The sequence below is a fragment of the Hyperolius riggenbachi genome, chromosome 12 (assembly GCF_040937935.1).
Source record: "Hyperolius riggenbachi isolate aHypRig1 chromosome 12, aHypRig1.pri, whole genome shotgun sequence".
Classification (NCBI taxonomy): domain Eukaryota; kingdom Metazoa; phylum Chordata; class Amphibia; order Anura; family Hyperoliidae; genus Hyperolius; species Hyperolius riggenbachi.
The window spans coordinates 234,873,661-235,005,056 of NC_090657.1; the positions used below are offsets into that span (position 1 = coordinate 234,873,661).

Below are 131,396 nucleotides of genomic sequence, written 5' to 3' on the forward strand. Positions count from 1 at the left end.
GTGAGTGGCTGCGCGGGCACAGGATGTCTGCGGGGGACCATTAGCAGCCCCTGGTAACTTCAACTCATTTTCCCCCGACCCCCAAGTAAAATTTAAAATAAACACACGGGGCTTGATTCAGTAATGATAGCGCAGAGTAACAACGTGAGTAAACTACTGTTACGCAGCGCCAGTAACTTACGCCCACTCTCCCGGCAAATAACGAGTGCTCCACTGGTCCTGCCCTGAGCCCCTGCGGGTCCAGTCACTTTAAAGGTCACTATCCTTGCACTTTAATTGGCCCAATAGGCTATGGGGATGATGGGAAATTTAAAGGGAACCTAAACCGAGAAGGATATGTTTTTTTCCTTTTAAAATAATACCAGTTGCCCGACTCTCCTGCTTATCCTGTGCATCTAATGTTTTTAGCCACAGCCAGGGGCGTAGCAATAGAGGTCGCAGCGGTCGCATGCGCGACTGGGCCCGGCTCCTGAAGAGGCGGGGGAGGGGCCCGGGGGGGCCCATGTCTTTTTATAGTGCGGCCAGGACTGAGTGCGGCCCGTGCACGCTATTGGGAAGGGGGGAGCCGCAGCTGCGGGGAGAGCAGCCCGACCTCTCCCTCCCTTCCTCTCCCCGGGCCCCCCCCTTCAGATGCAGAGTGACGCGCACGGAAGCGCTGTAGGCTGAAACTCACCTCTGTCCCTGCGTTCCAAGCGCCGCTGATCTCCTCTCGCTGTATAGATGTTGTTACACACTGCTTCCGGCTAAACAGGAAGCAGTGTGTAACAACATCTATACAGAGCGGGAGGAGAGGAGACCAGCGGCGCAGGGACGGAGGTGAGTTCTGCCTACAGCGCTTCCGTGCGCCGCGCACTCTGCATTTGAAGGGGGGGGGGCCCGGGGAGAGGAAGGGAGGGAGAGGTCGGGCTGCTCTCTCCGCAGCTGCGGCTCCCCCCTTCATTATGGGGGGGGGACCTACCTACCTAATCCTGGGGGGCAGCTACCTAATCTAACCTATCCTGGGGGGCAGCTACCTAATCTAACCTATCCTGGGGGGGCAGCTACCTACCTAACCTATCCTGGGGGGGCAGCTACCTACCTAACCTATCCTGGGGGGCAGCTACCCACCTAACCTATCTGGGGGGGCAGCTACCTAATCTAACCTATCCTGGGGGGCAGCTACCTAATCTAACATGGGGGGCAGCTACCTAATCTAACATGGGGGGCAGCTACCTAATCTAACCTATCCTGGGGGCAGCTACCTAATCTAACCTATCCTGGGGGAAAGCTACCTAATCTATCCTGGGGGGCAGCTACCTAACCTATACTGGGGGGCAGCTACCTCATCTAACCTATACTGGGGGGCACCTACCTATCTAACCTGGGGGCACTTACTTGTCTAACCTGTATTCGGGGCACCTAGCTAGCCTATACAGGTGGCAACTATACTGGCTACCTATATTGGAGGCACCTACCTAACTAACCTATACTGGGGGCACCTACCTATCTAACCTATGCTGGGGACAACTATTCTGGCTACCTATATTAGAGGCACCCACCTAGCTAACCTGTACTGGGGGCACCTATCTATCTAACCTATACCGGCGGCGCCTGCCTATCTAACCTATACTGGGGGCAACTATACTGGCTACTTATGCTGGAGGCACCTACCTGGCTAACCTATACCGGGGGCAACTATACTGGCTTACCTATGCCTGGCTACCTATACTGGGGGGACCTATAGCTGGCTATAGGGATTTGGATATGTGTGTGCGTCGGGTGTTGCCGGGGGAGGGGGGCTGTTGTTGCCGTGGGGGGGGGGGGGGGGCACATCCAGATTCCGCATCGGGGCCCAGAGGTTTGTAGCTACGCCACTGGCCACAGCCCCTCAACAAGCATGCAGATCAGGTGCTCTGACTGAAGTCAGACTGGATTAGCTGCATGCTTGTTTCAGGTCTGTGATTCAGCCACTACTGCAGCCAAAGAGATCAGCAGGACTGCCAGGCAACTGGTATTATTTAAAAGGAAACATCCATACCTCTCTCAGTTAAGGTTCCCTTTAAGTGAATTTGGGGGGAAAAAATAGTAAAATGCCCAATTCTGTATTTTACAGATTTAAATTATTTTACTGAACCGCCGTAGTGAATTGAGGTCATGGCGCAGTATATAGCGTTACACTTTGCGTGTCATAGATGTATATATTTGTCTCCCCAGCGGTGAAGGAGCTGCGATCCCCACTCTGCTCCACGGACCCGGACACTGTGGAGAGTAATATGGTGCTACTGGCGCTCCCTGGTAAACTGGCAGGAGAGGAGCTCTGCGAACAGCTGGGGGCCGTCACCTCAGAGGAGAAACAAGATGGCGGAGGGGTAGCGGTGAAAGCTCTGCCCATCTCATCGCAGCACGTGCGCCTCGTGTGGCACCGCGACATCTCTGCTGCCGATACCCAGAGCGCCTTCCACAAGCTCGCCTCCGTGCTGCAGAAGTACAGCAAATAAACCACACGAGGTGACAAGGCCTCATGGAAGAGGGGCATTGTGGGATATCCCAGTGTGACATTCCTCTGTCCTGCCTAATCTGAGCCATATCCTTCTACTCTGTATAACTGGGTGCCCACCGGCTTATGGATCCTGACCTGAGAGGGATACTAAACTACAGAATACAAAATTAAAGGGGAACGTCGCAAGCTGGCATGAGATTATGCAACCAATAAGAAGGCAACTTTAAAAAAAATGTTTTATCAGCTGCAAAAGGTCTTGCCATTCCTTTACAGGAAAATAACGTAATTTAATACAATTGCCTATTTTTTACAATATTCATTTACAGATTATTTAGTCAGTGTTTTGACCATTGTAACATCTTTACTGCTGGCAGGTACAGCTCTGCGGAATGTTTGTTTCTGAGAATTCTGAAGGTAGTGAAAATAATACCACCTGATCTCCCACAATGCTCTGGGGGACAATTTTCCCAATGACTGTACCATTTTTTTGCCTCATGATAGTATTTCAAAATTAAGCTGGCGGTCCTGAGTGATCCTGAATAATCGCATTAACCATAGTTTTCTTCCATCGATACGATTGTAACCATTACAGATATGATTGCAAGTTGGATTTTTAATGTTGTGGATTGATTTGATACAATCTTTTCTTATCGGAAATACTATCATTCCCTGAAAATCGCACTGTTAAAGAGGAGCTGTCAGCCATACTATTTACACATGTAAAAGTAGATAAATACTTCCTCTACTTACATAACACATGTATTGCACTGTCCACGTTTTGATTTTAGTGATTTTTCTACAGTAAAAAAAAAAGAGAAAATCCTTCATTGCATTCCCCATTTTAAGTGTGGTTATTTTGAAGCCAATCCTGATGCCATTTCCTCCCTTACTCCCCTCTGCCTGATTGTGTATGCATTGCCTGCCCTTCACTATAGAAAGTGCATTGCCTCAGCATGAGAAATATTGGCCAATCAGAGAGGAACAGAGGTGTGGGAGGGGAAAACAGGAGGGAAAGAGGCTTCAGCCAATCAGGCTGCATTAGTATGAGGGGAAAGTAGAGAAGCAAAAAAGGACAACCCAGCATGCCCTGCAACTTTCTTTGTGTGTACCAAATTTCAGGTAGTCTCAGTCTGGTAAACTGGGGAATGATCATTTATCAACAAGAAAAGTAATGGTGATTTTAACGTTTGGATTGCCTGGTTAGCATCCCTATTACTGGTTTACTAGATAAAAATAAAGAATTGATTTTTTATTTTATGCCCGACATTTACACTTTAATGAGCACCTTAAAGGGATCCGAGCATGATTTAAAAAAATAAATAAAATTTGGAGGTCTGCACACTGTGGGGGATAAAGCAGGTATTTACTTACCTAGGGGGGCTGCTCTGTAGCACCCTGTGCCTATATAGAAGCCTCCATCTTCTCTCTGGGATTTTCCTATGATTGCGGTTCGGTGGGTCATTCAAACGTTTTGCAAGGGGAGGCAGCTATTTCTAGTTAGGCTCTTGTTAATAATTTTGACAGATGTTAATTGTATGCAAATTATGTTAATTGTATGCAAATATGTGGCCTGGAAAGGGACCAATCAAATGCCAACCTATTCTACAGGAGTCCTATCATGTGATAATGCCAACTGATGATTGCTTTTTCCATTGGCTAATGGGAAGTTATCTGCAACTAAGCTTTCTCTGCTTACCTAAGCTTGCAGCTTCTGCTCAGACAATAATCATCCTGCCACCCACAAATGATGGGCGGTGGGTGTGTTTAGCTAGATCAGTGACATGGAGCAGCAACCTTGAATGAGCAGAGAAATCTAGACAAATCTATTGGCCGCTACAGGCGTCTCTAAAGCACAGCTGCAGGCACAGGTGTCCCCTTATCTCTGCTGTGCTGCAATCAGGGGAATAGGTTGTCTTGCCGATAATGTGGCAACAACAGGGGCGTCGCTAGGCCTATTTTGGGGGGCACGTGCCCCTAATCTGTCCTGGGGTGCCACGGATCTCCGCCCCGGCCGCCCCCTCTGTCAGCGGCTCCCTCCAGCCGCCGCCGCGTCACTCAGACCTCAGGGTCAGGCGGCGAGCCGGCGACCAATCGTGCGGGCGCTAGGACCCAGCGCCCGCACTGATTGACATCACTTCCGCATATTGAGCGGGTGCGTCCGGCGCCCGCTAGTACTGGTCGGGTCGCCGCTGATCCTGAGGTCTGAATACACTGCCAGGTGAGAGGGGAGCGGCGGCGGCTAGAGGGGGGGGGCCTCCCTGTCACTCACTCACTACCTAAAGGGCCTCCCTGTCACTCACTCACTTCCTAAAGGGGCTCCCTGTCACTCACTCACTCCCTAAAGGGGCTCCCTGTCACTCACTCCCTAAAGGGGCTCCCTGTCACTCACTCACTCCCTAAAGGGGCTCCCTGTCACTCACTCACTCCCTAAAGGGGCCTCCCTGTCACTCACTCACTCCCTAAAGGGGCTCCCTGCCACTCACTCACTGCCTAAAGGGGCTCCCTGTCACTCACTCACTTCCTAAAGGGGCCTCCCTGCCACTCACTCACTTCCTAAAGGGGCCTCCCTGCCACTCACTCACTGCCTAAAGGGGCTCCCTGTCACTCACTACCTAAAGGGGCTCCCTGTTACTCACTCACTTCCTAAAGGGGCCTCCCTGTCACTCACTGCCTAAAGGGGCTCCCTGTCACTCACTCACTGCCTAGAGGGGCTCCCTGTCACTCACTCACTGCCTAAAGGGGCTCCCTGGCACTCACTCACTTCCTAAAGGGGCTCCCTGGCACTCACTCACTACCTAAAGGGCCTCCCTGTCACTCACTCACTACCTAAAGGGACTCCCTGTCACTCACTCACTGCCTAAAGGGGTTCCCTGACACTCACTCACTTCCTAAAGGGGCTCCCTGTCACTCACTCACTACCTAAAGGGGCTCCCTGTCACTCACTCACTACCTAAAGGGGCTCCCTGTCACTCACTCCCTAAAGGGGCCTCCCTGTCACTCACTCACTTCCTAAAGGGGCTCCCTGTCACTCACTCACTACCTAAAGGGACTCCCTGTCACTCACTCACTACCTAAAGGGGCTCCCTGTCACTCACTCACTACCTAAAGGGGCTCCCTGTCACTCACTCACTACCTAAAGGGGCTCCCTGTCACTCACTCACTCCCTAAAGGGGCCTCCCTGTCACTCACTCACTAGCTAAAGGGGTTCCCTGTCACTCACTACCTAAAGGGACTCCCTGGCACTCACTCACTACCTAAAGGGACTCCCTGGCACTCACTCACTGCCTAAAGGGGCTCCCTGTCACTCACTCACTACCTAAAGGGGCTCCCTGGCACTCACTCACTGCCTAAAGGGGCTCCCTGGCACTCACTCACTGCCTAAAGGGGCTCCCTGACACTCACTCACTACCTAAAGGGACTCCCTGTCACTCACTCACTGCCTAAAGGGGCTTCCTGACACTCACTCACTACCTAAAGGGGCTCCCTGTCACTCACTCACTACCTGAAGGGACTCCCTGTCACTCACTCACTGCCTAAAGGGGCTCCCTGTCACTCACTCACTTTCTAAAGGGGCCTCCCTGTCACTCACTAACTTTCTAAAGGTGCTCCCTGTCACTCACTCACTTTCTAAAGGGGCTCCCTGTCACTCACTCACTGCCTAAAGGGGCTCCCTGTCACTCACTCACTGCCTAAAGGGGCTCCCTGTCACTCACTCACTTCCTAAAGGGGCCTCCCTGTCACTCACTCACTTCCTAAGGGGGCCTCCCTGTCACTCACTCACTTCCTAAAGGGGCCTCCCTGTCACTCACTCACTTCCTAAAGGGGCTCCCTGTCACTCACTCCCTACCTAAAGGGGCTCCCTGTCACTCACTCACTGCCTAAAGGGGTTCCCTGTCACTCACTACCTAAAAGGGCTCCCTGTCACTCACTCACTACCTAAAGGGGCTCCCTGTCACTCACTCACTACCTAAAGGGGCTCCCTGTCACTCACTCACTACCTAAAGGGGCTCCCTGTCACTCACTCACTACCTAAAGGGGCTCCCTGTCACTCACTCACTACCTAAAGGGGCTCCCTGTCACTCACTCACTACCTAAAGGGGCTCCCTGTCACTCACTCACTCCCTAAAGGGGCCTCCCTGTCACTCACTCACTAGCTAAAGGGGTTCCCTGTCACTCACTACCTAAAGGGGCCTCCCTGTCACTCACTCACTGCCTAAAGGGCCTCCCTGTCACTCACTACCTAAAGGGGCCTCCCTGTCACTCACTCACTACCTAAAGGGGCTCCCTGGCACTCACTCACTGCCTGAAGGGGCTCCCTGGCACTCACTCACTGCCTAAAGGGGCTCCCTGGCACTCACTCACTACCTAAAGGGGCTCCCTGGCACTTACTCACTACCTAAAGGGACTCCCTGTCACTCACTTAGGGGATCCCTGTCACTCACTACCTAACTGGAGGCGCCTGTCACTCACAAGCTAACCTGGAGGTCCCTGTCACTCACTACCTAACTTTGGGGGCTACCATATTAAGGGGGCATTCTGCCTATTTATGTGAAATGCTGTCTATTTATGTGCCTCATGACTGCTGAATTTGTCTTGTTGGGAGCCTTATGATTTGTTGGGGGCCTCAAGATTGCTGAATTTGTCTTGTTGGGGGCCTCATGATTGCTTAATTTGTCTTGTTGGGGGCCTCATGATTTATTGGGGGCCTCATGATTGCCGAATTTGTCTTGTTGGGGGTCACATGATTGCTAACTGCGAGACTATGGGAAAAGCTGAATCCTTATCATATGAGACAATAACATTAAACCTACTTTTTTAGCTTTTTAAAACCGCAAATAAAACTGGGAGGTTCTAAAAAATTGAATACATTTTTCAGGAGTAGGATGGATGAAATTGTTTATCTTCACAGTTTATTTTCAACTTGGATTTTCCATAATGTTCATATATGAGTTAAAACGTTTGTACAGTATTTAGTTTAAATTGCTGTTGCCACTTTGCGATAGATAAGTGACTTTTGGGTTGCAGTTTGGGCACTCGGCCTCCAAATGGTTCGCCACCACTGTCATAATCTATATGTCCCACCATTACTAGGTTCAGGGCCGTGCAGAGGGTCCTTAAGTGGGGGGTGCTCAAATTTAAAAAAGGGGCCTGGCAACGCCTTCCCACGCATGCCCCCCCCCCCCCCCCCCCTCCTTGTTTCTGGCTAGGGGGTTATTGGTTGTCATGTGGGTGCTGAATGCAGATGCTGGGTGCCATGTGGGTTTTGGGTGTAAGTACTGATTGTCATGTGGGTTCTGGCTATGGGTGGGTATCGAGTGTCATGCGGGTGTTGATTGCAAGTACTTAGTGCCATGTAAGATGTGGGTGCATGTACTGGATGTCATGTGGGTGCTGGGTGCAGGTTGCTGGGTGTGACATGGGTGCGAATACTTGGCGCCATGCCTGTACTGGGTGCTGGCTATGGGTGGGCTTTGGGCATCACATGGGTTTTGAATGCATGTACTTTGGGTATGGGTACGGGTTAAGTGGGTGCTTGGCAGGAGTATCAGGCAGACTTTGTGTCTCCTTCCAACCAACTCTTTTGGTGCCACCACACTCAAATCAGCAGTGATAGGTGCCCACTGTTAGAGTGGGCACAGTGGAGCCACGGACTCACCTTTCATTACTGGGACCTCTGTCCCTCTTGATCAGCACCCAAGCTTTTCAGGCAAAGAAGAAGTGGTTACCAATATGCAGTGGTTGCTAAGCATTAGTAGATGCAAAACTGCAGTAAGTGCCAAGGTGCAGAGGGTGCCCAGATGCAGTAGATGGCAAGATGCAAAGGTTCACTTTGTGCTAAGTTGCAGTGGGTGCTGAGATGCCAAAGTACAGTCTAGTCTGTGTCAAGCTGCTGTGGGTACCAAGGTCCAGTTTGTATTGGATGTTTATTTGCAGTGGGTGCTATGCAGTATTGGGTACTGAATGAGTAGAAGATGGTGATAAACAATAGTGGGTGCCATGTGAGTGCTAATTGGTACAGGGAGCCATGTAAGTGTTGGACATGAGTGAGTAGGGAGTGCCATGCGTGGTCTGGATGTGTGCCATGGGAGAGTACTAAGTCTCATATGGGTTCGGACCAAGGATTGGGTACTGGGTGCTGTTTGAGTGCTCGCCACAGACGGGTACTAGGTTCATATAATGGCTTTGGAGCTTTGTGCCATTTGAGTACTGTGCCATGTGGGTGTTGATTATGGGGGTATGTGGGTTTTAGGTGCAAATACTGAGTGCCAAGTGGGTACTGGGAGTGAGTACATGGTGACATATGGGTGATGGGTGCTGGCTAGTGGGGTATTTGTTGTCATGTGGGTGCTAAAGGCAGATGCTGAGTGCCATGTGGGTTCTGGGTGCTGGCACAGGGTGTCATGTGGATTATGGCTGTATAGGTTTGTATCAACCATCATATAGGTATTGATTGCAGGTACTCAATCCCTTGAGTTCTGGGTGCAAGTACTGGATGTCATATTGTGAGTGGTTCATGTTTGTGCTGGGCACTAAGTGGAGGCTTAGTGCAACTGGAACTGCTGCAGATGAAGCATGTGGGTGTTGGGTGCAGGTACTGGGTATCACATAGGTGCAAATACTTGGTGCCATGCCTGCACTGGGTGCTAGCTATGGGTGGGCATTGTGTGTTATGTGGGTTCTGAGTGCAGGTACTTTGGGTAGTAGTACTAGTTATGTGAGTGCAGATAGTGGGTGCCATGTGAAGGCGGTGTGCAGGTGTGAGTAGTGGATGCCATGTCAGGGCTGGGTGCAAGTACTGTGCCATGTGGGTGTGAGTACTGGGTGCCAGCTATAGGGTGAAGGGGTGCAGGTACTGGGTGTCATGTGACTGATGCAAGTACTAAGTGCCGTATTGGGCAGAGGGTGCTTGGTGCAAGTACTGGGTGCTTGCTATAGTGGGGGTTACTGGTTGAGTGTAATGTGGGTGCTGAATATTGGTGGGATTGTTGTGCATGCAAGTGGTGGGAGGTCACTATGGGTACTGCTATGAATGGCATAGTTGCTGCTAGGGGAGGTAGAGGTCAGTGAGGTTGCTGGGGGAGGTAGAGCTCAGTGTGGGTGCTGGGGGAAGGGTAGGCCACTGTGGGAGTAACTGTAGGTGCTGTGAAAGGTAGAGGTCAATATGGGTTCTGGAGAAATGGGAGGTCACTGTGGGTCCTTTGGGGGCAGGGACGGATCTAGACCAAGTTGCCCCAAGTTGCGCCTGGGGCAAGGTCAGGTTTTGGCGCCTAAACTGCCATTCCCCATTCAAATTTTGCCACCTTTTTAAGAATTCAACAAACTGCGCCTGGGGCAAGAGACCCGCTTGCCCCCCCCTAGATCCGTCCCTGTTTGGGGGAGGTCACTGTGGGTCTTGGGGGAGGTAGAGGTCATTGTGGGTGCTGGAGGAAGGGGAGGTCACTATAGGTGCTGCTATGAATGGCATAGTTGCTGATAAGGGAGGTAGAAGTCAGTATGGGTTCTGGGGGGAAGGGTAGGTCACTGTGGGTGCTGTGGAAGGAAGAGATCTGTATGGGTGCTGGAGGAAGGGGAGGTCAATATGGGTCCTAGGTGGAGGGAGAGTTCAGTATGCCACACTAGGATTCCTGTCTAGACCTCTTCACTTGAAAGTGTCCCCGGTGGGGGCGGAGCTTCCCGCGGGTGGGCAGGGCTTATTGCGGGCGGGGCTTGTTTTGCCAGCGAGAGGGGCCTTTTTTGAAGGTTTTAAAAAGAGGGGGTACCTGGGCACCCAGAGCACCCCCCTCTGCACGTGCCTGACTAGGTTCATGTAAATTTGTCTCCACCCGTTACCACACCTATATTCTGGTCCATGGCCCACCCATTTTTCGGTGCGGCGCGATAAGCACGCCACACAACGTGATCCTCATATTTTTGGCACGCTAGCTGCAGTGTGCTGAATTCTGCTGCCTACAGTATGTACAGTATACGCTGTTCTCTAGTTGCTGCACTGTGTGCTGATTTACCTCCAGTGTGTACAGTGTAAGGTGTTACTCTGTGCCTTTACTGATTGTAAACCAGCTGTATTGTATGCTGATCCCTGCTACTTTCAGTATGTACAGTATTAGCTGTAAAGCCTGGTACACACATACAATTTTGATTAGCCAATTTTAGCTCTGTTCATAAAATTCATTGTCTGTTGGCCCACTTACTGCACGGGGGTGGTAAAATTGGGGGTCAGTGATTGACCAATCAAAATTGTATGTGCGTACACATCTTTGATCTATGCCTATACTGATTGTAAATTATCTAAATAAAGGACAGGGGGCTCCATCCAATATTTTGATGGACAGGCCCGTTATCTGTAGCTTACACCGCTGCTAAGTTCATGTACATTTGGGCCCACCCACGGCCACGCCCACTCACCTCATGGCCACGCCCATTTTTTTCCCTCCCCACCTGGTGCCCACAGGTGCCCCCGATCTCCAGGGACCCTAGAAACGCCCCTGGGCAACAATGGAACAATTTTACAGAGGAGAAAACGTTCATAAAATGTAAACACAGCTAACTGCACACAGGTATTTTACTATAAGTAACTCTCCAATATGTGTGGGTGGTAACCTAATTGCATGACAATATTCCAATCTTCTCACTACCAGCTTTGTAGCTATGGTATTCCTCAAGTACAGAGATGCAACTCACATTGGTCTGATGCTGGTTTATTTTACTGCCATATTTATACAGCTGTGACATATTACAGAGCTGCTCCGAGTACAAACCAGTCATAGCAGCCTCATTTGTCACAGGAGCTTACAATCTATTACAGCGATATAAGGACACACAGTCACAGATCAGCCAGCTTACATCACTTTCCCAAGATCATCTTCAGAAGACCCTGTCAATAAAACAAATATAGTTTAAACATAGAGGTAGTCCCCGACTTACAAATACCCAAATTACCAATGACCCACCGATACGAAAGCATCGAAAATGGGAACAGAAATTACACAGAGGGGGACACTGGAGGCACAGGGGAACAGAGGGGGACACTGGAGGCACAGGGGAACAGAGGGGACACTAGAGGCACAGGGGAACAGAGGTAACACAGAGGGGGACACTGGAGGCACAGGGGAACAGAGGGGGACACTGGAGGCACAGGGGAACAGAGGGGGACACTGGAGGCACAGGGGAACAGAGGGGGACACTGGAGGCACAGGGGAATAGAGGGGGACACTGGAGGCACAGGGGAACAGAGGGGGACACTGGAGGCACAGGGGAACAGAGGGGACACAGCGGGGGACACTGGAGACACAGGAACAGAGGTGACACAGAGGGGGAGACTGGAGACACAGGGGAACAGAGGGGGACACTAGAGGCACATGGGAACAGAGGTGACACAGAGGGGGAGACTGGAGACACAGGGGAACAGAGTGGGACACTAGAGGCACATGGAAACAGAAGGGACACAGAGGGGGACACTGGAGGCACAGGGGAACAGAGGGGACACTGGAGGCACAGGGGAACAGAGGGGACACAGCGGGGGACACTGGAGACACAGGAACAGAGGTAACACAGAGGGGACACTAGAGGCACATGGAAACAGAAGGGACACAGAGGGGGACACTGGAGGCACAGGGGAACAGAGGGGACACTGGAGGCACAGGTGAACAGAGGTGACACTGGAGACATGGGAACAGAGGTGACACAGAGGGGGATACTGGAGGCACAGGGGAACAGAGGGGACACTGGAGGCACAGGGGAACAGAAGGGACACAGAGGGGGACACTGGAGGCATAGGGGAACAGAGGTGACACAGAGGGGGACTCTGGAGGCATAGGGGAACAGAGGTGACACAGAGGGGGACACTAGAGGCACATGGAACAGAGGTGACACCGAGGGAGACACTGGAGGCACATGGGAACAGAGGTGACACAGAGGGAGACACAGAGGAACAGAGGTGACACAGAGGGGGACACTGGAGGCACATGGGAACAGAGGTGACACAGGGGGACACTAGAGGCACATGGGGACAGAGGTGACACCGAGGGAGACACTGGAGGCACATGGGAACAAAGGTGACACAGAGGGAGGCACAGGGGAACAGAGGTGACACAGAGGGGGACACTGGAGGTACATGGGAACAGAGGTGACACAGAGGGAGACACTGGAGGCACATGGGAACAGAGGTGACACAGAGGGGACACTGGAGGCACATGGGAACAGAGGTAACACAGAGGGGGACACTAGAGGCACATGGGAACAGAGGGAGACACTGGAGGCACAGGGGAACAGAGGGGAACACTGGAGGCACATGGGAACAGAGGTGACACAGAGGGGGACACTAGAGGCACAGGGGAACAGAGGTGACAAAGAGGGAGACACTGGAGGCACAGGGGAACACTGGAGGCACATGGGAACAGAGGTGACACAGAGGGAGGCACAGGGGAACAGAAGGGACACAGAGGGGAACACTGGAGGCACATGGGAACAGAGGTGACACAGAGGGGGACACTAGAGGCACATGGGAACAGAAGGGACACAGAGGGGAACACTGGAGGCACATGGGAACAGAGGTGACACAGAGGGGGACACTGGAGGCACATGGGAACAGAGGGGGACACTGGAGGCACATGGGAACAGAGGGGGACACTGGAGGCACATGGGAACAGAGGGGGACACTGGAGGCACATGGGAACAGAGGGGGACACTGGAGGCACATGGGAACAGAGGGGGACACTGGAGGCACATGGGAACAGAGGGGGACACTGGAGGCACATGGGAACAGAGGTAACACAGAGGGGGACACTAGAGGCACAGGGGAACAGAGAGAGACACTGGAGGCACAGGGGAACACTGGAGGCACATGGGAACAGAGGTGACACAGAGGGGGACACTAGAGGCACATGGGAACAGAAGGGACACAGAGGGGAACACTGGAGGCACATGGGAACAGAGGGGGACACTGGAGGCACATGGGAACAGAGGGGGACACTGGAGGCACATGGGAACAGAGGTGACACAGAGGGGGACACTGGAGGCATAGAGGAGGTACAGGGGAAAGAGATGGCACAGTGTTCTGATTTAAGATCGGATTCAGGTTGAGAACCTGAGAATCTGTAGCTAGTTGGAATATCAAGTTCATTCCCATTGGTGCAGGCTTTTGGCATTATTCCTATAATCCTCATTAAAGAGACTCTGTAACATGAAAAAGATCCCCTGGGGGGTACTCACCTCGGGTGGGGGAAGCCTCCGGATCCTAATGAGGCTTCCCACGCCGTCCTCTGTCCCACGGGGGTCTCGCTGCAGCCCTTCGAACAGCCGGCGACAGACCCGACTGTAAATTCAATATTTACCTTTGCTGGCTCCAGCGGGGGCGCTGTGGCTGCATTCAGCTCCGAACTACACGGAAATACCTGATCTCAGTCGGGTCCGCTCTACTGCGCAGGCACCGGAAACTTGCGCCTGCGCAGTAGAGCAGACCCGACGGCGATTGGGTATTTCCGTGTAGTTCGGAGCCGACAGCCGTCAGAGCGCCTGCGCAGGAGCCGGGAAGGTAAATATGGACGTCATCTTTCACGGAGGGCTGCAGTGAGACCCCCGTGGGACAGAGGATGGCGTGGGAAGCCTCATTAGGATCCGGAGGCTTCCCCCACCCTAGGTGAGTACCCCCCAGGGGATCTTTTGACGTTACAGATCCTCTTTAAACTCTATGACTGGCTAAGTCGCACATTATGGTGCATGTGCTGGCCAACCATGCGGCTTCCTGATGGTGTTCCTGTAGCCAGAAGTGTTCGGGGCATGTGCAGTTCATATAGAGTTGCAAATGTGCATGTGCAGAAAGCTCCTGGCCAGGAAATCGCAATCGAGGAGGAGGGCGGATCAGACTGCAAATGGCTCTAGAGAACTTTTATAAGGATGACAGCAGGACAACGGAAGGGACACAGAGGGAGCTGAAAAACCTCATTGTCCACCAATGTAGGGCACCTGTACTGGGTGACCCAGCCACGTCTACATGACGTCAGAACATGCGGCGATGTCATATGGTGCAGGCGCCCCCTGGTGGCCATGGAGAAAGACATGGGACACAGGAGGAGTGGGGCAGTGGACATGTGAGCCAAAACTAAGAGACTAAAGACTGCAACACTCACCAGGATTCGGGGGGTACACAATACATATGGAGGGGTTAGTTGGCAATTGGGAAATTGATTGCTGCCACCGCTGCTCACCTACCTAAGTGCTTTACAGCGAGATCTTTTCAGCATGCAGTTTCGGTCAGAAAGCGTTTAAGACGTACGATTGGGTGGCCATGTTGCAGCATCGATCTCTGCCACATCAAATCTGCAGGATATCGATGCCGCAAAATGTGTAATGTATGGATGCTTTTACCCAAAACTAACATGGCGCTTTCCTGGACTTGCACTATAAATACACCACTGGGGAGATTGGGGGATGGGCTTGTTGATGACTCACCTGAGTAAGTGCATACTCTTCCTCCGACAACCTTTCAATGACGTCAAAGTGATCCGTGTCCCCCACCTGCTGGAGAGAGGCTGGAAGTCCCACGCTCTGCAGGCTCTAGAGGTATAACAGACAGGTCATCAAGACTCACTGGAAAATAAAGGGGAAGCCCTTAGCAAGTTTCTTTGCTCAATCGAAAAACATGATCGAATTTCACTTTTGTTCGTTTTTTTTTTTTGGTTTTTTGTTTTTATTTTCAATTGACCGTGGTGGGAAATTTTGATCAATATTTTAGAAAATTGAATGGCATGGGATACATGGTAAAGCTCTCAGCAAATAGCCTTCCTGAGCTTCCAAGCCCCCTGCTGATAAACAAGCCATACAGATTTAACTTGACACAAATCATAAAAGCAGGTTCTTACTAGCCTGACAGTCTCCAAACCTCACACCTCTGACAGCTCAAAAGAGACACGCTGATACTATCTCTGCTTCTCTCCAGAGTAACCAAGCAGCGCAGGGTGACCCAAACTACTAGAAATGTATAGGGAGATAAAAGGAACCAAAAAGCCCTCCTACTAAAAAAAAGCAAAGCTTGGTGTAATTGCCTTCTTAAAACAGAAGGAAATTTGCAATAATCTCCACACAGCTGTTCTTCAAGGGAAAGCAGTGAATCTAAAATTCATATTGGTTTATATTTCATAGGTTTTCTAGCCTTTAGGAATCTGTTAGCCAACCCATCTTTACAGAGGGTATTAAAGTCAGTCTGACACACACACTGACCGATTTTCACGTACATCGCATGCCCAGCTACTAAGAAAGAAAAGTTCTCCATAACACTTTCCAGTTTAATACTCATGTTTCATGTGTGTGAATTTAACAACTTGCTGAATGCAAATCTGCAGTCCATTTCTTGCTAGGACTTATGTGCATGGAAAAATCTGCCCGATTTTGTCCTTTCTGAAAGGAGGATGGAGTTTTCCCCTCTGGCAAAGAGGGCATCAGCTCTTATATCAGCCCCTCCCATCAGGATGAGGTCTTTAAGAATCTGGTAGGGACCTACTTAATACTGGCGGCACATTTTGGCTACTTATACTGGGTGATGACCAGACTCTGCACCACCTAACTGCATTAATTAAGCCTTGTCATTGGATGGGTTCTCACACAACCGGTGACCCAGCATTTGTGATGCACCAGCCTATGCTCCCAGAGCTGACAATGTATGCATGTGCAAGCAGAGCACGTTATATATACGGTGTTACCTGGAAAAAGTCCCGAGACTGGCGACGAAACTCAGGAGAATCGTGCTCCGCCTCCACAACGGCCATGTGACAGGAGGCAGCGTTCTTCTTCAGTTCCATGATGCACTGCATCGGGCTGTTCCTTGCCGCAACCTCCCTGCAGGAGCAAAGGAACACAACAACCAATCAGTGTCTTCCAATGCTGGCCACACCTACTATGGCCTTCCAGCCTGTAGAGCAGCTAAAATATTATGGGCAAGAGTGAACTCATCTGTTACTAAAGGGAGCATGGAGTTCTGGACAGTCCAACAAGAGAGTATAGATAAATATCGTCTCATTGTCCCTCTGGCCACCCGTAACGCTAACATCCAATCGTTCTTTCTGCATGTATGGCTGTCCTACCATCATACAATAAAGAATGTCTGTATTCTGTAATACATACCCCAGCCCTGGTGAGCACAGCTAAGACTCTCTCCTGCAGACATGGGCACATTCCGGAGTTCTCCTTTAAAGGAGGTTGTAACTAGTGTTGGGCGAACACCTAGATGTTCGGGTTCGCGAACGTTCGCCGAACATGGCCGCGATGTTTGGGTGTTCGCGCCGAACTCCGAACATAATGGAAGTCAATGGGGACCCGAACTTTCGTGCTTTGTAAAGCTTCCTTACATGCTACATACCCCAAATTTACAGGGTATGTGCACCTTGGGAGTGGGTACAAGAGGAAAAAAAATATTTGAAAAAGAGCTTATAGTTTTTGAGAAAATTGATTGTAAAGTTTCAAAGGAAAAACTGTCTTTTAAATGTGGAAAATGTCATGTTTCTTTGCACAGGTAACATGCTTTTTGTCGCCATGCAGTCATAAATGTAATACAGAGAAGAGGTTCCAGGAAAAGGGACCGGTAACGCTAACCCAGCACCAGCAGCAGCACACGTGATGGAACAGGAGGAGGAGACGCAGGAGGAGAAGGCCACGCTTTTTGAGACACAACAACCCAGGCCTTGCATGAGGACAAGAAGCGTGCGGATAGCATGCTTTGTACCGCCATGCAGTCATAAATGTAATAAAGATAAGTGGTTCAATAAACAGGGACCACGCGGCAACGCTAACCCAGCAGCAGCAGACGTGATGGAACAGGAGGAGGCGCAGGAGGAGAAGGCCACGCTTTCAGGCGCAACTCAGGCCTTGCATGAGGACAAAAAAATGCGTGCGCAAAGCAATGCAATGAGTAGTTTTCAGGACACAATGGGCTATTCGGAGGAGCTATTCCCACCCCCACAATCTTCTACCTGTGAAAGGTCAATGGAACAGCCACAAATGTTGTGCCCGGATTCATAACCTTTTTCTGTGGAAAATGCACCTCGCACTAAAATGCAAGGGAAGGCCGAGGATGAACATGACGTCAACAACTCAACATGACGCAAAATGGGGGCGGAACAGAAAGCTGCTTTCAATGTTTTGAAGGCCTTAATTGCCTCCGGTGGCCAGTTAGATGCATCATTCATCACACCCAAATCCCAGAGCAATGTGTGCAGGAATTTGAATCGCAGGAGGTGTACCGAGATCATCTGGACAAGTGACCAAGTGACAAGTGACAAAGTGAAAAGTGACAAAGTGAAAAGTGACTGACAAAATGACAAAGTGACACAGTGACAAAGTGACACAGTGACAAAGTGACCAGTGACAAAGTGACCAGTGACAAAGTGACAAGTGAGAGGTTGTTCTGGGGAGCTCTACTCCACTGCACACAGTCACATATGAGGAGAGGTCTCGTCGGGACTGCTGATCCTCCTCAGCTTGCTCAAAGCCTTGAGGGTTCCTGAAGATCCTCTGCTTGGAGTTCCCCGGGGTTCAGCTTGGTGTCGGGGTCGGCAGCGTCCTCCTCACTCCAACGTGGCAGATCTTCTGTTGAAGGAAAAAAAAAAAACATTTTTTAAAGTCCAGTACCGCTTCTGAAGGACTCACCAAGAGATGCAGGAGCGCTTCAATCTAGCGCACCATCGCTCGCTGGGTGATGTCCCTGCCTACGCGCTGGAATTCTACGCTGCACATGCTAGCACGCTTTTGCGCAGTGCCGAGGCGCATTCCAACAGCTAGCTACCAAGCTTCTGTGGATCTGATTGGGCCACCATGTTGGATCTCTGCCAAGTCCTCCAAAATTTTGAGCAATCCACGTTGCTTGTGACTGAGCAGTGACAACTCTACAGTCAGCATTACAATACAACTGCTGTGTTTACTGAAGAAATCAATGTTGAAGATGGAAACCGCTGGCATGATGCAAGTGGGGGAATCTGAAGATGAAAACGATCAGCGTGATGATACCAACATCAGGCAACCTGCCTCAGGAAACGCTGGTCCCAGCTATGACAAAGAACAGGACGAGGAACAGCTGGAGTTGGAGCAGGAATTTGATGCCCCCACTGCCGAGGGACAGAGCGGTGCACGTTGGACTTCCACAATTTAGCGGCAATGGACAGCAGAAGAGGAAGAAAGTGATGCTGGTGACGAATATGGTGCATCACAACAATCACAACGCTCACAAGAACATGAAGACAGAGGAGTCTGGCAGGATTCTCTGGCACACATGGCTCAATTCATGCTAGACTGCATTGAACGCGGCCCGCGCATTATTCACTATTCATTATTATTCATTATTCTGGACAACACCAATTACTGGGTTTATACCCAGTTTATACAAACACAATGTTAAAAAACTGATTGAAGAAAGTGTCAGACAGGTCAAAAATGGAACAATTCCAGCAGGCCCTTGAGGATGGAGACTTTAGAGAGGAGATTGACATCCTCCTCCTTCTCTAGCCAGTTGTACGCCGACAGACTGACTTCAGCAAACCCAGGAGGACCAGGAGGGCAGCAAAGAACACAAGCTGCTGCTAGTGCCCAAAAGGGAATGGTATTGGCAGTGTCCTTGGAGTGGGAACATTTTCTGACACCCATGCAGCAGCCCACAGAACAGCAATCGGGCAGTTCCACGTCCTCCAACACCAATCGCCTGGAGAAGATGGTCAAGGACTACATGTCAGATGGTGTAGCTGTGTTGAACAATCCATCTGCAGACAGACGGTGAGTGTGACAGCACAGAAGGACTATGGCAACTCGCTCATAGTACCACAGTTTGATAGTGCTGCCCTAAAAATTATATGGATCCGTGGACCCGGGCAGTACTGGGAAGTGGGAACGCAGATTTTAGTACCTAAACACACGATCAGGGGTGCCTCTAGTCATTTTGTCACTCCAGGCGAGAAAACCTGTGGCGCCCCCCCCCCCAAGCCCCTCCCCCCAGGAAAATAATCATAATGCAGCATCGTTTCACCAGAAAATAATCATAATGCGGCAGTGTTTCATCAGAAAATAATAGTAATTATCGTAATTCAGAATTGTAATTCACCAGAAAATAATCGTAATGTGGCAGTGTTTCACCAGAAAATACACTTATTGCAGCAGCAGTTCACCGGAAAATATTCGTAAGGTGGCAGCGTTTCACCAGAAAATACACATATTGCAGCAGCATTTCACCAGAAATTAATCATAGGGCAGCAGCGTTTCACCAGAAAATAATCGTAATGCGGAAGCGTTTCACCAGAAAATACACGTAATCCGAGCAGAGGGAAAGAGTAGAGAGGGAGAGGCAGCATAAGATGTAAGAGGGGGGTAGAGGAACAGAGAGGGGGAGGGATAGACAGCATAAGATGGAAGAGGGTGCAGAGAAACAGAGGGGAGAGGGAGAGACAGCATAAGATGGAAGAGAGTGCAGAGGAACAGAGAGGGGTAGAGACAGCATAAGATGGAAGAGGGTGCAGAGGAACAGAGAGGGGTAGAGACAGCATAAGATGGAAGAGGGTGCAGAGGAACAGAGAGGGGTAGAGACAGCATAAGATGGAAGAGGGGGCAGAGGAACAGAGAGGGGAGAGGGAGAGACAGCACAGCACTAAAGCACAGGTTTACAGCTTTACCAGCCTACAGTCTAACCAGCTTTCAAAGAAAACTCTAGTATCAAAAGAGCAGGGCATATTCTAGCAGTTATAACAGTACTGGGAGTCTGCACACAGGACAGGAAGTGTTCTTAGCAGCCTGCCTGCATACATTCTCTTCTGCCTGTGCATGCAGCTTATCATCTCTGGAGTAGTGATGGGTCGTTCGCGAACGAGCCGGCTCTAAGAGCCGGCTCTTTGCTGCGAACGACAAGAGCCAGCTCTCAGCTTTGAAAGAGCCGATGCCTCAGCCGCCCCACAGAGCTCTGCTTTGCTCTGCAATAAAGGCCGCTGAGGCATGTTGGGAGATGTAGTCCTCCTCTTGTAGCTTGTAGGAGTGTATGGGGCGGAGCAGAGCAGTAGCAGGAGGGATTGCCCCAGTCAGAGAAGCAGTCTGGAATTGTCATGGAGACGGGGGCGGGGGTTTTACTCCGATTTTGAGTGGTGTTTAGTGATATTTAATGAAGAGCCGATTCAGAGCCGTAAGAGCCGGCTCTTTAATGGGAGCCAATTCAGAAGAGCTGATTCTCTGAAAAGAGCCGGAATTCCCATCACTACTCTGGAGCAGAAACTTCCCTTCTCCCGGGCTGTGTTGCTGTTTTGTGCGGGGGCAGGGCTCCAACACAGACATCACATTCTTCTCTCTGTGACTGCATCTGTCCCCTGGCTGTCTCGCTCCAGTGTCTGTGTGCAGCTAGTGACACAGGTGGGGGGTCAGACTGTCGGGGGCATAAGCTGGCTGGCCGCTGGCTCCTGGTTTGACTGGCGTGGGGCGGAGTTAAAGGGTGGGCCACATGAGGTAAACACTTTACCTGTGTGGCTACTGAGAAGAAGGGGCACGGCTTTAAAGAAGGAGCCTGGCAGAGAAGAGCAGTATGGATTGCTCTATTGGCTGGGGAGAAGTGGAGGTGGAGGCACTGCTGAGCACATGGTAGCGTGCCGAGCACCAGGGACTGAGTCGGGAGGTAATATAATATACAAAAAAAAAACATGGTCACGGTAGCAACGGCGGGGGAATGCGCCTCACCACATCATGGCGCCTCACCACCTCATGGCGCCCCAGGCAACCGCCTATACTTGCCTGGTGGGTGAGACGCCCCTGCACACGATACAACATGTTTTCCGGGGTCGGACTCTGAGGCACATACAGATGGTCCCGATCATCATCCTCATCATACAACTCTTCTCCTGAGTCTGACCCACCCACCACCTCTGCCACCCCAACATCCCCAGACACAGACCCCTCATCGTCCTCAACATTAACTTGGGATGCTGGCCTGAGCCCGACCTCCTCCTCCACATCAGGCCCCATCATCTCCTCAATGGCAGCCCTCAATAATCGCTCTGGCGCCGGACCGATGGACACAACGTTCTCCTCCGGGGAGGGCTGCTGCTGACCACTGGCTGCTGGATGTTATAGCTTGCGTGGGGCGTTGGCTGTTGCGGTTGTTGGGAGTGCTGCTCACAGCGGAGGTCTCTGAGGAACTCATGGTGAGCTCATATAGTGGTTGACGTTGAGTGGAGTATTACTGATCCCAGCAATATACACACTGACTGGCAGAGTACGCAATGCTATATAGTGGTTGACGGTGAGTGAAGTACTACAGATCCCAGCAATATACAGTGACTGGCAGTACAATGGTATGGGTGGGTGAGCAGAGTACTACAGATCCCAGCAATGCTATATAGTAATGGGGTGACTGAGTGAGCGGCAGTGTACTACTGTTCCCAGCAGACACAGAGTGGCAGTAAACACAATGCTATATAGTGTGGCTGAGCGAGCGGTGTACTACTGTTCCCAGCAGACACAGAGTGGCAGTAAACACAATGCTATATAGTGTGGCTGAGCAAGGTACACAGAGTGGCAGTAAACACAATGCTATATAGTGTGGCTGAGCGAGTGGTGTACTACTATTCCCAGCAGACACAGAGTGGCAGTAAACAGAATGCTATATAGTGTTGCTGAGCGAGGTACACAGAGTGGCAGTAAACAGAATGCTATATAGTGTGGCTGAGCGAGCGGTGTACTACTATTCCCAGCAGCGACACAATGACTGGGGGGACCCTGGCTAGCGTGGCTGGAGCGCGAACTACCCTGCCTGCCTACCCAAAGCTAAACCCACAGACAAATGGCGGAGATATGACGTGGTTCGGGTATTTATTTACCCGAACCACGTGTCAGTTCAGGCCAATCAGAGCGCGTTCGGGTCCGAACCACGTGACCCGTTCGGCCAATCACAGCGCTAGCCGAACGTTCGGGGAACGTTCGGCCATGCGCTCTTAGTTCAGCCATGTGGCCGAATGGTTTGGCCGAACACCATCAGGTGTTCGGCCGAACTCGAACATCACCCGAACAGGGTGATGTTTTGCAGAACCCGAACAGCGGCGAACACTGTTCGCCCAACACTAGTTGTAACATCCGGAAAAATAAATAAATAAATTGCCAAAATATATGTTTTTTTTTTTTTTTTGCTAAAATAAGACCCTATATTTCCCCCAATTTTTTTTCTTTTCATCTGCTCTTGTTGCCTTTGGCTAACTATGTAGTGTCAGGGGGATTGTGAGAAGTTTTTGTTTTTATAGCTACAGTAACACAGTAACAAGCTTATCTCAGCATGCAAATAACAGAAAGCTTCCTATTTCAGATGAGAAAAGGATACTTTGACCAGAAGTTTTAAGTTAATATGGAGTTTTAACCCATTTTAGGCCCATTTTACGTTGAGCACAGTGCGTCACCTAGCGGTACTCTCCCCCGTTGCAGCTCGTTACAAGGGAGATACTTATGCAATGTGACACGGTGCGGCGAAGTGTTGATTACGCCGCAATGCCGTCAGAAAGTCAACAGTGCTTTAACCTCCTTAGCGGTATGGACGACTATATATGTCCATCACCGCCGGAGGTCGCCGCTCAGGCCCTGCTGGGCCGATTGTTGTGAAATAAAAAGCAGCACACGCAGCCGGCACTTTGCCAGCCGCGTGTGCTGCCTGATCGCCGCCGCTCTGCGGCGATCCGCCGCGAGCAGCGGCGAAAGAGGGTCCCCCCAGCCGCCCGAGCCCTGCGCAGCTGGAACAAAAGTTCCGGCCAGCGCTAAGGGCTGGATCGGAGGCGGCTGACGTCCATGACGTCACTCCGCTCGTCGATATGGCGACGAGGTAAGCAAAACAAGGAAGGCTGCTCATTGCGGCCTTCCTTGTTTATTCTGGTCGCCGGAGGCGATCAGAATGACGCTTCCGGAGCGCCCTCTAGTGGGCTTTCATGCAGCCAACTTTCAGTTGGCTGCATGAAACAGTTTTTTTTTATTTAAAAAAAACCCTCCCGCAGCCGCCCTGGCGATCTTAATAGAACGCCAGGGTGGTTAAGGCATGAACAGTGCCTCCCGCATGGATCATGTAGTAATGCAAGTCAATGGACGATGCAATCAGTGCAGACAGCAGAGTGCGGGAGCACTGGGACAGGAATCCTAGTGACATATTTCCTGCCCAGCACGGAGTACGTCACTGAGCCGGGGGCGGCCTGTGCATGTGACCCTGTTGCTGCACCGTACTGCAGGGTCATATGAGTAAGGATTTGTGCGGTGCAATCCCCTGCCATACGAACACCGCACAGGCACAGTGTAAAACCAGCCTTAAAGAGAACCTAAACTGAGAAGGATATGGATTCTTACTTTTAAAGTAATACCAGTTGCCTGACTCTCCTGCTGATCCTGTGTCTGTAATACTTTCAGCCACAGCCCCTGAACAAGCATGCAGATCAGGTGCTCTGACTGAAGTCAGACAGGATTAGCTGCATGCTTGTTTCAGGTGTGTGATTCAGCCACTACTGCAGCCAAAGAGATCAGCAGGACTGCTAGGCAACTGGTATTGTTTAAAAGGAAACATCCATAATCCTCTCAGTTTAGGTTCCCTTTAAAGAGGAACTGTCAAAGAAACTGTCATTCTGTAAACCACACATACCTATAAAGGTATTAGCCAGCAACACTCGAAAGCTTTTCAGAAGTCTATCAGCACAGCCTGTGTGAAAGGAATTCTTTGTGTATCAGCTTTTTGTAACAAAACCATGTAGATAGGTGCCACTTCTCTGTCATTATTCACAAAGCACTGCCCACGCACACGCACACACACACACTGCTTTCTCACAGATCATATGAAAACAGCTGAGAGAAAAGATTTTTCAGCTACAGAAAAAGGATTACGTTATTCCTGTACTTGGATGCTAACACCCCCCCCCCCCCCCCCTTCCCATTCAGAATGAGCTCTTCCTGGTTGTAAACTCTGTTTACTTTTAGAACTGCATGAGGCAGGGAGAGAGACGCAGGAACTGCAGCTGATGATTATTTACACACATTTGAAGCTATATTTCTGCTTTTTATCATTCTGAAGATATTCCAGTCACAGGATTACATCCAGTGAGGACTGTTTCTGTATGCTGGATGTGCTGGACACAGTTGTCCATAGTTATGCCTACAGTGAAAACTGTTCTCTGTAAATGTCATATTTTCTTCACACAAAAAAATAAATTACTGGAAATATATGTGGTATTTGGAATTTGAGTTAACTTTGATAGTTGTCAGAGTAAGGAAACACACTTACTCGGTCATATTCATGGGATCGTTGACATAAGTAGGGAGGAGAGGGAGCAGATCATACACTCCGCTGACCAGCAGGGCACCTGCAGAGAAGAGTGGCCTCAGACACATTAGCACAGCATAGAAGCAAATCGTAAACAACCTTCAGAGAGAAATAATAGTGTATTCTCAGTTTGTCATATAGTGCAGCCATCAGTCCTTGCCATAGTTCAACCTCTGATTCCCAGTTCTCATGTCTTGCATCTCTTTTCATCCTGTCCTGTGAAAGTTTGCGCTATTTACCCTTCTAGTAACTTTGTACCCTTCATTTTTTTCCTGAAGTTCTTCTTATGTTGTGTTTATTGATTTAGAGCAGAGATGAAATTTGGAGTTTCACACCAGTAATATTGATACACATATACAGTATTTTATGAAGGCTGGGAAAACGCATTCTGTCCTGTCTGGAAAACAGCTGTAACTGCGATCACAAAGGCTCACCTTTAACATTCGGGGTCACCCCGTACTCTGACCAGTCCTTGCTGAGAGCCATGGCTGCCAAATGGGCTCCGGCAGAATGTCCGCACAGGTACACCTCCCTGCAGGGCACATTGGTACAGAATGTTCAGAACTATCGCCATACAGAGCCGAGACCTGCCAGTAGCATGAAGTGGAGCTGGATTCACAAATAGTTTAGTAAACAAAAGTTATGGGCGAGTTCCCCTAAAAGTCTATTCCACCCAATGCCTTTATTTGCATGCATGACGCTATTTTCACAGCACTGATCAGTTTTCACTGTCCAAACTCTGTGATTGTCTGAGGAGTGGACAGCAAAGGCTGAGTGCTCGAAACTTGATATGACTCTCTCTAGTGTAAACAAACTCCTCATGGGGAAGTTCAGAGGAAGAGATAACACTTTGGTGCCTGGAGTACGTTTCAGATGCCACTCAGAAACATCAACTCTGACGATATGGTAATTCTCCGAATTCTCAAAAAGCAAAATGGCCACCCCCATTAAACAGAGAAAGCCATATCATACTGTTGTTGAGGGGACACAGTGCACCAGTAACGTGATGTTATTTAGATATGCAGAGCAAGGCAAGTATGGGTTAAAGTGGAGACAATGGAGACAGAATTGATACGGCACCATGTAAGCGCTCTCACTAGCCAATCACTGAATGACACCCGCCGCAGCAGCCGCATGTTAACTTTAAAGTGAACCGAGCACCTTTTTAGCACTCAGGACATTTCTATAGCACATGAAAAATGCATGCCAACAATCTGTTTCATTATTAAAATAAACTTTCATTTTACCTTGTATTTTACATTCAAAGTAGTCTTATTAGCCTGTTTCAGCAGGCCTGCCCTGCCGTCCCGGCCACAGAGATTTCAGGAAGCTAATTGTTTTATTGAGCTAATTACCCAGAAGTAAACAATACATTTTCATCAACGAAGGGGGTGGGTAATTAGGACTGTTTCTTCAAAGACATTGTGTGTGTCAAATTACCCACCCCCTTTGTTGATGAAAAAGTAGTGTTTACTTCTGGGTAATTAGCTCAATAAAACAATTAGCTTCCTGAAATCTCTTCACTGCTGGGCAGGACTGCTGAAACAGGCCAATAGAACTACTTTGATTGTAAAATACAAGGTAAAATGAAAGTTTATTTTAATAATGAAACAGATTGTTGGCATGCATTTTTCATGTGCTATAAAAATGTCCTGAGTGCTAAAAAAGGTGCTCGGTTCACTTTAAAGTACCTTTGAATCCACATTTAGTTATTATGGTAATACAATCATTCTTCAGCTACAGCAGTGTTTTAGCTTATGTTACTTTTCCAGGTTACCACAAGGTGGCACTAGTTGCTCAAATGTTTTACCTTCTGTTTATTTTCCTCACATTTCTCATCATTGTAACAGTATGTAACAGATTTCTCAGTGGCCAGGGAAAAAAAGGGGCAGGGGACACAGAACTGCCTAACATAGCAGATCTTGAACGCTACAGGACGAGAAGATGATTAAACACAGCCGCTTCCATTCATTTGAACGGAATGCTGGTCGATTTCATTAAAGAGTAACTGTCGGGCAACAAATAAAAAAATAAATTCTTTATTTTTATCTGGTAAACAAGTAATAAGGATGCTAATCAGCCAATGCAAACGTTAAAATCTCTATTACTTTTCTTGTTGATAAATGATCATTCCCCAGTTTACCTGACTCTTATTTGGTACACATAAAATTTAGTACACAAAAAGTAAGTTGCAGGGCATGCTGGGTTGTCATTTTTTGTGCTTCAGTACATTAGTTAAGTCTGAGGGGAAATAAAAAAGCAAAAAAAGACAACCCAGCATGCCCTGCAACTTCCTGTTTGCGGCAACGTACCAAATAAGAGTCAGGTAAACTGTCCCCTGCCCCTTTTTTTACTTCTGGGTAATTAGCTCAATAAAACAATTAGCTTCCTGAAATCTCTGTGGCCGGGACAGCAGGGCAGGCCTGCTGAAACAGGCTAATAAGACTACTTTGAATGTAAAATACAAGGTAAAATGAAAGTTTATTTTAATAATGAAACAGATTGTTGGCATGCATTTTTCATGTGCTATAGAAATGTCCTGAGTGCTAAAAAGGTGCTCGGTTCACTTTAAAGTTAACAAGCGACTGCTGCGGCAGGTGTCATTCAGTGATTGGCTGGTGAGAGCGCTTACATGGTGCCGTATCAATTCTGTCTCCATTGTCTCCACTTTAACCCATACTTACCTTGCTCTGCATATCTAAATAACATCACGTTACTGGTGCACTGTGTCCCCTCAGCAACAGTATGATATGGCTTTCTCTGTTTAATGAGGGTGGCCATTTTGCTTTTTGAGAATTCGGAGAATTACCTTATTTGGTACGTTGCCGCAAACAGGAAGTTGCAGGGCATGCTGGGTTGTCTTTTTTTGCTTTTTTATTTCCCCTCAGACTTAACTAATGTACTGAAGCACAAAAAATGACAACCCAGCATGTCCTGCAACTTCCTTTTTGTGTACTAAATTTTATGTGTACCAAATAAGAGTCAGGTAAACTGGGGAATGATCATTTATAAACAAGAAAAGTAATAGAGATTTTAACTTTTGCATTGGCTGATTAGCATCCTTATTACTTGTTTACCAGATAAAAATAAAGAATTGATTTTTGATTTTATGCCCGACAGTTGCACTTTAAATGGTGCTTTCGTCATTTACCGCTGCACAGAAGCTCTTGTCAACCACCCCTTACAGAAGCCCCGCCTCCTCCTCTCCACCTCTTAACTTCCTGTGGGAGACCGGAAATGACATCCTGATTGTGGATGGATCTTTGTACCAGTACTGCCTAAGCAGAGGGTCCAGTTTAGTCCTCTCATGCAAGTGGGAGCCAAACAGCCAATTGTTATGCAATAACTACAGCTTTTCCTTAAAGGAAACTGAGGTGAGAGGCATATGGAAGCTGCCATATTTATTGCCTTGTAAACAATGCCAGTTGCCTGGGAGCCCTGTTGTAAAACTGGAGTCAGCTGATTTGGAGTACCTGATCTGTTGCATGCTCGTTTAGGGTCTATGGCATGAAGCAAAGGATCAGCATGACTGCCAGGCAACTGGTATTGTTTAAAAGGAAATTAATATGGCAGCCTCCATATCCTGTCACTTCAGGTTCTTTTTAAACCTCTACTTCAAACATATACCATTAACATCTAACTGTAGGCACATTTTACTGATTTGCATTTAATAGAATATTATTTTATAATAAATTATACTTGATAAAGTATAGTAACAAGTGTACCTTCTGCAAAATAATAACATAAAGTGCATTCTGTATCACTCATTGTTGCTCTTTTCCTTCTCACCAACCTACAGCTGCCTGCGCACTCCCAGCCAGTCTGACCGACTTCCCTCTCAGTCACATGGGCATGTGTGGGCACAGCGATTAGTCTGTCAGCTGAGGCCCCGCCTCTCTGATGACGGATGGCCAATTACGGTTGTCACACTTTAGTAGAGAGGTGTGGCTTTAGCGAGTGAGCCAATAGCTGTAGGTCGCTGTTGAGGACAAGAGACTCTATGGATAGGTGCAGCAGGTACACTCTGTGATTGCTACAGTGTCTCTATACTTAGACGTACGTTATTTGAGGGTGGAGTTTGAGAGTGGCGGCAATGCTGCGTCTGACCTGCGATACCATGAGGTCCATGTGACCTAGGAGAAAACCGAGACAAAATAATGGTGACAGACAGCCAGACATATAGATGTGATAAATGGCAAACAGGAAAAAAAGCAGCTCCTATAGCTATTAGAAACCAGGACAAACTGCAGAATAAAAAAGTGGCGCTTGGTTCGCTTTATTGAAGTTACTTCCCACATTTACCCTGCACCACATCCGCATTGGATAGGAGGTGCCTGTTTTCTGAGCCGAACTGGACAATGGAAGGAGAAAAGAAGATGGCAAAAAATTTACCCTCTGCAGATTATTTTTGCCATTTCTTTTTAATTGTATTTGTTTGGGTCAGTTGTCTATTGCAGCATATGTAAGTTAAACAAATGTTCCCAAAAATAGTGTATACATACATCCCGCGTGGTATCCACACCAGGATCACTTCCTCTGTCTGTGAATACGCCTCTCACCATAGCATTGAGCCCTATGTATGAGAACGTGCTGGAGTCATGCCCTTACCTTTGGGGGCAATATCATAATCCATTGCCATCACTGCAATACCACGAGACACCAGCGGGGGAGCCAAGAAGCCAGATTCCTCTTTACTAGGAACAAATAATAAAAAAATACATATTTTAGTAAAAAAAAAAAAATGTTGCCAGTGTACAAACATGAAAGTTTCCTAAAATGCAAATCTTCACTCATGTGGGAAGTGGAAACCATGCTAGCAAATCAAAGACACTAGCTGCTGATGAATTAACCAGCAGTAGGATTTGTTGCTCGGCAGCTAGTGGCTTTCATTTGTACAGCACCAAAGAAGATCATGACACTATGTTAATTAATAATCATATTAATTTGGCAATCAACTGAAGATCAGCCTCTGAGGAGATGGCTCTGCTCATCCCTGCTACTAAGTCAAAGAGTTACTAAACAGTTTGTTTTTAACCCTGAGCTAGGCCGCAATTAGAGACTTGTCCACAAGAGGTCACTGCTGCACCCAGTGCCTTATCCTTTTCTCTAGAGACCGCGGGGGTGGTGCTTGTAAGTGGAACCCTCATGGCAGTTTTTGGTCAACTAACATCTGTAGATAATATATTGATAAACCAAAAGACATGGTTTCAGAAAGCCCTCAATTTGTACAGGAGTATTGTTACACAGCACAGGCACCGAGGGGGACGACATTTAACACTTGGAGGTGTGGCCAGGCAGGTGGCGGAGGCAGCTTTACTAGGCTAATTCCAGATAGATTTCATGCTCAAATCTATCGAGAATCGGTCTGCGGTGTATAAGCAGGCAACAAATCTCTCTTAGATCAGATTCAATCAGAGAGAGACCTTTCTCTTAGTCAGGGCTGTTTCTTGTGCAGTGCGGGAAGAGCGACCGCCCTGGGCGCAGATTGGCAAGTAGAAGAAGGGGGGTGCTGGCAGAAGGACATAACCGCTAGGGAGCTGGTAACACGCGGTGCAGCCAAATGGAAGAATAAAGAAGATTACCAGCAGGATCACCTTCCTTGACTCCTCCTGGGCTGCCTGCGTCAGGCGTCAAGCCATCATCACGTCACCTCCGCGTGATGACACCTGGTGTCCTGTAGCGGTACTGCAGGCTGTCAAAGCGCGGTGTCCATGGAGGAGTCGGCTTTCCAGGCTCTCTTCTCCTGTGTGTTTTCCTGGTCCCTGCTTCCTCCTGGATGAGTGGCTGGTCACTAGTAAGTAGGCAGATCTACTTGTGATCTGTGGCTGTGTGATTGTCCCTAAGGGGTAAGGGTTCGCGAGACCATGGGGTGGGGTGGAGGGGGCGTAATTTTTACACCCTCACCCTGGGTGCAATTTAGCCTAGAAACTGCCCTGCCCTTAGGTGACCTGCCCATACATCGCTAGATCGCCCCTCCCCACTGATCAAGCCATAAGCCCCATACTAGTGTAGTTTGCTTACTCTTCCGTTCCCAGTCCAACCACAAGGTGGTGCTACAAAAATGTAGTTTATAATATTTTGTAAATTCAAAAAGTACATTTCTCCCAGAGTATAATACACCATAAATTATTTTTTTCCTATTTTCCTGTCGCTTACAGTAGGCAGTTAAATTCTGACAGATCTGACAGGTTTCGGACTAGTCCATCTCTTCATGGAGGATTCTCAGTATTTCATTTATTCTTTACAAAAAGACTCTAGGAATGGATCCATACTACGATGCTAGCCAGCCTCCCTAACCATTTGGACACTATATCGGGAGAGCAACTGCTGTTCAGTAAGTGCTTTTGCAAAGAATAACCCATGAGGAGATGGACTAGTCCAAAACACGTCAAATCTGTTTGACTTCTACTGCCTACTGTTACCAATAGCAAGATAGGACAAAAGAGTAAATTGCAGTGCATTTTATTCTGAAATGAATGTACATTTTAGAGGTATGCATACACTTGCATTTTAAATGTTACAATACTTTGCAATAATGATTCTTTAAAGCGGACCTGAACTCAGAACTTCCTCTCTGCTCTAAGAGATGAGCAACAGCATAACACCCTTTACAGAAAAATATTTCTTTCTTACAGCTGATACAAATCCTGCAATAAATCTGCAGTGTGTCTAGTTCCTGCTTTCATGGAAGCAGGCATAGGGTTAATATCCTGTCTTTACCAATTAGCTCTCTGTGGTGGCAGTCAGCTGACTCAGCTGAGGGATCAAATTACAACTTGTGATTAGTCACAGATAAGGGGAATTAGACAGGCTAAACTCTCTAAATACATACAGGGTGCATTTCTCTAGGTTTCCCTTCTGTCTCGTGCGAGAGTTCAAGTGGCTCCGAGATGAACTTTTACTCATTGCATAATTGTGTTCCTTTCCTATTGTTTATAGGGCATTCCTCAAGCCAAATACTTTTTTGTTTTTGTTTTAATACTCTAATTCCCTATAAACTAAACAAGCCCCGCCCACAGGTTTTCAGAGAGCCTTGGCAGTAGCAAGGGCTCATGGGAGGTCAGTCTGCTCAGGAGGAGGGGGAGGTATTACTAGCCAGAGATCTCAGAGGCAGGAGGGAGGAGGGGGGGGATTAGGTTTTTTTCAGTCTGAGTGCTGATGCTGCAGATAAGCCTGCCTCTGTGTAATGTTTACAAACAACATGGCTGCTGTCATTGTATCACAGGAAGAAATAATCATATTCTATTAAAGCTGTATGCAGACAGATTTGCTGTTTAACCCATCTAAACTACATAAGATATATAGACAAGTTACTTGTTATAGTTAGTTTTTCATCTCGGATCCGCTTTAAGGTCCAGTTTAACAATAAAGTAAATTTTCCATGTAATGACATCATTATAATGAAGCAGACAGAGGTGTAATCTGTTACCTGAGAAGCTGCCAGTACCCTCCGTGGATATAAACCAGCAGGGGAAACCCTGTGACAGAGACAGCAAGTCCAATAGCAGAAACACAGCAAAACACACACATAAAACTCACATAAAACACTGCACTCAGTCTATGCAGCTGCGAGATGTACATGAGGGGGGCGTGGCACTGGATCAGGCGCCCTTCCTGATGATGACGTTTATAGCCCAGGTCACAGCTGCATACAATTTGCATTGCATCTGCATGCAAACCTGAATTATTAACATCATGCAGCAGTTTGACTGACTATTGACTTTGGGGGGTGTTGGGACGCTGCAGGATGGGCTGGAGGCAGATACAAGCTGGGGTGGGGAAGCGCTTTGAGTCCAAAAGGAGAGAAGCACTGTATAAATATAGGAGACATTTTTATTATTAAAATGGGGCGGAGCCAACACAGCATTCCGCAGCTCTGGATCTCCAGGAGCAAAGGGAGGAGCTTCAACCCAAAAAAATCTATTTCATTAGTTTTCAATATTCTCTAAGCACTTTGCTTATTTGACAGAAAGGGCGAGTCAATAACAACAGTATGAGGGCATATTCACAGTGGGACGTTGCGGTTTAATGTGACGTTTAAGTCGCAATGCGGCTGCATTTAGAGGTAACGCACTGCAAGCAGTCAGTTACCACAACGCAACGTTTTTCAACGAAACATTAACGCCGCACCAGAGGCGTATCTGGGTAGTACGGCGCCTATGGCAAACACTGAAATTGCGCCCCCCCAACATACACACCCATCACAGTCACATGCCGTCAGATAATTCATCAAGTAGTTACATGCCGTCAGATAATTCATCAAGTAGTCACATGCCATCAGATAATTCATCAAGTAGTCACATGCCATCAGATAAATAATCAAGTGGTCACATGCCATCAGATAAATAATCAAGTAGTCACATGCCATCAGATAATTCATCAAGTAGTCACATGCCATCAGATAATTCATCAAGTAGTCACATGCCGCCAGATAATTCATCAAGTACTTACATGCCGCCAGATAATTCAAGTAGTCACATGCCGTCAGATAATTCATCAAGTAGTCACATGCCATCAGATAATTCATCAAGTAGTCACATGCCATCAGATAATTCATCAAGTAGTCACATGCCGCCAGATAATTCATCAAGTAGTCACATGCTGCCCAATAAAATGGGTGCAGGGACAGGGTGCAGGCTGGTGGCTGGGCTGGGTGCAGGCTGGTGGCTGGGTTGGGTGCAGGCTGGTGGCTGGGTTGGGTGCAGGCTGGTGGCTGGGTTGGGTGCAGGCTGGTGGCTGGGTTGGGTGCAGGCTGGTGGCTGGGTTGGGTGCAGGCTGGTGGCTGGGCTGGGTGCAGGCTGGTGGCTGGGCTGGGTGCAGGCTGGTGGCTGGGCTGGGTGCAGGCTGGTGGCTGGGCTGGGTGCAGGCTGGTGGCTGGGCTGGGTGCAGGCTGGTGGCTGGGCTAGGTGCAGGCTGGGTGGGTGCAGGCTGGTGGCTGGGTGCAGAGGCTGGGTGCAGGCTCGTGGCTGGGTGGGTGCTGGCAGAGGCTGGGTGCAGGCTGGTGGCTGGGTGCAGAGGCTGGGTGCAGGCTGGTGGCTGGGTGCAGGCTGGTGGCTGGGCTGGGTGCAGGCTGGTGGCTGGGTGCCGGCTGGTGGCTGGGCTGGGTGCAGGCTGGTGGCTGGGTGGGCGCTGGCAGTGGCTGGGTGCAGGCTGGTGGGTGCTGGCAGAGGCTGGGTGCAGAGGCTGGTGGCTGGGTGCAGGCTGGTGGCTGGGTGCAGAGGCTGGTGGCTGGGTGCAGGCAGAGGCTGGGTGCAGGCTGGTGGCTGGGTGCAGAGGCTGGGTGCAGGCTGGTGGCTGGGTGCAGGCTGGTGGCTGGGCTGGGTGCAGGCTGGTGGCTGGGTGCCGGCTGGGCTGGGTGCAGGCTGGTGGCTGGGTGGGCGCTGGCAGTGGCTGGGTGCAGGCTGGTGGGTGCTGGCAGAGGCTGGGTGCAGAGGCTGGTGGCTGGGTGCAGAGGCTGGTGGCTGGGCTGGGTGCAGGCTGGTGGCTGGGTGGGCGTGGCAGAGGCTGGGTGCAGGCTGGTGGCTGGGTGCAGAGGCTGGTGGCTGGGCTATGGCTGGTGGCTGGGTGCAGGCTGGTGGCTGGGCTGGGTGCAGGCTGGTGGCTGGGCTGGGTGCAGGCTGGTGGCTGGGTGGGCGCTGGCAGAGGCTGGGTGCAGGCTGGTGGGTGCTGGCAGAGGCTGGGTGCAGAGGCTGGTGGCTGGGTGCAGAGGCTGGTGGCTGGGCTGGGTGCAGGCTGGTGGCTGGGTGGGCGTGGCAGAGGCTGGGTGCAGGCTGGTGGCTGGGTGCAGAGGCTGGTGGCTGGGCTATGGCTGGTGGCTGGGTGCAGGCTGGTGGCTGGGCTGGGTGCAGGCTGGTGGCTGGGCTGGGTGCAGGCTGGTGGCTGGGTGGGCGCTGGCAGAGGCTGGGTGCAGGCTGGTGGCTGGGTGCAGAGGCTGGCGGCTGGTGGCTGGGTGCAGGCTGGTGGCTGGGTGGGCGCTGGCAGAGGCTGGTGGCTGGGTGCAGGCTGGTGGCTGGGTGGGCGCTGGCAGAGGCTGGGTGCAGGCTGGTGGCTGGGTGCAGAGGCTGGTGGCTGGGTGCAGGCTGGTGGCTGGGTGGGCGCTGGCAGAGGCTGGGTGCAGGCTGGTGGCTGGGTGCAGAGGCTGGTGGCTGGGTGCAGGCTGGTGGCTGGGTGGGCGCTGGCAGAGGCTGGGTGCAGAGGCTGGTGGCTGGGTGCAGGCTGGTGGCTGGGTGCAGGGTGGGCGCTGGCAGTGGCTGGGTGGGTGCTGGCAGAGGCTGGGCGCAGGCTGGGTGCAGAGGCTGGTGGCTGGGTGCAGAGGCTGGTGGCTGGGTGCAGGCTGGTGGCTGGGTGGGCGCTGGCAGAGGCTGGGTGCAGAGGCTGGTGGCTGGGTGCAGGCTGGTGGCTGGGTGCAGGGTGGGCGCTGGCAGTGGCTGGGTGCAGGCTGGTGGCTGGGTGGGTGCTGGCAGAGGCTGGGCGCAGGCTGGGTGCAGAGGCTGGTGGCTGGGTGCAGAGGCTGGTGGCTGGGCTGGGTGCAGGCTGGTGGCTGGGTGGGCGCTGGCAGAGGCTGGGTGCTCTTACAGACCTCAGATCGCGGCGACCGGTCCATCAGATAGTGCTAGGTCTCCTGCTGGTGCTGCCCCGTAGCCTGTCCCCGATCCTCTTCTCATGGAGGAGATAGACCTCAGATCACGGCGACCACATCAATGCTATGTCTCCTGGTGGTGCCATCCCCGCCGCCGGCCGCCTGTCCCCGATCATCTTCTCTTCGTGACATACTTCAGCTCACAGCAACAGCAGTCACAGCCTGTGCACGCTACCCGCTCACAATGCGGAAGTGACGTCATAGGTCACTGACGTCACTTCCACATTTGGAATAAGTACAGTGCGGGTAGCGTGCACGGGCTGTGACGCTGCAGTTGCCGCGTGATCTGAAGTTTGTTACTAGGAGAAGATGATCGGGGGCAGGGGCGCCACCGGGAGGGTAGACAGTCCGCAGTGGCAAGGTGGCATTGGGGCAGGCATGGCGCCCATGCAGCATGGGCGCCCATGGCACCAGCCATAGCTGCACCCCTCTAGATCCGCCACTGCGCCGCACTGTGAATGGCCCATAGGATTAGCATTGCAGTGCAGTAAGCTGCGTTATAAGACTTTATAGCGCAGCTCCGCTACGTGGCACTGTGAATGCGACCTAAATAACAATAAAAGCCTGTGTACTTGAGAGGTGTGGCTATTCTTGAATTGTGGTTGCGTTTTGTTGCGGTTTTCCTGACGCAGCATATCGTATTGTATGCCCCAACCTCCACCCACCCCTCTTGGTTGGGGTGCCCCAAGGCCACCCCATGCATCCCGCACTCCCATGCGTGACTGCAGGACTTCACTAGAACCGCCCCAAACCTTTGGAAATCTCTCCCATTGCCCATCAGGTTTGCCCCTTCCCTCAACACCTTCAAACAAGACCTCAAAACTCACCTCTTCAAAAAGGCCTACCTCACCCCGCTGATGCCCTAACTCTCTGCCGAGAACCTCTCACTCAATGCAGCCACGCCTCCTATCATGTCACCACCCCTCCTAGACGTTAAGCCTCTGGCAGGGCCCTCCCTCCTTGTCTATACCAACTGATCATGCATCCTGCCCATAGAATATTGTGAACTTGTATTACTGGGGCCAATACCCCAGTGCATGAACAGGCATGGTGTATACTATTGCTTATTATTGTATTGTCTGGCATCCCTATTATCATTAGCTGTAACCCTATTTATTGTCCAACGTTGTGTAATATGTTGGCACCATATAAATCCAATAAATAATAATTCTGCAGTTGCATCATAAGCAGGAAGCACAATCAGGGCCAGATTTGTACTTTTTACCGCCCAAGGCCACTATCAGCAGCCGCCCCCCTTCAGTATAGGTAGCCAGATAACCCTTCCCCCTCCTCCCTCTAGTATAGGTAGCCTGATGACCCCTCCCCTCTAGTATAGGTAGCCTGATGACCCCTTCCCTCTAGTATAGGTAGCCTGATGACCCCTCCCCTCTAGTATAGGTAGCCTGATGACCCCATTCCCTCTAGTATAGGTAGCCTGATGACCCCCCCCCCCCCCTAGTATAGGTAGCCATACGACCCCTCCTCCTTTCCTCCAGTATAGGTAGCCTGATGACCCCTCCCCCCCTTCCCTCCAGTATAGGTAGCCAGATGACCCCTCCCCCCTTTCCTCTAGTATAAGTAGCCATATGACCCCTCCTCCTTTCCTCCAGTACAGGTAGCCTGATGATCCCTCCTCCTTCCCTCCAATATAGGTAGCCAGACAGAGGCGCTCAGTGTGGTTTTGATGCTGATAAGCTGTATGCTCCTTTTTGATTGGCCTGATGAAGCGGGATTGAGCCCGTGAAACGCGTTGCCTATTTTTACTGTGGAGTATAAATAAATTGTTGTTTGTTTGACTGTTGATGCCACAGTCCTTCCTTTGTTTGCTTTGTCTGCATGGATGGGATAGGCCCACCACTGCCCCATCGGTTTTAAGCTCGTTTAAGTGACTTTTATTCTATTGGCGCCTCTGGAAAGCTTCTACATATATAGGTAGCCAGATGACGCTTCCCCCTTCCTTTAGTATAGGCAGCCCGTTGACCCTTTCCTCCAGCATAGGTAGCCAGATGACATTCTCCCCCTCCTCTAATTAAGATAGCCTGATGACTAATCCCCCCCCCCCTTCTCTCTAGTTTAGGTATCCTGATGACCCCTCCCTTCTAGTATAAAAAGCCAAATCACCCTCCCCCCTTCCGTATAGATAGCCTGATGACCCTCGATCCCTTCAGTATAGGTAACTAGGTGACCTTTAACTTTCCATCTACTATAGCCTGCTGCCAACCTGTCCTTGATCCTGTGGTGCCCTAGGCCATGGCCTATGAGGCCTTTGCTTAAATCCGGCCCTGAACACAATTGGCATTCACACCATGTTTCCTATACACTGGTCTATAGTTCCTACTTGCCAGGGAGGAGTCACCTGTGTGTGTCTCTGCTGGGAGGTACATGTCCATCGTCTCGCTGTCTGTGTCTCCATACTGGATATCCTGTACGGTGCGCACCAATGACTGGGCCCTCCTGGTACCTGCAGAACAGTCCAGATTTTACAGATGGATAATACGCTCGTGATAACATATCATGACAGTTTATTTATTTATTGTATTTTTAAAGCGCCAACATATTACGCAGCGCTGGACATTAGTTTAGGTTACAGACAAGGGGCCTGATTCACAAAGCGGTGCTAACAGTTAGCACGCTGGTGAAAAGCCCTTTATCACGCCTAAACTCAGTTTAGGCATGATAATAAGTTTAGATGTGATAAGTTTAGGCGTGATAACTATAGCACCAACTGGGTTAGCACCGCAGTGCACAGCTGATCAAAAGTTTTGCACTAGCAAAGTCTGGTGCACTTCGCATAGTGTTTAATGGCGCTGCTTTGCGTGTGGGACTTTGCGCGCGATCTAAACGTATCTAAACTTATCACGCCTAAACTGGCTTTTCACCAGTGTGGTGCAATGGTTATCACGCCTAAAGTCTTTTAAGCGTGCTAGCTGGGTTAGCACCGCTTTGTGAATCGAGCCCAATATTTAGGGGTGACATACAGCAATAAGACTATACAGGAATGCAAGAAAGACCAGATCATGCAGCACAGCATGAGTACAAGGTAATGCTTGGCAGTCACTGGAGGGGAGTAGAGATGGGAAGTTCGGATCTTTTCAATGATCCGGATGATTCGAATCGGATCATTGAAAAGATCCGGATCTTTGATCCGAATCTCGGATCATTTTACTACCGAAGCATTCGGGGGTGAAATGAATAGCAGGACAGGTCTTTCCCTGCTGTGGACAGAGAAGGGGAGGGGGGTAGAAGATGTACAGAGGGCAGAGAGTGGATAGAGAAGGGACGAGCAGAGAGCAGAAATGTTTGCACACAATACCCACATGCTGCAATCATTATGCTTTACATATATTTCACCTATATGTTCATCTGTATACTTTGAAAGCAAACGTCGCACAGTGAAAGAAAGCATTCCCAGAATATAAGTGCAGCTGTTTAGTGCCGAGTGCAGGAGGATCATATTGCGCTGCAATCACAGTGCCTGCAAAGTTACTGAGCTGTGCTGAGATGAGCCAAAAGCTTCCAATGTGATCACTGTGCAGCACTACGGAACAGACAGCCTGTAATGAGCAGTAGGTTATAGCCAGTATGTGTGCTCTACACATATCTGGCAGTGGCACCCATGTCCCCTCTCTCTCATCTACCTGTCTCCCTGCAAGGCTGGCTCCCCTCCAACAGAGCGATCCATCTCTGCTCTGCTGCTTCCAGGACCCCGCTGTCTGCTGAGAGGGGGGGCGTGTCGCTCCTGGCCCCGCCCCTTTTCCGATCCAAATCACTCATTTTGATGATTCGGATGATGATTCGACTCACAAAATAGATTTGGATCAAAGATCCGAATCGTTCATGATCCGGACAACACTAGAGGGGAGCATGGAGATTAGGCAAGTTGAGTTCACTCAGATGCATAGCATGGGTGCACAGTAATGGAGGTGAGGTGACATGAAAGGTAGGGAACCAGAGTTCAGCTAGGGGTTTAGAGCAATTGTGAGGGGTGGTAGGCCAGAGTGAAAAGGTGAGTTCTGAGGGCCTTCTTGAAGATGTTGAAGGAGGGGGCAGCCCTAATGGGTGGAAGTAGGAAGTTCCATAGTGTTGGAGAGGCTCTTGAGAAGTCCTGGAGGCGTGCATGGGACTGGGTGATGCAGGGGGTGGCCTGGCGAAGTTCATTGGATGGGTTCCTGCATTATCTATTCGGAGTCCATTATAACACTGGGGGGGGGGGGGGGGGGGGAGGGGGATGAGGTAACCGTTACTGTCAGGGAAAAAGATAAACAGAGGCAGCGGGAGCGCAATATCATTTTGTGACTGAGGAAATTGGAGTAACGTGGTAATAGCAGGTTGCTAGGTTAGCCACCACCAATTGCGCATGTGGGGAGATCAAACCGACCCCTCTCGGTTGGACAGATCTCTCTGGTTGGTCGCACTCTAACATGAGGGCCTTCATCAGAAAGCTGCCGTCAACTTCTAAAGGAGGGTTGGAGGTTGATAATACAGGCAGTAAAGAGGCGCCCAAAAGAAATAAAATATTTATTATAAACAAAATACAAGTAAGTATAGAGACTTACCTGATAAATGACAAATCGTAAGGTTCAATAGATTTATTGCACAACTGACGCATTTCGTAGGGCAAAGCCCACTTCTTCCGCTCAGTAGAGAGGTCAGCCTCCGGTGCTCTCAGTGTTCCCCAATCCTGTCCTCAAGGCCCACCAGCAGTGCATGTTTTGTGGAAATCCACAGAGGTAGTTAATCAGCTCTGCTGAGACACTAATTACCTCACCTGTGCATGTTTGTGGTTTTCTGCAAAACGTACTGTTGGTGGGCCTTGAGGATAGGGTTGGGGACCTAGGCTCTAGGGTCTTTGCTGGATTCTTATAGTACCTACTCATCTGAAGAAGTGGGCTTTGCCCCACATAACACGCCAATAAATTGCAATACATCCTTTAAACCTTACAGTTTGTCATTTATTAGGTAAGCCTCTATACTTGCCTTGTACTTTGTTTTAAATATATAATTATTTATGGGTGCCTCTTTACCTTTACGTTATTTATAATAACCTATAAGTAAGCACACACAGTTCTAACCTACGTAAATTTGCACTGAATGAATCCTATAGCTGACATATGTCTCAGCTAGGTGCAATGTATAGCTAGCAATAGCAAACAAGCTGGAGGACTACAGCTACCTTGCTGTACATCCTAAGAGAAAATCATTTGCTCAGCAGAATCCCATTCCGCGCTTCCAGCTACCATTTTGTGACCATACTGCCCCCAAGTTTTGCCCGCGATTGTACAGCATGAAAGCGACCACAAGGTGAATCGCTCAGCCTTTCTTGCGGGAAGAATCGAGAAAGGCCCAATTCCCCACAAGATCAGACCTTGTATTCTCGTTCCCTCATCCCTAATATTCAGCTCTGGCCATATGTTACCTTCTGTGAGCGCCTGCACGTGCGCCTCTACCGCATCACCCAGGCCCGTGCGGGTCGTCCAGCGGCTGGGGGAGTACTGCAGCTCCAGCTCCTGAAACACAAGTTACACCTTAACAAAAACATTTAAAAAAAATAAATAAATGATCTCTTTATTTTGTATTAAACAGGGAAAAATCTGGACTATGAATACATTAAACACTTAATGACAAGCTGACTTATAAAAACGTCCTGCTAGAGCCTCTTAACGACTCCAGGACGTTTTTATAGGTCAGACAGTGCTGCTGCCGCTGTGCGCGTGCGCGCTCCCACGCGTGCATGTGCATTCCCGTTTACGTGAAAATAGTGAGGAAAAAAAAAAACTACCAAAGAAAAAATACACCTTTATTTCCAAATACTATAATTGTCACCATACTTTCTATTAGGGACATCATTGAAATGTTGTAATAACCAGAACAAATAGGCAGAGAAAATGTGTGGGTTTTATGTACAGTAGCAGTGTTTATATTAAAACTATAGACCAGGCTTTCTCAACCAGGGTTCCTTGAGGACTCTGCAGGGGTTCCTTGGCATTTTACCCCATCATGGGGGAAGTATAATAGAGCACATTATATGGGTGGTTCTGTAACAAGAAGCACTAAATTGGGGGGTCAGGAGACAGTATAATGAGTGACAGTGTAATAGGGGTAGTGAAATAAACAACCTCATCTATTTTTAATGACCACGCCTCCTGCAAAATAAGTGCAGGGGTTCCTCGAGACCAAAAAATTGTTTGCAGGGGTTCCTTGAGATCCAAAAGTTATTTACAGGGTTCCTCCAGGGTAAAAAGGTAGAGAAAGGCTGCTATAGGGGATGAAATTGCAGAAAGTGTATTTTTTAATTTTTTTCTAGTTTTTCTCTTTAAAATGCATAGAAAACAAAGTAATTACTGAAAACAAATATCAACCCCAAAAAGCCCAATTGGTTGTGAAAAAAACAAGATATAGATCATTTCATTGTGATTAGTGGGGATTAAGCTATTGGCAAATGAAAGGGATGAGCACTGAAAGGGGAAAATCGCTCTTGTCCGTTAGGGTAAAAAACGCCTTGGGGTGAAGTGGTTAAAGTATACATGTGGTGACGTGACATAGAGCTTGATTCATTAACTTATGGTAAAACCGCGTATACACAGCGTGGGTTAATATTACCGCGCACACGCAGCTCATAGCATGACTGCGGTACTCCAGTAGCAATACTACAGTAATGCTCGCAACAGAGAGTACATCGCTGGTTGAAGGGCGGCCAGGGGCGTGCAGGAAAAATGGCACTATGCATATGACCCTGCCAGCACACGCTGCTGCACGCCCATATGTTTGTGATTTTGTGCGTTGTGGTGGTGCAATTGTGCATCGCACCACAAATGCACACCTCAAGTGTAAAACCGTCCTCAAGGGAAGAAGAAATGGATCCACACCACAGGAGAGGGAAGACTCTGGATCATGAAAAGGCTCTAAGGCCTCTAAGGTAGGGAACCTATGGCTCGGGGGCCAGATGTGGCTCTTTTGATGGCTGCATCTGGCTCACAGTTAGGGGTGGATTCACTAAGCTACCCTGCTCAAGCAGCACAGCTCAGTGTGGTAGTGCAAGTAACGTTTTCAAAGTAGGCACACTACTGCTGCAACGTGCACTGCTAACTTACTCGCTCCTCCCCCAAAACTAACGGCCACTCCAATTGTCCCACCCTGGACCTTGTCAGGTCCAGTGACTTTGTAGGACGAGATCCCTGCACTTTGATTGGACCAATAGACTGCATGTCACTTGACACGTATATATCTTAAACGGCGCTGCAAAGTCAATGTCAATATAGTCCAATTCCCTTCTAGTGGGATAAATTGTATTAATAGAAAAAAGTTCTCGTGTGTCTGCGCCTCTAATCAGGTAAAGCCAAGCCCTTCTTCACAACTTTCAAATATTAGGTAGCGCTCCACTTCAGGTATTAGATGAAAAATAACTGGATGCCCCTTAAAGAGAAACTCCAACCTAGAATTGAACTTTATCCCAATCAGTAGCTGATACCCCCTTTTACATGAGAAAAATGATGCTTTTCACAAACAGACCATCAGGGGGCGCTGTGTGACTGATTTTGTGATGAAAACCCTCCCACAAGAGGCTCTGAGTACCGCGGTACTCTGGGCAAACTGCCACAATGTAACAATGTTCACAGAAAGGAATTAGCTGTTTACAGCTGTCTAACAGCCAAAACAGCTAGGAGCAGCTACATAACCTGCCCACAGTAACAATGTCACCATGTAATAAATGTCAGAATGTAAATCGGGAGAGGAAAGATTTTACAATGAGCAAACACTGACTAAATCATTTATACATAATTATGGTAAAAATGAAGCACTTTTTTAATTAAATTATTTTTACTGGAGTTCCTCTTTAAGGGACCGCACTCACCCGTCCAAGATGACCACTATGAGACTGGTCAAAGTAGGTTCTGGTATGATCCTTACTCGAACTCTCCTGCTGTCAGGTGTCCGTCACTTCAGATGGATGGTCCTCTTTTCCAGACTTTCTCCCTTGCAGATTGAAGTTCCTCAGTGTATCTCATAAGTGTAAATGAGATCCCATAGCGTAACTCCGTAAAAGTTAACAAATTTATTGTGTTAAAAAAATACTCACAAGGATACAAGTATTGCAGCGTTTAGAGTAATAACGGGCTCTCCCCCGTGCCTCCCGGGTAGGCCTGAAGATTGCGTCGTTCCTCCGCCGCCTAGCTGCCCGCTCTCGCGTCCTAGCGTTCTTCCTGGTTGTCCTCCGGCTCCACCCTACGCTTTTCGTCACTCCGCGTGTGACTCATCAGGTCCTGCAATACTTGTCTGGAAAAGAGGACCATCCATCTGAAGTGACGGACACCTGACAGTAGGAGAGTTCGAGTAAGGATCATACCAGAACCTACTTTGACCAGTCTCATAGTGGTCATCTTGGACGGGTGAGTGCGGTCCCTTAAGGGGCATCCAGTTATTTTTCATCTAATACCTGAAGTGGAGCGCTACCTAATATTTGAAAGATGTTACTTGACAGGCAGCCAATTGGGCCAAAGTGCGGGGATCTCGTCCTACAAAGTGAATCAACCCCCAAGTCAGCTGGCTAATTGTACAAGCTGTTAGTCGGTATGTCACCTGTCTGGCTCTCGGGGGAAATTGCTGATGTTGCTGAAACCCAAGAGAAGCTGAATAAGTGTCTGACACTTCCTCTGCCTGGCGGATCAACTGTATACACATCACCATGGCAACAGGGACATGAGCCCTCTGCTGCGCATGCGCACTGCCCCAGTTTGAAACGTATTGTATGGCTCTCACAGAATTACATTTTAAAATATGTGGCGTTTATGGCTCTCCCAGCCAAAAAGGTTCCTGACCCCTGCCCTAAGGGCTCTTTCACACTAATGCATACATGAACCCGTCGGGAAGTTGCGGTTTGACACTGACCAGCGGTGCTGGTTCTAATTCACCTGACGGTGAAACGCTTGCGCTGGACGATTAAAAGCTCCCAGAAGTGTTACAATGTAACACACTGGAACGATTTGTCTAATGTGAAAAGTAACATGAAAATCCGTGTCGCTGCACAGAGGGCTCACGCCAGCACATTGGCGCAGACCTGATCTGGGATGGCTTTTTCCAAAGAAAGCTGAGCGGGTGGTGCTGGTACACCTGTGCCAGCTGTCCACAAGCTCTTTTTGGTGGTTCAGGCGCTGGAACGAGCCTACGGAGGAGGATGAGAAAAAACTCTGTAGGCTCCAGAGGCTTTCCTCTCCTCAGGTAAGTACCTCCTATGGGCATTTTTTGTGACCCAGTGTTCCCCAGCCCTGTCCTCAAGGCCCACCAACAGTGCATGTTTTGCAGGAAACCACACACATGCACAGGTGAGGTAATTAGTGTCTCAGCAGAGCTGATTAACTACCTGTGTGGATTTCCACAAAACATGCACTGTTGGTGGGCCTTGAGGACAGGGCTGGGGAACATTGAAGTACACTTTAACCTGAAAAGCTTTGAGTGACTGTCCGGTGTCATTTATTTTTGTGCTGTGTAGAACACCTAGTGACTTTTTATCCAATACTGAGGATATCAAAAACTCAGCATTAAAAAAAAAAAAAAAAAAAAAAACCTATGGTTACTGAATAAACCCAGCCGACACTCATCAAAATGAAGAAACAAGAACAACACAATAACATGCATTCAAAACACAAAGTTTCATTTGGTAGCTGTGGATGCGGAATCCAGAACCACATCCATGGGCGCCCGCACATGGGGCAAAATGGGGCAGCCTCCACCCCCAATCATGTAATAGGCAGTGTGGCAGCAGCCAGCGTCAAACCTTCGATCAGCCGGTGACCAGCGGGTGCTGGGACCTCGTGGACACCACACTGCTGATATGTGGAAGTGACATCACTTCCGCATATGCAGCGCGGTATCCACGGGTACCATGTGCTCCCACTCACTGGTCGCTGGCTGATCGGAGGTCTGATGCTGGCTGCTGGCACACCGCCTATTACTTGATAGGCAGCAGGGGCGGCCGGGGGGGGGGGGGGGGGGGGGATGGAGGGGAGCTGACCATCACGGTGAGTGGGGGCACCTGTCACTAAACATGGGGCAACACTGCGCTCGGGCTGATTGCTGGTCAGGAGTCTAGGTTATCTGGCTCCGCTGTGCACATGCGAGATTCCCGGCAGAGGCAGTCATTATCAGCCCCCCTTAGCCAAGTTTCATCGAGCTTCAGTGCTATCTGGAGACAGGAAGTTGACCTGAGCACTGCCATTTTGTTCCAGCCCTGATCAGCTGCTGTCGCACACACTACACGCTTCAGGTGTGACTAATCATAGCATGATTACCTGTTTATCCATCCGTCTCCAGCTCTGTATCTCCATGCTGTCTGTGGCCTGCGGGAGGACTCTGCCCCTTCATTACACCACAGCGGTGCCGCCTCTGCAGATGACCAATCCAGTCCATCAATGACACCTCCTATGTACATATAATAAACATTATCCCAGCAGCGCAAAGCTGAGAAATGGTTAACCAGCGGTTTAGCTTGCAGGGAGTCTATGCTGCTTTCCTGGCATTTATTACTTATTGCAAATAGAGGAAATTGGGTAGTGGGTTTTTTTCTGTTTATAAACCATTGTGTTATATTCTTATGTATGTTTATAAGGCCTTTCTCAGATGGAACGCTGAGCTGTGCGTTTGTCGAGCAGTTCGATCTCCCGTCTGCCGCCTGCCAGTGCAATTCGAGGGCAATTTGAATGCAAAAAAAATTGCAGCAGTAGTAACAGCACGCCTGTCACGCTCACATGCGGTGGCGTTACCCGGCGGCAGAGAACAGCGACATGTCGAGTCTGAGCGCAGCTGCGTCCATACTCAGATCTGACTCCATGCAGGGCCGCCTGTCCAGCCCCAGGATACATAAAAAAAGGTGCCGCAAAAAAATGGCGCAGGGTGATACCAATGACGACTTCTTGGTAGTAAAGCTATTTAACGTTTCAGAAATGTCCTAAAACGTTACATAACCTTAGTAATAGGATGTCATTAGCGACATCTCTCATACATTACCTGGTCCCAGCGATCACATCTCTTCCACTTCCTGGTTAATGTGCAGGAGTCCTGCAGCCAGCCAATCACCATGCAGGGACTGAAGCCGCATGGTGATTGGCTGGCTGCAGAACAGCTGCAAACTAACTAGGAAGTAGAGGAGACGCGATCGCCTGGGACCAGGTAATGTATACTAAAGTCCCCGCCTACTCTCACAGGGAACCCTCCTTCTACCTCTGCCCAAACTTACCACTCCACCCCCTGCCTTACCCTAACCACTGTACCCCCGCTGTGCTGACTAACACTAACCCTCCTGCCTGTACCTGACTCCCTGCCACCATAGCCGGTAATAGTATGTCGTGCCAGTGTCCATTCCACCGCTAGCCACCGGCCGTGGATGCACTGGGCAACCAGCTGTTAGGGGGAGTCACGCTGCAGAGGCGCAGCAGCGTGTAGCGGCCATGTTTCAGCAGGGTCGGCGCCGCAAATTGGAGGAGAAAGACGACGAGCCTGTGATGCAGCTGATGGTGGATGAGCAGGCCACCACCAGCTCTACAACAGAGAGCTCCACCCCCACCACCACTCCTGTTCACAGGAGAAGCAGCAGCCGCCCAGCAGTGCATGGGGACTCGTCGGCCATCATGTCGACCCCAGCGGGCAGCCTGCACAAAAGCATGCTCTTTACTCCAGGCACCGCGAGCGCAATCAGGGCTGTTACCAATGAGTTTGAGGAGGATATTCTGGGTGCAATGGGGTATGTGGAGGAGTCACAGATGGTGACGGTGATTGTTGGGGGAGTCCGTGCCTGATGTGTCAGCAGAAGAGGAGTTTTTGGGGGGGGGGGGGGGGTGTCAGCCACCTGCACAGTCCACCTCTGTGCGGCAGGAGGAGGAGGTTGAGGACTTGGAGGAGTTGGAGGTCCCTGACCTTGAGGATGAGAAGGTACAGCCAAGTGCAGCTGCAGTGGTGCACGGGTGGAGAGAGCAGGGGGAGGCTCAGGAATCAGAGGAGGAGGACCGCACTGGGGGAGATGATTATGTGTCAGCAGAGATGGCAGCCCTCTTCCCCATGGCAGCGCACATGCTGCAGTGCCTGAGCAGTGACCCAAGGGTGAAGCAGATGCGTGGTCAGGATGACGATATCTTGATCACCCTGATGCTGGACCCACAGCTGAAGGGGAAGCTGCATCAGTTCTTGCCTGTAGGAGGAGACCCGGTGCGTCGAATGAGGGACTTGCAGCGGTCCCTGGTTCAGCGCTTGGAGGAAGCCTTCCCCCATACTTAGTTCCACCCCCCCCCCCCCCCCTGCTGTCACAGTCCAGCCAGCACAGCAGCTGGTGCCTGTGTCCAGCAGCAGAAGCACCCATCAAACCTGCTGTCTCTCACAAAGGTGCTGTACGTCACGCCGGTACAGCTGCCGACTGAGGAGGTGCCTGCAGCAGCATGCGGCTATCAAAGCCAGAACCAGTGCCTGACCCAGATGGTGGCAGACTACATGGGATCCTACAGCGGGCTTGACAGCGACACCCCTGTAGATCCCTTGGATTACTGGGTCAAGCACCTGGATATTTGGAGCAAGCTGACGCAGCATACCCTGGAAATCCTTGCTTGCCCCCCTTCCAGCGTGCTGTCCGAGAGGTGCTTCAGTGCGGCCGGTGGCGTGGTCACCGAGAATCGCTCGTCTGTCCACCCAGTCTGTGGACAGACTGACGTTTCTCAAAATAAATCAGGCTTGGGTGGTTGGTGAATTCCTGACCCCTGTTGTTGGCAAGAGGGGGAAATGAAGTGGCTGGAAACCACTATGCCTGCCTTACCACCCTTTACCACCACAACCTCCAGGCTCCGTCTTGAGTAATAAGCCTGGTTCAAAAACATTTTTACAGCCTTGGTACCAACACACTAGGTGCCATGGTCTATCTAAACAATTGCTGTGTAATTTTTTTTGGAGGTGTCTGGGCTGATAACTTTGCCGTCCGAGTTGTGGGGAGGCCCCAACTGCGGCAGTACGACCGCTTCCTGGAACCTCTACTTTGTAATGTTTTAACTGTGCCAGGGTACCAAAACTAGGTGCCATGGGGGAATATTTATGGTGTCTGCCACACGTTACACCACTTCTCCTGTCTCCTGCTGCCTGTGCTGCTCCCACCACCAGTGTGCATCTACATGACTACCTACTTCTCCTCCTGCTGCTCCTGCCTGTGGTACCCACCACCACTAGGGTCCACACAAAACTATATCTTCTGCCGCCACTACCAGTTATTACGCCACTACGATAGCTGCATCTACCTACTCCTCCTGCTGCTGCTGTCTGTGGTACCCACCACCACCTGGGTCCACACAAAACTATATCTTCTGCTGTCACTACCAGCTATTACGCCACTACAATAGCTGCATCTACCTACTCCTCCTGTTGCTGCTGCTGTTGCTGTCTGTGGTACCCACCACCACCAGGGTCCACACAAAACTGTATCTTCTGCTGCCACTGCCACCACAATAGCCTGCCACTGCCACCAGCTATTACGCCACTACAATAGCTTTCATTTTTTTGAGATGTCGGAGCTGAAAACTGATGTCCCAGTTGTGCGGTTGGACTTTGGACACAATGTGGTCTGCATGACAGCTGGTGGTCTATTTAGCTGCAGTAAAGTCTAAATCACAACAGAAACAACCATACAGCTAATCTTGTCAGATCTGACAAGAATGTCAAAAAAAAAAAACCACACCTGATCTGCTGCAAGGCATGCCTGCTCTGGGTCTATGGCTAAAAGCATTATAAGAAGAGACAGCCAGGCAACTGGTTTAGAAAAATAAATAAATATGGCAGCCATAATATACCACTTGCTTCAGGTACCCTTTAACAAACATACCGGAGTTCACACACTTATCCAATCGCTCCAAAAGTTAAGGAAGCTCACTGGAACTCTTCACAACACATTTTTAGCCAATTTAAAAGCGGAGGCCTGGGGCCCCGACGCAGCGGACCGCGGGTCGGGTCCTGCAAGGGGCCCACAGGCCGGAGGCCTGGGGCCCCGACGCAGCGGACCGCGGGTCGGGTCCTGCAAGGGGCCCACAGGCCGGAGGCCTGGGGCCCCGACGCAGCGGACCGCGGGTCGGGTCCTGCAAGGGGCCCACAGGCCGGAGGCCTGGGGCCCCGACGCAGCGGACCGCGGGTCGGGTCCTGCAAGGGGCCCACAGGCCGGAGGCCTGGGGCCCCGACGCAGCGGACCGCGGGTCGGGTCCTGCAAGGGGCCCACAGGCCGGAGGCCTGGGGCCCCGACGCAGCGGACCGCGGGTCGGGTCCTGCAAGGGGCCCACAGGCCGGAGGCCTGGGGCCCCGACGCAGCGGACCGCGGGTCGGGTCCTGCAAGGGGCCCACAGGCCGGAGGCCTGGGGCCCCGACGCAGCGGACCGCGGGTCGGGTCCTGCAAGGGGCCCACAGGCCGGAGGCCTGGGGCCCCGACGCAGCGGACCGCGGGTCGGGTCCTGCAAGGGGCCCACAGGCCGGAGGCCTGGGGCCCCGACGCAGCGGACCGCGGGTCGGGTCCTGCAAGGGGCCCACAGGCCGGAGGCCTGGGGCCCCGACGCAGCGGACCGCGGGTCGGGTCCTGCAAGGGGCCCACAGGCCGGAGGCCTGGGGCCCCGACGCAGCGGACCGCGGGTCGGGTCCTGCAAGGGGCCCACAGGCCGGAGGCCTGGGGCCCCGACGCAGCGGACCGCGGGTCGGGTCCTGCAAGGGGCCCACAGGCCGGAGGCCTGGGGCCCCGACGCAGCGGACCGCGGGTCGGGTCCTGCAAGGGGCCCACAGGCCGGAGGCCTGGGGCCCCGACGCAGCGGACCGCGGGTCGGGTCCTGCAAGGGGCCCACAGGCCGGAGGCCTGGGGCCCCGACGCAGCGGACCGCGGGTCGGGTCCTGCAAGGGGCCCACAGGCCGGAGGCCTGGGGCCCCGACGCAGCGGACCGCGGGTCGGGTCCTGCAAGGGGCCCACAGGCCGGAGGCCTGGGGCCCCGACGCAGCGGACCGCGGGTCGGGTCCTGCAAGGGGCCCACAGGCCGGAGGCCTGGGGCCCCGACGCAGCGGACCGCGGGTCGGGTCCTGCAAGGGGCCCACAGGCCGGAGGCCTGGGGCCCCGACGCAGCGGACCGCGGGTCGGGTCCTGCAAGGGGCCCACAGGCCGGAGGCCTGGGGCCCCGACGCAGCGGACCGCGGGTCGGGTCCTGCAAGGGGCCCACAGGCCGGAGGCCTGGGGCCCCGACGCAGCGGACCGCGGGTCGGGTCCTGCAAGGGGCCCACAGGCCGGAGGCCTGGGGCCCCGACGCAGCGGACCGCGGGTCGGGTCCTGCAAGGGGCCCACAGGCCGGAGGCCTGGGGCCCCGACGCAGCGGACCGCGGGTCGGGTCCTGCAAGGGGCCCACAGGCCGGAGGCCTGGGGCCCCGACGCAGCGGACCGCGGGTCGGGTCCTGCAAGGGGCCCACAGGCCGGAGGCCTGGGGCCCCGACGCAGCGGACCGCGGGTCGGGTCCTGCAAGGGGCCCACAGGCCGGAGGCCTGGGGCCCCGACGCAGCGGACCGCGGGTCGGGTCCTGCAAGGGGCCCACAGGCCGGAGGCCTGGGGCCCCGACGCAGCGGACCGCGGGTCGGGTCCTGCAAGGGGCCCACAGGCCGGAGGCCTGGGGCCCCGACGCAGCGGACCGCGGGTCGGGTCCTGCAAGGGGCCCACAGGCCGGAGGCCTGGGGCCCCGACGCAGCGGACCGCGGGTCGGGTCCTGCAAGGGGCCCACAGGCCGGAGGCCTGGGGCCCCGACGCAGCGGACCGCGGGTCGGGTCCTGCAAGGGGCCCACAGGCCGGAGGCCTGGGGCCCCGACGCAGCGGACCGCGGGTCGGGTCCTGCAAGGGGCCCACAGGCCGGAGGCCTGGGGCCCCGACGCAGCGGACCGCGGGTCGGGTCCTGCAAGGGGCCCACAGGCCGGAGGCCTGGGGCCCCGACGCAGCGGACCGCGGGTCGGGTCCTGCAAGGGGCCCACAGGCCGGACCCGACGCAGCGGACCGCGGGTCGGGTCCTGCAAGGGGCCCACAGGCCGGAGGCCTGGGGCCCCGACGCAGCGGACCGCGGGTCGGGTCCTGCAAGGGGCCCACAGGCCGGAGGCCTGGGGCCCCGACGCAGCGGACCGCGGGTCGGGTCCTGCAAGGGGCCCACAGGCCGGAGGCCTGGGGCCCCGACGCAGCGGACCGCGGGTCGGGTCCTGCAAGGGGCCCACAGGCCGGAGGCCTGGGGCCCCGACGCAGCGGACCGCGGGTCGGGTCCTGCAAGGGGCCCACAGGCCGGAGGCCTGGGGCCCCGACGCAGCGGACCGCGGGTCGGGTCCTGCAAGGGGCCCACAGGCCGGAGGCCTGGGGCCCCGACGCAGCGGACCGCGGGTCGGGTCCTGCAAGGGGCCCACAGGCCGGAGGCCTGGGGCCCCGACGCAGCGGACCGCGGGTCGGGTCCTGCAAGGGGCCCACAGGCCGGAGGCCTGGGGCCCCGACGCAGCGGACCGCGGGTCGGGTCCTGCAAGGGGCCCACAGGCCGGAGGCCTGGGGCCCCGACGCAGCGGACCGCGGGTCGGGTCCTGCAAGGGGCCCACAGGCCGGAGGCCTGGGGCCCCGACGCAGCGGACCGCGGGTCGGGTCCTGCAAGGGGCCCACAGGCCGGAGGCCTGGGGCCCCGACGCAGCGGACCGCGGGTCGGGTCCTGCAAGGGGCCCACAGGCCGGAGGCCTGGGGCCCCGACGCAGCGGACCGCGGGTCGGGTCCTGCAAGGGGCCCACAGGCCGGAGGCCTGGGGCCCCGACGCAGCGGACCGCGGGTCGGGTCCTGCAAGGGGCCCACAGGCCGGAGGCCTGGGGCCCCGACGCAGCGGACCGCGGGTCGGGTCCTGCAAGGGGCCCACAGGCCGGAGGCCTGGGGCCCCGACGCAGCGGACCGCGGGTCGGGTCCTGCAAGGGGCCCACAGGCCGGAGGCCTGGGGCCCCGACGCAGCGGACCGCGGGTCGGGTCCTGCAAGGGGCCCACAGGCCGGAGGCCTGGGGCCCCGACGCAGCGGACCGCGGGTCGGGTCCTGCAAGGGGCCCACAGGCCGGAGGCCTGGGGCCCCGACGCAGCGGACCGCGGGTCGGGTCCTGCAAGGGGCCCACAGGCCGGAGGCCTGGGGCCCCGACGCAGCGGACCGCGGGTCGGGTCCTGCAAGGGGCCCACAGGCCGGAGGCCTGGGGCCCCGACGCAGCGGACCGCGGGTCGGGTCCTGCAAGGGGCCCACAGGCCGGAGGCCTGGGGCCCCGACGCAGCGGACCGCGGGTCGGGTCCTGCAAGGGGCCCACAGGCCGGAGGCCTGGGGCCCCGACGCAGCGGACCGCGGGTCGGGTCCTGCAAGGGGCCCACAGGCCGGAGGCCTGGGGCCCCGACGCAGCGGACCGCGGGTCGGGTCCTGCAAGGGGCCCACAGGCCGGAGGCCTGGGGCCCCGACGCAGCGGACCGCGGGTCGGGTCCTGCAAGGGGCCCACAGGCCGGAGGCCTGGGGCCCCGACGCAGCGGACCGCGGGTCGGGTCCTGCAAGGGGCCCACAGGCCGGAGGCCTGGGGCCCCGACGCAGCGGACCGCGGGTCGGGTCCTGCAAGGGGCCCACAGGCCGGAGGCCTGGGGCCCCGACGCAGCGGACCGCGGGTCGGGTCCTGCAAGGGGCCCACAGGCCGGAGGCCTGGGGCCCCGACGCAGCGGACCGCGGGTCGGGTCCTGCAAGGGGCCCACAGGCCGGAGGCCTGGGGCCCCGACGCAGCGGACCGCGGGTCGGGTCCTGCAAGGGGCCCACAGGCCGGAGGCCTGGGGCCCCGACGCAGCGGACCGCGGGTCGGGTCCTGCAAGGGGCCCACAGGCCGGAGGCCTGGGGCCCCGACGCAGCGGACCGCGGGTCGGGTCCTGCAAGGGGCCCACAGGCCGGAGGCCTGGGGCCCCGACGCAGCGGACCGCGGGTCGGGTCCTGCAAGGGGCCCACAGGCCGGAGGCCTGGGGCCCCGACGCAGCGGACCGCGGGTCGGGTCCTGCAAGGGGCCCACAGGCCGGAGGCCTGGGGCCCCGACGCAGCGGACCGCGGGTCGGGTCCTGCAAGGGGCCCACAGGCCGGAGGCCTGGGGCCCCGACGCAGCGGACCGCGGGTCGGGTCCTGCAAGGGGCCCACAGGCCGGAGGCCTGGGGCCCCGACGCAGCGGACCGCGGGTCGGGTCCTGCAAGGGGCCCACAGGCCGTCCTTGTAAAGTGATTTAGATATAGGTCGCAAAGGTTCTGTTCTGTTCTGTTCTGTTCTGTTCTGTTCTGTTCTGTTCTGTTCTGTTCTGTTCTGTTCTGTTCTGTTCTGTTCTGTTCTGTTCTGTTCTGTTCTGTTCTGTTCTGTTCTGTTCTGTTCTGTTCTGTTCTGTTCTGTTCTGTTCTGTTCTGTTCTGTTCTGTTCTGTTCTGTTCTGTTCTGTTCTGTTCTGTTCTGTTCTGTTCTGTTCTGTTCTGTTCTGTTCTGTTCTGTTCTGTTCTGTTCTGTTCTGTTCTGTTCTGTTCTGTTCTGTTCTGTTCTGTTCTGTTCTGTTCTGTTCTGTTCTGTTCTGTTCTGTTCTGTTCTGTTCTGTTCTGTTCTGTTCTGTTCTGTTCTGTTCTGTTCTGTTCTGTTCTGTTCTGTTCTGTTCTGTTCTGTTCTGTTCTGTTCTGTTCTGTTCTGTTCTGTTCTGTTCTGTTCTGTTCTGTTCTGTTCTGTTCTGTTCTGTTCTGTTCTGTTCTGTTCTGTTCTGTTCTGTTCTGTTCTGTTCTGTTCTGTTCTGTTCTGTTCTGTTCTGTTCTGTTCTGTTCTGTTCTGTTCTGTTCTGTTCTGTTCTGTTCTGTTCTGTTCTGTTCTGTTCTGTTCTGTTCTGTTCTGTTCTGTTCTGTTCTGTTCTGTTCTGTTCTGTTCTGTTCTGTTCTGTTCTGTTCTGTTCTGTTCTGTTCTGTTCTGTTCTGTTCTGTTCTGTTCTGTTCTGTTCTGTTCTGTTCTGTTCTGTTCTGTTCTGTTCTGTTCTGTTCTGTTCTGTTCTGTTCTGTTCTGTTCTGTTCTGTTCTGTTCTGTTCTGTTCTGTTCTGTTCTGTTCTGTTCTGTTCTGTTCTGTTCTGTTCTGTTCTGTTCTGTTCTGTTCTGTTCTGTTCTGTTCTGTTCTGTTCTGTTCTGTTCTGTTCTGTTCTGTTCTGTTCTGTTCTGTTCTGTTCTGTTCTGTTCTGTTCTGTTCTGTTCTGTTCTGTTCTGTTCTGTTCTGTTCTGTTCTGTTCTGTTCTGTTCTGTTCTGTTCTGTTCTGTTCTGTTCTGTTCTGTTCTGTTCTGTTCTGTTCTGTTCTGTTCTGTTCTGTTCTGTTCTGTTCTGTTCTGTTCTGTTCTGTTCTGTTCTGTTCTGTTCTGTTCTGTTCTGTTCTGTTCTGTTCTGTTCTGTTCTGTTCTGTTCTGTTCTGTTCTGTTCTGTTCTGTTCTGTTCTGTTCTGTTCTGTTCTGTTCTGTTCTGTTCTGTTCTGTTCTGTTCTGTTCTGTTCTGTTCTGTTCTGTTCTGTTCTGTTCTGTTCTGTTCTGTTCTGTTCTGTTCTGTTCTGTTCTGTTCTGTTCTGTTCTGTTCTGTTCTGTTCTGTTCTGTTCTGTTCTGTTCTGTTCTGTTCTGTTCTGTTCTGTTCTGTTCTGTTCTGTTCTGTTCTTACACATACACAGTAGTGTGCTAAAGTTTAAGGCAGGTGTAAAAAAAAATAAAAAAAAAAATTGCTGATAAAATAATTTTTATAAATCCAGGTAGCATTTATTTTTCATCATTTAAAATAATGCAGTGAACAAATCTTCAACAATATTTGGGGTGACCACCCTTTGCCTTGAAAACAGCATCAATTATTTTTTTTTTTTTTTTTTTGGTACACTTGCAGTTTTCACCCCCTGGTCACCCTTCCCAGCTCACCAGACACCCTCCACCACCCCAGGTTTGATGCATCTTTACCATTTGTCAAACTGCTGCATTCGTGGCTGTATGCTGTCTACTGAATAAAAGGTCTTAAAGAGACAAGTGCACAGTCATCTCTTTATGTGCTTTATGTCCTTTAGTTGTGCTCTGCACTACTGTACTTGCTGCACGTCTCATGTTATGACCCTTACAGCCTATGGAGGAGTGTGTGGATTAAGTGAAGCATTGTTATTACGTGTACAAGCTCCTGCAGAGAGGCCAACCCTCAAGATAACCAGCCGGGTGCCATTTCTTACTTCAGTGTACCAATTTCGCTGTGTGAAGTTGGCCCCCCTATACTCAGCACAAATAAAACATTTTAGTGTGTTTAGTTAGTGCTACGTTTGTGCCACAAAAATAAGGCAGTGTTCTCCCCAGGCTCTTTTAGCCGGGTGCTGCACCCGGCTAGTTTTGGTGACCACCCGGCTGTTATTGGCTCACCTTCTCCTTTGCTGTATGCAGAGAAGTGCCGGCCCTGCATTCCGTTATCACACCCCACCCGGCTACTTTTTCATGCCACCCGGCTGAAAAAAAATTTCTGGGGAGAACACTGTAAGGATTTGTGCTGCTTTTGTTTTGAAGTTAATAGCAATTATTTTTTCCCAGTCTGACATCACCCAGCCCCACTACAACAGCGCACGGACACCAAAGTGGTATAGTTGGTTAGCGCTGGGTTTGTGCCCGTTTGTGCTGTAAAAATCACCATTCTACCGGTTATCGTTTTCAAGATATTAAAGGTTTTTATAAAGGTCAAAAGTTCACCCAGCCCCCCCTACAACAGCACACAGACACGAAAATGGTATTGGTGGTTAGTGCTGGGTTTGTGCCTGTTTGTGCTGCAAAAATCATTGTTCTATCTGTTATCGTTTTTGAGATAGTAAGGTTTTTATAAAGGTCAAAAGTTCACCCAGTTTCATTCACACAGCATTCATTTACTTCACTATTGAGATGTTTCTGGTATATTTAATGTACAGGTAGTCCCCAGTTAACAAATTAGATAGGGACTGTAGGTTCGTTCTTAACCTGAATCTGTTCTTAGGTCAAAACTCTGTGCAATCTCTGTCCCCTTTGCCTCCTATGTGCCCCCCTTTGCCTCCAGTGTCCCTTTCTGCGCCTCTGTCTCCCTCTGTGTCTGTTTGTCACCTTCAGTGCCTTTGTTCTCCCTCTGTGCCCCTCTATGCCCCCCATCTGTTCCTCTCTATGTCCTCACCTCTGTACCCCCTGTGCCTCTGTACCCACTCTGTGACTCCACTTGTACCCCCTGTCCCTCTGTTTGTACCTCCTGTGCCTCTGTACCCCCTGTGGCACTGTACCCTCTGTCCCTCTGTTTGTACCTCCTGTGCCTCTGTACCCCCTGTGGCACTGTACCCCCTGTTTGTACCGCCTGTGCTTGTACCCCCTCGGTGCCTGTTTGTACCCCCTCGGTGCCTGTTTGTAACCCCTGTTCCCTCCCCCCCCCCCTCGGTGCCTCTGTACACCCTGTGCATGTGCTAATACCCCCTCTGTGCCTCTGTTTGTACCCCATGTGGCTCTTTGCTCCCTGTGTGTCATAGGTAGAAAACCAGCATTAGCCCTACTGCTCAATAATTACTTAACTCAAAATATAACTGCTTGATCCCTGAGTGCAGGCTGTGGCAAAGAGGGTCAACTTCTCTATCGCTGTATCACCCCCTGTGCCTCTGTACCCCCTCTGTGCCTTTGGTTGTACCCCCTTCATTATTTAGTATTTATATAGCGCCATCTTCCGCAGCGCTGTACAGAGTATATAGTGTTATGGGGGGTGGAAAGGGGGGATAATGTACTACAAGGGGAGGACACTGAAGGGAAATGGCAAGCTTTTAAACTTATTCTCAATCAATATTGTCAGGGGCAAACCCAGGATTTTCAAGGGGGGGGGATTCCTGAAAGGTCTCTCAGCCACGCACAATACAGTATAATAATATGGTAGACATCATGCTGGGTACACATAATGCAATTTCCTGTCCGACTGACAGGATCTAAAAATTGTTTCCTAAATGTCCAATCCGCTCCCGATCGACAACGGGATCGATCAGGAGCAGTTTGGATACAGATAATAATGAGGACAGCTGACATTGCTAATGAAGAGGAAAGTGAAGCATTCACACAGCAGGGCACAGGGTTGTGCTCATACCGGACTCTGTTAAGTTTTCCAGAGCTGCTCCATGCTCTGTACACACACTGCTGCTCCATTCAAAGTCAACTGTAGCACAGGAAGAAAGGGGGCAGTGCTGTGAGCGGGAGGATTCCTGCAGATATTCTGGTGTCCCAACTTGTGCCTTTCCCCAGACACTGCACCGGCCCTGGTCTGAGGGGGGATTCTGGGCAGCTGTAATCCCCCCCTGCGTTTGCCTATGATTGTAGTATGTATATCCCATATGGAAACAAAATGTCTAGGAATAAAAAAAGGCCTCTATGGATGAATAGAAAGGTTAGAGATAAAATGAAGGGGAAAAAAGAATGCCTATAAGGTCCTAAAACAGGAGGGGACCGAGGCTGCACTAAGCAATTATAAGGAGTGCAATACAAATTGTAAAAAAGAAATTAGGCTGACAAAGATCGAAGGTGAAAAATCAAATCGCTAAGGATATCAAATCTAACCCAAAAAAGTTTTACAAGTACATCAACTCTAAAAAAAGAAAAGGTTGACTGTATAGGACTCCTAAAGGATGAGGGTGGGAACTCAATGGTGGATGACCAAGGTAAGGCAGAGTTATTAAATGCTTTCTTTGCTTCTGTCTTCACAAAGGAAACAGCACTGTTGCAAATTACAGATGCAGAAGAGTCTCAATTTTCCAACTGTAATATTAAAAATACTTAACGCAGAAAGAAGTGAAGGCAAGACTAAATAAATTAAAAATAGACAAGGCACCTGGCCCGGATGGCATGCATCCTCGGGTCCTAAGGGAATTAAGTTCAGTTATAGATAAATAATCTTTTGTGACTCTCTTGCAACTGGCAGAGTCCCAGTGGATTGGCGTACAGCCCACGTTTTCCCATTATTTTAGAAGGGCAAAAAATCAGATCCAGGAAATTATAGACCTGTAAGCTTAACATCAGTTGTATGCAAACTATTTGAGGGGTTACTAAGAGATACTATACATGACTTCATAGTAGGAAATAATCTTATTTCTCAGCATCAACATGGGTTTACTAAAGACAGGTCCTGTTTGACTAACATGCTCAGCTTTTATGAGGTAGTGAATGCTAATATGGATATTGGGAATGCTGTAGATGTGATATACTTGGACCTTGCAAAGGCCTTCGACACTGTTCCCCACAAAAGTCTGGTGCAAAAGTTGAGGATGCAAGGACTGGGGAAGAGTCTGTGTGCATGGATAGGGAACTGGCTAATGGACAGAAAACAAAGAGTTGTGGTCAATGGATCATACTCAAAGTGGGAGACTGTTAGCAGTGGGGTCCCACAGGGGTCTGTACTGGGTCCAGTGCGCTTCAATTTATTTATTAATGACCTAGTAGATGCAGTAGTGAGCAATGTTGCTATTTTTGCAGAGGATACAAAATTGTGCAGAATCATCAACTCTCAGGAAGATAGTGTCATATTGCAACAGGATCTGGATAGGATGGCTATATGGGCACATACATGGCAGATGAAATTCAATGTTGAAAAATGTAAAGTCATGCATTTTGGGTACCAATGGTCTAGCACCATATAAAATAAATGGGATACAGTTGGGGACATCAAACGAGAAGGACTTAGGAGTACTCATCGACAACAAATTAAATAATCGTACTCAATGCCAAGCCGCTGCAGCTAAAGCTAACAAAATTTTGGGATGCATTAAAAAAGGAAATACAAACTTGAGATGCTAGCATAATATTGCCCCTGTGTAATGGATTGCGGAGATGCCGCCGCGCAGTCTGGAGGCAGGGCGGCTATCTCCGCGTTCAGACCAGCGGTTTCCGCACAGCAGCATGCGTCTGGTTTGTCTGAGCCTTCTAGTGCACACAGATGGAGAGCTACGCGTGCGCTGGGAGGCAGCCCTTTATGCCAGTAGGAGAGGGATCAGCTGATCAGGTTGATGATGAGTGTGAGCACTCAGACCTTAGTCAGATCTCTCAGTGTGTAAGAACCAGGGTGACCTGGGAATTCACACTTAGCCAGATTACTGTATTATTGTTGTGTTATACTTTAGACCAGTTCCGGGGTGTTAAGACCAAGGACCTCACACCCAAGCTTAGGATTACTGTGTCACTGCTGTGTTATACTTTAGACTAGTTCCTGGGTGTCGAGACCACGGACCTCACACCCCAGACTAGGATTCTTCTCGTTGTGACCATTTGCTCTGTCGACCTCTCTATTGCTTTCTGATTCGGTACCTCTGCATATCTGCCTACCTGTTGCCAAACCCTGCCTGTACCCGGTTACCGAATCAGTCTTCTGTCTCTGTACCTTATCTGCCCGTGTGTTGCCAACCTGGCCTGCCCGACCCTCCTGGCTGTCACTCATTCCAAGAGTGTACAGTTTCTCTATACTACTTGTGACACTATTCCACCAAGTGTCTGTTAGCTGCTGGGACCCCCTGCTCCTCAGGGAGTCTTCCCGCAGTACAGCTGGGGCCTCTATCCCCTAGGAGCCTCCTGGCTGCAGTATAGTCTGATTCCCCATTCTCTAGGGAATCACGGGCTGCCAGATTATCTCTAGCTCCTCTCCTAGGAGATAGTTCTCACACAGCCAAGGGCCACCTGCTCCTCAGGAGGTACTTGCTCACCTGTGTCTCCCACCCCTCGGGAGATAGTCTACAGTTGCACTAAACACTTACTATTAGGTGTCCAGAGGTTAGTCATACTTGTATTATTGGTGATTCTGCAGATCAATAATCAGGTATTCATCTGTATTGTTGGTGATACTGCAGATCACCAATAATCAGATTCTCTCTGTGTGCCGACACCAATCGTTACATCCTGTTTAACTCTCTAGTAAGGCCACATCTGGAATATGGAATTCAGTTCTGGGCACCACATTACAGGAAAGATATTGCAGTTTTAGAGCAGGTGCAGAGACGAGCTACAAAATTGATACGTGGGATGGAAGGTCTCACTTACCAAGAAAGGTTAGATAAACTGGGTTTATTTAGTCTACAGAAAAGATGCCTTAGAGGGGATCTAATTAACATGTATAAATACATCAGAGGGCAATAATAGCTTGTCGGATGAGCTTTTTGTCCCTAGGCCTTCTCAAAAAACTAGAGGACATGATCTGTGCATGGAGGAAAAACGTTTTAGTCATTTATTTAGGAAAGGGTTCTTTACAGTAAGAGTAATTAAGATGTGGAATGCATTGCCACAGGAAGTCGTTATGGCAAACTCTATACCTGCATTTAAAGGGGGCTTAGATGCTTTCCTTGTGTTGAAAGACATCCATGGCTACAATTACTAGGTAATGCCTAATGATGTTGATCCAGGGATTTTATCCGATTGCCATCTGGAGTCAGGAAGGAATTTTTCCCTTTTGGAGCTAATTGGACCATGCCTTGTAAGGGTTTTTTGCCTTCCTCTGGATCAACAGGGGTATGTGGGGGACGGGCTGGAATTGTACTTTGTACTGGTTGAACTCGATGGACGTATGTCTTATGTCAACCAAAATAACTATGTAACTATGACTTGGCGACTATCGACCATCCAGTTCCATAATTATCAAATCAGAAAAACATTAAAAAAAAAGTGCCGCCAACTGCATGCCCAATTGAACATGCTGCAAGATGCCAGGCTGAAATGGTGAATCGGGTGCACGGCAGTAACAGCGAGTGATATTGGGACAAGCAACGAACAATAAAACCAACGGCGCTATCCCCCAGTGTACATTTATACATGATCTGTGCTGTGTCGCCCACCGCATAGTGCCAGTCATCAGAATACACGGCTTTTCCATTCATGCCATCACCACACACCACATGCCATGCACCAGTGGCATGTATGGAAGAGCAGCACATCACGAAGATGGAATGGCACCGTGTGGTGGGACAGGACATGTATAAATGCACACACAGGGGGTACAGTTATACACTGGGGAACGGCAGCCGACTCGGACAATTCCAGAGAGATTTTATGCTGAAATGGATTGGGAATCCGCCTGCGATGTGTGGGCAGCCAACAGATCTCTCTCTAAGATTCAGTCAGAGAGATTGGTTTCTTGGTGGAATCTGCTCATCACTAAATGTCTGGCTGCAGTGTTCTTATCACAGATCTGTGTTTCATGAGATGTAGTTTGTCAATCTCACTTGCCCCCCCCCCGACCTCCCGAGACTCACCAGCAGTGTTTTGGCCCCGCTGTGATTTCATCTATGGTGTGTGAACTCCGGGGATGAGTACCGTAATGTGATGCAAATCATTTCTTCAAAAATTCAAATTTCATGAAAATTATACAACTTGACCCTGTACCACAAAACTTGACAGTTATTCTCATTGGTCCAAATTCAAGCTGTAAATAAAATTTACAGGACATTTCACTGTTAAGAGAATTGATCATCCCTAGTTAACTCCCTTACCTAGACATTAACTCCTTCCTCTCCATGCCAGGTCAAGCTTTAAGGGAACCTAAACTGGGAGGGATATGGAGGTTTCCTTTCAAACAATACCAGTTGCTTGTTGGTCCTGCTGATCTCTTTGGCTGCAGTAGTGGCTGAATCACACACCTGAAGCACGCATGCAGCTAATCCAGTCTGACTTCAGTCAGAGCACCTGATCTGCATGCTTGTTGAGGGGCTGTGGCTAAAAGTATTAGAGACACAGGATCAGCAGGAGAGTCAGGCAACTGGTATTATTTGAAAAGGAAAAATCCATATACCTCTTAGTTTAGGTTCCCTTTAAAGGATACCCGAGGTGACATGTGACATGATGAGATAGACATGTGTATGTACAGTGCCTAGCACACAAATAACTAGGCTGTGTTCCTTTTTTTCTTTCTCTGCCTGAAAGAGTTAAATATCAGGTATGTAAGTGGCTGACTCAGTCCTGACTCAGACAGGAAGTGACTACAGTGTGACCCTCACTGATAAGAAATTCCAACTATACAACACTTTCCTAGAAGAAAATGGCTTCTGAGAGCAAGAAAGAGAGATAAAAAGGGGAATTTCTTATCAGTGAGGGTCACACTGTAGTCACTTCCTGTCTGAGTCAGGACTGAGTCAGCCACTTACATACCTGATATTTAACTCTTTTAGGCAGAAAAAGGAGGGGGAAAAAAAAAAAAAAAAAAAAAAAAAAAGCATAATTGTGTGCGAGGCACTGTACATACCCTTTTCTATCTCATCATCTCACATGCCACTTCGGGTATCCTTTAAAGGGCAACTGAAGTATGAAGGATATGGGGGCTGCCATATGCATTTCCTTTTATACAATACCAGTTCCCTGGCTGTCCTGCTGACCCTCTGCCTCTAATACTTTTAACCAGAGACTCTGAACAAGCATGCAGCAGATTAGATGTCTCTGACATTGTCAGATCTGACAAGATTAACGGCATGCTTGTTCCTGGTGTTATTCAGACACCACTGCAGCCATATAGATCAGCAAGGCTACCAAGCAACTGGTATTGGCCTCCATATCCTTCTTACTTCAGTTGCCCTTTAAGACTCGCATTGTGTATCCGGTTAAAACCAGGGCTGTGGTCAATGGATCGTACTCAAAATGGGAGACTGTTAGCAGTGGGGTCCCACAGGGGTCTGTACTGTGTCCAGTGCTCTTCAATTTATTTATTAATTACCTAGTCCTAGTAGATGCAGTAGTGAGCATGTTGCTATTTTTGCAGATGATACAAAATTGTGCAGAATCATCAACTCTCAGGGAGATAGTGTCATATTGCAACAGGATCTGGATAGGATGGCTGTATGGGCACATACATGGCAGATGAAATTCAATGTTAAAAAATGTAAAGTCATGCATTTTGGTCGTACCAATGGTATAGCACCATACAAAATAAATGGGATACAGTTGGGGACATCAAACGAGAAGGACTTAGGAGTACTCATCGACAACAAATTAAATAATCGTACTCAATGCCAAGCCGCTGCAACTAAAGCTAACAAAATTTTGGGATGCATTAAAAAAGGAAATACAAACTTGAGATGCTAGCATAATATTGCCCCTGTGTAATGGATTGCGGAGATGCCGCCGCGCAGTCTGGAGGCGGGGCGGCTATCTCCGCGTTCAGACCAGCGGTTTCCGCACAGCAGCATGCGTCTGGTTTGTCTGAGCCTTCTAGTGCACACAGATGGAGAGCTACGCGTGCGCTGGGAGGCAGCCCTTTATGCCAGTAGGAGAGGGATCAGCTGATCAGGTTGATGATGAGTGTGAGCACTCAGACCTTAGTCAGATCTCTCAGTGTGTAAGAACCAGGGTGACCTGGGAATTCACACTTAGCCAGATTACTGTATTATTGTTGTGTTATACTTTAGACCAGTTCCGGGGTGTTAAGACCAAGGACCTCACACCCAAGCTTAGGATTACTGTGTCACTGCTGTGTTATACTTTAGACTAGTTCCTGGGTGTCGAGACCACGGACCTCACACCCCAGACTAGGATTCTTCTCGTTGTGACCATTTGCTCTGTCGACCTCTCTATTGCTTTCTGATTCGGTACCTCTGCATATCTGCCTACCTGTTGCCAAACCCTGCCTGTACCCGGTTACCGAATCAGTCTTCTGTCTCTGTACCTTATCTGCCCGTGTGTTGCCAACCTGGCCTGCCCGACCCTCCTGGCTGTCACTCATTCCAAGAGTGTACAGTTTCTCTATACTACTTGTGACACTATTCCACCAAGTGTCTGTTAGCTGCTGGGACCCCCTGCTCCTCAGGGAGTCTTCCCGCAGTACAGCTGGGGCCTCTATCCCCTAGGAGCCTCCTGGCTGCAGTATAGTCTGATTCCCCATTCTCTAGGGAATCACGGGCTGCCAGATTATCTCTAGCTCCTCTCCTAGGAGATAGTTCTCACACAGCCAAGGGCCACCTGCTCCTCAGGAGGTACTTGCTCACCTGTGTCTCCCACCCCTCGGGAGATAGTCTACAGTTGCACTAAACACTTACTATTAGGTGTCCAGAGGTTAGTCATACTTGTATTATTGGTGATTCTGCAGATCATCAATAATCAGGTATTCATCTGTATTGTTGGTGATACTGCAGATCACCAATAATCAGATTCTCTCTGTGTGCCGACACCAATCGTTACATCCTGTTTAACTCTCTAGTAAGGCCACATCTGGAATATGGAATTCAGTTCTGGGCACCACATTACAGGAAAGATATTGCAGTTTTAGAGCAGGTGCAGAGACGAGCTACAAAATTGATACGTGGGATGGAAGGTCTCACTTACCAAGAAAGGTTAGATAAACTGGGTTTATTTAGTCTACAGAAAAGATGCCTTAGAGGGGATCTAATTAACATGTATAAATACATCAGAGGGCAATAATAGCTTGTCGGATGAGCTTTTTGTCCCTAGGCCTTCTCAAAAAACTAGAGGACATGATCTGTGCATGGAGGAAAAACGTTTTAGTCATTTATTTAGGAAAGGGTTCTTTACAGTAAGAGTAATTAAGATGTGGAATGCATTGCCACAGGAAGTCGTTATGGCAAACTCTATACCTGCATTTAAAGGGGGCTTAGATGCTTTCCTTGTGTTGAAAGACATCCATGGCTACAATTACTAGGTAATGCCTAATGATGTTGATCCAGGGATTTTATCCGATTGCCATCTGGAGTCAGGAAGGAATTTTTCCCTTTTGGAGCTAATTGGACCATGCCTTGTAAGGGTTTTTTGCCTTCCTCTGGATCAACAGGGGTATGTGGGGGACGGGCTGGAATTGTACTTTGTACTGGTTGAACTCGATGGACGTATGTCTTATGTCAACCAAAATAACTATGTAACTATGACTTGGCGACTATCGACCATCCAGTTCCATAATTATCAAATCAGAAAAACATTAAAAAAAAGTGCCGCCAACTGCATGCCCAATTGAACATGCTGCAAGATGCCAGGCTGAAATGGTGAATCGGGTGCACGGCAGTAACAGCGAGTGATATTGGGACAAGCAACGAACAATAAAACCAACGGCGCTATCCCCCAGTGTACATTTATACATGATCTGTGCTGTGTCGCCCACCGCATAGTGCCAGTCATCAGAATACACGGCTTTTCCATTCATGCCATCACCACACACCACATGCCATGCACCAGTGGCATGTATGGAAGAGCAGCACATCACGAAGATGGAATGGCACCGTGTGGTGGGACAGGACATGTATAAATGCACACACAGGGGGTACAGTTATACACTGGGGAACGGCAGCCGACTCGGACAATTCCAGAGAGATTTTATGCTGAAATGGATTGGGAATCCGCCTGCGATGTGTGGGCAGCCAACAGATCTCTCTCTAAGATTCAGTCAGAGAGATTGGTTTCTTGGTGGAATCTGCTCATCACTAAATGTCTGGCTGCAGTGTTCTTATCACAGATCTGTGTTTCATGAGATGTAGTTTGTCAATCTCACTTGCCCCCCCCCGACCTCCCGAGACTCACCAGCAGTGTTTTGGCCCCGCTGTGATTTCATCTATGGTGTGTGAACTCCGGGGATGAGTACCGTAATGTGATGCAAATCATTTCTTCAAAAATTCAAATTTCATGAAAATTATACAACTTGACCCTGTACCACAAAACTTGACAGTTATTCTCATTGGTCCAAATTCAAGCTGTAAATAAAATTTACAGGACATTTCACTGTTAAGAGAATTGATCATCCCTAGTTAACTCCCTTACCTAGACATTAACTCCTTCCTCTCCATGCCAGGTCAAGCTTTAAGGGAACCTAAACTGGGAGGGATATGGAGGTTTCCTTTCAAACAATACCAGTTGCTTGTTGGTCCTGCTGATCTCTTTGGCTGCAGTAGTGGCTGAATCACACACCTGAAGCACGCATGCAGCTAATCCAGTCTGACTTCAGTCAGAGCACCTGATCTGCATGCTTGTTGAGGGGCTGTGGCTAAAAGTATTAGAGACACAGGATCAGCAGGAGAGTCAGGCAACTGGTATTATTTGAAAAGGAAAAATCCATATACCTCTTAGTTTAGGTTCCCTTTAAAGGATACCCGAGGTGACATGTGACATGATGAGATAGACATGTGTATGTACAGTGCCTAGCACACAAATAACTAGGCTGTGTTCCTTTTTTTCTTTCTCTGCCTGAAAGAGTTAAATATCAGGTATGTAAGTGGCTGACTCAGTCCTGACTCAGACAGGAAGTGACTACAGTGTGACCCTCACTGATAAGAAATTCCAACTATACAACACTTTCCTAGAAGAAAATGGCTTCTGAGAGCAAGAAAGAGAGATAAAAAGGGGAATTTCTTATCAGTGAGGGTCACACTGTAGTCACTTCCTGTCTGAGTCAGGACTGAGTCAGCCACTTACATACCTGATATTTAACTCTTTTAGGCAGAAAAAGGAGGGGGAAAAAAAAAAAAAAAAAAAAAAAAAGCATAATTGTGTGCGAGGCACTGTACATACCCTTTTCTATCTCATCATCTCACATGCCACTTCGGGTATCCTTTAAAGGGCAACTGAAGTATGAAGGATATGGGGGCTGCCATATGCATTTCCTTTTATACAATACCAGTTCCCTGGCTGTCCTGCTGACCCTCTGCCTCTAATACTTTTAACCAGAGACTCTGAACAAGCATGCAGCAGATTAGATGTCTCTGACATTGTCAGATCTGACAAGATTAACGGCATGCTTGTTCCTGGTGTTATTCAGACACCACTGCAGCCATATAGATCAGCAAGGCTACCAAGCAACTGGTATTGGCCTCCATATCCTTCTTACTTCAGTTGCCCTTTAAGACTCGCATTGTGTATCCGGTTAAAACCAGGGCTGTGGAGTTGGAGTATTTTTGGGTGCCTTGAGGCGGAGTCGGGAAGATGCACCGACTCCGAATGAATTTAAACTGTAATTAAAATAGAAAATATGATAAAATGTTCTATCAGATAATAGTCCTCTTAAATAATTTATACATACAGTAATAGCTGTGCTTAGTCCACAAAAATGAAATAAACCAATCAAAATTAGTTACTTGTGCTGCTTCAGTAAAGCAGTCCCCGTATTTTTAAGTCAGATCATGAGTGTGAGAATCTCACATATACGAAATATCATCTATGCTGTAAGAATAAAGCCTGATGTGTAGCCGTGTCACTAATAGAGATGGTCAATGAGATGGAAATAAATATGTGCCAATGCCGATTTATGCAAATGTATGCACTCCTTTTGCTCATGAAATCAAATATTTTGATATGTTAAAATTTGGTTTGGCGACTACGAATTAAATGGTACCCGAGAAGGAGGAAAAGAAAAGTGTTATACATACCTGGGGCTTCCTCCAGCCCCCTTCAGGCTAATCAGTCCCTCGCTGTCCTCCACCACCTGGATCTTCTGCTATGAATCCTGGTAATTCAGCCAGTCAGCGCAGTCCGGCCGCGTGCCGCTCCTACAGCCAGGAGCGTTCTGCACCTGCGCAATAGTGCTGCGCAGGTGTAGTACTCTCCCGGTGGCGGAGTGTGTGCATGCGAACTATGCCAGACTGGCTCAAGTACCTGGACTCATAGCAGAAGATCCAGGTGGCGGAGGAGGACCGTGAGGGACTGATTAGCCTGAAGGGGGCTGGAGGAAGTCCTAAGTACGTATAAAACTTTAATTTCATCTGTCTCAGGTTTACTTTGTTACACAGTAGTACTATACTCTACATATGCACTCCCCACAGAGCTGCAGGGAATCCACTGAGAATGATGTGCACATTGAACACAGAGGTGTTGTCTATCACCCATAAACCTGGTTCAGATTGTGCATGAAGAATTTGTGATGGAGGAAGAATCTCCTTATTCTCCTGCAGAGTACCTGCACATCACTCTTACATGTACCCACAGTCACTTTGCCTAGGGCCTGATCCATGTTCAGATTGTGCATGAAGAATGTGTAATAGAGGAAGAATCTCCTTATTCCCCTGCAGAGTACCTGCACATCATTCTTACATGTACCCACAGTCACATTGCCTAGGGCCTGATCCATGTTCAGATTGTGCATGAAGAATGTGTAATAGAGGAAGAATCCCCTCATTCCCCTGCAGAGTACCTGCACATCACTCTTACATGCACCCACAGTTATATTGCCTAGGGCCTGATCCATGTTCAGATTGTGCATGAAGAATGTGTAATAGAGGAAGAATCCCCTCATTCCCCTGCAGAGTACCTGCACATCACTCTTACATGCACCCACAGTTATATTGCCTAGGGCCTGATCCATGTTCAGATTGTGTATGAAGAATGTGTAATAGAGGAAGAATCCCCTCATTCCCCTGCAGAGTACCTGCACATCACTCTTACATGTACCCACAGTTACATTGCCTAGGGCCTGATAGATGTTCTTTGTTCCAGTCTGTACCTTTTACAAGTACTAGTTTTAGTCTATGACTAAAGGGAATACATATAGCAGTCTACATATCCTTCTCACTTCAGTTGTCTTTTAAAAGTGTTGGTAGTTAATTGACTAATTTCATTTTACATACTTTCAATCAACAAGATTGTAATATGTAGGGCTGATCGGAACAGCTGAATTCCGATTTCTTTGAAATTTCGTATACCGCATGCGAAAACCGAGTTTCGTGGTCCGAATTTTCGTGTTCCGAGTGCATTTCTATTGAATTAAATAGTGTTAACTTCTGCGGTTAATTGTGAAGCCCCCGTACATGCTATCATCACCAAATTTATCATGTATGTTAAGCAGATGAGTAGGAACATGGTAAAAAAGCAAATCGATTTCAAAGTTTCATAAGAAAAATGTTTTTTAAACTGTGTAAAATGACACTGCTGCAGAGCAGGTTACTGCATTCCGAGTTCTGTATACATATTGTATACATTTCATGAAAACAGACAGCGTGGGGTCCCCCCTCCCAAGTCTCCTTAACCCCTTGTCCCCCATGCAGGCTGGGATAGCCAGAATGCGGAGTCCCGGTCACGTGGGGCTTCGCACCCTGAGCTATACCAGCCCGCGTGGTCCATGCTATGGGGGGGCTCTGGAGGAGAGGGGCGGCCAACCTCCCCCTCCCACCCGGAGCCCTTGTCCAATCCATGGACAAGGGGCTCTTCCCCACCTCCGGTGCCCCAGGAGGAGGTGGGGGCCGCCGACGTCCTGGGGGAGTTCATGGTGCCATCCGGGGTTCCCCTTTAACAAGCGGACCCCGGAAGCCGCCCCCTCCCCAGGAGAAATGAGTATAGGGGTACACGGTACCCCTTACCCATTGCAGCAGAGTTAAAAAAAGAAATAAAAACACGACAACGAAAAAAAGTCCTTTATTGTTCTAAATTAACCAGGGATACTTACCTTGGGATAAGAGAGAGAAGAGCTCTGTGTGCCGCTGCTGGTCTGGTCTCCTGCATTGCATTGTCCAATTACGCTCTCACAGTAAGTACTGCGAGAGCGTGATTGGACAGTGTCAGTGCAGAATACCAGACCAGCGGCACACAGAGTTATCGCTCTCGGTAAGCCGTTCCGCTGGCTGGAATTCTAGAGGTGGGGGGGGGGGGGGGGGGGGGGGGGGGGGGGGGGGGGGAGTGCGCAAGGGGGGGGGCCCTAGGTGAGGGAGGTGAGGCTTCCCCCCCTCCCCGCCGCTCTGTGCCCACTTTCCCACCTTCCTGCGCTGTGCCCCCCTCTATCCTCTTAGGAGGTCCCGCGCACCCTGCCGATCCTGCAGAACTCCTGGGGATAAATGGCTGTAGACAGCCTCTGCAATCTAGAAGCTAGAAACTCGAAAATTGTTTGCTAAAACAAGAATTTTCGGCAAACAGTGTCATAAACAAAATGGCTGCTGGGGAATCCCCCGTTCCCCGGAGGCCACCTCAGAGTGTCAGAATACGCGTTATTTCACATGAATGGGTGGGTCCAGGGGATTAGGGCACCTCCTGCTCTGGTCACCTGGACTCACCATCTATGTGAAAAATCACTGTTTCGCCACTCTAGTGTGGCCCTCAGCGATCGGGGATTTCCTAGTGGCCATTTTGATTGCATCACTGTTTGCCGAAATTTCTTGTTTTAAGACAACATTTTCGTGTTCTCAGCCTCTGCTATACAGATGCAGAGGCTGACTGTGACCATTCAGTGGTGGGAGTTCGTCAGTGTGGGAGGGTGGTGAGATGTCCTAAGAGGATACTGGCGTGGGACCACTCCTGAGGATACTGGCGTGGGACCACTCCTGAGGATACTGGCGTCGGGATTATTACAAGGTAAGTATCCCTGGTTAATTTAGAACAATAAAGGACTTTTTTCGTTGTCGTGTTTTTATTTCTTTTTTTAACTCTGCTGAAATGGGTAAGGGGTACCCCTATACTCATTTCTCCTGGGGAGGGGGCGGCTTCCGGGGTCCGCTTGTTAAAGGGGAACCCCGGATGGCACCATGAACCCCCCAGGACGTCGGCGGCCCCCACCTCCTCCTGGGGTACTGGAGGTGGGGAAGAGCCCCTTGTCCATGGATTGGACAAGGGATCTGGGGGAGAGGGGGAGGTTGGCCGCCCCTCTCCTCCAGAGCCCCCCCCATACCATGGACCATGCGGGCTGGTATAGCTCAGGGTGCGAAGCCCCACGTGGCCGGGGCTCCGCATTCTGGCTATCCCAGCCTGCATGGGGGACAAGGGGTTAAGGAGGCTTGGGAGGGGGGACCCCACGCTGTCTGTTTTCATGAAATGTATACAATATGTATACAGAACTCGGAATGCAGTAACCTGTTCTGCAGCAGTGTCATTTTACACAGTTTAAAAAACATTTTTCCTATGAAACTTTAAAATCGATTTTTTTCAAAAACTATAAGGTCTTTTCACAATTTTTTTTTTACCATGTTCCTACTCATCTGCTTAACATACATGCCAAATTTGGTGATGATAGCATGTAAGGGGGCTTTACAATTAACCATGGAATTTAGCACTATTGACTTCAATGTAAACGCGAATTCGGTACTCGGAATTGCCGAATTTTCGTGTTTCGAGAGCTTACTCGGAACCAGGGCCGGCCCCGCTCATGAGGCGGGGTGAAACATTTGCCTCAGGCGGCAAACTTCAAAGGCAGCACCCGCCCGAGGGGGCCGGCCGCCGAGCCGGAGGGGTAGCGGGCAGGTCGGGGGTATTGTGCCTAGCGGTGGGGAGGGGGCGGTCGGACCCCCCCCCCCCCTCCCTCGCCTGGGTCCCCCGATCTGCGCTCCCCTCCAGCCTGTAATTTGTAAGCTGCTGCCAGATCGTAAGAGGCACGGGCGGGGGAGGACTCACCTTTTCCGCGTTCCAGCGAGCGCTCCACTGACGTCACTTCCTGCATCGCCGCCCACTGTATTGTAAGTGGACGGCGATGCAGGAAGTGATGTCAATGAAGCGCACGATGGAACAGCAGCTCTGCCAAATTTGCCTCAGACAGGCAAAAAGTGACGGGCCGGCCCTCCTCGGAACTGCCAAATTCCTATGGCAAACTCGAAATTCGGAATCCGAGAGCTCAGCCCTAGTAATATGCAAATTAGAGGAGTCGGAGTCGAGGAGTCAGAGGAATCCTAAACTGAGGAGTTGGAGGATTTTTGTACCGACTCCACAGCCCGGGTTAAAACATACCACCAATTGAGGGAAAGCTCCATTGCACATTACATGCGGTGTGACATTCAATTTGATGCAGTTAAAAGTATGCTTCAGTGCAACTGTAAGGGCAGGTTCACATTGGAGCGCATCTGCTCCGGAGCGGGAACGCAAGGTCCCAACATGTCGGGAATCAGGGCCGGGCCGAGGCATAGGCTGGAGAGGCTCCAGCCTCAGGGCGCAGTGTAGGAGGGGGCGCACAATTAATTCCTAATTGTGTTTGAAGCAGAAAGAAATAAGAAAAGGGCATACATAGCAGTGACTGCAAGCCAGATAACCAGAGATTAAGGTGTTGGGGAGATTGGGGGCCCTGGGGCGCCTCTTAGTCTAATAGCAATCAGTGTGTGACGGCTGGGGAGGCAGGGATGGAGGGGTGCACTTGTGTCTCAGCCTTGGGTGCTGAAGGACCTTGTCCGGCTCTGTCGGGAACGTCCACTCCGATGAGCGGACACAGGGAACGGAACAGGAGCGGACCGGAGCAACGTGAACTTTCCCATTGGGAAAGCATTGCTGCTGCTCATCGGAGCGAACGTAACTCAATGTGAACCGAGCCTAAATGTATGTCACAATGCCTTAGTGTGAGTAGCCTTGAGGCAGGGGACACAATTCACAACACACATGGCATGCAGAAAAACATGCTCAGAAAACTGAAAGACAAGTGTGTGTCCTTTCCTTAAAGTGTACCAGAAACTAACAAATAGAACAAATCTATACTTACCCTGGGCTTCCCCCAGCCCCATAAAACACATCTGAGTCTCACGCTGTCCTCCCGCAGTCTGCCATTCAGTCCCGGTAACTGGCTCAGTCAGGTCCAGTCTGGGTCTTCCACGCATGTGCAATAGATCCGGACTGACACGAGCTGAGCCCCTTACCGGGGCTGATTGCGGCTGAACAGCAGACTGCAGGGAGGACGGCAAGGGACTCACATGTGCTTATGGGGCTGGAGGAAGTCCCGGGCAAGTATCAATTCCCTCTATTTGTTAGTCTTTGGTTTACTTTAAGGACCAATGTCAATAACAAATGTGTGCCAAGTCGTGATGTTTACTGCTGATGAATGTTCAGTGCAAGTCACAAGGTTTTTTTTTAACTTGTGGTGCGGAAAATAACCTTCATGAAATCAATCCTGTGCCTGTTCTGGCGTTGGGACACACCCCCACTGTGTAGGGGTAGCATAGCCAGCCTCTCACCCAGCTGAGTCACTTAGGTGTCTCCAAGTGCAGCGCTGTTAAAGTGGCATGGTCACCATAAAAATCAAATTTCAACAGCAACCGGTCTGAGTGTATTAAGTGATAAGATGCTAATCCTGCATTCAAAACTTTTTTTCTGCTGTAATGGTTTGTAGTTATTACATACTTTAGGAGCACTGGCCCTAGTGCCAAAGAGTTGAATGCTGGGAGTTCTTTTTATCTATAATATATTCCTCCTCTTCCATTTATTTCCCTGCCTAGCTGATCACTTGTGTTTACAAGCAAGGCTGAGGTGACTCAGTGATTGGATGTGTAAGACAGTGCAGTTCCTAGTATACACCTCAGTGGAGTGTCTGGAGACTCTGGAAGGAGAGGAGGGCAGCTAATGAATACACAATGAGCAAGAGAAGGGAGGGGGAAACAAGAGTCAGGGAGGATATGATGTCAGCATTAGCTTGGCAAAATGGCCACTGCCTAGAATAGGATTTTCTGCTTTTCCTTTGTAAAATTCACAGGAATCATTACGTGGATAGCACAATAAATCTGTTATATAAGTAGAGGTAGTATTTATCTACTTATATATGTTTTTTATTTCTAGGTTAGCATGGGTGTCGCTTGTTCTTTAAAGGGGTTATTTCGCGAAAAAAGTAGGCAGTTAAAAAATGTGACAGATGACAGGTTTTGGGCCAGTCCATCTTTTTTAAGCTGGCCACTAATGGTCCAATTTCTAGCAAAAAATCGTTCGAGCAATCAGAAATTCTGATCGGATTGGTTGTAAATAATCTCCATTGGTGGACACAATCGATTATGAACGAGTGAAAAAAAATGTCGCCCGAATGAATTTTCGTCGAACGAAAATTTGGATTTTCTTGGTGGTCGTGATAGATAGGAAGCAAGATTGGTTAGTTGATGGTGTAGTGAACGATTTTTCGTCCGATCAGAATTTGATCGCCCCGAACGATTTTTCGCTAGAAATTGGACCATTAGTGGCCAGCTTAAGGGGGATTCTCAGGGCTTTCTTTGTTTTCAACAGCATTTCCTGAACAACAGTTGCAAAATTTAACCGACATAATAGTGTTCAAGTGATTAGGGAGGCCGGCTGGTATCTTGCTATTTTGGCAGTTAAACTGTTGTTCAGGAAATGCTGTTGAAAACAAAGAAAGCCCTGAGAACCCCCCTTAAAAAAGATGGACTGGCCCAAAACCTGTCATCTGTCACATTTTTTAACTGCCTACTTTTTCCGCGAAAGAACCCCTTTAAGAACGGTCTATGTAGGCTGGGGGAAGCATACATGAATCAGCTGGGTGATTATGCTCCCCCTACACAGCAGTAGCGCATCCCAACATCAGCACAGGCACAGGATTGATTTCAGGAAGTTTATACATTTTCTGTCCACAAATGAAAAAATCCTGGTGAATTGCGCTCTTGTACACTTCACTGCTTGACAGTATTGTTGGTGACACTGGGCCTTTAAAGTTACATTGAATGTACACATTCACTACTACATAGCTTCAGATTAAGATGCACCACCTTGCCTAGGGCCCTATTACATTTAGCACCCCCTTGTGGCCTTTATGATAAGCTGTAGTGGAGAGAGGGAGGAGTGAGGTGGTGGCAGGTGGACCCTTTAACGCACATAGAAATTAAGCCAGCAGGTAATTTGGGCGCAGGGTAAAGCAACTGCTCACCCGCCTACTGCAAACATTCTGGCGGCATTATCACTCCCCCTCCAGGTCGCCGTGGACAGCGGGGAAATGCGCAACCCGGCTGCAAGCTACTGCCGGCAGCCAAATTTTATTACACGGTTATCAAAGTCATTTGGCCTGCATCTTGACGGCACCCAAATTACTGTCCGAGTGCCGCTTTAGCTGTAATTCCTGTTACGGCCTATGGCAACGCCAAAACCTCAAGCGCCATTTGTACTTGCTTCACCCCTTAAAAGGACAACTGAGGTGACATGTGACATGATGAGATAGACATGGGTATGTACAGTGCCTAGCACACTAATAACTAGGCTGTGTTACTTTTTTTCCTTCTTCTCTGCCTGAAAGAGTTAGGCCCCGTTTCCACTATCGCGAATCCGCATGCGTCATTCCCATATAAGTGAATGGGCCTGTTTCCACTTATGCGTCTGCGGGAGCGTTTTATTGTGCGGAGAAAATCTGCACGGAACACCCTGCAGAATTCGCCTGCGTGTGGAATGCAGGCGAATCGCACACAATGTATTTAATAGGGAAATCGCATGCGTTTTCCCCATGCGTTTTTTGCCGCGAATTCGCATAGGTACCAATGTAAATTCACACAGGCAGTGACATGGTTAAAATCGCATATACCCTCACCTATGCGAATTCGCGGCAAAAAACACATGCAGAATCGCATCCGCATGCGATTTTATCAGCGGTGGAATCCAGGCGATTCCGCACCGCAATAGTGGAAACGAGCCCTCAAACATCAGGTATGCAAGTGACACTTTCTGTCCAGGTCGGGACCAGGTCAGACTGGCTCAGACTATAGCATAACCCACGCTGATAGCAAAGTGTTTTTGATGGCTGTAATTTCTTGTCAGTAAATGGGTTCCCGGAGCAGGAAAGAGATAAAAAGGGTCAATAATTCATAGATTTGAGCTCTAGCATACTTCAATGAAGGTGCCATTGAGCAGAGAATGAAACAGTAAAAACCTAAAAACTAGGATTTAAAATACAAAAAAAAAAAAAAAAAAAAAAAAAAAAAGGGAATTTTTTTTTTTTTTTTTTGGAGAAGGAGGATAGATACAATTGTTTTTCTCATCAGTTTATTTTCACCTAGGAAGTCCTTAAGGGCTCGTTTCCACTATCGCGAATCTGCATGCGTCCAACGCATGCAGATCCGCACATGTAATACAAGTGGATGGGCCTGTTTCCACTGTAGCGTTGTTGAGGTGCGTTTTTTTCAGCGTGAAAAAACGCACAAAAGAGCCAACGATTTCGCCTGCGTCGGGAATCCGTGCGAATCGCCGCTAATGTATTTAATAGTAAAAACGCATGCGTTTGTTACATGCGTTTTTACCCGCGATTTCGCACCTTTTTCAATTTTATTTAGCCCTGGCAGTGTCATGGTTAATTTCGCATGGCACCCTGCCATGCGAAATCACATGCGAAATCGCGGGTAAAAACGCATGTGGAAACGCATCCGCATGCGTTTTTACAAGCGTCGGAATGCGGCCGAAATCGCGTCGCAACAGTGGAAACAAGCCCTTAAAGGGAATCTAAACTGAGAAGGAATTGGATTTTTCCCTTTTAAAATATTACCAGTTGCCTCACTCAAGCTGATCCTGTGTTTCTAATGCCTTTCTAATGTGTTTCTAATGGGAATACACGGGTCGAGCAGATTAGCCACCGGATCGTCCCCGCGGATCGATTACCACTCGTGCCCGCCGGCGCTTCCTTATCACCGCTCGATTCCCTGCCATTGTCCGCCGGCGGGGATCGGGCGGGGGTCAAGCAGCATGATCGGACCAGCTGAATATTATCAGCTGGCCGGATCAGCTGGGCGATACACGGTGCAGAAACGTACCGTGTATCCCCAGCATAATACTTTCAGCCACAGCCTCTCAACAAGCATGTAGACCAGATGCTGTGACTAAAGTCAGACTGGATTAGCTGCATGCTTGTTTCAGGTGTACTACTGCAGCCAAAGAGATCAGCAGGACTGCCAGGCAACTGGTATTGTTTAAGGGCTTGTTTCCACTGTTGCGACGCGATTTCGGCCGCATTCCGACGCTTGTAAAAACGCATGCGGATGCGTTTCCACATGCGTTTTTACCCGCGATTTCGCCTGCGATTTCGCATGGCAGGGTGCCATGCGAAATTAACCATGACACTGCCAGGGCTAAATAAAATTGAAAAAGGTGCGAAATCGCGGGTAAAAACGCATGTAACAAACGCATGCGTTTTTACTATTAAATACATTAGCGGCGATTCGCACGGATTCCCGACGCAGGCGAAATCGTTGGCTCTTTTGTGCGTTTTTTTCACGCTGAAAAAAACGCACCTCAACAACGCTACAGTGGAAACAGGCCCATCCACTTGTATTACATGTGCGGATCTGCATGCGTTGGACGCATGCAGATTCGCGATAGTGGGAACGAGCCCTAAAGAGACACTGAAGCCAACGAATTTTGCCTATTTTACCTTCTAATTCGCTTCAGTGCTCTCATGCCAAGTAATCTGCCGTATCCACGCCGCTAAACGAATGCTGCAGAGCCCCCAAATCCCCGGGGGGCCATCTGGCAGGCATTTCCTGGAAGGGGCAGAGCTTTACCTCTGCCCCTCCTGGCGGCGATTGCTGTCAGGAGGGGCGGAGCTACAGCTGGAAGCTCTGCCCCTCAGCGACCAAGTTGGTCGTGGATATTTGCGGAGGGATTTGGGGGCTCTGCAGCCCTCGTTTAGCGGCGGGGACACGGCGGATTACTTGGCATGAGAGCACTGAAGTGAATTGTAAGGTAAAATTAGTTCGCTTCAGTGTCTCTTTAAAAGGAAACATCCATATCCCTTCTCAGATAATGTTTCCTTGCCTAGTGTAAGACCCTGTTGTGTAAAGAATACTGATATTTAGGGCTCGTTTCCACTATAGCGAATCCGCATGCAGGCATCACATGGGGATTCGCATAGGCAATACAAGTGGATGGGATTGTTTCCACTTGTGCGGGTGCGTTTTGGTGTGCGGGGGAAATCTGCACGGCAGAGCAGGAATGTGGGCGATTTTAATAGGGAGATCGCATGCAGCTTTGTCATGCGGTTTTCCCCGCGATTTCGCATGTAATGCTATGGAAATTTACACAGGCAGTGACATGGTTAAATTCGCCTGCTTCTTAGCCATGCGAAATCACGGGGAAACCCGCATGCGGAAACGCATCGGCATGCGATTCCGTCCGCGGTGGAATCCAGGCGATTCCGCACCGCAACAGTGGAAACAAGCCCTTAATGGCCTATTATATTTCCCTTTTATAAAACATATGCATGCAAATCACACCAAAACATCACAAGCAAGTGCAAGGACTGCCAGCGGCAGCATAAACATATCACGTCATCAAAAAAAGGATGCAGAAAGTCTTGCATGCAAGTACATGCAAGGTATATACAGTAGCTTAAACATTGAGCTTATGGCAAGACATGACTGCAAACCAAAATACATGTCAAATTGCGCACTTGAAACATTTCTACCCCAATTGGATGGGGTGCAACTAGGAGACAAAATATAGCTCAAAATGGGAACATTGGCACCCAAAGGAATTAAAAATTGATTTAGACCCCTATCTAACTTAAGTGAGGATGAGCAAGTCTTTAAAAGGTGACTAATAATGGTACAATTTGCCAGACGATTGTTTACAAACAATTCTTCATATGAGCATTCAGGAATGCTGGTTTGGGACCACTACACTGATCAATTTGCCATCAGATTCGACCAACAGATAGATCCCTCTCTGATCAGAGAGGGATCGTATGGCTGCCTTGTATGGCTGCCTTTACTGCAAACAGATTGTGAACCGATTTCAGCCTAAAACCGATCACAATCTGTGGAGCTGCCGCCTGTCCAGGGGAAGACAGCGGGGACCAGGGGAGTCGCGCCGGCGGAACAGGTAATGTATACCCGCTGTATTGCGTCAGTCGTCGGGCATTCGAACGCCGCTATCGACGCACTCCCGACCTGCCGGCGACCGAGAAAAATCTTCCACACGGACGGATCGACAGGAACGATTGATTTCGGACGGAAATTGATCGTTCTGTCAGTGGCGATTTCACAGCCGATTCGATCACTGTAATCGAATCAGCAGTATATCGGTGGGAAAATCGTTAGGTGTATGGGCCCCTTAAGACAAAAATATAACCAATTCAATCAGATTGATCGAATGGATCCAAAAATCAGATAGAGATTTAATTAACCTGATGAGATTAGTTAGGAGATTTTTGTCAATCAGTGGTCCCAAACAATCAATTTTGAGATAATATAGATTTGTTAACCTCCCTAGCGGTATTGACGGTTATACACATTAATACAAAACATGCTGTACAGTATTGATGGGGGGGGGGGGGGGGGGGGGAATGCAGAAAACACTTTTTCAGTTTCCACATGACAAGTGCCACAGTTTGTCCCTTCCCGATTACAGTGATACCTTATTTCACTACTAGCTGGGCATGCAGCAGACTATTATCCCAAGCATACATGTCAGTGGTGATCGGATGTGATTGCTATGGCAACAGGTCAGGGGCCCCAGTGCTGTATATATGCATCACTAGGTAGGCAGAGCAATGCATCTGTACAGCACTGGGTCCCAAAACTATTGCCTTAGCAATAACTACTGATCACTACAGGCGGCAGTCATTAAAGGTTTATTAACAGATATAGATATTACAGCAACGCGAGCACAGACGTGTCCCGCTCGACCGTCCTCCACCGCTGTCTGCAGTATAGGCACACAGGGAAAAGTTGCATGCTTAGCAGTTGGAAAAGGCTGTTATTTCCCACAATGCAATGAGGTACACACACATTATTATATAGGATATCTATCTGACCTGTGGTTATCCACCATGTATTCTTCCTGATAACCTACCCCTTCCAAAAAAAAATAATAAAAATCCCAAGAACTTACACACTGACAGACTGATGGTTAGTGGTCAGAAAACAGCTTACAGGCTGAGCTAAGGAGCCCACCCACCAGTGTGCAGGGAGCGGGAACTCCCACAGTGGGCTCTATTCATAAAACATTCCCGCATGCTTACCGCTGCAAACAGCTGACTTTCCTGACCTATTTAGCAAAGTGTTCATTCTTAAAAGCTGTTTCCACATGAAAAGATACAATTCGTGAGCAGTGTGGGAAATTACCGCCTTGTGCGGAGATCACCACAACAGTCACTGAAGGTTAATTCATAAAGATTAGAGCAGGTGGAATGTGTGAGGAGAAACCCGCTGCTTAGATAAGGCGATAAGCCAGGGGTAACAGCCAAGATAACAGCAAGTGAATGAGAAAGACCTCCCAGGCAGCTGCAGTGAGATTAGAGCAGGCAAGGCATTCGGGAATACCAAGGCTGTGTGGTTTTTTTAACCCCTTGGGTACCTGTTTTTAGATAAATTTCACATCAGAAAGCCTGCATGTGTAACATTTATTGAAGTTCTACTAATCTGTGGCAATTAAATAAATAGATTGTTTAGGAAGACTAATAGACAGATTCAGTGCAGATTCAAAAGGAGAGGCAGAAAAATGCACATGTAAAGGGATGCTGGGGGTGCCTCCTTTATACTTGCTGTCTCTGCAGGAGAAAATGTATCAACTCAGCCAGCAAATGTAACAACTCAGCCAGTACTGCCAGTTTAGTGCGGGAATTCCCCGACCTATTATCGCAAGTGTAAACATTTATATGAATTAGCACACAAAAGTGTAAAATACCGATGCTGTGTTTTCCCTCCAAGATTTTTTTTACCGCAAATGTTTTATGAATAGAGCCCAATGCAGTAGTAGGGAGGGGCAATGAGATGCAAATACTACCAAGTTAAAGCAAAATCATGCAATTTTATATGCAAATATATGCAGCCTTGGAAATGGGACAAATTAATTCTGCCAAGGTCATGGTCCATTTTCAAGCTTCATACATTTGTATGTAAAACTTGCATAATCCTGCACCAGCTTGGAATTATTTGCTTATCATGGATGATCCCTATGCTACGTACACACATGCGACAACGATCGTTCGTTAAGAACGACGAACGAACTTTTAATTGATGAAAGAACGACCTAAGTAAAGATAGTTTTAAAATGTGTGTAACGATCAGATCGTTAGAACGAACGTTACATCACAGAAAGCAACTATTGCGCCTGCGCATAAAAATGAGAAGTTCCATGGAGAAATAGTGAAATGCGCATGTCAAGCCTAGTACGAACGATCGTTTCCAACGATGTACTACTTTTGCAAACGATCGTCGTTGGTTAAAATCCGCCGAGACAGAACTTTCTTTTGTAGCGATTTGGCTCGTTCGTCGTTTGCCTTAATAGTCGGTGGTTCGTTTTTTGTAACGATCGTCGTTGGTAAAGATCGGGGAACGATCGTTACAAACGACTATAGTCGCATGTGTGTACGCACCTCTAGTCAGGGGCTCTTCAACAAAAACTGGCTATATTTTATTGTTCCAATTCTAAGCAGCAAACATTGCATACAATTAGCATAAAATTGACAGAGAATGGTTACCATTTCATTGACCAGAGGAGTTGTCCGGCTACATACACACTTGAGATAAAAGTCTTTGGAAAATGAAAGATCACAGACCAATCTTACCCCCTTCCATGTAGTATGAGAGCCACACCTACACAGTCCATTCCATGGAGCTGAACTCCCCATCAGACAGAAATCTTTGCAAGATGCTGCACACACAGATGCTGTAAAGACACAAAAGATCAGTATCTGCAAAAGATCTGTTCCTGCAAATTGCATTCATAGTCTATGAGATCTGCAGATCATCATACACACCTTGTTTAACAGACATTCATCTGCAGATCAGATCCACCAGGATGGATTTTCAGATCTGCAGATGATTGCCAGATATGCAGATGGATGTCTGTTAAACAAGGTGTGTATGATGATCTGCAGATCTCATAGACTATGAATGCATTTTGCAAGAACGGATCTTTTTCCAGGAACTGATCTTTTGCAGATACTGATCTGTTGAATGTCTACAGCAGTGGTCCTCAAACTAAGGCCACATACACACATCAGACCATAGTCTTTTGAAAATGAAAGATCACAGACCAATCTTACCACCCTTCGTGTAGTATGAGAGCCATACTCTACACAGTCTATTCTATGGAGCTGAACTCCCCATCAGACAGAAATCTTTGCAAGATGCTGCACACACAGATGCTGTACAGACACAAAAGATCAGTATCTGCAAAAGATCTGTTCCTGCCAAAAATCCATTCCTGCAAATTGCAATGATAGTCTGAGATCTGCAGATCATCATACACACATGATTTAACTGACATTCATCTGCAGATCAGATCCGATCCACCAGGATGGATTTTCAGATCTGCAGATGATTGATCTGCAGATGAATGTCAGTTAAATCATGTGTGTATGATGATCTTCAGATCTCATAGACTATCATTGCGATTTGCAGGAATGGATTTTTGGCAGGAACAGATCTTTTGTGGCTGTACAGCATCTGTGTGTGCAGCATCTTGCAAAGATTTCTTTCTGATGTGGAGTTCAGCTCCATAGAAAAGACTGTGTAGAGTATGGCTTTCATACTACATGAAGGGTGGTAAGATTGGTCTGTGATCTTTCATTTTCAAAAGACTATGGTCTGATGTGTGTATGAGCCTAACGGCCTGCGGTCCGAATGTGGCCCCCTGAGGCTTTTTTACCGGCCCCCCACACACAAAATGTATTACAGATGCAGTCAGCTACATCTTTAAATATTGGTGGTCTGCATATAGAATGAAGCCAGAAAGCAGTAATTCGCTGGTTTCCAATCAAACTCCACATCAGGTGACACTGCTGTCCAATTGGACTGCAGGTTGTCACCTGGGTATGATTCACTGTCTGGTGCACAAGGACTTTTACATTATTTTATGTATACTCCGGCCCCCCAGCAGTCTGAAGTATGTTTACCCGGCCCTCCACCCAAAAGGTTTGGGGACGCCTGGTCTACAGCATCTTTGGCCTCTATTCATAAACGATTCTCGCCAGCTTTACACTGGAAAAAGCTGACTTTCCCGACCATTTAGCACAGTGTCCATTCATGAAAGCTGTTTCCGCATGAAAAGCTACAATTCCCCAGCAGAGCGGTAAATTTCCGCCTTGTGCGTGTTTTTCTAGATTTGTCTAGAAAAAGTTACAAAATGTCAATTCATAAATATTAGAGGAAGCGGTATGCGGAAAGGAAATACCGCTTCCTCTGATGTAGCGAGAAGAGTTCGGATTACATAAAAGTGAATGGGACAGACCTCCCAGAGAGAGCAGCGCACGGAGGGACTCTGCCGGCTGAAGTGTTTCCGCATGCCTTCCGACAGCTTACCGCCAGCTTTCAGCGGGAGATCTCCGCTCTGCTATCGCAGCTGGCAAGATATTTATGAATGCCCACCCAGAAGTCTAAAATACCGCTGCAGTATTTTACCTCCACGAGTATTTTCTCCACATTTGTTTTATGAATAGAGGCCATTGTGTGCAGCATCTTGCAAAGATTTCTGTCTGATGAGGAGTTCAGCTCCATAGAATAGACTGTGTAGGTATGGCTCTCATACTACATGGAAGGGGGTAAGATCTCTGTCTGATGGGGAGTGCAGCTCCATAGAATAGACTGTGTAGGTGTGGCTCTCATACTACATGGAAGGAGGTAAGATTTCTATCTGATGGGGAGTGCAGCTCCATAGAATAGACTGTGAAGGTGTGGCTCTCATACTACATGGAAGGGGGTAAGATTTCTGTCTGATGGGGAGTGCAGCTCCATAGAATAGACTGTGTAGGTGTGGCTCTCATACTACATGGAAGGAGGTAAGATTTCTATCTGATGGGGAGTGCAGCTCCATAGAATAGACTGTGTAGGTGTGGCTCTCATACTACATGGAAGGGGGTAAGATTTCTGTCTGATGGGGAGTGCAGCTCCATAGAATAGACTGTGTAGAGTATGGCTCTCATACTACATGGAAGGTGGTAAGATTTCTGTCTGATGGGGAGTGCAGCTCCATAGAATAGACTGTGTAGGTGTGACTCTCATATTACATGGAAGGGGGTAAGATTTCTGTCTGATGGGGAGTGCAGCTCCATAGAATAGACTGTGTAGGTATGGCTCTCATACTACATGGAAGGGGGTAAGATTTCTGTCTGATGGGGAGTGCAGCTCCATAGAATAGACTGTGTAGGTACAGCTCTCATACTACATGGAAGAGGGTAAAATTGGTCTGTGATCTTTCATTTTCCAAAGACTTTTATCTCAAGTGTGTATGTAGCCTAAGGGCCTGTTCAGACTATCTGCGTATGAAGAATGCATTTAAAATCAAAGAAACGCAAGGTGGAAAACGCATGCGTTTTTCTTGCGTTCTAATGCGTATTCTATTGCGTTTTGCACACACACAAGACCCAGGGGAAAAAAAAAAATTATGGGAACCGCAGAGGAAAACGGACGCTAAAAACGCAATAGTACGCGTTTTTGATACGCGTCCATAGACTTTCATTGCGTCCGTTTCTATGCGTGACGCACAGAACTGCGTGCAGCAATGCGGATGAGAAACGTATGCGTCTCATACGCATACATGTGAACTAGCCCATTCAAAAGCATTAGGAGCCGTTCCTATGCGTTTTTGGTACCCAGACACGTTCCCTGAAAACGTCTAGGAACGTGCATAGTCTGAACAGGCCCTTAGGGTCCTGGAAGATCAGGAGCCTCTCTGCAGCGGTTTACAAATAACTAGTGGCAGTTATGTTCCCCCACAGAAATACCATAAACGGCCACTTTCAGACAGGCGTTACATTCACTGCCTGTCAGCTGATCTCTAGCTGGGCACTTGTTAGCGCCTCGGTATCAGCACTGGAGTCAGATGTAAGCGTGGTCACAGCCATACTCAGACTCGACATGTCACGGTGCTCTGCTGCTGCGTAACACCACTGCATGTTAGCGCTTGACAAACGTCATCTAAGAACCGCAGCAATTCTGTGTTTAAATTGCACTGACAGGCAGCAGATGGGAGACTGAACTACCCAACAAGCGCACAGTTCAGCCTCCTGTCTAAGGGCTGGAACCCACAGGAGCGCTTTTGGCAGCGTTTTGGCAGCGCTGCGATACGCTAGCACTTTGCCAAAACGCTGGGCTAATGTTAATGGATGGGGCAACTTCCACAGGAGCGTTTGCGTTTCCCAGAAACGCAAACGCAGGACCTGCAGCATTTTGGGAGCGTTAGCGCTTCAATGTGAAGTATTGAAAGCGGAAACTCTCAGCAAAACCTAAACTGAACGGTTTTGCTAGCGTTTTGCTGTTTAGCACACTAACAAAATGAAAAATAATTCACAGGACCAATCAGGATAAAAACGCGAAACGCAAAACGCTACGCAACCGCTGAGCAAAAAAATACAATGTTGCAAAACGAGACCGAAAACGCGCATTAATCCGCTTGCAAAACGCTCAGAAAAAACGCTAGCGGTAGCGTTTCGCGTTTGCTGATTTCAGTGGGTTCCAGGCCTGAAAGAGGCCTAAAGGAAACCAAGGAACAACAAGCATTTATACTTACCTGAGTACTTCCTCCAGCGCCCCCTGTAGCCTGTGGGCTTCCTCATAATCCTCGCAGTCCCGCCCATTTTTCCACTGTCTAGCTCGGTAGTCTGGGAGTGCTAGAAATCTGCAGCCATGCACATTCTTGATCATACTGTGGCTAGGAGCATTCTGCGCAGGTACAGTGTGCTACTGACCACAGACGCACCATATGGGGGGTGCACGCAGCCAGGTATACACATTGGATCAGGACTGCGCCCAGTCATGGCTTTACCCATTCCAGCCAGCGGAGGAACAAAGCAGCCCAGGGGGTCAGCGAGGGAGCCCACAAGCTTCAAGGGGCTAGAGGAAGCCCCCAAGTATAAATGCTTGTACACTTGAAAGTACTCCGAGCATCAGTACAGAATGGAATTTTTTTTTTTAAATTAACCCCGCCATAAGTTACAGGGGCGTACCTAGATATCCCTGGGCCCCCCTGCAAAAAAAAAAAAAAAAAAAAAAAAAAAAAAATACGCCCCCCCCCCCCAAAGGGGCCCACTCAGGGACTTTTGGGGGGCAGGAGGGGTCACAGCATAAGAGGAGAGTGTGGCAGATCGGTGGGGAGGGGGGGGGGGGAAATTCCCCCCACCCTCCCCTCGGGCTCTCCTCTCAGCGCTCCCCCTCCTGCAATCATTGGTGGTGGTGGCGGCAGGATGAATACATTACCTCCTGCTCGCCGGAGCTCTTCCGTTCTCTAAGAGCAACTTCCTGTTTACACAGGAAGTTGCAAGAAGCTCTTAGAGAACGGAAGACCTCCAGCGAGAAAGAGGTAATGTATTCATCCTGCCGCCACCACCACCAATGATTGCAGGAGGGGGAGCGCTGAGAGGAGAGCCCGAGGTGAGGGGGGGGGATGTCCCCCCCTCCCCACCAATCTGCCACACTCTCCTCTTATGCTGCGACCCCTCCTGCCCCCAAAAGTCCCTGAGCGGGCCCTAGGGAGGGGTCGCATCCCCTATTGTTACGCCAGTGATAAGTGAGGTTTGCAACTCAGTATGCCATACCTCCCAACTTTTTGAGATAAGAAAAAGGGGCACTTAAGCCACGCCCCTGCCACACCCCTGGCCACGCCATCACCATGCCTCTAGTCACACATACCATAAAGATTTCATAAGAAAAATATGTTGTTTTATAATTCAAACCACATTGATCCTTTCTATCCTGGTTCATTTTCCTTCATAGTAACATTTTAAAATTAGTAATATATCAATTTAAAGGTTGGGAATAAAGTTTAGAGTCAAACACATTTTTAGTATAGAAATATAAAAATTATTTACATAGAAAGAGGGACAAAGTCCTGAAAGAGGGACAAAGTCCTGAAAGAGGGACAAAGTCCTGAAAGAGGGACAAAGGGACAGGGCTCCCAAAAAGGGACTGTCCCTCCGAAAAAGGGAGAGTTGGGACCTAAATTGGTAGGTGAACAGAGGCACCAGAAGGATAAAAGTACATAAATTTTTTTTTAAAAAAATTGCTGGGAGGAAGTGGTGGACTCGCCTCCGTTAAAGCAGACACCAAGGACTGTAAATATATAGATATACACAATTATTGAAAATACCCCACAGGTGTAATGCGTTTCACGGGCACAGCCCACTTCTTCAGGCAATAAGCAGGGGATAAACAACTGTAAACAAAAGACAGAGGCCTAGCTATAAATGTTGCCATAAAAAGATACAAATGGATTATTAGTTAGTGTAATAAGAATAGTACTTCAAAAATAGTGTTTAGTGATATGTTATAGTAGAACGGTGATTGCAAGGAATGGGTCGGTGTAAACTACATAATGTGTATAGGGGAATGGACTAGATAACAGTGGTAAAAGGTAGTTAGCAAATCAGATAAGTTGGTATCAAATTGACCGCTTTAGGTATATTTCAGTAGAAGGTAGGGAATGGAATAAGTTGTAGCTGGCAAGAGAGAAAAATGCATGCGTAGTGGTTAAAAATAAAGACTTACCAGCAATTCAGTTATAGCCAGAAGAGCGCCTCTGTACTGTTGTGAGGTCGCTTGCTGCTTTAAATGTGTTAATGCTGGCAGCTCTGGCCTATCCAGAAGCTGCTCCAGTGTGGGTGGGTGGAGTCAGTAGCCATGGTGACAGAGAGTCCTCCAATCAGCTGCTGCTAGCTGTAAGGAGTAGATTGGTGTGCATGTGGTCTTACATAACATGCATGCTTTCTCTGCATGCACAGGGCGGTGTTGTCAGTGGGTGGAGTCAGTAGCCATGGTGACAGAGAGTCCTCCAATCAGCTGCTGCCAGCTGTAAGGAGTAGATTGGTGTGCATGTGGTCTTACATAACATGCATGCTTTCTCTGCATGCACAGAGCAGTGTTTAGAAAGGGAACATGGAGCACAGTGGTGTGTTTGCTGCCATCTAGTGGTTCAAAAGAACAAGTACAGTGAAGAGACTTCAAATGTCATTATACATGCTGAAAGATAATGAAGATAAAAGCATGAACAATGCCTGACTTTTTACAATTGTTAAATAACTTAGTGTATACTTCTGGAATTAATTAAGAAATAATATAATAATATGAATAATTATATATATATATATATATATATATATATATATATATATATATATATATATATATTTTATTTTATTTTTTTAATTATTAATATTATTTCTTAATTCCAGAAGTATACACGATTTTATTTGCCAATTGTAAAAAGTCAGGCATTGTTCATGCTTTTATCTTCATTATCTTTCAGCATGTATAATGACATTTGAAGTCTTTTTCACTGTACTTGTTCTTTTGAACCACTAGATGGCAGCAAACACTCCACTGTGCTCCATGTTCCCTTTTTTAAAGAGAACCCGAGGTGTGTTTAAAGAATGTTATCTGCATACAGAGGCTGGATCTGCCTATACAGCCCAGCCTCTGTTGCTATCCCAAACCCCCCTAAGGTCCCCCTGCACTCTGCAATCCCTCATAAATCACAGCCATGCTGTGAGGCTGTGTTTACATCTGTAGTGTCAGTTTCAGCTGCTCCCCCGCCTCCTGCATAGCTCCGGTCCCTGCCCCCTTCCCTTCCCTCCAATCGACAGGGAGGGAAGGGATGCAGGCGGGGACTGGAGTTCTGCAGGAGGCGGGGAGAGCAGCAGACTGACACTATAGAGATAAACACAGCCAGCTCTGACAAGCTGTTTGTCAGCAACGTGGCTGTGATTTATGAGGGATTGCAGAATGCAGGGGGACCTTAGGGGGGTTTGGGATAGCAACAGAGGCTGGGCTGTATAGGCAGATCCAGCCTCTGTATGCAGATAATATCCTTCAAACCCACCTCGGGTTCACTTTAAAGAGACTCTGAAGCGAGAATAAATCCAGACAAGCCCAGTCGACAGTCATCAAAATGAATAAACACCACAATATCTTGCATTCAAAACACAAAAAGTTTCATTTGGTACCTGTGGATGCGGAATCTAGAACCACAGCCATGGGCACTGTCCCTACTTCTGATCATGTAATAGGCAGTGTGGCAGCAGCCAGCGTCAGACCTCCGATCAGCCGGTGACCAGTGAGCAGCGGGTGCTAGGACCTCGTGGACACCACACTGCTGATATAAGTGACATCACTTCCGCATATGCAGCGCAGTATCCACGGGTACCATGTGCCCGCACTCACTGGCCGCCGGCTGATCGGAGGTCTGATGCTGGCTGCTGGCACACTGCCTATTACATGATAGGCACCAGGGATGGCCGGGGGGGGGGGGGGGGGGGGGGGGGTAGCGGAGCTGACCGTCACGGTAAGTGGGGGCACCTGTCACTAAACATCGGGGGGGGGGGGGGGGAGGACACTGCGCTCGGGCTGATTGCTGGTCAGGAGTCTAGGTGTATCTGGCTCCGCTGTGCACATGCAAGGTTCCTGGCAGAAACGGTCATTATGGCCCCCTTAGCCAAGTTTCATCTAGCTTTATTGCTATCTGGAGACAGGAAGTTGACCTGAGCACTGCCATTTTGTTCCAGCCCTGATCAGCTGCTGTCGCACACACTACACGCTTCAGGTGTGACTAATCATAGCATGATTACCTGTTTATCCATCAGTCTCCAGCTCTGTCTCTCCATGCTGTCTGTTGCCTACGGGAGGACTCTGCCCCCTCATTACACCACAGTGGTGCCGCCTCTGCAGATGACCAATCCAGTCCATCAATGACACCTCCTATGTACATATAATAAACATTACCCCAGCAGTGCAAAGCTGAAAAATGGTTAACCAGCGGTTTAGCTTACAGGGAGTCTATGCTGCTTTCCTGGCATTTATTACTTATTGCAAATAGAGGAAATTGGGTAGTGGGTTTTTTTCTGTTTATAAACCATTGTGTTACATTCTTATGTATGTTTATAAGGTCTCTTTCAGATGGGACGCTAAGCTGTGCGTTTGTCAAGCAGTTCGGTCTCCCGTCTGCCGCCTGCCAGTGCAATTCGAGGGCAATTTGAGTGCAGCAGAATTGCAGCAGTAGTAACAGCACGCCTTTCACGCTCACATGCGGTGGCGTTACCCGGTGGCAGAGAACAGTGACATGTCGAGTCTGAGCGCAGCTGCGTCCATACTCAGATCTGACTCCATGCAGGGCCGCCTGTCCAGCCCCAGGATACATAAAAAAAAAGGCGCCGCAAAAAAATGGCGCAGGGTGAAGCCGATAATTTTCTTGGTAGTAAGGCTATTTAACATTTCAGTAATGTCCTAAAATGTTACATAACCTTAGTAATAAGATGTCATTAGCAACATCTCTCATACATTACCTGGTCCCAGCGATCACATCTCTTCCACTTCCTGGTTAATGTGCAGGAGTCCTGCAGCCAGCCAATCACCATGTGGGGACTGAAGCCGCATTGTGATTGGCTGGCTGCAGAACAGCTGCAAACTAACTAGGAAGTAAGGGAGACGCGATCACCTGGGAACAGGTAATGTATACTAAGACCCTGCCTAGTCTCACATGGAACCCTCCCTCTACCTCTGCCCAAACTTTACCACTCCTCTGCCTAACCCTAACCACTGTACCCCCGCTAAGCTGACTAACACTAACCCCCCTGCCTGTACCTGACTCCCTGCCGCCATAGGCGGCAATAGTAGAAGCCACCATTAGCGGCAAGGTTAAATTATAGTGCCTGATATGGGCGCCATTAACCTTCTTGTTGCTAATCGCAGCTTGTACTATTGCCACCTGTGGCGCCATTTTTATCTGCTCCTCCAGCGCCAGTACTAAGCGCTAACAAGCACCCGGCCAATGCAGGAGAGCAGCTGAAAGGTGGTGAATTCACTGCCTGTCAACTGCCCATGTGAAAGAGGCCCAACTAGAGATAGACTGTGAGAAATACTGCAGACATAAGAGGCCCATAAACGGTCTATTTCAGCCATTGGAAATTAATTCTATCGATTGATCGGTGGCCAATTCTGATTAATTTGATCTATTTAAAAGGATGGAAAATCTAGGTCGATCTGCTGCTGGCAGCAGATCGATGGCCCAGAGAGTTGCATTGGATCTAATGGTCCTATAATGCATTTAGATCGATTTCCAATAGATTTCATTCTGAAACCTATTGGAAATCTGTTCCTAGTGTGTGGCACACATCAGATAGATTCCTGTCAGATTTGACTTGACAGGTGTCTGGCAGAAATCTATCTGATGGTGGAATCTGCTGCAAATCTATAAGTGTATGGCCACCTACAAGCAAATTTAATGGACATTGCTTAGGCCCTCTTCAGACTATGTGCGTTCCTAGCCAGTTTTTCCAGAACGCGTACGGGCAAACTTTGCGCATAGAAACGGCTACTAATATTTTCTAATGGCCTCGTTCACATGTATGCGTATGAGACACATACGTTTTTCATCCGCATTGCTGCACGCAGTTCTGTGCGTCACGCACAGAAATGGACACAATGAAAGTCTATGGACGCGTATCAAAAACGCGTACTATTGCGTTTTTAGCGTACGTTTCCCATTGTTTCCTGTGTGACACACCTCCTTTAAACATGCAAAAACGCAATAGAAAACGCAAGAAAAACGCATATAAACGCATGCGTTTTTCAACTTGCGTTTTCTTTGATTTTCTATGCGTTCTGCAAACGCTGACAGTATGATCAGGGCCTTACAGTTTGGAAACAGATGCACCACGCAGTGGCAGGAAGAACATCTGATTGGCCCAATTCTGAAGTTGCATACAACTGCCGTCAAATCATCATCATACAGAGGACAGCAGAAAGGTGGGTAATTAGCGCCATGTGCCACGCCCCCTCCCAGAAGGCATTGCAGGAATCTGATATAGGCCCAGTGCACACCGAGCGGTTTTTGGAGCGATCCGCCGGCCGCATCCGCCTCTAAAAACGCTTGTCTAATGTATTGCAATGGGATGGTGCACACCGGCGGTTTGCGGTTTTTGCCAAGCCGCAAACGCGCCTCCTGCTGCGCGTTTGCGGTTTTCGGAAGCGTTTCGTCCTCAATGTAAAGTATAGGAAAAACGCAAACCGCTCTGAAAAACGCTAAATCAGAGCGGTTTGCCAGGCATTTTTGTTACAGTAGCTGTTCAGTAACAGCTTTTACTGTAACAATATGTGTAATCTGCTACACAAAAACGCACCCAAAACCGCTAGGTATGTTTAGAAAATCTCTCTAAACATACCTAGAATCGCTCTGAAATCAGCTCCCAAAACCGCTAGCGTATTGCGGATCTGCTAGCGGTTTTGGTGTGCACTGGGCCATACTGAGGACAAATGTCTTCATTCTGATTGACCCAATTACAAGCTGCAAACAAGAAGCATTACATTTGCACACAAACTGGTATTATTAGTATCTCACCGTCTCTAGTATCTATCGTAGTTTATAATTGTATGAGAGGTGGTAAGGGATGGGAGCCAGTCCAATTGAGGTGACCCAGTGGTAGGGCCAGCCCCGGGGAAAAGGCAACCTAGAGGGCCCCCTGAGGGGTATGGCAGTGCAGGGGGCAATCAGGAAAGAAGGAAAACGAGCGTACCAGGATCAGCAGGGCATAGCAGCGCAGACAGCGTGCGATCGTACGCATCACATTCCTATCGCACGGTCATCTGCGCTAACTGATGTCAATGAGGCCTAAAATGGATGAAGGTGGGGCCCCTGGTGCCGTGGTAACCTCCTCATCCCCTATTATTGCTACACCATCTGCTAATCCGTTGGTGGGTTGGATGGTGTTTCCTACTGGGTCCTGTATTTATTACACATCGTGTAAGGCTGCATTTCCACTTGTGCGGTGCGAATCGCCGCGGTAAAAATTCGCAGGCGGATGCGAAATTCGCATGCGGGTCCATGCGAATTTTCATGCGATGATGACGATGTATGCGAATTTAACCATGGCAGTGCTGGTGTGCTTTTCCATTGTTTCTATGCAAATTCGCATGAAAATTCGCATGCCCAAACCTCATGCGAATTTCCTATTAAATACATTGTATGCGATTCGCATAGCGGTATGCGGTATGCGAATTTTGATGTCTCTGCCATGCAAATTTTTTCTGCACAGAAAAACGCAAAGGAATCCTGACAAGTGGAAACAGTCCCATTCACTTGTATTACCATGCGAATTTGCATGCGAAAAACGCATGCGAATTCGCGATAGTGGAAATGAGCCTAAGAGATACACAGAGAGGGCTTTGGGGCTTCAGGCTGGGTCACCTCAAGTAGACTAGCTCAAAGGGGCGGGTCTAAGCACACTACTTGCTTTCAGATTATACAGGAGGTGGGATATAACTGGTCCATTTTCAAGCTGCATACAAAATTTACATAATCCTGCATCAACTCTTAACTACTTGCATCTCATTAACCATCCCTAAAAAACTACCACCACCAAGGAGGGCAGGGAGGGGCGTGGCTCCTGTGAGAGAATGAGGGAGGCGTGCAGAGGGCGGGGCCTAGGCGAGCAGCGCTCTTCTTGTGAGGCAAGGGAGGGGTGGGGTCATCTCTACATGAATGAGGGAGGCGTGCACAGCAGCTACATGTACCGTGTAAGGCCCGCCCATCACACGCTTCGCTCAGGCGCATGCCCCGCCTCTAGCACGGCTACATGTATCGTGTGAGGCCCGCCCATCACACGCCTCTCTCAGGCGCATGCCCCGCCTCTAACACGGCTACATGTATCGTGTGAGGCCCGCCTATCACACGCCTCCTCTGAGGCGCACGCCCCGCCTCTAGGCACGGCTTCATGTATCGTGTGAGGCAGGCGAGGGGCGGGGCGTGTAATGGCCCGCCCATCACACGCCTCTCTCAGGCGCACACCCTGCCTCTAGCCCTACATGTATCATGTGAGGCAGGCGAAGGGCGGGGTCACCACTGAGGGAATGAGGAAGCCTCGTAGCTCCTCCTCCGGGTTCGGTGTGGTGATGCCGGAAGTGACTCGTGTCCCGGAAGTGAGTCCGGCTGTGAGCTGTCGCTGTTATGATGCGGCAGGTAAGTGTGAGTTCCTTGCTGAGGGGGCTGCAGTGCACGGGGTCAGCTGGGACTTGTAGTGCTCCCCCCCAGTGACAGAGCATGCTGGGACTTGTAGTGCTCCCCCCCCCAGTGACAGAGCATGCTGGGACTTGTAGTGCTCCCCCCCCCCCAGTGACAGAGCATGCTGGGACTTGTAGTGCTCCCCCCCCCAGTGACAGAGCATGCTGGGACTTGTAGTGCTTCCCCCCAGTGACAGAGCATGCTGGGACTTGTAGTGCTCCCCACCAGTGACAGGCATGCTGAGACTTGTAGTGCTCCCCCCAGTGACAGAGCATGCTGGGACTTGTAGTGCTCCCCCCTCCAGTGACAGAGCATGCTGGGACTTGTAGTGCTTCCCCCCCCCAGTGACAGAGCATGCTGGGACTTGTAGTGCTTCCCCCCCCCCCCCCCCAGTGACAGAGCATGCTGGGACTTGTAGTGCTTCCCCCCCCCCCCCCCAGTGACAGAGCATGCTGGGACTTGTAGTGCTCCCCCCCCCCCAGTGACAGAGCATGCTGGGACTTGTAGTGCTCCCCCCAGTGACAGAGCATGCTGGGACTTGTAGTGCTCCCCCAGTGACAGAGCATGCTGAGACTTGTAGTACTCCCCCCCCCCCCCGTGACAGAGCATGCTGGGACTTGTAGTGCTTCCCCCCCCCAGTGACAGAGCATGCTGGGACTTGTAGTGCTCCCCCCAGTGACAGAGCATGCTGGGACTTGTAGTGCTCCCCCCCCAGTGACAGAGCATGCCGGGACTTGTAGTGCTCCCCTCCCCCAGTGACAGAGCATGCTGGGACTTGTAGTGCTCCCCTCCCCCAGTGACAGAGCCTGCTGGGACTTGTAGTGCTCCCCCCAGTGACAGATCATGCTGGGACTTGTAGTGCTTCCCCCAGTGACAGATCATGCTGGGGACTTGTAGTGCTTCCCCCCAGTGACAGAGCATGCTGGGACTTGTAGTGCTCCCCCAGTGACAGAGCATGCCGGGATTTGTAGTGCTCCCCTCCCCCAGTGACAGAGCATGCTGGGACTTGTAGTGCTCCCCCCAGTGACAGATCATGCTGGGACTTGTAGTGCTCCCCCCCAGTGACAGAGCATGCTGGGACTTGTAGTACTCCCCCCCCCCCCCCCGTGACAGAGCATGCTGGGACTTGTAGTGCTTCCCCCCCCAGTGACAGAGCATGCTGGGACTTGTAGTGCTTTCCCCCCCCCCCAGTGACAGAGCATGCTGGGACTTGTAGTGCTCCCCTCCCCCAGTGACAGAGAATGCTGGGACTTGTAGTGCTCCCTCCCCCAGTGACAGAGCATGCTGGGACTGTAGTGCTCCCCTCCCCCAGTGACAGAGCATGCTGGGACTTGTAGTGCTCCCCTCCCCAGTGACAGAGCATGCCGGGACTTGTAGTGCTCCCCTCCCCCAGTGACAGAGCATGCTGGGACTTGTAGTGCTCCCCCCCAGTGACAGATCATGCTGGGACTTGTAGTGCTTCCCCCAGTGACAGAGCATGCTGGGACTTGTAGTGCTCCCCCAGTGACAGAGCATGCCGGGATTTGTAGTGCTCCCCTCCCCCAGTGACAGAGCATGCTGGGACTTGTAGTGCTCCCCCCAGTGACAGATCATGCTGGGACTTGTAGTGCCCCCCATCCCTCTTCACGCTGAGTTCACACACAGTCATGCTGTTAATTTACAGGTGTATAATGGCCACTAAACACCCACCATCCTTTCTTCCGATGCCCGGCAGTGGTAGAGAATGGCTGTACAGCCCCTCTCTCTCCGCAGGGACTTCAGTGTGGGGACTGGTATGATGTCCTAGTACATCTGCAGCTGCTGAGGGGTGGTTCAGCACGCACCATCTATAGTGAATGGGTACAGCTATGCCACCATGTGTAAGTATGGGCAGGGCAACTGACCGAGACAACATTCTAGAAGGTCCATGTAAATTTAGCTCCAATCTGCAGCCAATCGCCTCCCACTCGCCCAGCAGTGGTCACAGCATGCAGGGTACTCATCCAGTCTCCTCCTCTCCTCCAGGACAGCAACGATGAGACGGAGGACGTCTCCCTGTTTGATGCAGATGAGGAAACCTCCAGAAGACCCAAAAAGACTAAAATAAAGTAAGTGGGAAGTTGTGTTTGGGAAAGTGATGTGTAACGTGCTTAATAACAGTGAGATTTGTAGTGAGCTGTTGTATTTTCAAGAAGCTCATTCAGATCGAAAGAAAACCTTGTATTTTATTGACCCGGAGTAATAAAGAACTTGTGATTGCATCTATACCAGATACGATAATATAAAGCAAACCTGAGAACTCCACTCCAGATGTGATACTCGCCTAAGAAGAGGCTCTGGGTGGTATAGTGCCTTCCTGTTCTTCTAAGTGGCCCCGGCATTCCTCCCCTGTCGGGCGGGTAAATTGGTTCAACCAGACAGCTCTTCAGAACTAATCATACTTCCAAGGACAACTTAGTGTGCCTGAGATCAAAGGTTAGCCTGTATTTATACTTGTCTTCCTCCTGCCCCATGAGATCCACGCAGTCCCTCGCCGTCCTCCTTGGCCCCTCTGTTCTGCCGCTATCTGGCCCGGTAATCCAGCTAAGCATGCCCCTTCAGTGTGTGTTCAGCTGTGCGTGTGCAACTGTCGCGTTCCCGCGCCTGGGAGCTTTCTGCGCCTGCACAGAATGCTTCCAGCAGCGGAAGTGCAATGGGAGGAGCGCATGCACGGCCAAGTCTCACGTGTTGAAGAGCTTGGTCGGCCCGATTACCGTGCCAGATAGCGGCAGAATGGAGGGGCCGAGGAGGATGGCGAGGAACTCCACGGTCCTCACAGGGCAGGAGGAAGCCCCAGGTAAGTATAAATACCGGCTAACGTTTGATCCCAGGGTCACTTTAACCACTTAAGTACCAGCAGTCTCTGCCCCCTTAAGGACCAGAGACCGCTGGTACAATAACGACGGAATCCCAGCGCATACCGGTCGCAATCGTCGTGCGACGGGATCCTTTAACATCCACTCTGCCATGTCTATGAGGGCAGAGTCATGTGAGCCGGTCAGGAGCAGCTTTCATTGGCTCCTGACTGTGTCTATCAATGTAAGCCAATGGGAGCGGCTTACGTTGAAAGACAGGGCCAGGAGCCAATCGGCTCCTGACCGACTCACATGACTCTGCCGTCATAGAGACAGGCAGAGCCAGTGAGCTGCAGCGAAAGACGTCAGGTTTGAGCGACGGAAACGGCGGATGCGGGCGGTGATTGAAATCTGCACCCTGCCAGCCTGGAGCCCACCAAAACAGGGCGTAGATTTCAATCATTTTGGTCCTTAAGTAGTTCATTGCTACTGTGCATGAGTGGTCCGGACTTGCGTATGAGTGGCGGTACACCCGTCCTTGAAACTACTCAAGGACACAGGTAGTTCCGAAAAGCTTTTTTTACCTACTCGGTCTTTACCAGCTGAAAGCAGAGGAATGCCGGGCCACGCTGAGATATGGGAAGGCGCAACACCATCCAGAAACTTCCCTCTACTCAGGTCACTATCAAACCTGAAGCCAGTGTTCTCATTTCAGGTTTACTTTAAATGACAACTGTAGTGTGAGGTATATGGAGGCTGCCATTTTTTTTTTCCTTTTAAGAAGTACTGGTTGCCTGGCAGCCCTGCTGATCTATTTGGCTGCAGTAGTGTGTGAATCACACCAGAAACAAGCATGCAGCTAATCTTGTCAGATCTGACAATAATGTCAGAAACACAATCTGCTGCATGCTTGTTCAGGGGTTATGGCTGAGAGTATTAGAGGCAGAGGATCAGTAGGACAGCCAGGCAACTGGTATTGCTTAAAAGCAAATAAATCTGGCAGCCTCCATATACCTCTCACTACAGTTGTCCTTTAAGGAAACTATCAATAATGAGGGCACGAAAACCGCTGTGTTTTCGTATCGTACGATCTGAATAATTTGAACATACAGTCAAAAATTTTACCACCTTTAAAAACGCTCCCATTTTCATAGCAAATTGCCCTAAACATCTGTCACGGTGACAAAAGTATACTGGATTTTTGCTGCCCCGCACCACTGGACAATATAAATAATGTTTACTGTGGCAAGAACCACCACAGCTCCACTTAGCAGTATGTGAGCAGGAGCGGTTCACCGCAAGGCCTGGAGGGTCAGCGTTCATCTGTGCAAACAGCATGTGATCGCACAGCCTTCACAATGCTTAAAGAGACACTGAAGCCAGTTTAAAAAACGGCTTAACTTTTATTTATGTGAGGCATGTTTGCCCCTGCTAAAACGCCGCTATCCTGCGGCAGAACGAGGGGTCTTAACCCCTCAAATCCCCCGGGGCACGCTGTGGGGAGCGCTTCCTGTAGAGGCAGAGCTTTCAGCTGCAGCTCTGCCTCCACACGCATCTATCAGCGCGTATCTCCGCCTCTCCCCCGCCCCTCTCAGTCTTACTGCACTGAGAGGGTCGGGGAGAGGCAGAGATACCCGCGGATTGACGCACATGGAGGCAGAGCTGCAGTCAAAGCTCTGCCTCCATGAGCAGCAAAATCCATGATCAAGACAGTCGTGGATTTAGCAGGGGGGGATTTGGGGGGTAAAGACCCCTCGTTCTGCCGCGGGATAGCAGCGGTTTAGCTGGGGCAAACATGTCTCACATAAATAAAAGGTAAAAAGCAGTTTTAAACTGGCGTCAGTGTTTCTTTAATAAGGTGATGCGTTTTGTCGCTTATTCAATTCACTTTTTCACCTAGGTAATATATTCACACCTACCAGCGCGCATGAAAATACTCACAATCATTTTGACAAGACTTTTCCTTCTACTGTTGCTGCTTTCTCAGTTTCAGAATGCTGGAAAGTTATTTTAACCCTTGAACAGCCAAATTATTAGAAGGCCAGGTTTTTTTTTTTTTTTTTAGCACTTTTTTTTTATTTGTTACATTTTCCTGCTTCTAATCAGTACTGCTGTAATGTGTATTTATGGCCACTTGTCACTAGGGGGCAGTGTGAGACAATAACAGGACTTCTGCTTTCAGTTTCTGTATTTTCTGCTAGTGTAGTGAGATCAAAGCATTCCAAGAACTTACAGCATAACAAGTTCTGTGGACTGAGGTCATAAGCAGAGCACTAATCTCAAACGAGATAATGCCTTGGAAGCTGCTATTGGATTAAACAAAAGATGAACAATTCTCTCTTAGGAGGAAAATTTGGGAAAAAAGTGGATTGCATATGGGCTCTTGTCTCCTTGAGAAGAACGTACTTTGACATGGAACATGCACAACAATCCGAGAAGAACAGCAAAAGCAACTTTTGGACATGGTGAAGGAAACGAGTAGACCAGAATCTATATCCACAACTAAACCATTCTTATATCAACATAACCATAACCAATGATCTAATGCCACAAAAATCCCAACTACACTTAAAGCCCACCTCCAGCCAAAAAAGGCTCTGAATGGCAATACATATATGTAGCCCAGGCACTGTGTACAGTTAGATGAATATATAACGTTTACATCTGGTACATCAGATTGGATAGAACAGACTCCCATTTATACAGTGGTGTGAAAAACTATTTGCCCCCTTCTTTATTTCTTATTCTTTTGCATGTTTGTCACACTTAAATGTTTCTGCTCATCAAAAACCGGTAACTATTAGTCAAAGATAACATAATTGAACACAAAATGCAGTTTTAAATGATGGTTTTTATTATTTAGTGAGAAAAAAACCTCAAAACCTACATGGCCCTGTGTGAAAAAGAAATTGCCCCCTGAACCTAATAACTGGTTGGGCCACCCTTAGCAGCAATAACTGCAATCAAGCGTTTGCGATAACTTGCAACAAGTCTTTTACAGTTCTCTGGAGGAATTTGGGCCCACTCATCTTTGCAGAATTGTTGTAATTCAGCTTTATTTGAGGGTTTTCTAGCATGAACCGCCTTTTTAAGGTCATGCCACGACATCTCAATAGGAATCAGGTCAGGACTTTGACTAGGCCACTCCAAAGTCTTCATTTTGTTTTTCTTCAGCCATTCAGAGGTGGATTTGCTGGTGTGTTTTGGGTCATTGTCCTGCTGCAGCACCCAAGATCGCTTCAGCTTGAGTTGACAAACAGATGGCCGGACATTCTCCTTCAGGATTTTTTGGTAGACAGTAGAATTCATGGTTCCATCTATCACAGCAAGCCTTCCAGGTCCTGAAGCAGCAAAACAACCCCAGACCATCACACTACCACCACCATATTTTACTGTTGGTATGATGTTCTTTTGCTGAAATGCTGTGTTACTTCTACTCCAGATGTAACGGGACACGCACCTTCCAAAAAGTTCAACTTTTGTCTCGTCGGACCACAAGGTATTTTCCCACAAGTCTTGGCAATCATTGAGATGTTTTTTAGCAAAATTGAGACGAGCCTTAACCACCTTAGCGGTATGGACGAGCTCAGCTCGTCCATTACCGCCAGAGGGTGCCGCTCAGGCCCTGCTGGGCCGATTTTAATGAAATAAAGTGCAGCACACGCAGCCGGCACTTTGCCAGCCGCGTGTGCTGCCTGATCGCCGCCGCTCTGCGGCGGCGAAAGAGGGTCCCCCCAGCCGCCTGAGCCCTGCGCAGCCAGAACAAATAGTTCCGGCCAGCGCTAAGGGCTGGATCGGAGGCGGCTGACGTCCATGACGTCACTCCGCTCGTCGCCATGGCGACGAAGTAAGCAAAACACGGAAGGCCGCTCATTGCGGCCTTCCGTGTTACTTTTGGCCGCCGGAGGCGATCAGAAGAACGCCTCCGGAGCGCCCTCTAATGGGCTTTCATGCAGCCAACTTTCAGTTGGCTGCATGAAATAGTTTTTTTTTAATTTAAAAAAACCCTCCCGCAGTATAACACTGTTCTTTTTGCTTAAATGTGGTTTGCGCCTTGGATATCTGCCATGCAGGCCGTTTTTGCCCAGTCTCTTTCTTATGGTGGAGTCGTGAACACTGACCTTAATTGAGGCAAGTGAGGCCTGCAGTTCTTTATATGTTGTCCTGGGGCCTTTTGTGGCCTCTCGGATGAATTTTCTCTGTGCTCTGGGGGTAATTTTGGTCGGCCGGCCACTCCTGGGAAGGTTCATCACTGTTCCATGTTTTTGCCATTTGTGGATAATGGCTCTCACTGTGGTTCGCTGGAGTCCCAAAGCTTTAGAAATGGCTTTATAACCTTAACCAGACTGATAGATCTCAATTACTTTTGTTTTCTCATTTGTTCCTGAATTTCTTTGGATCTTGGCATGATGTCTAGCTTTTGAGGTGCTTTTGGTCTACTTCTCTGTGTCAGATAACCCCTATTTAAGTGATTTCTTGATTGAAACAGGTGTGGCAGTAATCACGCCTGGGGGTTACTACAGAAATTGAACTCAGGTGTGATAAACCACAGTTATGTTATTTTTTAACAAGGGGGGCAATCACTTTTTCACACAGGGCCATGTAGATTTGGAGTTTTTTTTTCTCACTAAATAATAAAAACCGTCATTTAAAACTGCATTTTATGTTCAATTATGTTATCTTTGACTAATCGTTAACGGTTTTTGATGAGCAGAAACATTTAAGTGTGACAAACATGCAAAAGAATAAGAAATCAGGAAGGGGGCAAATAGTTTTTCACACCACTGTATCTGTAAGTAGTAATTTCTTATTCCTCCTGAAGCTGAAAGCATTGTGCCCTCCTCTTCTGCCTGGATAACTCCCCTGCTGTCTGCCCCTCCCTCCCTTCTCTCTGCCTGCCTTGATCAAATTACTTCTCTTTTTACAGTGTGTAGGAAATAAACTAGACAGGAAAACTGCTGCAGCCTGTGTTATCATGTCTGTCTGCTATAATTCTTATTTCAGATGTCTGTCTGTGTCTGCCTAGATAAGATCACATGGACATGAGGGGTGGAGTTATGACATCAATCCCCCAGCATCCTTTGCACCTATGGTTTGGAGAGAAACAAATATGCCAGGGCCCAATTTCACACTAGGGGCGGGGATTTCAAGACCATATGTGGAATACGGACCCTGGGAGTGAGAAAATCACACTTTATCATGTGTGATTTTATATATCTTGGCAACTCATTATTGGAATTTATAATTTAGGTACTCCTTAAAGAGACTCTGAAGCGAGAATAAATCTCGCTTCAGAGCTTATATTCAGCAGGGGCACGTGTGCTCCTGCTAAAATGCCGCTATCCTGCGGCTAAACGGGGGGCCCTTACCTCCCAAATCCCCTCGTGGAGTCCCGGGGATCTCTTCCTGGTGAGGCAGGGCTAATGGCCGCAGCCCAGCCTCCATGCGCGTCTGTCAGCGCGTATCTCTGCCTCTCCCCCGCTCCTCTCAGTCTTCCTTCGCTGAGAGGGGCGGGGGAGAGGCGGCGATGCGCCGCTGATAGACGCGCTGAGAGGCAGGGCTGCAGCCGTTAGCTCTGTCTCAACAGCAGCAAAATCTACGACCAAGTTGGTCGCGGATTTTGCAGGGGGGGATTTGGGAGGTAAGGGACCCCCGTTTAGCCGCGGGATAGCGGCGTTTTAGCAGGGGCACCACATGCCCCTGCTGAATATAAGCTCTGAAGCGAGATTTATTCTCACTTTAGTGTCTCTTTAAAGTGAACCTCCGGACTAAAAATCGACTCAGCAGCACTGAAAAGGCCTGGTGTTTCTTTAACAGTATCACAGCATCAGAACTTTGTTTCTCTTACCCAAGCCTCATTTTTAGCTGCACAGAAGAAAACTGCCCGGGCATTTTTCCCGATGCTGTGCAAAGCATGATGGGATTTCTGATGTTGTTGCTCTCGTTCTGCTGTTTTGGTGCAATTTTTTTTTTTTTTTTTTTTTTTTTTTTAAATTTGACAATTGAAGCCCAGCGTGTGCAGCTGGGAGGGGTTATCAGGACACAGGACAGTTGTAACTGTGTCTCCTGCTCCTTGTCACCTCCTTTCAACCAAAAAGATGGCTGCCCCCATGAATCACAAACATTTGCCTGTTCTTTTAAAACAGGGTGGGTAAAAAATTATATTACCTATCTTTTCTAATTAACATAACTAAGTAACTTAATGACAGTATGTTTGTTTAGGCTGAAGTTCCCCTTTAAAAAGGCCTATGGGAGCAGATACCCCCTTCTGGCAGAATGTCCTCAGTCAGAATCTCAATTGTTATGATGCCATCTAGTGGCGTCACTGAGATGAGAATCCGACTGACCAATTAAAGATTCCTGGCGGCGTGGAATGGAGAGGTAAAGGAACGCACTGCTCTCCATATGCTGGCGGGGACACTCGGCGGATGTCGGCCACGTGTATTGCCTATGGTAAATATGCCACGTGCACAGCTCTGGTGGGGGTGGGGTGACGGACAGGGTACACGGCATACAGCAGGGGACAGTGGCTTTGTATGCAGATCCGTGGAGTGGATCAGTAAATAGGCTGCACTGCTCTGGTGGGGGACATGAACACATCACAAAGCTATCCCTTTGTATATAAATCCACGGCACACAGCTAACACTCTGCAAAGCAGTCCACAGCCATTACTACAGGATCTTTTGAAAGGGGAACTGAAGAGAGAGGTATATGGAGGCTGCCATGTTTATTTCCTTTTAAGCAATACCAGTTGCCTGGCAGCCCTGCTGATCCTCTGCCTCTAATACTATTAGCCATAGCCCCTGAACAAGTATGCAGCAGATCAGATTTCAAGTCCGGTCTGACAAGACTAGCTGCATGCTTGTTTCTGGTGTTATTCAGACATTACTGCAGAGAAATAGACCAGCAGGGCTGCCAGGCAACTGATATTGATTAAAAGTAAATAAATATGGCAGCCTCCGTATACCTCTCACTACAGTTCTCCTTTAACCTTACAAAATCCTCCATTATGATGTCTGCTTATTTGTAATAATTATTTGGCTGTGGTGGTTACTCTGCACAAAAGTTGTGTGTGTTTAGAAGGTGTTCTAGTGTTAAGCAATGGAGGATAGATTGCAACCCTTTCAGGCTACAAGAGGACCTACCTGCTGATGCTGCTTTATGGGATCGGTTCATCTTGTGCCACCAATGCAACCTCTGACCTCGGCTTATACTCGAGTCGATCACTTTATTTTTTTAGGTTTTTTTATGTAAATGTTGGGGGTAGGCTTATATTTGAGCATATATGATATGTGCTCAGATTGTGATAAACTCCTTGTGTTTTCCAGGCACCCCCTGGCATCGTTCTTCCACCTGTTTTTCCGAGTGAGCGCCATACTGGTCTACCTCCTGTGTGACCTGATCTCCGGCAGCTTCATCGCCTGCATGGTCACCATCATCCTCCTCCTGTCATGTGACTTCTGGGCGGTAAAGGTAAGCCCCGCCCCCCCCAATGATGGTTATTTAGGGCTGCATGTGCTTCTGGAGTTTTACCCGGAACCCCAGCCAAATCTTATGCTTAGAGGGGGCATCCAGTGTAGAAGATCGGTCAGGCTTTAACCTCAGAGGAGATAAAGAAGGAAACACAGGAACGCCAGAAGCCCGATTTAGTGTAGTATTAAAACGTACAAATCGTACACCACACACAGCAATTGGATACTCGCCTTCAGGTTGCTTAAAGGGAACCAGAGAGGAAGCACCCTTGTGTATTTTACCATATATATCAGTGGGAACATTAGAGAAAACACTTACCATGCTCTCTGTTTCATCCTCACTGCTAAAAGTGTCTGTTATCAGCTGTGATAAGAATCCCGTACTGAGCATTCAGTCTGGCTTTGCAGGGAATAATTATAGCTGAGTCATTATAGCAGAGCCACAAGGGGGCAGGCTTGGGCTTGAAAAGACACCAGAGAATACAGACTCAGCTATAATCTTTCCGTAGCTCAGCTAGACTGAGTGCTCAGTCGGGGATTCTTATCAGAGGTGATAACAGTCAGATTAAACAGAGAACAATGAAACAAAGAGCAGATTAGGTGTTTACTGTCATGTTCCCACTGCTTTATAAGGTAAAATACAAGAGGGTGCTTCATCTCTGGTTCTCTTTAAAGCGCAACCAAGATGATCACTTGTGGGGAAACACCACCCCATTTTGGCCTTTAACCCTCCTGGCGGTTTGCTAAAAATCCGCCAGGGGGCAGCAAATCTTTTTTTAAAATTTTTGTTTTTTTTGTTTTTTCATGTAGCGAGACAAAGTCTCGCTACATGATAGCCGCTGCTCAGCGGCATCCCCCCAGCCCCTCCGATCGCCTCCGGCGATCGGAGATCAGGAGATCCCGTTCGAAGAACGGGATCTCCTGGAGGGCTTCCCCCGTCGCCATGGCGACGGGGCGGGATGACGTCACCGACGTCGTGACGTCAAAGGGGATTCCGATCCACCCCATAGAGCTGCCTGGCACTGATTGGCCAGGCAGCGCACGGGGTCTGGGGGCGGCTGCGGCGCGACGGATCGGCGGGTAGCGGCGGCGATCGGGCACTGCACGCAGCTAGCAAAGTGCTAGCTGCGTGCAGCAAAAAAAAAATTATGCAAATCGGCCCAGCGGGGCCTGAGCGGTGCCTTCCGGCGGCATAGCCCGAGCTCAGCTCGGGCTTACCGCCAGGAAGGTTAAGCAGGTTGGTGATAACATTCAAATTCCTACACAACCTAGGCCCCGGATACCTGAAGGATTGGTTGCAACTACCTCATACCTCCGACATCCTCAGATCAAAAGGTTCTAATGTCCAAAGTCTGTAAATTAAATACAATATAAAATAAAATCAGCGCAGACTCCAGAGATGTATTGATGTATCATATACTTTCTAAAACTTCATCACGATGATACTCAAATTCTAAAGGCTTCTGGTGGTCACCATCGCCCAAATAACAAGAGGCTTACCAGCTGCAAACAACCCACATTATAAGGTTGTATATCTCGCATTTCATGGCAGAACAAATCGGGAACAGTCCACCAAAGATCCACTTATCCAGCAGTCCCGATGGTGACCAAGATGATGGCGTATAAAACAAACAGCAACTCTAAGTGTAAACTGTTTATTAAAAAGCTGACAAAAGACTAGGCATTTAAAATATAGAACTTACATACAGGGCCCAAGACATGGGAACCCTGACAAGAGTTGCACGCGTGTGTTGGTCAACAGCATAGGACCGTTTGCAGGTGCCGCCTGTCTCCTTCCCGACCAGTTTCCCAATCTAGCATCATCAGGGGATCGAGGATCTAATAACTTCACCAGCTCCAGAGCTCAACTAAAGACCTTTGGAGCTAGAGCCTTCTGTCATGCTGCCCCTACTCTGTGGAATGCTTTACCACACCCAATCAAGACAGCTCCAACCCTGGAGGTGTTTAAATCAAAACTATAGGAGAAAAGCTCTTTGCAAATGGTTGATTATTGTTGGTCCATTCTCCCAAAAAAGGGAATCTTTAAGGCTAAAATGTTAAACTCTCTACCCCCCCCCCCCCCCCTCCCCAAGGCGAGGAGGCATCTGCGGGACGAGTTTCATCTAGCATGTGTGTGCCGCTTTAGTCACTTTGATAAGAATTTTTTTTTTTTTTTTTAAATGGAACTAAGCCAGAGGTGCTCATTACGAGGGATGGTCAGAAATGCTCACTTCCGATTCTGCACAAAATTTGCTTTCTGATTTTTTTTTTTTATTTTTTTTTTGAGTATTTTATTAGCCATGTTTTGTATCAGAGAATGCAACCCCCCCCCCCCCCCCCCAAAAAAAAAAAACCAGGAAAATGGAAAATCAGTCTTGTGATTGGTTTAAAGTGTAACTGTCGGGCATAAAATAAAAAATCCTTTATTTGCATCTGGTAAACAAGTAATAGGGATGCTAACCGGGCAATCCAAAAGTTACAATCACTATTACTTTTCTTGTTGATAAATGATCATTCCCCAGTTTACCTGACTCTTATTTGGTACACAAAAAGGAAGTTGCAGGGCATGCTGGGTTGTCCTTTTTTGCTTCTCTATTTCCTTTCAGACTTAACTAATGCAGCCTGATTGGCTGAAGCCTCTTTCCCTCCTGTTTCCCCCTCCCACACCTCTATTCCTCTCTGATTGGCCAGTATTTCTCATGCTGAGACAATGCACTTTCTATAGTGGAGGGCGGGCAATGCATACACAATCAGGTAGAGGTGAGTAAGGGAGGAAATGACATCAGGATTGGCTTCAAAATAGCCACAATTAAAATGGGAAACGCTAAGAAGGATTTTCTTTTTTTACTGTAGAAAAATCACTAAAATGTTATGTAAGTAGAGCAAGTATTTATCTACTTATATGTGTGGGGGTTTTCTTTTCTGAGATAGTATGGCTGACAGCTCCTCTTAAAAATTACTGCAGTGATCCAATTTTTGCAGAAAAATTCTGCGTTCTCGGATTGGACTAACGCTTCTGAGTTCTGTGATTGGGATAAAATTATCGAGTTGCGGTAAATCAGATTTCTGTGGAATTGCGTTTTTTTTCTGAATTCTGATCGGAATCAGCATCCGTAGTTGTTGCGTAGAAGGAGCGTGCGTTCTTGCGTGTGTCAGTGTGAGGGAGTAAATGACAGCGTTGGTAATGACCATATTCTGCAGTATGTCAGCTTAGTTCTGTGCTTGGAGGTAACTCTGTCTGCTGGAGATAAATCTGTTTCTCTGTGCTTGCAGAACATCACGGGGAGGCTGCTGGTCGGTCTGCGATGGTGGAATCAGGTGGACGATGATGGGAAGAGCCATTGGGTGTACGAGTCCAGGAAGGTAAGGTCGTGTTATGCTGGGAATACACAATGTTTTTTTTTCTTGGCAGATTAACCATTTCCGCTCTGCAGCGCTCCCGCGCTTGGAAATGCCCGCGATTGTGTCCCCCGGTAGCCCTGGGATCAGTGAAAGGGAACATGGTTCCTGATCACCGATCCCTTTCCCCCGCAGAAAAACCGAAGCACTCACGCCTGAGGCTTCAGTTCTTCTGCCCGGACAGATTTCCGCATCCCCCTTGTACTTCCGCTTAGCGAGAAGTACAAGGAGGGAAACCAAAAATGAAGGTAACCATATTGTGGCCAAATACTAAAACTACAGCTACACATTTTTTACATTACAATTTACACAGATAACAATATTAAAAATGACCTGTTTATGTCCCACACCAAAATATTAACCAAATAAAAATTTTAATGGAAAAAAAAAAATTACAATTAAAAAAATAAAAATAAATAAATGGTTACCTAAGGGTCTGAACTTTTTAAATATGCATTTGAAGGGGGTATACTACGGACATTTTTTTAAAAAAATTATAAGCTTGTAAATAGTGATGGACACAAAACGGAAACCATGCACCTTTATTTCCAAATAAAATATTGGCACCATATATTGTGATAGGGACAACATTTAAATGGTATAACTGAGACATACGGGCAAATAAAATACATAGGTTTTAATTATGGTAGCGTGGATTATTTTACAGCTATAATGGCCGAAAACTGAGAAATAATGAATTTTTTCCATTTTTTTTTCTTATTAATCCTGTTAAAATGCATTTACGGTAAAGTGGCTCTTAGCAAAATGTACCACCCACAGAAAGCCTAATTAGTGGCGGAAAAAACAAGATCTAGATCAATAAATTGTGATAAGTAGTGATAAAGTTATTAGCAAATGAATGGGGTGTGAAAATTGCTCCGATGCATAAGGTGAAAAATCCCCACAGGCTGAAATGGTTAACTGGCCAATCGATTTTCCGAACCATTTTTCCGACCATTTTTCTGATCAATTTCCGTTTACCTCTATGAAAAAATCATTCAGAAAAATTATCAGATCTGACCTGTCGGAAATGATCTATTGAGCCAACTATCTGCTGAAAAACCTCCCAGCATCAGACTACAGTATAGTGAATGTAAGACCAGTAACAAGAGCCTATGTGTATACCTCCAATAATTGTCACCCGTGAAGATCATTCATGATTGTTTCTGAGAATTATGTAGGAATGATTGTTGCGCAGACACGATGCTCAGCTGCCTGTCTTACAGGGGGACAATGAGCGAGAGAAGCCTGTCCTCGCGGATTACAATAGTTCTTGATTCTACATGATAAATTACTAATGCCACCATAAGCAGCATTTACAGTGGGATTATTCTCAAATTGAATCTCTTTCCTAAAGCATTATACTGTATAAAACCACTAATTGATAAACTTGTATTGCTAGAATTTTCAGCTTGTGCACTACACGGTGTAAACAAGGCAGACAACTTCCTGCTGTATCCAGGGGGGAAGTACATAACTTTCTCTCCTTTGTTTGTTCACTAATTACTTAGAAACTCTGAAGCGAACAAAAATTGCTATTTTTACCTGCTAGTTCGCTTCAGTAGTCTCATTAGATATAAACCGCTGCATCCCCGCCGCAAAACGAGGGCTTTAGACCGGGCAATTACCGGGGCAAACATTGACCAACTTGGCCGTGGATTGTGCTGCCCTGAGAGGCAGAGCTTTCAGCTGCAACTCTGCCTCTCCTGACGGCAATCGCCGCATGGATCTCCGCCTCTCCCCGCCCTTCTCTGTGAAGGAAGAGTGAGAGGGGCGGGGAGAGGCGGAGATCCGTGGCGATTGATGTCAGTAGAGGCAGAGCTGCAGCCGAAAGCTCTGCCTCTTGAGGAAGCGCTGCCCGGATTGCCGGATTTGGGGGGGTCTAAAGCCCTCGTTTTGCGGCGGGGATTTGGCGGTTTACATCTAATGAGAGGACTGAAGCGAACTAGAAGGTAAAAATAGCTGCAATTTTTGTTCGCTTCAGTCTCTCTTTAAGGCTCGTACACACATCCAAGAAAGTAGCCCTATTTGTCATCTGAATTGTCTGTTGGAGTACAATCAGGCGCGTGTAAGCGTGGAAAATGACTAGCCGAGCGACTCAAAACAGGCGGTTTGCCTGATCCATCCGGCAGATCAGCTCGCACGCCTGTTGGCCTGATATCGTGCAGTTGGCCACGTGTACAAGTCAGGCCTGTGGAGTCGGAGCAATTTTTAGGTGCCTGGAGTTGGAGTGCTCCCTAACCCCCCATGTGTTTACGTATCTCCATCATGTGTGTTCCAGGTACCGCAGTTTGTAGTGCATGCTGTGATATTGTGTGGCCCTGGTTGCCACAGTGCATGCTGGGAAATATAGTCCATTAATGTGATTACATCTGCCGGGCCCTCCCCCAACAGCCCACACCATTAACGTACCTCCCTTAGGAGGTTTTTTTTTTTTTTTTACTTAAAGCAGACCTGAGCTCAGAACTTTCTTTCTTCTCTAAAAGATAAGCAACTGCATAATAACCGTCACAGGAAAACATTTGTTACAGCTGATACAAATCCTGCAATAAATCTGCAGTGTCTACTTCCTGCTTTCATGGAAGCAGCCATGGCAGGCAGCTGACTCAGCTGAGGGATCAAATTACCGTATATACTCGCATATAAGCCGACCCATGCATAAGCCAAGGTACCCACTTTCCCTCCAGAAACCAGGAAAAAGTGATTGACTCATGTATAATCCCCTTCCCCACTATAGCCCCCTTCACAGTAGCTTGATGTGCCCCCAGTACAAGTCAGCCCCCCTCCCAATAGCCAAATGTGCCCCAGGATGATACAGCTCTGTCTCAAGACACCACTAGATGACATCACAGATCTGAGACACAGCGATTGCCACACAGGAAGAATCCCCGATCATTGCACCGCTGACACGCTACTTGCACGCTCCGCTCCACAAGCCAGGGGACACAGGTAGTCTTGAGCAGCGCACTCTGCACACCATGTTGCAGGGGATGGGGACACGGACACAGCAGGGAGCCAGCTGGCAAGAGCAGGATCACTAGCGCACGATCTTTATACTCCCCTGCCAGTAACAAAACCTGCTCCAAGATCCGTTGTGCTCCACTGACTCACATATAAGCCCAGGGGGTAACTTTTCAGCACATTATGTATGCTGAACAATTAGGCTTATACGCGACTATATACACTAGTGATTAGTCACAGATGAGGGGCGGGGGGGTAATAAGGCTAAACTCTCTAAATACATACAGGATGCATTTCTCTAGGTTTTCCTAGAGAAATGCCTCTGTGTCCCATCTTTATGGCTCATTTTACTCTGGAAGAAACGTACTTATTTGGATATGTTTACATGTATTTTAAATTTTTTAAAATTTTCGCGACAGAGGTCCTTTAAGTCCGACACTCTGAATCGGATGAAGCTCTGCTGGATTTTATCAACGATAGCGCCATCTAGCGGCAGCCACTTTGTATATTGGACTTAGTCTGATATTGGACCTGTAGAGGAAAAGGCCCATGTCTGTCATAACCTGATAGGATTGGAAAGGGTATAAGAATTCTGTTTTGTTTAATGCAGTTTATAGTGTAACCAGAGTAGTAATGAGTGCCCAGTGATATTGGTGGTATTGGTAACCATTTCCTGTTTCCGTAGGCGGGCTCGGGGAAGAACGTCACGTCTGACGCAGAGTCGCGTATATTCTGGCTGGGCCTCATCACCTGTCCTATCATATGGGTCATCTTTGCCTTCACCGCGCTCTTCTCCCTGAAAATCAAGTGGTTGGTGAGTAAAGAGAACCTGTCCTGTCTGCAGCCTCTGCTAAGTGTGGGAGGAACAGCCAATGTATAGAATACATCTATAGTCTATTTACCTCTGGGTATAATGTATTAAAGCAAACCTGGAGCGAAAAAACAGCGAAGTGAACATTAAAAGTCTGCTATTTTATTTTTTCATTTTGTTGTTATATAGCTTTTTTTTTTTTTTTTTTTTTTTTTTTATTTATTACTTTGCACCAGTATGTCATAGTTGCAGTATACAAACTACACTCTGTATTTTAAACTAACCCTTCTTTGAACTTTCCTGCTGTTAAAGCTTATCTCAAGCTCTCCGTCACTGTTTCTTTGATGTAGAATTGCTTCAGAAAACAGGACTGTATTGGGCCCAAGTAGAAGAGCTCAGAGAAGCTCTTTTGCATAGGGAACTGAAGTTTATAACTCTTCCTGTACTGGAAACTATTTTAGAATAATTTCTTTACTATTCATGTTCTATTTCTTAGCTGTACTACATATACAATTCATTATCTCATAAGTTTATTTCCGCCTCAGGTTTGCTTTCACAGAAAAGGCTACTGAAAACACTAGTGATGAAGATGCTAAGATTCCCAGCTTGCATGCACATGTAATACAAATTGTATGCACTTTGGAATCCAGCCAATCAAATGTAGTTACCAATCCCATCCATCCCCAAAACACATCCGTAGATTAATGGCTGCCTTATCTCTCCCACCACCCCCATTGCCCCAACATTGGTCCTAGACTGAACCGCTCTAAGGTACAGATTGGATATGAGTGTTTTTGTTTACTCTCATGTCCTATGTAAAGGCAGTCTATATATAGCAAGTACATTATTTAATCATATAGCAACGTTGTCTACTGTCAATACTAACATTTCTTAGAATGAAATTCCGTCTGCAGTAAAATTTTGTTATAGTAAGCTCGGATAGAGTAAGCTCGGATAGAGTAAGCTCGGATAGAGTAAGCTCGGATAGATTAAGCTCGGATAGAGTAAGCTCCAGTCAAGTCCCAGCAACTGTGTCTGTAGAAATATACAATGTATGACCAATTCTGATATAGCAAACGTCTAATAAAGGAAACTACTTTTCCTGGTCCTTTGGAGTTTACAACAAAGGGATTCTACTGTATAACTTACACTGGAAAACCTGTCCTCCTCACTGCATAGCTGACTTGCCCATCTTTGCTTTAACCTCTTGACGATCAGCTAACGCCGATTGGCGTAAACTGGTCGTCTGCGGGTTACCATGGAAACGGCCGCCGATGGCGGCTCGCCGGCAAAATGTAAACAGGCGGGGAAGAAATCCCCGCTGTTTACATCATACGGCGCTGCTGCGCAGCAGCGCCGTAAGGCAGATCGGTGATCCCCGGCCTCTGATTGGCCGGGGATCGCCGGCATATGATAGGCTGAAGCCTATCCTTCAATGCGCAGGACGGAAATCCGTCCTGCGCAGCACACAGAGGAAGGGAGAGGGAGGGAGCTGGCGAGAGGGCGGAAAGCGCTGCGGAGGGGGGCTTTGAAGAGCCCCCCCCCCCGCTAAGCAACTGCAGCCGGCGGCGATCAGACCCCCCCAGCAGGACATCCCCCTAGTGGGGGAAAAAAGGGGGGTAGTCTGATCGCCCTGCTGCACTCCTGATCGGTGCTGCGGGCTGGAGAGCCCACGCAGCACCGATCAGTGTAAAATCCCCTGGTCGGCAAGTGGTTAAATGAATGTAATTTGTGTGGAAATCACAATTTCCCCACCCCATTCATTCAGCAAGTGCTGAAAAGCGGCTATCTTGCATACTAATGTAAGGTCTAGTTCATTCAGGCTTCTCTGCTGTCCGTAATATAGCAGGAGCTGCTTGCTAACAGTGTAGCATGCGCACAGAAGCTTAATTCGTGCACTCAGAGATTAGGGAATAATTGAGCAGTCTGGAGGGCTCAGTGTAGCACGGCTTAGTAATTGATAGGGCTCCGAAGGGAAAACAAAATTAGACCCTTCGCTCTTTCACTCCCCTAAAGAGACTCAGAGACGAAATAAACAGCTCTGATACTTACCTGGGGCTTCCTCCTGCCCCATAAACACGTCCAAGTCCCACGCCGTCCTCCCGCGGTCTGCCGTTCAGCCGCAGTGATCTCAGTTACCAGCCTAAGTTGAGGCCAGTCAGGGTGTACTGCACATGCACAGACCTCCCACCGCATGTGCAGTAGACCCTGACTGGCATCAACTTAGGCTGGTAACTGAGATCACTGCGGCTGAACGGCAGACCGCGGGAGGACAGCGTGGGACTTGGACGTGTTTATGGGGCGGGAGGAAGCCCCGGGTAAGTATCAGAGCTGTACTTGTCTCTTTAACCATTTCAGCCCGCGGGGATTTTTCACCTTATGCATCGGAGCAATTTTCACCTCCCATTCATTCGCTAATAACTTTATCACTACTTATCACAATTTATTGATCTATATCTTGTTTTTTCCGACACTAATTAGGCTTTCTGTGGGTGGTAAATTTTGCTAAGAGCCACTTTACCGTAAATGCATTTTAACAGGATTAATAAGAAAAAATTGGAAAAAATTCATTATTTCTCAGTTTTCGGCCTTTATAGCTTTAAAATAATACACGCTACCATAATTAAAACCTATGTATTTTATTTGCTCGTATGTCTCGGTTATTATACCATTTAAATTTTGTCCCTATTACAATGTATGGCGACAATATTTTATTTGGAAATAAAGGTGCATTGTTTCCGTTTTGCGTTCATCGCTATTTACAAGCTTATAATTTAAAAAATGTTTGTAGTATACCCCCTTCAAATGCATATTTAAAAAGTTCAGACCCTTTGGTAACTATTTATGTCTTTTTTTTTTTTTTTTTTTTTTTTTTTTTATTGTAACAAGGGCGATGCGAAACTCTCTCCGGGCAGAAGAACTGAAGCCTCACAGGTGAGCGCTTCGGTTTTTCTGCGGGGGAAAGGGATCGGTGATCAGGAACCATGTTCCCTTTCACTGATCCCAGGGCTACCGGGCGGCACAGCGGGGATGCGGGGGCGCGATCGCGGGCGGGAGCGCGCCCAAGCACGGGAGCGCTGCAGAGCTGCCGCCCGGACGTGAGCTTCACGTCCGGGCGGCGGAAATGGTTAAGGAGTACCTGTAGTTTGAAAAAAAGTTAAATACTTACCTCAGTAGGGGGAAGTCTCTCTCAGAGGCTTCCTCGGTCCACCTCCGCCCTATTTCATTCTTCCGCTGTGACCCTCTGATAGTATTTAACATTGTTGCATATTGTGGTTGTGCCTGCACTCCCCCTTGGTGTACGAGTGTGACCGCACTGCGGAGGAGCAACCTATGGCCTGCCCTTGTGCAGTAGCATGGAGCTGCTCATCCACAGCTCTTTCCTCCGTGTAGGAGCGGCTCCATGATGCTGTGCAGGTATGAACCCTACTGGTGCCTGCGCAGTGTGGCTGTGCTCATACCTACAGGGGAGCGGCCGTGATGAGGATTCTGGCCAGCAGCGGAGGGCTCATGTACGTCGGAAGCCTCTGCAGCGAGAAAAATGTGTGCTGCACTGGTTCATAGATCATCATCAGCAACCACTCCTACCTGTTCACCTCCCCGCCTTCATTCTGAAGCCACGCCTCCTTACTAAACACCAACAGATCTGATAGCAAGGAGGCGTGTCTTACGCTGATGAAGTAATCTCTTCTCCCCACTCCGTGTTCCCATGTGATTTAAAGGGGAAGTGGAATAAAGAGAAGGAATAAGAAAAAGACACCGAGAGCCCAATATGGTGTAGTATGCTCAGGACAATAGTGGATAATGTAATGTGAGAAGGTTATACTCACAAACAAGGGTTACCGCTGAGGCAACCACTGTGAATGCAGGTGAGGAGATTAGACCTGTCCTCACTCAGGGTTAAGAAGTCGCTCTCCGTAAATAGAAGAAATGTAGGGGTGGGTCCCCCTTCTACCAAGGGTGGACACTATAATGACTTTGATGAACAGAGGCGCCAGCAGAATAAAAACAATAATTAAAAGTTTTAAAATATGCTGGGGAGGCAGTGGTGGACGTACCTCCGAAAGCAGACTAGACTACTTGTCTGACATAAATAAACTCCCAGAGGCGCTATATGTGCTACCTGAGAGCTACTGTTTTGTCCCCTGTTTTATTGCCTGATGAAGCGGGCTTGGTCCTGCGAAACGCGTTGCATCTATTGGGGTACTAATAAAGTGTTTGTCAGACAAGTAGTCTAGTCTACTTTCGGAGGTAAGTCCACCACTGCCTCCCCAGCATATTTTAAAACTTTTAATTATTGTTTTTATTCTGCTGGCGCCTCTGTTCATCAAAGTCAAAGAGAAGGAATGAACAGGCAGGTATAGGTCTTTTTTTCTTTTTCTTTTTTTTTTGTAGTTTTTGAAAAGGGACGTTAAAGTGAACCAGAGAGGAAGCACCCTCATGTATTTTACCATATATATCAGTGGGGACATTAGAGAAAACACCTTCCCTGCTCTCTGCTTCCTCCTTCACTGCTCAGCCTGCTTCTCATCAGCCCTGATAAAATCCCCGACTGAGCACTCTCTGATGTCTTTTCAAGCCCAAGCCTGCCCCCTTCTGGCTCTGCTATAATGACTCAGCTATAATGATTCCTGAGCAAAGCCAGACTGAATGCTCAGTTGGGGTTTTTATCAGGACTGATAACAAGCAGGCTGAGCAGTGAAGAATTAAACAGAGAGCAGGGTTTGTGTTTACTGTCAAGTTCCCACTGATATATATTGTAAAATACATAAGGGGGCTTCCTCTCTGGTTCACTTTAAAATGCACAATAAAAAAAAAACCAAAAAAAACCCCTGTACCTAAACTGAGTTGATCTTCTGGCAGGCCAGGTAAACGCTATAGGCTTTCCAGTTTCAGCGTGCAGTAAATATTCACTTCTTGCTATTGCAGGCTGTCGTCATTATGGGCGTGTCACTCCAAGGTGCAAATCTCTATGGTTACATTAAGTGTAAAGTGGGCACACGAAAAAACCTAACCAGCATTGCCACCAACTACCTGGGCAGCCAGTTCCTCAAAAAGGTGAGTGATCAGCCACGGCCTGCGGTGTTCATTGGTTTCCTGTGCAGCTGTACATGAGAGGACCTCCAGTATGAAGAGAGCCTGTCAAGCTGTCTGGATGCAGGATTGTGGGGGTCGCAGGGTGAAATACTCACCTGATCAGCTGTGATACAGGTCATGCTCCGCCCCCTCTCCTCCTCACCGATGTGGTGGCGGCCATGTTTGCCGAAGTGTGCCGGAACTCTTGTGCATGCGTCGCCGTACCCCGCCATCAACTCAGCAGCTACCACTTAGGCTGGGCTGGCCACAGCAGCGCACATGCCGATTTTCCTGCGGGGGGGCGGAGTAATCGCCTGTATGAATGAATAACGAGTGAGCGTGAAATTAACCCTGAGACCCCCAATCCTGCATCATTAAGACACAGCCTGGCATAAGAGGCTCTTGAAGTTGGGCTGTTACCAAAAAGTATAAAAGTGCCATGTTCTACGTATAGGTGTTAAAAGGACTACTGTAAGGGGGGGGGGGGGGAAGAGCTGAACTTACCTGGGGCTTCTAAAGGTCCCCCGCAGACGTCCTGTGCCCGCGCAGCCACTCACCGATGCTTCGGCCCCGCCTCCGGTTCACTTCCAGAATTTAATGTCGCAAACCACTAAGCCTGTGTGGCTGCGTCCTCGCTCCTGCTGACGTCACCAGGTGCGTACTGCGCAGGCCAGACATTACTGCGCCTGCACAACAGACTCCCGGTGATGTCAGCAGGGGCGAGGACACGACGCAGTGGTTTTGCAACATTAGTCACAAATTCCGGAAGTTGCCAGCGGCAGGGACTGGAGCATCGGTGAGTGGCTGTGGGGGACCGTTAGAAGCCCTGGGTAAGTTCAACTCATCCCCCCCCCCCTCCCCCCTTACAGTACTCCTTTAAAGTGTAACTGTCGGGCATAAAATAAAAAATCTATTATTTTTATCTGGTAAACCAGTAATAATGATGCTAATCAGGCAATCCAAAAGTTAAAATCACTATTACTTTTCTTGTTTATAAATGATCATTCTCCAGTTTACCTGACTCTTATTTGGTACATTGCCGCAAAAAGGAAGTTGCAGGGCATGCTGGGTTGTCCTTTTTTGCTTCTGTACATTAGTTTAGTCTGAGGGGAAATAAAGAAGCAAAAAAAAAAAAAGACAACCCAGCATGCCCTGCAGCTTCCTTTGTGCGGCAACGTACCAAATAAGAGTCAGGTAAACTGGGGAATGATCATTTATAAACAAAAGTAATAGAGATTTTAACTTTTGGATTGCCTGGTTAGCATCCTTATTACTTGTTTACCAGTTAAAAATAATTGATTTTTGATTTTATGCCCGACAGTTACCCTTTTTAAGTTAAAGCTCTTGTCATACGTTTTGGCCGTCTGTTATGTGCAGCTATTTTCCTGCTAAAAAAACAAATATGGCTGCATTTCTTGTGTCGGGATGATAACGGGAGTGAGGTTCTGTGATCCTGCTTCTTCCATTATCACCCGATGGCCGAAAGAACTAAAAACTGTGGTGAAGGAGGCATCTGAAGTACTTCATAGACCTCCCCTGACAGTTTGTCATATTGAAGTATACGTTTATTGGTGGTGCGCAGTCTCTGGAGGAGAGCGCAGGTTTCATTTTATTTTATAGACTCCTCTATAAGCAGCAGAGTCCGTCAGACACTGTTGTAAAAAGGAGAGAGGAGAGAACGCCTCTATGGTGCAATACTTTTCATTCATTTTGCAGATTGCAAAAGAAATTGACGTACAAGATCGCATAAATTTGCAAGCATATCTCACATGCTCAATGTTCCACTTCTCGGACATCGACCGTGGCCAGCGGGGGACATCTACAAGGGTACGTCTCGGGTCTGGGGTCCAGGCAAGCTCCGTGAGCTGGGTGATAATGAGGTCACTGGGCATGTGAGATAGGCTTGCAAATTTTTGCAATCTTGCACATGCATTTCTTTTGCAATTTGCACACTGACGTAAAGGTATTGTTCCAAAGAGGTGCTTTCTTCTCTCCTTTTTCTGATACTGACACCCCTCAAATCCCACCACTGAGAGAGCTGCTTTCCTCCTGTTATTATCTGACACTGGCAGTGGAGAGCTGATTCACGTTATCATCATATCCTTTAGTCATGGTTGTTACACATATATTTGTCCATTGAGCCACTATTGTAAACCCTGACAGTTTGATTTTAGGACCCCTGGAGTAAGTGATATAGAGGCTGCCATATTTATTTCCTTTTAAGCAATACCAGTTGCCTGGCTATACTGCGAATCCTCTGCCTCTAATACTTTCAGCCATAGCCCCTGAACAAGCATGCAGCAGATCAGGTGCTCTGACGGGAAAGTGACTGGATTAGCTGCATGCTTGTTTCCGTTGTGATTCAGACACTACTGCAGGCAAATAGATCAGCAGGACTCTCAGGCAACTGGTATTGTTTAAAAGAAAATAAATATAGCAGCCTCCGTGTTCTCACCTTGGATTCACTTTAAGGGGCCAGTGCCACGGACGTGCAGGCTGCCACCACCTTGCAGCATATATGCCCCAAACCACTGCCCTTTTTTCTCCCCTGATTGTGAATAGCGTTCATACAGGAGTGTTCACTAGTGAGTGCATATTCCAGGCACATTTCAGCTGCAGAGTGAGTGCTTAAAGGCGGGGCTTCTTCCCATGATAACAAGACCTCTAGAGCAAAGAGGCGGGGCCTCTTCCCATGACCACAAGACCTCTACAGCATGCATGTCAAACTGCGGCCCTTGGAACAAATCTGGCCCTCCGAGCCATTAAATTTGGCCCTCCAGTGGATTCCCCACTTTGCATTTTGTTTGGCCCACTCTAGACCACCAGAGAAGCTATGTTGGAGGTGAAGCACTAGAACACCAAGGAAACCATATGGGGGAGGTAGGGAGGAAGCACTAAACACTAGGGAACTGTACGGGAAGTGGGGGGGGGGGGCCTCTAGACACCAGGGAACTATATAGGGAAGCAGGAAACTGTACAGGGGAGGGGGGCTCTAGACACCATGGAACTGTACGGGGAGGATGGGGGCCACTAGACACCAGGGAACTGTATGAAGGCTAGTAGACATTGAGTTTGGCCCGCAGCTAGGTCTCAGTATACAATTTTGGCCCACTTTGTATTTGTATTTGAGTTTGACACCCCTTGTTCTAGAGCAAGGAGATATTCACTAGCAAATGTAAAGTACAGCCCTGCAGAAGAGGGCAGCGCTGTAGAGATGCTTCAAATGTGATCATTAATATTTAGGAAGTGTATTATGAAGTCTATTACAGCTCTGCTGAGTGGCACATGTGGCCGGTTATTATACAAATATCATTTCTTTGTTATGTCAAAAGTAAACGTGTTTCTAACCGTTTATGGAGTGATGCTGTAGTCCTACATTGTGCCCCGCCTCTTTCAGCCTTGCTACGCTGCTCTCATTGGCTGACTGGTGCCCAGTACTCCTGCCCCCAGCATCATGTGACTTGGGATGGTGTCTGTTCACCAATAAGAGCAGCTTGGTGAGTGAGGAGTGGGCGGGCACAATTGATGACTCAGCGATCTGCAGACCTCCCTCCAGCACTTCCCGTAATGCTGAATATCCGGTATGAGCTCCGCAGTTCAGGATCCACATTCTCACCCTTGTCGCCGCCTATAGTCGGTACATTCCACATCACGCTCCATGGCGTTCCACATCACTCCAGCACTTCCTCCTTCCCGGTGTAAGCAGGAAGTATTGGAGAGACAAAATGCAACGTGAAGCCCATCAGCTATAGGCCGCGACAAGGGCGAGTTAAAGGACCACTGTTGCAAACAGTTGTACAATTTAAAATGCATGTAAATGCATACATATAAGGAGTAGGTTTCTTCCAGAACAAAATGAGCCATAAATTACTTACTCTGATGAAACTGACATGTTTTTGACTGGTTCATCTCTTCATGGGGGACTCTCAGTATTTTATTTATTCTTTAAAAATGCACTCCCTGGAAAGTATCTATACAAAGATGTAGGCTGCCAACCTACCTGTTTGCATGCTATTCTGGCAGTTGGACTGAGCAATTGCCGATTCACTAAGTGATTTTGAATTAAAACTCTGAGAATCCCCCATGATAAGATGAGTTAGAGCTAGTCCAAAACCTGTCAGTTCTGTCAGATTTCTACTACCTACTGTAAGTGACAGCAACATAGGACAAAAATAATTTATAGCATATTTTACTCTGGATGAAATGTCCTTTTAATTCAATAGTGGTCCTTTAGCCACCCAGCTCATACACTCATACCTGGTGAAAAAATAGAGCAGTACTCATCAGAGCAGTGTATGTTGATTATCATGTGCTGGTAAACATTGCTGTATTGACTAAGCTATATTTTCTATGATGGCTGAACAGTTGCCAAGTCAGGTTCATCACCATTGTAAACTTACTTGGCCAATAGAGGCAGTTCTGGGCGCACACTCGGTACAATGCTGCAATGCCTGAGCGCTTTTCTGTACAGCTCCTGTCCGTTGTCCTGCGGTCTCTGGATATGTCACCACCGTTCTCCAATAAAACATAATCTCATTATCCAAAACCCTTTTGTTTCTTGTGCTTTTCAGACGTTTTCGAGGGACGCTCAGCCAGAGTCATAACCTTCTCTGAAACGCGCTAAATGAATCTATTTTTAACTGCTGAATAGATGGGGACTGTGGTGCGTCTTTTTTTATTTTTACCAGTTTGATCCTTCCATGGAAGTATCTGAAGATTTTGGGGTTTTTTTAATCTCTGTAACGTTGGCTGTGACAGAGACTTGCACGCAATCGCTGCTTGGCGAACAGAAGATCGGTTTCCTGAACTATTACAATGGGGCGGAGCACTATCGCTGTACGGAGGAGGAGGGCGGTTCTCTCCACGTCTCGTCATACAGACATTCCCCCGTCACAAACACGCAGATTTTTCTTTTTTCCAGTGATTTGGTTTGTGGGTGACAAATGTAAATATCTATTTATAGAAGACTTCTAAGTAAAATGACTTATTTGCCAGAAAAAAAAATAAAATAAAATGTTGTTTCCAGAGGTTTGTTGTGTTTTGACTTTATACTTCTGAAATTAGAGCTTGACTATTGTGTGGTTGACGGGACTGACTGAGGATTCTGGGTACTTACAGGTGGAATATGGCTTCTCTACACTAAAATTGTGGCAGGGATATTACAACTGTCACAGCTCACCTGACATGATAATATTATTATTATTATTATTATTATTATTATTGTTTAAAGTCGTAGTTGAGGAGTTGGAGCAATATTGGGTAGTTGGAGTCAGTGGTTTCATAAACTGAGGAGTCTGAGTCGGATGATTTTTGTACCAACTCCACAGTCCTGAATTATTATTATTATATAGAAAGTAATAATGGTAATATTAAAATATTTAATGTTATTCACCTAACATAAAGAATGGTCCCTATTCCTCATACACCCAGTGTGACGTCACTGGAGACTGGGTGACTGCTGAGGTGTGACGTCACTGGAGACTGGGTGACTGCTGAGGTGTGACGTCACTGGAGACTGGGTGACTGCTGAGGTGTGACATCACTGGAGACTGGGTGACTGCTGAGGTGTGACGTCACTGGAGACTGGGTGACTGCTGAGGCGTGACGCCCCCGGAGACTGGGTGACTGCTGAGGCGTGACGCCCCCGGAGACTGGGTGACTGCTGAGGCGTGACGCCCCCGGAGACTGGGTGACTGCTGAGGTGTGACGTCACTGGAGACTGGGTGACTGCTGAGGTGTGACGTCACTGGAGACTGGGTGACTGCTGAGGTGTGACGTCACTGGAGACTGAGTGACTGCTGAGGTGTGACGGCACTGGAGACTGGGTGACTGCTGAGGTGTGACGTCACTGGAGACTGGGTGACTGCTGAGGTGTGACGTCACTGGAGACTGGGTGACTGCTGAGGCGTGACGTCACTGGAGACTGGGTGACTGCTGAGGCGTGACGTCACTGGAGACTGGGTGACTGCTGAGGCGTGACGTCACTGGAGACTGGGTGACTGCTGAGGCGTGACGTCACTGGAGACTGGGTGACTGCTGAGGTGTGACGTCACTGGAGGCTGGGTGACTGCTGAGGTGTGATGTCACTGGAGGCTGGGTGACTGCTGAGGTGTGACGTCACTGGAGACTGGGTGACTGCTGAGGTGTAACGTCACTGGAGACTGGGTGACTGCTGAGGTGTAACGTCACTGGAGACTGGGTGACTGCTGAGGTGTGACGTCACTGGAGACTGGGTGGCTGCTGAGGTGTGACGTCACTGGAGACTGGGTGACTGCTGAGGTGTGAGGTCACTGGAGACTGGGTGACTGAGGTGTGAGGTCACTGGAGACTGGGTGACTGCTGAGGTGTGAGGTCACTGGAGACTGGGTGGCTGCTGAGGTGTGACGTCACTGGAGACTGGGTGACTGCTGAGGTGTGACGTCACTGGAGACTGGGTGACTGCTGAGGTGTGACGTCACTGGAGACTGGGTGACTGCTGAGGTGTGACGTCACTGGAGACTGGGTGACTGCTGAGGTGTGACGTCACTGGAGACTGGGTGACTGCTGAGGTGTGACGTCACTGGAGACTGGGTGACTGCTGAGGTGTGACGTCACTGGAGACTGGGTGACTGCTGAGGTGTGACGTCACTGGAGACTGGGTGACTGCTGAGGTGTGACGTCACTGGAGACTGGGTGACTGCTGAGGTGTGACGTCACTGGAGACTGGGTGACTGCTGAGGTGTGACGTCACTGGAGACTGGGTGACTGCTGAGGTGTGACGTCACTGGAGACTGGGTGACTGCTGAGGTGTGACGTCACTGGAGACTGGGTGACTGCTGAGGTGTGACGTCACTGGAGACTGGGTGACTGCTGAGGTGTGACGTCACTGGAGACTGGGTGACTGCTGAGGCGTGACGTCACTGGAGACTGGGTGACTGCTGAGGCGTGACGTCACTGGAGACTGGGTGACTGCTGAGGCGTGACGTCACTGGAGACTGTGTGACTGCTGAGGCGTGATGTCACTGGAGGCTGGGTGACTGCTGAGGTGTGATGTCACTGGAGGCTGGGTGACTGCTGAGGTGTAACGTCACTGGAGACTGGGTGACTGCTGAGGTGTAACGTCACTGGAGACTGGGTGACTGCTGAGGTGTGACGTCACTGGAGACTGGGTGGCTGCTGAGGTGTGAGGTCACTGGAGACTGGGTGACTGCTGAGGTGTGAGGTCACTGGAGACTGGGTGACTGAGGTGTGAGGTCACTGGAGACTGGGTGGCTGCTGAGGTGTGACGTCACTGGAGACTGGGTGACTGCTGAGGTGTGACGTCACTGGAGACTGGGTGACTGCTGAGGTGTGACGTCACTAGAGACTGGGTGGCTGCTGAGGTGTGACGTCACTGGAGACTGGGTGACTGCTGAGGTGTGACGTCACTGGAGACTGGGTGACTGAGGTGTGAGGTCACTGGAGACTGGGTGACTGCTGAGGTGTGAGGTCACTGGAGACTGGGTGGCTGCTGAGGTGTGACGTCACTGGAGACTGGGTGGCTGCTGAGGTGTGACGTCACTGGAGACTGGGTGACTGCTGAGGTGTGACGTCACTGGAGACTGGGTGACTGCTGAGGTGTGACGTCACTGGAGACTGGGTGACTGCTGAGGTGTGACGTCACTGGAGACTGGGTGACTGCTGAGGTGTGACGTCACTGGAGACTGGGTGACTGCTGAGGCGTGACGCCCCCGGAGACTGGGTGACTGCTGAGGCGTGACGCCCCCGGAGACTGGGTGACTGCTGAGGCGTGACGCCCCCGGAGACTGGGTGACTGCTGAGGTGTGACGTCACTGGAGACTGGGTGACTGCTGAGGTGTGACGTCACTGGAGACTGGGTGACTGCTGAGGTGTGACGTCACTGGAGACTGAGTGACTGCTGAGGTGTGACGGCACTGGAGACTGGGTGACTGCTGAGGTGTGACGTCACTGGAGACTGGGTGACTGCTGAGGTGTGACGTCACTGGAGACTGGGTGACTGCTGAGGCGTGACGTCACTGGAGACTGGGTGACTGCTGAGGCGTGACGTCACTGGAGACTGGGTGACTGCTGAGGCGTGACGTCACTGGAGACTGGGTGACTGCTGAGGCGTGACGTCACTGGAGACTGGGTGACTGCTGAGGCGTGACGTCACTGGAGGCTGGGTGACTGCTGAGGTGTGATGTCACTGGAGGCTGGGTGACTGCTGAGGTGTGACGTCACTGGAGACTGGGTGACTGCTGAGGTGTGACGTCACTGGAGACTGGGTGACTGCTGAGGTGTGACGTCACTGGAGACTGGGTGACTGCTGAGGTGTGACGTCACTGGAGACTGGGTGACTGCTGAGGTGTGACGTCACTGGAGACTGGGTGACTGCTGAGGTGTGACGTCACTGGAGACTGGGTGACTGCTGAGGTGTAATGCCACTGGAGACTGGGTGACTGCTGAGGTGTAACGCCACTGGAGACTGGGTGACTGCTGAGGTGTGACGTCACTGGAGGCTGGGTGACTGCTGAGGTGTGACGTCACTGGAGACTGGGTGACTGCTGAGGTGTGACGTCACTGGAGACTGGGTGACTGCTGGGGTGTGAGGTCACTGGAGACTGGGTGACTGCTGAGGTGTGAGGTCACTGGAGACTGGGTGACTGAGGTGTGAGGTCACTGGAGACTGGGTGGCTGCTGAGGTGTGACGTCACTGGAGACTGGGTGACTGCTGAGGTGTGACGTCACTGGAGACTGGGTGACTGCTGAGGTGTGACGTCACTAGAGACTGGGTGGCTGCTGAGGTGTGACGTCACTGGAGACTGGGTGACTGCTGAGGTGTGACGTCACTGGAGACTGGGTGACTGAGGTGTGAGGTCACTGGAGACTGGGTGACTGCTGAGGTGTGAGGTCACTGGAGACTTTGTGGCTGCTGATATGTGACGTCACTGGAGACTGGGTGACTGCTGAGGTGTGACGTCACTGGAGACTGGGTGACTGCTGAGGTGTGACGTCACTGGAGACTGGGTGACTGCTGAGGTGTGACGTCACTGGAGACTGGGTGACTGCTGAGGTGTGACGTCACTGGAGACTGGGTGAGCGCTGAGGTGTGACGTCACTGGAGACTGGGTGGCTGCTGAGGTGTAACGTCACTGGAGACTGGGTGACTGCTGAGGCGTGACGTCACTGGAGACTGGGTGACTGCTGTGGCGTGACGTCACTGGAGACTGGGTGACTGCTGTGGCGTGACGTCACTGGAGACTGGGTGACTGCTGTGGCGTGACGTCACTGGAGACTGGGTGACTGCTGTGGCGTGACGTCACTGGAGACTGGGTGAGCGCTGAGGCGTGACGTCACTGGAGACTGGGTGAGCGCTGAGGTGTGACGTCACTGGAGACTGGGTGAGCGCTGTGGCGCTTCAGTCAAGGATAAAACAATTGGTTATTAAGGATACTTTTCTATCATGGCAAGCATGGCAGGATAGATGGACTGCACTTGACAGGGTAAGTTCTCACTGTGGATTGCTGGACAGACTGTTGACCATATTGCTGCTCCCTCTTGGTCCTGTACTCAGTCACATCACTCCACGGTGCCTTGCCATCCACCTATCCCATATTAAACTGTAATAAACAGTATTCGTTACTGGCATGGTTATCAAACTCCGATACTGCCCATATCCTACCAGCACCATATGCCTTTGCATTGTGGGCAGTGGCCAGTTTGCATCAGAAAGGTCTGGCAGTCTCTAAACCATGCCAATGTGTGCCGGGCTAGTGAATATTGGTTTATGTTATAAACCTCTGCAGTTAAATGACATGGAAGAAATACAATTAATGCAGTGGACTGAACAAGCTACAAGCAAACATGGGGTCATAGTTATGGGTGATATCAAGTATTCAGAAAACAACTGAAATATTAAAACTCGCTCTAGTAATAGTGACAGATTTTTATTAACATTACAATAGCACTACCTGACACAGATGCTAACCGAATCAACCAGGGGAGAGGCTCTTCTTAATCTGGTCATTTCAAATGGACCAGATCCTATATCCAAAGTGCAAGTTCAAGAGCACTTGGGAAACAGCAACCATAATATGGCAACATTTGACCTGCGGCTTAACAGAGATCTAAGCAGGGAAAAGACTAATCCTATAAATCTTCTCAAAAAGTCAACTTTAAGAAGCTGAGAGTTGCTAAGGTTGGTAAACTTAGATGCGGTGTGAACGAACACTGCTATTCCAGCGCAGAAGACTTGGGCTCAGCCGGCGCCACCATAGGCCGTAATAGGAATTACTGCTATAGCTGCACAGTGAGTAACTTTGGAGCCGTCAGAAGACGGAGCTGAAGTTACTTTTTAAAGAGGAACTGTAACGACAAAACGGCCCCTGGGGGGTACTCACCTCGGGTGGGGGAAGCCTCCGGATCCTATCGAGGCTTCCCACGCCGTCCTGCGTCCCTCAGGGGTCTCGCTGTAGCCCTCCGTACAGCCGTGACGCAATATTTACCTTCCTGGCTCCTGCGCAGGCGCTCTGATGGCTGTCGGCGCCGAAGTAGGCGGAAATACCCGATCGCCGTCGGGTCTGCTCTACAAGTTTCCGGCGCCTGCGCAGTAGAGCGGACCTGACAGAGATTGGGTATTTCCGTCTATTTCCGTGCCGAAAGCCGCCACAGCGCCCCCGCTGGAGCCAGCAAAGGTAAATATTGAAGCTACAGTCGGCTCTGTCGCCGGCTGTTCGGAGGGCTGCAGCGAGACCCCCGTGGGACACAGGACGGCGTGGGAAGCCTCATTAGGATCCGGAGGCTTCCCCCACCCGAAGTGAGTAACCCCCAGGGGAGGTTTTTGTTGTTACAGAGTCTCTTTAAACACTGTAATTTGACCACCAGCAATAGCTGGAAGCCAAATTATTTCATTCCCCCACTATCCTCCTGGACCTGGAGCGGGCTTAGTATTTAACGTCATCGGAACTTGTGCAGCAGCAGATCAGCCATATACCGGCTGTATTCTGCCCAAGTCTCCCGGCGGCGATTTCTCTCGTACGCCGGTGTGAATGGTTAATTTTAAAATAAATTCTTAATGACTTTTGCAAAATGTATTTACCTTATGGGAATATGTATTCTAGATCTAGAAAAATGCCAGTATGGAAAAATACTGTTTTGGACATGATTAAATGTAAAAGGAGTAACTTTAGGGCAGTAAAGCAGGAGATGACTTCATCTGCATAAAAGAAACACAAGGAATGCAACAAACGTAGAAAGGTAACCAGTCTTTCAACGTCTTGCAAAATTGGAAGCTAAAAAAACAAGTAGCTAGTGACGAAGTCAAATCCAAAAAAAGTTACAAATAAATTCAAAAAGGAAAAAGGTTGAGAACAAGATCAGGTGGGAAAATGAATTGTGGAAGACCAAGTTAAAGCTGAACTTTTAAATGTATGCTTTCCTTCTGCCGTCATCAAGGTGATGCCCTTGTCCAATGATACAGACCCGGGTTGTTCCCAATCTACCACCTCATTCAATGTGAATTGCCCAACACAGGAAGGTGTAAAGGCAGATAAAATCAAGATAGATGTGGAACAGGGGCTATAGGGGTCGACCCCTAGCTAATAGTCTGGTTACCCAGCAAAGTCCTATAGATTTGTAGATCCTGTAACCGCCCTAATGCCCCAGTTGTATACTTAGTGCCGGTGTTGTGTCTGATTGTGCTGCCTGTGGATTTGCGCTGCCCCGCATGTGCAGTAGGAGTCAGTGCGCCCACATTTCCTGCTGTATGATGCTGCTGGTGGTAAAATACGAAATATCTCCGCTCCCACACCTCTTACACTCACCAAATTTTCAGGGTAGGGAGGGGACCCCCGAACGGCCTCTATACCAAATTTCAGCCCCCGAGACCCGCTGGTTCCCGAGATAGGTTTCTGTAATCTATCTCCTGAACCAGCGGGGCTCGGGGGCTGCAATTTCGTGCAATTTTCGGTCCCCTCCCTACCCTGAAAATTTGGGGAGTGTAAGAGGCGTGGAAGTGAAGATATTTAGTATTTTACCTCCAGCAGCATCATTAACTTTACACTGAGCATGCGTGCTACTCAGTATGGAAGGGAGCTTCCTGGCAGCACAATCAGACATTACACCGGACGTTATGACAAAGCCCATCTCCCCCTTAATCCGCCTGCTTGATGCCCAGATCCCACCTCAGTCTAAGCCACCATGTTGGAGCTGTTTCTTCCAATGACAAGTTATGGGGGAATGCTGTCCTAGGTCTCAGCCCTCCCCTCCTGTGAGGACCTGGTGAATGAACAGATCGACACAAGTTCCGGGGGGAACCGGTAGAGGTCTAGTGTGCGTGGTGATCACAACCCCCCCCCCCACACACACGCACACGCACACACACACACACATACACATACATACACATACACACACATACACACACACACACACCTCTTCCCCAGGCCTCAGACTCCAGTTCCTGTAGCTTCCAGAGTGATTTGATTTCAGCATTATTCATTCCTTTGTACCTTGACTGTCTGCTTGGACACAAAACGGACATGGTGGCAGTCTTCCTTTCTCTGTAGCCCCCACTCCTGGCTCTTCAGCCTACGATTGATCCCAGTGGATTGCACGATGAACAATGTGACGTGTTTGCCATCATAGATCACAATAAACTGCCTACTGGACGGTGTATGCTCTCTGTCCTGTGATTCCTTGTATGGGCACAGCAAATTGTAGATCAACCCTTCACTTATCTCTCTCTCTCTCTCTCTCATTCAGTGAATTTTCCAATTCAGCAGATTGATTAGTATTCTGATTTAACCACTTAAGGACCACCCTTTACCCCCCCTTAAGGACCAGCGCAGTATTCTGTGATCTGTGCTGGGTGGGCTCTGCAGCCCCCCAGCACAGATCAGGCAGCACGCAGAGCGATCAGATCGCCCCCCTTTTTTCCCCCCTATGGGGATGGTGTGCAGGGGGGGTCTGATCGCTCCTCTTGGCTGGCATGTTGCGGGGGGGGGGGCACCTCAAAGCCCCCCTCCGCGGCGAAATTCCCCCCCCTCCCTCTCCTACCTGTCATCCCCGGTGATCCGGGCTGCACAGGACGCTATCCGTCCTGTGCAGCCAGTGACAGGACGTCCCCTGTCACATGGCGGCGATCCCCGGCCGCTGATTGGCCGGGGATCGCCGATCTGCCTTACGGCGCTGCTGCGCAGCAGCGCCGTACAATGTAAACAAAGCGGATTATTTCCGCTTGTGTTTACATTTAGCCTGCGAGCCGCCATCGGCGGCCCGCAGGCTATTCACGGAGCCCCCCGCCGTAAATTGACAGGAAGCAGCCGCTCGCGCGAGCGGCTGCTTCCTGATTAATTAGCCTGCAGCTGCGACGCATTACTGCGTCGCTGGTCCTGCAGCTACCACTTTGCCGACGCGCGTTATGAGTGCGCGGTCGGCAAGTGGTTAAGGCATATCTGAAGTGAGCGGGATATGGAGGCTGCCATATTTATTTCCTTTTAACCACCCTGGCGTTCTGATTAAATCGCCAGGGTGGCTGCGGGAGGGTTTTTTTTAAATAAAAAAAAAACTATTTCATGCAGCCAACTGAAAGTTGGCTGCATGAAAGCCCACTAGAGGGCGCTCCGGAGGCGATCTTCCGATCGCCTCCGGCGCCCAGAATAAACAAGGAAGGCCGCAATGAGCGGCCTTCCTTGTTTTGCTTACATCGTCGCCATAGCGACGAGCGGAGTGACGTCATCGACGTCAGCCGACGTCCCTGACGTCAGCCGCCTCCGATCCAGCCCTTAGCGCTGGCCGGAACTTTTTGTTCCGGCTACGCTGGGCTCAGGCGGCTGGGGGGACCCTCTTTCGCCGCTGCTCGCGGCGGATCGCCGCAGAGTGGCGGCGATCAGGCAGCACACGCGGCTGGCAAAGTGCCGGCTGCGTGTGCTGCTTTTTATTTCATCAAAATCGGCCCAGCAGGGCCTGAGCGGCAGCCTCTGGCGGTGTTGGACGAGCTGAGCTCGTCCAGACCGCTCAGCAGGTTAATTAATACTACTTGCCTGGCAGCCCTGCTGATCTATGTGGCTGCAGTAGTATCTGCATTACACACCTGAAATAAGCATGTGGCTAATCCTGCCACACTTGAGTCAAACATCCTGATCTGCATGCTTGTTCAGGGGTTATGGATAACAGGTATTAGAGGCAGAGGATCAGTAGGCTAGCCAGGCAACAGGCATTGTTTAAAAGGAAATAAATATGGCAGCCTCCATGTATCTCTCACTTCAGATGTACTCAAATTAAAAAAAAAAAAAAAAATCACATAATAGTGTCTATTAACCAGGTCACCCAGTGGCGGCGCCTTGGGTGCTGAAGCACCCCCTAAAATTCTCCAAGTACTCCCAAAGCACCCCCCAGCGTGAACAGACTTTTGGCGTTTAATAGACGCTGTGTCAGTTCACCGCAGCAGCAGCCAGCAGCTCCGACAGCGGCAGAGCAGGGCTACGGTAAAATGGCGTCCGAAGCCCTGCTCTGGAAACTTTGAGTCTGCAGGGCTTCGGGCGCAATTTTCCTGTAGCCCTGGTCAGCGCAGGAGTTTCAGACAGTTGCCGGCTGCACTCTGCAGAGGATCGTGGGAGCTGCGTGCCGGACGGAGGCCAGGAGGAGGTCTGCAGTGCTGCAGGTGAGTAAGTGGTTTTTTTTTTTTAAAGGTGAGTACACACGTCAGATAAAAGTCTTTGGAAAATGAAAGATCACAGACCAATTTTACCCCCTTCCATGTAGTATGAGAGCCATACACAGTCTATTCTATGGAGCTGCACTCCCCATCAGACAGAAATCTTACCCCCTTCCATGTAGTATGAGAGCCACACCTACACAGTCTATTCTATGGAGCTGCACTCCCCATCAGAC

At 49.2% G+C, this 131,396-nt stretch overlaps 3 protein-coding genes across 5 annotated transcripts in view; 2 read left to right on the plus strand and 1 right to left on the minus strand.

Moving 5' to 3' along the window:
- Nucleotides 1-3,311, plus strand: part of LOC137542415 (uncharacterized) — a 24,209-nt gene extending 20,898 nt beyond the window's left edge. For both annotated transcript variants that reach the window (XM_068264309.1, XM_068264310.1), the window contains exon 8: nucleotides 2,194-3,311. In XM_068264309.1, the coding sequence (XP_068120410.1) occupies nucleotides 2,194-2,477 (284 nt within the window). In that variant the 3' untranslated portion in view covers nucleotides 2,478-3,311. The remainder of the gene's footprint in view (nucleotides 1-2,193) is intronic.
- A 7,848-nt stretch (nucleotides 3,312-11,159) lies between these two features.
- On the minus strand, nucleotides 11,160-89,627 carry AFMID (arylformamidase). 2 transcript variants are annotated; one of them, XM_068262280.1, is made up of 12 exons: nucleotides 87,491-87,638; nucleotides 45,693-45,822; nucleotides 40,823-40,913; nucleotides 37,763-37,867; nucleotides 32,197-32,245; nucleotides 29,376-29,461; nucleotides 28,828-28,900; nucleotides 25,202-25,299; nucleotides 24,729-24,807; nucleotides 16,174-16,309; nucleotides 14,927-15,031; nucleotides 11,160-11,351 (listed from the first exon to the last, which is right to left on the minus strand). In XM_068262280.1, the coding sequence occupies exons 2-12, from the start codon at nucleotides 45,726-45,728 to the stop codon at nucleotides 11,322-11,324; spliced, it is 888 nt and encodes a 295-aa protein (XP_068118381.1). In that variant the 5' UTR covers nucleotides 45,729-45,822; nucleotides 87,491-87,638; the 3' UTR covers nucleotides 11,160-11,321. The 2 variants fall into 2 exon arrangements, with proteins under 2 accessions (XP_068118381.1, XP_068118382.1); XM_068262281.1 differs by lacking the exons at nucleotides 45,693-45,822; nucleotides 87,491-87,638 and adding an exon at nucleotides 89,566-89,627.
- A 4,221-nt stretch (nucleotides 89,628-93,848) lies between these two features.
- Nucleotides 93,849-121,552, plus strand: LOC137542086 (Golgi apparatus membrane protein TVP23 homolog B-like). The gene is made up of 7 exons (XM_068263742.1): nucleotides 93,849-93,950; nucleotides 95,997-96,079; nucleotides 104,135-104,279; nucleotides 107,552-107,641; nucleotides 111,324-111,452; nucleotides 116,379-116,507; nucleotides 121,097-121,552. Exons 1-7 carry the CDS (start codon nucleotides 93,939-93,941, stop codon nucleotides 121,127-121,129), a joined length of 621 nt encoding a protein of 206 aa, XP_068119843.1. The 5' UTR covers nucleotides 93,849-93,938; the 3' UTR covers nucleotides 121,130-121,552.
- The last annotated feature ends 9,844 nt before the right edge of the window (nucleotides 121,553-131,396 follow it).

Bases quoted from the DNA above. Each gene is read 5' to 3' on its own strand.
- LOC137542086 (XM_068263742.1), top strand. The intron at 96,080-104,134 runs GTAAGTGGGAAG...TGTGTTTTCCAG, and splicing joins CCCAAAAAGACTAAAATAAA to GCACCCCCTGGCATCGTTCT. The intron at 107,642-111,323 runs GTAAGGTCGTGT...CTGTTTCCGTAG, and splicing joins GGGTGTACGAGTCCAGGAAG to GCGGGCTCGGGGAAGAACGT.
- AFMID (XM_068262281.1), bottom strand. From the start codon at position 89,601: ATGGAGAGACAGAGCTGGAGACTGATGGATAAACAG. The intron at 40,914-89,565 runs GTAATCATGCTA...CTTGTGTTTCAG, and splicing joins GGAGACTGATGGATAAACAG to GAGCTGGAGCTGCAGTACTC. The intron at 15,032-16,173 runs GTAACACCGTAT...TTATACCTCTAG, and splicing joins AGTCTCGGGACTTTTTCCAG to AGCCTGCAGAGCGTGGGACT.